This window comes from Pseudophryne corroboree, chromosome 5 (assembly GCF_028390025.1).
Source record: "Pseudophryne corroboree isolate aPseCor3 chromosome 5, aPseCor3.hap2, whole genome shotgun sequence".
NCBI lineage: Eukaryota > Metazoa > Chordata > Amphibia > Anura > Myobatrachidae > Pseudophryne > Pseudophryne corroboree.
Genome location: NC_086448.1, coordinates 68,592,667 through 68,736,845, shown reverse-complemented (window position 1 = coordinate 68,736,845; position 144,179 = coordinate 68,592,667). Strand labels below are relative to the sequence as shown.

Here is a 144,179-nt window from a genome sequence, read left to right as displayed (position 1 = left end):
TATCAGCAGTTTGCGACTAATCGCTCCGTAGCGAAAAAAACTAACAAGCGAACAACTCGGAATGACCCCCTTAATCTCTTCTGATTTGTCCTCCAAAGAGCAGTCTTTGGATGTGGTAAGGTCTCTCCGTATTTATGTGGAGAGGATTGCCTCTATCGGCAGGTCAGATACCCTTTTTGTACTTTTTAGTTTTCACAAACGTGGCTGGCCTGCAAATAAGCAAACCTTGGCCAGATGGATTAGAATGGTGATTACACAAGCCTATGCGCAGGCTGGACTCCCAGCTCCTGCTGCTATCAAAGCCCATTCTACTCGGTCTGTTGAACCTTCTTGGGCGGCCCGCCAAGGCGCGTCTGCTGAACAATTGTGCAAGGTGGCTACGTGGTCCTCAGTGAACATGTTCATTAGGTTCTATGCCTTCAATACTTCTGCCTCCCAGGATGCTTCCTTTGGACGAAGGGTTCTCATACCTGCTACAGCGCGTCCCCTCCCATGAGGAACTGCTTTAGGACATCCCCGATGTTTCCCTGTGGAAACCGATGTACCCCAAGATTTATGGTAGACTTACCATGGTTAAATCTCTTTCTGCGAGGTACCTTGGTTCCACACAGGGCACCCACCCTGACGCACATAGCTTCTATGGGTTGTATGGCATTAGCCGCTAGTCCCTTCTCCTATCGTGAGAACATGGTTCTATGTGACTAACATCTACCTTCTCTTTTACCTGCTCCTGCATTGGACTGGTTAACGAAATAGAGCTCACAGTGACTGGAGGCGGGGTTATAGGGGAGGCCCCAATGCATCCTGGGACAGTCTGAAGCTTTAGCCTGTTGGTGCCTGGATCAAGATCCATCTCTACAACCCGATGTTTCCCTGTGGAAACTAATGTACCCCGCTGCAGAAAAATAAATAAAAAAACAACACACTATAAATATACAATGGAGGGACACCCTTGCAGCAGAATTATTTATAATCAGTTGCTATTGAAAATGTCAAGGATTTTGAAGAGTAAACACCACTGTATGTGAGTGTCGAGCTGCAGTGAACACATTGGGGACACGAGTTCCTGTAGAGGGGGAGGCCGGGTTCAGAAACACGAGGGTAGATGCTAGAATCAAGTGGCCTAAAGGACCCATGACGCCAGAGGGAGGAGCAACATCACCAGGGGAGGAGCTAGGCCAGCGGGATAGTTCTTCTATTATCCACGCCACGCACCTGTTGGTGCCTGGATCAAGATCCATCTCTACACCCCGATGTTTCCCTGTGGAACCAATGTACCTCGCAGAAAGAGATTTAACCATGGTAAGTCTACCATAAATCTCCTTATTTACCAGACCTATATATATATAATTATATATATATATGTATATCATACTTACCTACTCTCCCGGATTCTGCGGGAGACACCCAGTTTTCGGGTAGTCCCCCGCACCCCCCGGAAGAGTGGGCACCCCTCCCGCATTCTGCCCACTTCCTAGTGAAGTGGGCAGAATAGGGAGAATAACACAGTAAAATCATGGACCTGGCGGGGGGCGGATCCTAATGAAACTATCAGATGCTAATCGCGTCATTTTAGCCCCGCCCCTAGCCATATTTCATCCAATTACAGTATTTTACCGGTTAGTGGGCGGGGCCTACTGATGTAATCAGCTTGGCTCCTCCCTCATCACCACCCACCTGCTTCTCCTCTCCGGTCATCTCCCGGAGAGGAGATTTAAAAATATTGTTAAGTATGATATATATATATATATATATATGACCAGCCTCACTATTATGTCAATAGCATATAGCAGTATTACACACACATATATATATATATATATATATATATATATTTCTCTAACGTCCTAAGTGGATGCTGGGGACTCCGTAAGGACCATGGGGGATAGCGGCTCCGCAGGAGACTGGGCACATCTAAAGAAAGCTTTAGGACTATCTGGTGTGCACTGGCTCCTCCCCCTATGACCCTCCTCCAAGCCTCAGTTAGATCTCTGTGCCCGAACGAGAAGGGTGCACACTAGGGGCTCTCCTGAGCTTCTTAGTGAAAGTTTTAGATTAGGTTTTTTATTTTCAGTGAGACCTGCTGGCAACAGGCTCACTGCATCGAGGGACTAAGGGGAGAAGAAGCGAACTCACCTGCGTGCAGAGTGGATTGGGCTTCTTAGGCTACTGGACATTAGCTCCAGAGGGACGATCACAGGCCCAGCCATGGATGGGTCCCAGAGCCGCGCCGCCGGCCCCCTTACAGAGCCAGAAGACAGAAGAGGTCCGGAAAATCGGCGGCAGAAGACATCCTGTCTTCACCAAGGTAGCGCACAGCACTGCAGCTGTGCGCCATTGCTCCTCAGCACACTTCACACTTCGGTCACTGAGGGTGCAGGGCGCTAGGGGGGGGCGCCCTGAGCAGCAATAAAAACACCTTGGCTGGCGAAAATACATCACATATAGCCCCCAGGGCTATATGGATGAATTTTAACCCCTGCCAGAATCCATAAAAAAGCAGGAGAAAAGTCCGCGAAAAAGGGGCGGAGCCTATCTCCTCCAGGGCCGTCTTAACAGCAGTGTAGGCCCCTGGGCACAGCAATGCACTGGGCCCCCTACCCATCCTTCAGCGGTAGGGGTTGGGGATGCTATCAGTGCAGCTGTGATGTCCCGCGGGCGGTAAGGGGTGTTCTGTCTTCCGCTCAGCATGTAGGACCCGGAACAGTCATTTCTGTTAATTACTCCTTTACTGCACAGATAGGGCTAAACTGTAGAAGGGGGCATTGGGCTGAATAAAGAAGCCCTGGTACATGACCTCTAGGGTGGTAGGGGGTGTTTAATACGTAGGGGAGGGGTGGATAGTGGAGTGGGCTTAATATTTATCATTTTCCAGTGGGAGGCAGCTTGCTTGACTGCAGATATCTCATGTTACTGAAAATATATTATTTTTTAGCTTTGAATGGGAAAAAAACTAGAGAGTTCCACCTTTCAGTCTGGTTCTGGGGACTTGGGGATCAGAGTTCAGGAGACAGAGCAATTCACCAACGAAAATCTAAAACTGCATATTAGGCGTGTGGAGCTGGAGCAGGGTCTAGCTGCTTGAAGGCTGATATCTCTGGTTCTGGGCATAGTATAGACAAGCTGCCAGTGTCCACCAAAAGAGGAGAGTCCCAGCTTTTGGTTTATACCCTCAGAAATACTTTAAGTCAGACAGAACCCGAGATATCAAGCTGGGAAGAGCAAGTAACAGGCTTGGATGGGGACCACTGCTTTCAAGTCAGATATCTCCGGTTCCCCAGGGCCGATTTTCAAAAATCTGGTACCCCTGGAAAGAGGGGACCCTCAGCTATCAGCCTAGGGCCCTTATACTCCTGGGGCCCTTGGGCAAGAGCCCATTGAGCCCATACGAAAAGACGGCCCTGATCTCCTCAGCACACTGGCGCCATTTTCCCTCACAGCTCAGTTGGAGGGAAGCTCCCCTGGCTCTCCCCTGCAGTCACTACACTACAGAAAGGGTTAAAAAAAGAGAGGGGGGCACTAATTAGGCGCAGTATTAACAATACAGCAGCTATAAGGGGAAAAACATTTATATAAGGTTATCCCTGTATATATATAGCGCTTTGGTGTGTGCTGGCAAACTCTCCCTCTGTCTCCCCAAAGGGCTAGTGGGGTCCTGTCCTCTATCAGAGCATTCCCTGTGTGTGTGCTGTATGTCGGTACGTTTGTGTCGACATGTATGAGGAGAAAAATGATGTGGAGACGGAGCAGATTGCCTGTAATAGTGATGTCACCCCCTAGGGGGTCGACACCTGAGTGGATGAACTGTTGGAAGGAATTACGTGACAGTGTCAGTTCTGTATAAAAGACAGTGGTTGACATGAGACAGCCGGCTACTCAGCTTGTGCCTGTCCAGACGTCTCATAGGCCGCCAGGGGCTCTAAAGCGCCCGTTACCTCAGATGGCAGATATAGACGCCGACACGGATACTGACTCCAGTGTCGACGGTGAAGAGACAAATGTGACTTCCAGTAGGGCCACACGTTACATGATTGAGGCAATGAAAAATGTTTTACACATTTCTGATAATACGAGTACCACCAAAAAGGGGTATTATGTTCGGTGAGGAAAAACTACCTGTAGTTTTCCTGAATCTGAGAAATTAAATGAGGTGTGTGATGATGCGTGGTTTTCCCCCGATAACAACTGATAATTTCTAAAATGTTATTGGCATTATATCCTTTCCCGCCAGAGGTTAGGATGCGTTGGGAAACACCCCCTAGGGTGGATAAAGCGCTCACACGCTTGTAAGGGCTCTACCCTCTCCTGAGATGGCCGCCCTTAAGGATCCTGCTGATAGAAAGCAGGAGGGTATCCTAAAATGTATTTACACACATACTGGTGTTATACTGCGACCAGCAATCGCCTCAGCCTGGATGTGCAGTGCTGGGTTGGCGTGGTCGGATTCCCTGACTGAAAATATTGATACCCTAGATAGGGACAGTATATTTTTGCCTATAGAGCATTTAAAAGATGCATTTCTATATATGCGTGATGCACAGCGGAATATTTGCCGACTGGCATCAAGTCTAAGTGCGTTGTCCATTTCTACCAGTAGAGGGGTATGGACACGTCAGTGGTCAGGTGATGCGTATTCCAAACGGCATTTGGAAGTATTGCCTTAATAAGGGGAGGAGTTATTTGGGGTCGGTCTTTCAGACCTGGTGGCCACGGCAACAGCTGGGAAATCCACGTTTGTACCCCAGGTCGCCTCTCAACATGAGAAGACGCCGTATTATCAGGCGCAGTCTTTTCGTGGACAAGCGGGCAAAATGTTCCTCATTTCTGCCCCGTGACAGAGGGAGAGGAAAAAGACTGCAGAAATCAGCCAGTTCCCAGGAACAGAAACCCTCTCCCGCCTCTGCCAAGCCCTCAGTATGACGCTGGGGCTTTACAAGCAGAATCAGGCACGGTGGGGGGCCCGTCTCAATGAATTTCAGCGCGCAGTGGGCTCACTCGCAAGTAGACCCCTGGATCCTTCAGGTGATATCTCAGGGGTACAAATTAGAATTCGAGACGTCTCCCCCTCGCCGTTTTCCTAAAGTCGGCTTTACCGATGTCTCCTTCTGACAGGGAGACAGTTTTGGAAGCCATTCACAAGCTGTATTCCCAGCAGGTGATAATCAAGGTACCCCTCCTGCAACAGGGAACGGGGTATTATTCCACACTGTTGTGGTACCGAAGCCGGATGGCTCGGTGAGACCGATTCTAAATCTAAAATCTTTGAACTCTTACATACAGAGGTTCAAATTCAAGATTGAGTCACTCAGAGCAGTGATTGCGAACCTGGAAGAAGGGGACTACATGATGTCTCGGGACATCAAGGATGCTTACCTTCATGTCAAAATTTACCCTTCTCACCAAGGGTACCTCAGGTTTATGGTACAGAACTGTCACTATCAGTTCAGACGCTGCCGTATGGATGGTCCACGGCACCCCGGGTCTTTACCAAGGTAATGGCCGAAATGATGATATTCCTTCGAAGGAAGGGAATTTTAGTTATCCCTTACTTGGACGATTCCCTGATAAGGGTAAGGTCCAGGGAACAGTTGGAGGTCGGTGTAGCACTATCTCAGGTAGTGTTGCGGCAGCACGATTGGATTCTCAATATTCCAAAATCGCAGCTGGTTCCGACGACTTGTCTTCGGTTCCTAGGGATGATCCTGGACACAGTCCAGAAAAAGGTGTTTCTCCCGGAGGGGAAAGACAGGGAGTTATCCGAGCTAGTCAGGAACCTCCTAAAACCGAGCCAAGTCTCAGTGCATCAATGCACAAGGGTTCTGGGTAAAATGGTGGCTTCCTACGAAGCAATCCCATTCGGCAGATTCCACGCAAGAACTTTCCAGTGGGACCTGCTGGACAAATGGTCCGGGTCGCATCTACAGATGCATCAGCGGATAACCCTGTCACCAAGGACAAGGGTGTCCCTCCTGTGGTGGTTGCAGAGTGCTCATCTTCTAGAGGGCCGCAGATTCGGCATTCAGGACTGGGTCCTGGTGACCACGGATGCCAGCCTGCGAGGCTGGGGAGCAGTCACACAGGGAAGGAATATCCAGGGCTTATGGTCAAGCCTGGAGACATCGCTTCACATAAATATCCTGAAGCTAAGGGCCATTTACAATGCTCTAAGCTTAGCAAGACCTCTGCTTCAAGGTCAGCCGGTGTTGATCCAGTCGGACAACATCACGGCAGTCACCCACGTAAACAGACAGGGTGGCACAAGAAGCAGGAGGGCAATGGCAGAAGCTGCAAGGATTCTTCGCTGGGCGGAAAATCATGTGATAGCACTGTCAGCAGTATTCATTCCGGGAGTGGACAACTGGGAAGCAGACTTCCTCAGCACGACCTCCACCCGGGAGAGTGGGGACTTCACCCAGAAGTCTTCCACATGATTATAAACCGTTGGGAAAAACTCGACAGGTATTGCGCCAGGTCAAGGGACCCTCAGGCAATAGCTGTAGACGCTCTGGTAACACCGTGGGTGTACCAGTCAGTGTATGTGTTCCCTCCTCTGCCTCTCATACCCAAGGTACTGAGATTGATAAGATGGAGAGGAGTAAGCACTATATTCGTGGCTCCGGATTGGCCAAGAAGGACTTGGTAACCGGAACTTCAAGAGATGCTCACGGCGGATCCGTGGCCTCTACCTCTAAGAAGGGACCTGCTCCAACAAGGACCCTGTCTGTTCCAAGACTTACCGCGGCTGCGTTTGACGGCATGGCGGTTGAACGCCGGATCCTGAAGGAAAAAAAGGCATTCCGGATGAAGTCATCCCTATCCTGATCAAAGCCAGGAAGGATGTAACCGCAAAACATTATCACCGCATTTGGCGAAAATATGTTGCGTGGTGCGAGGCCAGTAAGGCCCGACGGACTGGGTCGATTCCTACATTTCCTGCAAACAGGAGTGTCTATGGGCCTGAAATTGGGGTCCATTAAGGTTCAAATTTCGGCCCTGTCAATTTTCTTCCAAAAAGAACTAGCTTCAGTCCCTGAAGTTCAGACGTTTGTAAAAGGGGTACTGCATATACAGCCTCCTTTTGTGCCTCCAGTGGCACTTTGGGATCTCAATGTAGTTTTTTGGGTTCCAAAAGTCACATTGGTTTGAACCACTTAAATCTGTGGAGTTAAAATATCTCACATGGAAAGTGGTCATGCTGTTGGCCCTGGCCTGGGCCAGGCGCGTGTCAGAATTGGCGGCTTTATCCTGTAAAAGCCCTTATCTGATTTTCCATTCGGACAGGGCGGAATTGAGGACTCGTCCTCAGTTTCTCCCTAAGGTGGTTTCAGCGTTTCACCTGAACCAACCTATTGTGGTGCCTGCGGCTACTAGGGACTTGGAGGACTCCAAGTTGCTAGACGTTGTCAGGGCCCTGAAAATATATGTTTCCAGGACGGCTGGAGTCAGAAAATCTGACTCGCTGTTTATCCTGTATGCACCCAACAAGCTGGGTGCTCCTGCTTCTAAGCAGACTATTGCTCGTTGGATTTGTAGTACAATTCAGCTTGCACATTCTGTGGCAGGCCTGCCACAGCCAAAAATCTGTAAATGCCCACTCCACAAGGAAGGTGGGCTCATCTTGGGCGGCTGCCCGAGGGGTCTCGGCTTTACAACTTTGCCGAGCAGCTACTTGGTCAGGAGCAAATACGTTTGTAAAATTCTACAAAATTGATACCCTGGCTGAGGAGGACCTGGAGTTCTCTCAATTGGTGCTGCAGAGTCATCCGCACTCTCCCGCCCGTTTGGGAGCTTTGGTATAATCCCCATGGTCCTTACGGAGTCCCCAGCATCCACTTAGGACGTTAGAGAAAATAAGAATTTACTTACCGATAATTCTATTTCTCGTAGTCCGTAGTGGATGCTGGGCGCCCATCCCAAGTGCGGATTGTCTGCAATACTGGTACATAGTTATTGTTACCAAAAAATCGGGTTATTGCTGAAGTGAGCCATCTTTTCTAGAGGCTCCTCTGTTATCATGCTGTTAACTGGGTTCAGATCACAAGTTGTACTGTGTGATTGGTGTGGCTGGTATGAGTCTTACCCGGGATTCAAAATCCTTCCTTATTGTGTACGCTCGTCCGGGCACAGTATCCTAACTGAGGCTTGGAGGAGGGTCATAGGGGGAGGAGCCAGTGCACACCAGATAGTCCTAAAGCTTTCTTTAGATGTGCCCAGTCTCCTGCGGAGCCGCTATCCCCCATGGTCCTTACGGAGTCCCCAGCATCCACTACGGACTACGAGAAATAGAATTATCGGTAAGTAAATTCTTATTATATATATATATATATGTACAGTATATATCCATTAAGGATTTTACTGTCAAACACTGGATTTAATTCACCCGATGTAAGACCGTAAGTGACGCGACGCATAGGCTAGGAAGTCCTGGTTACCATGGTAACCCGTATTTGCGGAAGCTACCGCCAGACGGCTGAACAGGGATTCCAGAACGGGGAGACCCTGGTTACTATGGACACCAGTGTACACGGAAGTCACTCCTGACATCAGACGGAGAGCCAGGAGCAACAAAAAGACTGAGAGACTTGATTAGTTTAATGATGTCCGGCTGGGATGGAACAATTCTATTGGGGCACGGATATTTAAATAGAGGGTTGAAGGGAGAGGATCAGTATCTTGACTGCACCTTGAAAAAGTCCCCAGCTAGGGGAGGAAACGCGTTGGTTTTTTCCTGTGGAGGCGCTGAACAAGTGGAGTGTCGTTGCCGAGATCCAGCAGTTATCACCTGTGCGAAGTGTGGGCTGATCCGGAGCACCCATATTTGGGACACAAACGCTGTTGGGACTGTTTGTTCACAGTTCCCACTGATCTTGGTAATTACCCATCCAACACGCCTCCTAGAGGATTTTGTCAAATCTGATCCCATGTTAAATGTGTATTTGTGTATAAATGTCATGTATTAAACAGTACTTCACTATATACAACCCTTTTCATTATCTTACATGCGATCAAATCTGTGAGAATTGAAGGGGAATCTAAAGGAAAACGAGTACAGCGCTGGCTAAGTGTTCTCTCCAATTTATTTCTTTATATATATATATATATATATATATATATATATATAACAATAGGCAAGAACCCACAGCACTCATACATCCGCGGTGCCAGTGGTATTGTGACCACACTATTTAAATAAAAAATCATACAAATTCAGCACTCACCTAATATTAACACTTCAAACTGTAATTCATCTGAATTCAGGGAATGTTAGTTCCAAAATATTGCAATAGTTTGTTAAGCTGACCAGCCCCTTCACGGCCTTCCCATTTGGTCAGTCCCTACACTGACTTACACAAATCAGAGCAATGCTCACAGGCATCTTTTAGATTTTAAATGCACAGCATGCTTATATCATGTGTTTAGGCCCTATCCCACTCTTTTAAAGAGACAGGAACCACACCCAAGCATATCAGTAAAAACACCTGGGGAATTTCTTAACATTTAATTTACATATGGACAATAGGGGTGCAAGAAAGAGTGTGACCACAAAAATTTTATATAAACAATAGGCAAGAACCCACAGCACTCATACATCCGCGGTGCCAGTGGTATTGTGACTAGAGATGAGCGCCGGAAATTTTTCGGGTTTTGTGTTTTGGTTTTGGGTTCGGTTCCGCGGCCGTGTTTTGGGTTCGACCGCGTTTTGGCAAAACCTCACCGAATTTTTTTTGTCGGATTCGGGTGTGTTTTGGATTCGGGTGTTTTTTTCAAAAAACCCTAAAAAACAGCTTAAATCATAGAATTTGGGGGTCATTTTGATCCCAAAGTATTATTAACCTCAAAAAACATAATTTACACTCATTTTCAGCCTATTCTGAACACATCACACCTCACAATATTATTTTTAGTCCTAAAATTTGCACCGAGGTCGCTGTGTGAGTAAGATAAGCGACCCTAGTGGCCGACACAAACACCGGGCCCATCTAGGAGTGGCACTGCAGTGTCACGCAGGATGGCCCTTCCAAAAAACCCTCCCCAAACAGCACATGACGCAAAGAAAAAAAGAGGCGCAATGAGGTAGCTGACTGTGTGAGTAAGATTAGCGACCCTAGTGGCCGACACAAACACCGGGCACATCTAGGAGTGGCACTGCAGTGTCACGCAGGATGTCCCTTCCAAAAAACCCTCCCCAAACAGCACATGACGCAAAGAAAAAAAGAGGCGCAATGAGGTAGCTGACTGTGTGAGTAAGATTAGCGACCCTAGTGGCCGACACAAACACCGGGCCCATCTAGGAGTGGCACTGCAGTGTCACGCAGGATGTCCCTTCCAAAAAACCCTCCCCAATCAGCACATGATGCAAAGAAAAAGAAAAGAAAAAAGAGGTGCAAGATGGAATTATCCTTGGGCCCTCCCACCCACCCTTATGTTGTATAAACAAAACAGGACATGCACACTTTAACCAACCCATCATTTCAGTGACAGGGTCTGCCACACGACTGTGACTGATATGACGGGTTGGTTTGGACCCCCCCCAAAAAAGAAGCAATTAATCTCTCCTTGCACAAACTGGCTCTACAGAGGCAAGATGTCCACCTCATCTTCACCCTCCGATATATCACCGTGTACATCCCCCTCCTCACAGATTATCAATTCGTCCCCACTGGAATCCACCATCTCAGCTCCCTGTGTACTTTGTGGAGGCAATTGCTGCTGGTCAATGTCTCCGCGGAGGAATTGATTATAATTCATTTTAATGAACATCATCTTCTCCACATTTTCTGGATGTAACCTCGTACGCCGATTGCTGACAAGGTGAGCGGCGGCACTAAACACTCTTTCGGAGTACACACTTGTGGGAGGGCAACTTAGGTAGAATAAAGCCAGTTTGTGCACATTCTGTTTGTGCCGTGAACTACCGCACTGTACACTGGTTGATAAAGAGATAGTAGTATACTCGTAACAACTAGTATGACACTATGACGACGGTATAAAGAATGAAAAAAAAACCACGGTTAGGTGGTATATATTATAATAATAATACAATTATGGATGGACGGACTGCCTGCCGACTGCCGACACAGAGGTAGCCACAGCCGTGAACTACCGCACTGTACACTGGTTGATAAAGAGATAGTAGTATACTCGTAACAATTAGGATGACACTATGACGGTATAAAGAATGAAAAAAAAACCACGGTTAGGTGGTAGGTATATAATAATAAATAATACAATTCTGGTCGGACGGACTGCCTGCCGTGTGCCGACACAGAGGTAGCCACAGCCGTGAACTACCGCACTGTACACTGGTTGATAAAGAGATAGTAGTATACTCGTAACAATTAGGATGACACTAAGACGGTATAAAGAATGAAAAAAAAAACCACGGTTAGGTGGTAGGTATATAATAATAAATAATACAATTCTGGTCGGACGGACTGCCTGCCGTGTGCCGACACAGAGGTAGCCACAGCCGTGAACTACCGCACTGTACACTGGTTGATAAAGAGATAGTAGTATACTCGTAACAATTAGGATGACACTATGACGGTATAAAGAATGAAAAAAAAAACCACGGTTAGGTGGTAGGTATATAATAATAAATAATACAATTCTGGTCGGACGGACTGCCTGCCGTGTGCCGACACAGAGGTAGCCACAGCCGTGAACTACCGCACTGTACACTGGTTGATAAAGAGATAGTAGTATACTCGTAACAATTAGGATGACACTATGACGGTATAAAGAATGAAAAAAAAACCACGGTTAGGTGGTAGGTATATAATAATAAATAATACAATTCTGGTCGGACGGACTGCCTGCCGTGTGCCGACACAGAGGTAGCCACAGCCGTGAACTACCGCACTGTACACTGGTTGATAAAGAGATAGTAGTATACTCGTAACAATTAGGATGACACTATGACGGTATAAAGAATGAAAAAAAAAACCACGGTTAGGTGGTAGGTATATAATAATAAATAATACAATTCTGGTCGGACGGACTGCCTGCCGTGTGCCGACACAGAGGTAGCCACAGCCGTGAACTACCGCACTGTACACTGGTTGATAAAGAGATAGTAGTATACTCGTAACAATTAGGATGACACTATGACGGTATAAAGAATGAAAAAAAAAACCACGGTTAGGTGGTAGGTATATAATAATAAATAATACAATTCTGGTCGGACGGACTGCCTGCCGTGTGCCGACACAGAGGTAGCCACAGCCGTGAACTACCGCACTGTACACTGGTTGATAAAGAGATAGTAGTATACTCGTAACAATTAGGATGACACTATGACGGTATAAAGAATGAAAAAAAAACCACGGTTAGGTGGTAGGTATATAATAATAAATAATACAATTCTGGTCGGACGGACTGCCTGCCGTGTGCCGACACAGAGGTAGCCACAGCCGTGAACTACCGCACTGTACACTGGTTGATAAAGAGATAGTAGTATACTCGTAACAATTAGGATGACACTATGACGGTATAAAGAATGAAAAAAAAAACCACGGTTAGGTGGTAGGTATATAATAATAAATAATACAATTCTGGTCGGACGGACTGCCTGCCGTGTGCCGACACAGAGGTAGCCACAGCCGTGAACTACCGCACTGTACACTGGTTGATAAAGAGATAGTAGTATACTCGTAACAATTAGGATGACACTATGACGGTATAAAGAATGAAAAAAAAACCACGGTTAGGTGGTAGGTATATAATAATAAATAATACAATTCTGGTCGGACGGACTGCCTGCCGTGTGCCGACACAGAGGTAGCCACAGCCGTGAACTACCGCACTGTACTGTGTCTGCTGCTAATATAGACTGGTTGATATTTAAAGAGATATTAGTAGTATACAACAATACTATACTGGTGGTCAGGCACTGGTCACCACTCCTGCAGCAAAAGTGTGCACTGTTAATTAATATAATTGTACTCCTGGCTCCTGCTAACAACCTGCAGTGCTCCCCAGTCTCCCCCACAATTAATTATAAGCTTTTAATTTATACATTGATGACTGTGCAGCACACTGGGCTGAGCTGAGTGCACACAGACTGAGTCACACTGTGTGACTGACTGTGCTGTGTATCGTTTTTTTTTTCAGGCAGAGAACGGATATAGCAGAGAGAAGTGAACGGATATATTATATTAAATAAAAGTTAACTAGCAACTGCACTGGTCACTGACTGTGGTAAACTAACTCTGTCTGCGACTCTGCACAATCTCTCTCTCTCTATCTAATCTATCTCTATTCTAATGGAGAGGACGCCAGACACGTCCTCTCCCTATCAATCTCAATGCACGAGTGAAAATGGCGGCGACGCGCGGCTCCTTATATAGAATCCGAGTCTCGCGATAGAATCCGAGCCTCGCGAGAATCCGACAGCGTCATGATGACGTTCGGGCGCGCTCGGGTTAACCGAGCAAGGCGGGAAGATCCGAGTCGCTCGGACCCGTGAAAAAAAACATGAAGTTCGGGCGGGTTCGGATTCCGAGGAACCGAACCCGCTCATCTCTAATTGTGACCACACTATTTAAATAAAAAATCATACAAATTCAGCACTCACCTAATATTAACACTTCAAACTGTAATTCATCTGAATTCAGGGAATGTTAGTTCCAAAATATTGCAATAGTTTGTTAAGCTGACCAGCCCCTTCACGGCCTTCCCATTTGGTCAGTCCCTACACTGACTTACACAAATCTGAGCAATGCTCACAGGCATCTTTTAGATTTTAAATGCACAGCATGCTTATATCATGTGTTTAGGCCCTATCCCACTCTTTTAAAGAGACAGGAACCACACCCAAGCATATCAGTAAAAACACCTGGGGAATTTCTTAACATTTAATTTACATATGGACAATAGGGGTGCAAGAAAGAGTGTGACCACAAAAATTTTATATAAACAATAGGCAAGAACCCACAGCACTCATACATCCGCGGTGCCAGTGGTATTGTGACCACACTATTTAAATAAAAAATCATACAAATTCAGCACTCACCTAATATTAACACTTCAAACTGTAATTCATCTGAATTCAGGGAATGTTAGTTCCAAAATATTGCAATAGTTTGTTAAGCTGACCAGCCCCTTCACGGCCTTCCCAGGTGTGGTTCCTGTCTCTTTAAAAGAGTGGGATAGGGCCTAAACACATGATATAAGCATGCAGTGCATTTAAAATCCAAAAGATGCCTGTGAGCATTGCTCAGATTTGTGTAAGTCAGTGTAGGGACTGACCAAATGGGAAGGCCGTGAAGGGGCTGGTCAGCTTAACAAACTATTGCAATATTTTGGAACTAACATTCCCTGAATTCAGATGAATTACAGTTTGAAGTGTTAATATTAGGTGAGTGCTGAATTTGTATGATTTTTTATTTAAATAGTGTGGTCACAATACCACTGGCACCGCGGATGTATGAGTGCTGTGGGTTCTTGCCTATTGTTTATATAAAATTTTTGTGGTCACACTCTTTCTTGCACCCCTATTGTCCATATGTAAATTAAATGTTAAGAAATTCCCCAGGTGTTTTTACTGATATGCTTGGGTGTGGTTCCTGTCTCTTTAAAAGAGTGGGATAGGGCCTAAACACATGATATAAGCATGCTGTGCATTTAAAATCTAAAAGATGCCTGTGAGCATTGCTCAGATTTGTGTAAGTCAGTGTAGGGACTGACCAAATGGGAAGGCCGTGAAGGGGCTGGTCAGCTTAACAAACTATTGCAATATTTTGGAACTAACATTCCCTGAATTCAGATGAATTACAGTTTGAAGTGTTAATATTAGGTGAGTGCTGAATTTGTATGATTTTTTATATATATATATATATATATATATATATATACACACACAAACAGATAGCTAGATCTACATATATATATATATATATATATATATAGTTATTTCTATTTGTACACTGTGCCTGAAGACGATAATACATCAAAATGTTGCAATATTCCTGTGTTTGTCTGAGTTCTATTTCCTGAGTACTGCTGCATTGTGCTTTATGGATTGACTCCCGTCTGCGGGATCTACAGATGTCATCGCAGATCTAGATCTAAAATATTTGCATGTGTGGTGCCTATTTGGTCTCTCTCTCTCTCTCTCTCTCTCTCTCTCTCTCTCTCTCTCTCTCTCTCTCTCTCTCTCTCTCGAAAACATATATATTTTTAAATGTTTGGGGGGTTTTATTTGCTCCATGAAATGTTTTTGTTTTTTTTATTTGCTCCATGATTTAAGTTTTGGAAACCCCCTTTTAATTATCCTCTGTTTGCCCCTTCCCCCATTGCGTGTCCTTGCTGCTGTAAAGCAGTCCCGGAGCAGAGCACCAATCAGCATCAGCAGCACTCCTGCTCCGTTACCTGGACTCGATGGTCTGCTCCGTCTGTGACCTGCCCTAACTGATGAGCCATCACAGTGGTGGCATGCAGGAGGACAGTGCATCTCTGACTGTGCACTTATGAACTGGGTATGTGTAGTGTCAGCAGCAGCTCTGCACTTTGGGGGGTTAGTAATCTCCTGCATATCACCTTACATCAAGTGAATCTCTATCCAAGTCGGCTGCTGCAGTGCTCCATTCGGTGTGGAGAGTGAAGAGAGAAGTCTGTGTGCAGTGCTCCATTGGCGTGGAGAGTGAGGAGAAAAGTCGGTGTGTAGTGCTCCGTTGCTGTGGAGAGTGATGAGAGAAGTCGGTGTGCAGTGCTCCGTTGCTGTGGAGAGTGAAGAGAGAAGTCAGTGTGCAGTGCTCCGTTGCTGTGGAGAGTGATGAGAGAAGTCGGTGTGCAGTGCTCCGTTGCTGTGGAGAGTGATGAGAGAAGCCGGTGTGCAGTGCTCCGTTGCTGTGGAGAGTGATGAGAGAAGTCGGTGTGCAGTGCTCCGTTGCTGTGGAGAGTGATGAGAGAAGTCGGTGTGCAGTGCTCCGTTGCTGTGGAGAGTGATGAGAGAAGTCGATGTGCAGTGCTTCGTTGGTGTGGAGAGTGATGAGAGAAGTCGGTGTGCAGTGCTTCGTTGGTGTGGAGAGTGATGAGAGAAGTCGGTGTGCAGTGCTCCGTTGCTGTGGAGAGTGAGGAGAGAAGTCGGTGTGCAGTGCTCCGTTGGTGTGGAGAGTGAGGAGAGAAGTTGGTGTGCAGTGCTCCGTTGGTGTGGAGAGTGAGGAGAGAGGTTGGTGTGCAGTGCTCCGTTGCTGTGGAGAGTGAGGAGAGAAGTCGGTGTGCAGTGCTCCGTTGGTGTGGAGAGTGAGGAGAGAAGTTGGTGTGCAGTGCTCCGTTGCTGTGGAAAGTGGAGAGAGAAGTCGGTGTGCAGTGCTCCCTTGGTGTGGAGAGTGAGGAGAGAAGTCGGTGTGCAGTGCTCGGTTGGTGTGGAGAGTGAGGAGAGAAGTCGGTGTGCAGTGCTCCTTTGGTGTAGAGAGTGAGGAGAGACGTCGGTGTGCAGTGCTCCTTTGGTGTAGAGAGTGAGGAGAGATGTCGGTGTGCAGTGCTCCGTTGGTGTGGAGAGTGAGGAGAGACGTCGGTGTGCAGTGCTACGTTGGTGTGGAGAGTAAGGAGAGACGTCGGTGTGCAGTGCTCCGTTGGTGTGGAGAGTGAGGACAGAAGTCGGTGTGCAGTGCTCGGTTGGTGTGGAGAGCAGGGCCGCCATCAAGGGGGTACCCTGGGTACACTTGTCCCGGGCCCGGCCATTCTGACAGAGAGTGGAGGGCCCGGGCCGCTCATACCGCCCGGCTCCTCCGTTCTCCCAGCGAAGCTGGGCTGTGGGCTTCTGCCCACCGCATGTATAGCAGTTCCTGCAGGCATCCCCCCATCTCTGCTCCTGCTCGCCGTTACCTGTACAATAAAGTTTATTGTACGACAATAAAGTTTATTGTACAGCGCGGGGTGACGTGACGTCACGCCGTGCCAGTATAGAGGAGAGGATCCGCTGCCCGCCGGATTGAGGAGCAGCGCCGGAGAGGCGTGACGGTCGGACGGGGAAGAGAGAAGAGGAGGCTGGAGCCGAGCCGCAGGACTGAGGACAAAGCACGGACCACGTGACGGACAGAAGATGCAGCGCAGCAAGACCAGGTTTGTATGGTATATTTTGCAGTCATGCATAACACTTGTGCTGTGGCCTGTGTTATCACATATGCCTCTCGCAGGCCACCACGCATTTTTTTTTATAACCTTTAAAACAGAGTCTCTGATAAAAAAAAATTGCATGCAATAACAAAGTGATTTAATTAGGTGATTAGTTTATTGATTAATTTGTGATTAATTTAATGAGGTTGGTTAGGGACCAGTGCTGAAAGTATGGCGGTACGGGGTGGTACTGCGTACCGATAAGAAATTGCCAGCCGGTACGCAGTACCGTCGGTTCCGACTGCCATGCTTGCAGACGCTGCTGTGTGAGGGTAGGAGAGCGCAGCGCCTCTCCTGCCCCTCAATGCTCGGTGAAGTCCAGTCTCCGGCGGCGGCATGAATCTGAAATGAGGCGCCGGTTCATTAGCCAATCAGAGCTCGCAGAAAGGCAGACGCGGCTACTGATTTGCTACCGGTCCGTGAGCTTTGATTGACTAATGAACTGGCGCCTCATTTCAGATTCATGCCGCCACCAGAGACCAGACTTCACTGAGCATTGAGGGGCAGGAGAGGCACTGCGCTGTGCTCTCCTCCCCTCACACAGCAGCGGTGAGCAGCAGGGAGGGGAAAAAGGATATGCACTGTGGGGCATAGGTGCATCTGGCACTGTGGGGCATAGGTGCATCTGGCACTGTGGGGGCATATCTGGCACTGCTGGGGGCATATGTGTATCTGGCATGGTGGGGGCGTATCTGGCACTGTGAGGGCATATGTGCATCTGGCATGGTGTGGGTGTATCTGGCACTGCTGGGGTCATATGTGTATCTGGCACGGTGGGAGCGTATCTGGCACTGTGGGGGCATATGTGTATCTGGCACTGTGGGGGCATATGTGTATCTGGCACTATTGGGGTCATATGTGTATTATGCCCCCATTTTCATTGGCCACGCCCCATGTGGCATGTGGCCAGACCCATTTTTTGGCAAGCATTTATTTTCTACTTGCACCACTGTTAGGGACCTGCCTAAAGAGTCTTAACGTAGTGGCAGGTTGGGGGGGGGGCCTGCCAGTTATGTCTAGTCCCGGGCCCCACAATTTCTGATGGCAGCCCTGGTGGAGAATGAGGAGAGAAGTTGGCGTGCAGTACTCTGTTGGTGTGGAGAGCTAGAAGAGAAGTCGGTGTGCAGTGCTCCGTTGGTATAGAGAGTGAGGAGAGAAGTCGGTGTGCAGTGCTCCGTTGGTATAGAGAGTGGGGAGAGAAGTCGGTGTGCAGTGCTCGGTTGGTGTGGAGAGTGAGGAGAGAAGTCGGTATGCAGTGCTCTGTTGGTGTGGAGAGTTAGAAGAGAAGTCGGTATGCAGTGCTCCATTGGTTTGGAGAGTGAGGAGAGAAGTCAGTGTGCAGTGCTCCGTTGCTGTGGAGAGAGAGGAGAGAAGTCGGTATGCATTGCTCCGTTGGTGTGGAGAGTGAGGAGAGAAGTCGATGAGCAGTGCTCCGTTGGTGTGGAGAGTTAGAAGAGAAGTCGTGTGCAGTTCTCCATTGGTGTGGAGAGTGAGGAGAGAAGTCGGTGTGCAGTGCTCCGTTGCTGTGGAGAGTGAGGAGAGAAGTCGGTGTGCAGTGCTCCGTTGCTGTGGAGAGTGAGGAGAGAAGTCAGTATGCTGTGCTCCGTTGGTGTGGAGAGTGAGGAGAGAAGTCGGTGAGCAGTGCTCCGTTGGTGTGGAGAGTTAGAAGAGAAGTCGGTGTGCAGTGCTCCGTTGGTGTGGAGAGTGAGGAGAGAAGTCGGTGTGCAGTGCTCCGTTGGTGTGGAGAGTGAGGAGAGAAGTTGGTGTGCAGTGCTCCGTTGGTGTGGAGAGTGAGGAGCAGAGGCGTATCTAAGGGGGATCGAGCAGGGCACGTGCCCTGGGCGCCGTGGCACGTCCAGCAGAGGGGGGCGACGCCGGCCAGGGCATCATGCCCACCCGCCCCCGCTACATATGTCCCGACACTCCCGCCTCCCGTTTCCCAGGCCAGTCTGCCCCGGAAAGTGCCTCCGATCCCCCAGACCCATGTTAAATCCAGGTCCCTGTCAGTCCCCCCCCCCCCCCCCCCTCCTCGGCGGCAGCAGCAGCGGTGGTCCCCCCCCCCCCCCCCTTTCCGGCGGCAGTAGCAGCAATGGTTCCCTCCCCCCCTTAGCGGCAACAGCAGCAGCGGTTCTCCCCCCCTCCCTCTGCGGCAACAGCAGCAGCGGTTCCTTCCCCCCCTCTCCCCGCCCCTGCACATTTGAAGCAGCGGGCATTGAGATATCTGAGAAGGGGAGTGATAGAAGAACAGGCCAGGCAAGGAGAGCTCTGGCAGGAAGATTGAGCTTGGAGGTGGATGGAGAAGGAGTGTCTGGTCCCAAGGTGAGTGTGTGGTTCTACCCACAGCGTGTGTATGTGTGTGCATAGTATGGAATTGGCCCCTGTGTAACTGTAGGCTGGCAATTACCCATGTGTGTGTGTGTAGGGTGTCCATGACCTGTGTGTGTGTGTGTGTGTGTGTGTGTGTGTGTGTGTGTGTGTGTGTGTGTGTGTGTGTAGGGTGGCGATGGTGTGCTGAGTGACGACACGGGATAGGTGATGGTATGCTGAGTGACGACACAGGGGGTAGGTAATGGTGTGCTGAGTGACGACACAGGGGGTAGGCGATGGTGTGCTGAGTGACGACACAGGATAGGTGATAGTGTGCCGAGTGACGACACAGGGGGAGATGATGGTGTGTTGAGTGACGACACATGGGGTAGGTGATGGTGTGCTGAGTGACGACACAGGGAGTAGGTGATGGTGTGCTGAGTGATGACACAGGATAGGTGAGAGTGTGCTGAGAGACGACAGTGGGGTAAGGGGATGGTGTGCTGAGTGACGAGACAGGGGGTAGTTGATGGTGTGCTGAGTGATGACGCAGGGGGAGGTGATGTTGTGCTGAGTGACAAGACAGGGGATAGGTGATGGTGTGCTGAGTGATGACACGGGATAGGTGATGGTGTGCTGAGTGACGACACGGGATAGGTGATGGTGTGCTGAGAGACGACAGTGGGTTAAGGGGACGGTGTGCTAAGTGACGAGACAGGGGGTAGGTGATGGTATGCTCAGTGTTGACGCAGGGGGAGGTGATGGTGTGCTGAGTGACGACACAGGGGGTAGGTGATGGTGTGCTGAGTGACAACACGGGATAGGTGATGGTGTGCTGAGTGACGACACGGGATAGGTGATGGTGTGCTGAGTGACGACACAGGTGGTAGGTAATGGTGTGCTGAGTGACGACACAGGGGGTAGGCGATGGTGTGCTGAGTGACGACACAGGATAGGTGATAGTGTGCTGAGTGACGACACAGGGGGAGGTGATGGTGTGCTGAGTGACGACACAGGGGGTAGGTGATGGTGTGCTGAGTGACGACACAGGGAGTAGGTGATGGTGTGCTGAGTGATGACACAGGATATGTGATAGTGTGCTGAGAGACGACAGTGGGGTAAGGTGATGGTGTGCTGAGTGACGACACGGGATAGGTGATGGTGTGCTGAGTGACGACACAGGTGGTAGGTAATGGTGTGCTGAGTGACGACACAGGGGGTAGGCGATGGTGTACTGAGTGACGACACAGGATAGGTGATAGTGTGCTGAGTGACGACACAGGGGGAGGTGATGGTGTGCTGAGTGACGACACAGGGGGTAGGTGATGGTGTGCTGAGTGACGACATAGGGGGTAGGTGATGGTGTGCTGAGTGATGACACAGGATATGTGATAGTGTGCTGAGAGACGACAGTGGGGTAAGGGGATGGTGTGCTGAGTGACGAGACAGGGGGTAGTTGATGGTGTGTTGAGTGACGACGCAGGGCGAGGTGATGTTGTGCTGAGTGACAAGACAGGGGATAGGTGATGGAGTGCTGAGTGACGACACGGGATAGGTGATGGTGTGCTGAGTGACGACACGGGATAGGTGATGGTGTGCTGAGAGACGACAGTGGGTTAAGGGGATGGTGTGCTGAGTGATGAGACAGGGGGTAGTTGATGGTATGCTCAGTGTCGACGCAGGGGGAGGTGATGGTGTGCTGAGTGACGACACAGGGGGTAGGTGATGGTGTGCTGAGTGACAACAAGGGATAGGTGATGGTGTGCTGTGTGACGACACGGGATAGGTGATGGTGTGTTGAGAGACGACAGTGGGGTAAGGGGATGGTGTGCTGAGTGACGAGAAAAGGGGAGGTGATGGTGTGCTGAGTGACGACACAGGGGGTAGGTGATGGTGTGCTGAGTGATGACACAGGGGGTAGGTGATGATATGCTGAGTGACGACACAGGGGATTGGTGATGGTGTGGCTGAGAGACGCAGGGGGCAAGATGTGAGTCTTGTTGAACCGCTGTTGTATGATGCTGACCTTGTTAATATTTCTACACAAACAGGCATCTTCTGGACGATGGGCTCTCCTACATAAATAGTGAGTACCGACTGAAGACGCCATGTGCCTCAGAGGATACATTTCTTCAGAGGTTCCACATTGTGAGAAACCATCATACAGGTAAGGTGTGTGTGCAATTGAAAAGAATGTTTACATTTGTGACGCGAAACAGGTGGCGTGTCATGTCAGCACGCCCCATCTGGTGCGTGACCACACCCGTTTTTTTTGCCGCGCGCCACTGGCGCGCGCACATTGTTTCGTTGATCAATCTTTTTCTTTTTTTTCTTTTTTTTTTTTTGGGGGGGGGGGGGGTGCCATTCATAATCTGCCCTGGGCTCCAAATACCCTTGTTACGCCTCTGGTGAGGAGAGAAGTTGGTGTGCAGTGCTCCGTTGGTGTGGAGAGTGAGGAGAGAGGTTGGTGTGCAGTGCTCCGTTGCTGTGGAGAGTGGGGAGAGAAGTCGGTGTGCAGTGCTCTGTTGGTATGGAGAGTGAGGAGAGAGGTTGGTGTGCAGTGCTCCGTTGTTGTGGAGAGTGAGGAGAGAAGTCGGTGTGCAGTGCTCTGTTGGTGTAGAGAGTGGGGAGAGAAGTCGGTGTGCAGTGCTCCGTTGCTGTGGAGAGTGAGGAGAGAAGTCGGTGTGCAGTGCTCCGTTGGTGTGGAGAGTGAGGAGAGAAGTTGGTGTGCAGTGCTCCGTTGCTGTGGAGAGTGGGGAGAGAAGTCGGTGTGCAGTGCTCCGTTGGTGTGGAGAGTGAGGAGAGAAGTCGGTGTGCAGTGCTCCGTTGTTATGGAGAGTGAGGAGAGAAGTCGGTGTGCAGTGCTCTGTTGGTGTAGAGAGTGGGGAGAGAAGTCGGTGTGCAGTGCTCCGTTGGTGTGGAGAGTGAGGAGAGAAGTTGGGGTGCAGTGCTCCATTGGTGTGGAGAGTGAGGAGAGAAGTTGGTGTGCAGTGCTCCGTTGCTGTGGAGAGTGGGGAGAGAAGTCGGTGTGCAGTGCTCCGTTGGTGTGGAGAGTGAGGAGAGAAGTCGGTGTGCAGTGCTCCGTTGTTGTGGAGAGTGAGGAGAGAAGTCGGTGTGCAGTGCTCTGTTGGTGTAGAGAGTGGGGAGAGAAGTCGGTGTGCAGTGCTCCGTTGGTGTGGAGAGTGAGGAGAGAAGTTGGGGTGCAGTGCTCCATTGGTGTGGAGAGTGAGGAAGAGAAGTTGGTGTGCAGTGCTCTGTTGCTGTGGAGAGTGGGGAGAGAAGTCGGTGTGCAGTGCTCCGTTGGTGTGGAGAGTGAGGAGAGAAGTCGGTGTGCAGTGCTCCGTTGGTGTGGAGAGTGAGGAGAGAAGTTGGGGTGCAGTGCTCCATTGGTGTGGAGAGTGAGGAAGAGAAGTTGGTGTGCAGTGCTCCGTTGCTGTGGAGAGTGGGGAGAGAAGTCGATGTGCAGTGCTCCGTTGGTGTGGAGAGTGAGGAGAGAAGTCGGTGTGCAGTGCTCCGTTGCTGTGGAGAGTGAGGAGAGAAGTCAGTGTGCAGTGCTCCGTTGGTGTGGAGAGTGAGGAGAGAAGTTGGGGTGCAGTGCTCCGTTGCTGTGGAGAGTGAGGAGAGAAGTCGGTGTGCAGTGCTCCGTTGCTGTGGAGAGTGAGGAGAGAAGTCGGTGTGCAGTGTCCGTTGCTGTGGAGAGTGAGGAGAGAAGTCGGTGTGCAGTGCTCCGTTGGTGTGGAGAGTGATGAGAGAAGTCGGTGTGCAGTGTCCGTTGCTGTGGAGAGTGAGGAGAGAAGTCGGTGTGCAGTGTCCGTTGCTGTGGAGAGTGAGGAGAGAAGTCGGTGTGCAGTGTCCGTTGGTGTGGAGAGTGAGGAGAGAAGTCGGTGTGCAGTGCTCCGTTGGTGTGGAGAGTGAGGAGAGAAGTCGGTGTGCAGTGCTCCGTTGGTGAGGAGAGAAGTCGGTGTGCAGTGTCCGTTGGTGTGGAGAGTGAGGAGAGAAGTCGGTGTGCAGTGCTCCGTTGGTGTGGAGAGTGAGGAGAGAAGTCGGTGTGCAGTGTCCGTTGCTGTGGAGAGTGAGGAGAGAAGTCGGTGTGCAGTGTCCTTTGGTGTGGAGAGTGAGGAGAGAAGTCGGTGTGCAGTGCTCCGTTGGTGTGGAGAGTGAGGAGAGAGGTTGGTGTGCAGTGCTCCGTTGGTGTGGAGAGTGAGGAGAGAAGTCGGTGTGCAGTGTCCGTTGCTGTGGAGAGTGAGGAGAAAAGTCGGTGTGCAGTGCTCCGTTGGTGTGGAGAGTGAGGAGAGAAGTCGGTGTGCAGTGTCCGTTGCTGTGGAGAGTGAGGAGAGAAGTCGGTGTGCAGTGCTCCGTTGCTGTGGAGAGTGAGGAGAGAAGTCGGTGTGCAGTGCTCCGTTGCTGTGGAGAGTGAGGAGAGAAGTCAGTGTGCAGTGCTCCGTTGCTGTGGAGAGTGAGGAGAGAAGTCAGTGTGCAGTGCTCCGTTGGTGTGGAGAGTGAGGAGAGAAGTCGGTGTGCAGTGTCCGTTGTTGTGGAGAGTGAGGAGAGAAGTCGGTGTGCAGTGCTCTGTTGGTGTAGAGAGTGGGGAGAGAAGTCGGTGTGCAGTGCTCCGTTGCTGTGGAGAGTGAGGAGAGAAGTCGGTGTGCAGTGCTCCGTTGGTGTGGAGAGTGAGGAGAGAAGTTGGTGTGCAGTGCTCCGTTGCTGTGGAGAGTGGGGAGAGAAGTCGGTGTGCAGTGCTCCGTTGGTGTGGAGAGTGAGGAGAGAAGTCGGTGTGCAGTGCTCCGTTGTTATGGAGAGTGAGGAGAGAAGTCGGTGTGCAGTGCTCTGTTGGTGTAGAGAGTGGGGAGAGAAGTCGGTGTGCAGTGCTCCGTTGGTGTGGAGAGTGAGGAGAGAAGTTGGGGTGCAGTGCTCCATTGGTGTGGAGAGTGAGGAGAGAAGTTGGTGTGCAGTGCTCCGTTGCTGTGGAGAGTGGGGAGAGAAGTCGGTGTGCAGTGCTCCGTTGGTGTGGAGAGTGAGGAGAGAAGTCGGTGTGCAGTGCTCCGTTGTTGTGGAGAGTGAGGAGAGAAGTCGGTGTGCAGTGCTCTGTTGGTGTAGAGAGTGGGGAGAGAAGTCGGTGTGCAGTGCTCCGTTGGTGTGGAGAGTGAGGAGAGAAGTTGGGGTGCAGTGCTCCATTGGTGTGGAGAGTGAGGAAGAGAAGTTGGTGTGCAGTGCTCTGTTGCTGTGGAGAGTGGGGAGAGAAGTCGGTGTGCAGTGCTCCGTTGGTGTGGAGAGTGAGGAGAGAAGTCGGTGTGCAGTGCTCCGTTGGTGTGGAGAGTGAGGAGAGAAGTTGGGGTGCAGTGCTCCATTGGTGTGGAGAGTGAGGAAGAGAAGTTGGTGTGCAGTGCTCCGTTGCTGTGGAGAGTGGGGAGAGAAGTCGGTGTGCAGTGCTCCGTTGGTGTGGAGAGTGAGGAGAGAAGTCGGTGTGCAGTGCTCCGTTGCTGTGGAGAGTGAGGAGAGAAGTCAGTGTGCAGTGCTCCGTTGGTGTGGAGAGTGAGGAGAGAAGTTGGGGTGCAGTGCTCCGTTGCTGTGGAGAGTGAGGAGAGAAGTCGGTGTGCAGTGCTCCGTTGCTGTGGAGAGTGAGGAGAGAAGTCGGTGTGCAGTGTCCGTTGCTGTGGAGAGTGAGGAGAGAAGTCGGTGTGCAGTGCTCCGTTGGTGTGGAGAGTGATGAGAGAAGTCGGTGTGCAGTGTCCGTTGCTGTGGAGAGTGAGGAGAGAAGTCGGTGTGCAGTGTCCGTTGCTGTGGAGAGTGAGGAGAGAAGTCGGTGTGCAGTGTCCGTTGGTGTGGAGAGTGAGGAGAGAAGTCGGTGTGCAGTGCTCCGTTGGTGTGGAGAGTGAGGAGAGAAGTCGGTGTGCAGTGCTCCGTTGGTGAGGAGAGAAGTCGGTGTGCAGTGTCCGTTGGTGTGGAGAGTGAGGAGAGAAGTCGGTGTGCAGTGCTCCGTTGGTGTGGAGAGTGAGGAGAGAAGTCGGTGTGCAGTGTCCGTTGCTGTGGAGAGTGAGGAGAGAAGTTGGTGTGCAGTGTCCTTTGGTGTGGAGAGTGAGGAGAGAAGTCGGTGTGCAGTGCTCCGTTGGTGTGGAGAGTGAGGAGAGAGGTTGGTGTGCAGTGCTCCGTTGGTGTGGAGAGTGAGGAGAGAAGTCGGTGTGCAGTGTCCGTTGCTGTGGAGAGTGAGGAGAAAAGTCGGTGTGCAGTGCTCCGTTGGTGTGGAGAGTGAGGAGAGAAGTCGGTGTGCAGTGTCCGTTGCTGTGGAGAGTGAGGAGAGAAGTCGGTGTGCAGTGCTCCGTTGCTGTGGAGAGTGAGGAGAGAAGTCGGTGTGCAGTGCTCCGTTGGTGTGGAGAGTGAGGAGAGAAGTCAGTGTGCAGTGCTCCGTTGGTGTGGAGAGTGAGGAGAGAAGTCGGTGTGCAGTGTCCGTTGGTGTGGAGAGTGAGGAGAGAAGTCAGTGTGCAGTGCTCCGTTGCTGTGGAGAGTGAGGAGAGAAGTCAGTGTGCAGTGCTCCGTTGCTGTGGAGAGTGAGGAGAGAAGTCGGTGTGCAGTGCTCCGTTGCTGTGGAGAGTGAGGAGAGAAGTCGGTGTGCAGTGTCCGTTGCTGTGGAGAGTGAGGAGAGAAGTCGGTGTGCAGTGCTCCGTTGGTGTGGAGAGTGATGAGAGAAGTCGGTGTGCAGTGTCCGTTGCTGTGGAGAGTGAGGAGAGAAGTCGGTGTGCAGTGTCCGTTGCTGTGGAGAGTGAGGAGAGAAGTCGGTGTGCAGTGTCCGTTGGTGTGGAGAGTGAGGAGAGAAGTCGGTGTGCAGTGCTCCGTTGGTGTGGAGAGTGAGGAGAGAAGTCGGTGTGCAGTGCTCCGTTGGTGAGGAGAGAAGTCGGTGTGCAGTGTCCGTTGGTGTGGAGAGTGAGGAGAGAAGTCGGTGTGCAGTGCTCCGTTGGTGTGGAGAGTGAGGAGAGAAGTCGGTGTGCAGTGTCCGTTGCTGTGGAGAGTGAGGAGAGAAGTCGGTGTGCAGTGTCCTTTGGTGTGGAGAGTGAGGAGAGAAGTCGGTGTGCAGTGCTCCGTTGGTGTGGAGAGTGAGGAGAGAGGTTGGTGTGCAGTGCTCCGTTGGTGTGGAGAGTGAGGAGAGAAGTCGGTGTGCAGTGTCCGTTGCTGTGGAGAGTGAGGAGAAAAGTCGGTGTGCAGTGCTCCGTTGGTGTGGAGAGTGAGGAGAGAAGTCGGTGTGCAGTGTCCGTTGCTGTGGAGAGTGAGGAGAGAAGTCGGTGTGCAGTGCTCCGTTGCTGTGGAGAGTGAGGAGAGAAGTCGGTGTGCAGTGCTCCGTTGGTGTGGAGAGTGAGGAGAGAAGTCAGTGTGCAGTGCTCCGTTGGTGTGGAGAGTGAGGAGAGAAGTCAGTGTGCAGTGCTCCGTTGGTGTGGAGAGTGAGGAGAGAAGTCAGTGTGCAGTGCTCCGTTGGTGTGGAGAGTGAGGAGAGAAGTCAGTGTGCAGTGCTCCGTTGGTGTGGAGAGTGAGGAGAGAAGTCGGTGTGCAGTGTCCGTTGGTGTGGAGAGTGAGGAGAGAAGTCGGTGTGCAGTGTCCGTTGGTGTGGAGAGTGAGGAGAGAAGTCAGTGTGCAGTGCTCCGTTGCTGTGGAGAGTGAGGAGAGAAGTCAGTGTGCAGTGTCCGTTGGTGTGGAGAGTGAGGAGAGAAGTCGGTGTGCAGTGTCCGTTGGTGTGGAGAGTGAGGAGAGAAGTCGGTGTGCAGTGCTCCGTTGCTGTGGAGAGTGAGGAGAGAAGTCAGTGTGCAGTGTCCGTTGGTGTGGAGAGTGAGGAGAGAAGTCGGCGTGCAGTGTCCGTTGGTGTGGAGAGTGAGGAGAGAAGTCAGTGTGCAGTGTCCGTTGGTGTGGAGAGTGAGGAGAGAAGTCAGTGTGCAGTGTCCGTTGGTGTGGAGAGTGAGGAGAGAAGTCGGCGTGCAGTGCTCCGTTGGTGTGGAGAGTGAGGAGAGAAGTCAGTGTGCAGTGCTCCGTTGGTGTGGAGAGTGAGGAGAGAAGTCAGTGTGCAGTGTCCGTTGGTGTGGAGAGTGAGGAGAGAAGTCAGTGTGCAGTGCTCCGTTGGTGTGGAGAGTGAGGAGAGAAGTCAGTGTGCAGTGCTCCGTTGGTGTGGAGAGTGAGGAGAGAAGTCAGTGTGCAGTGCTCCGTTGGTGTGGAGAGTGAGGAGAGAAGTCAGTGTGCAGTGCTCCGTTGCTGTGGAGAGTGATGAGAGAAGTCGGCGTGCAGTGCTCCGTTGGTGTGGAGAGTGAGGAGAGAAGTCGGTGTGCAGTGTCCGTTGGTGTGGAGAGTGAGGAGAGAAGTCGGTGTGCAGTGTCCGTTGGTGTGGAGAGTGAGGAGAGAAGTCAGTGTGCAGTGCTCCGTTGGTGTGGAGAGTGAGGAGAGAAGTCAGCGTGCAGTGTCCGTTGCTGTGGAGAGTGAGGAGAGAAGTCAGTGTGCAGTGTCCGTTGCTGTGGAGAGTGAGGAGAGAAGTCGGTGTGCAGTGCTCCGTTGCTGTGGAGAGTGAGGAGAGAAGTCAGTGTGCAGTGCTCCGTTGGTGTGGAGAGTGAGGAGAGAAGTCAGTGTGCAGTGTCCGTTGCTGTGGAGAGTGAGGAGAGAAGTCAGTGTGCAGTGTCCGTTGCTGTGGAGAGTGAGGAGAGAAGTCGGTGTGCAGTGTCCGTTGGTGTGGAGAGTGAGGAGAGAAGTCAGTGTGCAGTGTCCGTTGCTGTGGAGAGTGAGGAGAGAAGTCAGTGTGCAGTGCTCCGTTGCTGTGGAGAGTGAGGAGAGAAGTCGGCTTGCAGTTCTCCATTCATGGGGAAAGGAGCTGACTGGATCAGTATGATATCCCGGCGGTCAGCTAGAATACCAGCGGTGAGCGCCGCATGTCCCCGGCAAATTGACACATACCGAGCCGATGCTGTCACTGTGTTCTGCAAGGGGAGAAGGGTGCCGCTGCTGTCACTGTGTTGGGGGCGCACTGTCATTGTGTTCTGCAATGGGAGGGATAACGCTGCTGTCACTGTTCTGCTGTTGTGAACGCCGTACTTTGCCGTTACTTTGTCAGCTTCTGTGGAGGGCACCAAGGAAGTTGTTTTTTTAAGTGGATGGGTGGGACATTTATATCTACATAACACAAAATATGTGTGTATTTCTATATGTATTGTATCGTGGTGGAGGGGGCACCAACACTTATCTTGCCTCCGGGCGACTGGGGCAAATTTACGCCACTGACCGTATGGTTCTATCATACTACAGGGAGGACTGCTTCTATTGTTTGGACATATATATAAACTGCTTGTATGCTCTGCTAACCTGTTGGATTCTAAAAACATTCAAGTGCTTCTAACTACTAAAACCCTGCTTGCTACCCTGCGGACATGAGAGACATTGAGGGAACATTCTCCAGTTATAATGTAGTGCTATTGTAAATGCAAATGGTGCCCATACACTTGTGCAATTGAGCACAATGCGATATCGCGCATCGATTTCCCTTGAAGCTCCCCGTACGATAAATCGCATCGAAAGTGCTTTCTTTGTGCATTCGATGCGCATATAATCATGCGATTTATCGCATGCCCCTTTGCGACCAGAAATTGGGTGACCAGAAACGGGTGGAGGGGAGTGTTCAGGAAGTGAGCTAAATACCTCACAGATCGCACATCGCAGTGCGATAACTCAAATGTGGTAAACACAGCATGCGAACGCACGTGTGATCTGATAAATATTAAGTACAGCACATAATATCTTGAGACGCGAGATTCCTGCGCATCGCATCGGGGGACACATTCGATGTGCATACAATCCTGTGATTTATCGCATCGATGTGGTTGAAATCGAAGGGTTGTACCAGATATCTCACAAGTGTATGGGCACCATTAGAGTTAATGTACTACATGCTTAGATAGTACTACTGCTAAGTTGTTTACAAATAGTCCTGAATGATTTGTGTGTACTACTATTAACAACTAATGCATGATATTCAGCTGCCTTCTTGTTAAACCTAACCAATTACTTTTAGCACTATTGACCTCTCGTTCCTAATAATAAATAAATGGTCACTCTCCTAATGAGTGGTGACTTGTTTTGGGGTTTGCTTTGGGGTCCTCATTCTTCTGCCTAGGTGGTCCAGAGTCTTCAGGAAAGCCGTGGACGACAACATCTGTAAGGACTCAGGTACAACACCTCCCACAGACACCCAACTACTAGTGGCTTATTACACTGTACACAGGGAGCATTACTATGGTACATAAAATACAATTGTTTTGGTTTTTAATTTGGCTAACGTCATTGAAAGTGTTTTTTGGATATAATAATAATATGGGGCAATGGCTATGATGGAAAGAGATAATGCTGATATGATGCTGATATGAAGATGCTAAAGAGACTTGAGGGTGCGCTAAATGCACTAAAATGGCAGGAGATAGTAAGCACACCCCTTGCGCAGCATTAAGCATGAAGCACTGCAGAGATGTGTGTCTCTCTAGGATCACTGGAGGTCTCTTCAAAATGTTGTTATGGGACACACAAAGTTCTAGTTATGATTGGTCACTTAAAAAAAACACTTTTTAAATTACCTTCCCATTTGTCTCCCCACCATGTACAGAGCAGCCACCATTGGCGGAAGTAGCACTCCAGCAGGGTGTGCTGCCCCAAGTTGACAATGGCGAGCATACTGGGCCACATTCTCTAGGACCTCATTGTGTGGGGACTGTCTCTGAGTTTCAAATATAATGCCAGACACTTCACCAAATTTTGCTATAGGACCATGTTCCATCCCTGGGCTGCCACCTTTTGCTTAACCTGCTCACCATTTGGGCAGATGTACTAAGCCGTGGAGAGTGATAAAGTGGAGAGAGATAAATGGGCATATGTATCAAAGCTTGGAGAGAGATAAAGTGGATGGAGATAAAGTACTGGCCAATCAGCTCCTAACTGTCATGTTATAAGCTGTGTTTGAAAAAATGACAGGAGCTGGTTAGTTGGTACTTTATCTCTTCCCACTTGATCTCTCTCCAAGGCTTAGTAAATAGACCCCAAAGTATCAACCAATCAACTACTTTGTGTCATTTTTCAAACATCAGGGGAGAAAAAAGGAAAAATATTCCCCCCAGCACACTGAAAAGGATCAGCCAAGAGATATGGATACTACATGATAATAGAAATATAGAGATCTTAGTTTGCATATATTTGAAAAGATATGTTTAAGCCACCAGGACGTGTCAAGGTGTCTCATTTGTGGTCCTTTATGTTACGTAATAGTACCACTTTGGGTCATATAATTGCACATTGTTATGCTATGGTACATTATAATAATAGCACATACTGTACCAGCACACCCTCCAAATACTGGCCGCATCCATGCCTCTCAGGACAGTAATATAAAATGGTGGTTGCTCAAATATTTTTCCTGTTTTTCCTGTCTAGACTAACCCCTCCCTCTCATGTACCTGTGACGCACCATTAAATTGATTTGAGCAGCCACCATTTTATATTACTGTTCTGAGAGGCATGTATGGTACCAGCATTTGTAGGGTGTGCTTCTCCTTGTAGTGCCATTTGGAGGATCTTGGGGTGCCTCCAGGTGAGTTCACTCTCCATTTAGATATATTAATGTATGTGCTATTATCCTGTAGCATAACAATATGCAATTATATGTCCCAAAGTGGGTGCTATTATTACATAGCATTAGGAACTGCTGGAACAGAGATGCATTAATGCAGCCTGGTGGTTTAAACATATCTGTGCAAATATATGCAAACTGTATCCCTGTATTTCTATTATCATGTAGTAGTCAAATCTCATTGCTGGTCCTTTGCAGTGTGCTGAGGTAATATTGTTCCTGCTTTTCTTGTCTAGATTAACCCCTCCCTTTCACGCACTTGTGAAGGACTATTGATTTGAGAAACCACCATTTTATATAATTTTTTCAAAAATAGCCTGTCCACTGACAGTTAGGAGCTTTATCTCTCTCCAAGCTTTGATACATATGCCCCAAATTACTATTCAATCAGCTCGTATCATTTTTTAGGCACAACTTAAAATATGGCAGTTAGGAGCTGATTGGCTTATAGTTTATCTGTCTCCACTTTATCACTCTCCAAGACATTCACAGTGTCTACATTCAGAATGTCAGCATGCCAACATTTGCAATGTCATCATACTGTAGCCAGAATGTCGACAATTAGTTTTCGCATAGAGTTGTAAACTAACCCTAAACTTAAAACCCTAACCACAGCCTACCGCTAACTGTCATTCCTAACTGTAACCCTAAAATGGTCTGTTGACAATCTGTCTGTCAACATTCAGACCATGTTAACATTCTTGTGTTGATATTTTGCATGTCGACAACCTAAGTGCATACGCATTGAATCAAGACATATAACTCTATAGAGGACTGGTGCACTTTAATATAGCTGGTGGAAATACATGTCATATAACCAGGTTAGGACTGGCCGTCTGGTACTTTTGGCAAATGCCAGAAGGGGCGAAAAAAGCCTTAACCTTCATAGTGTGCCCAACATGACTGCCTCATCTGGTTCGCTTGTGGTTGGGATGAAAAATACACGGTCCTGGTGGTTTTGTTGGGACCCTACTCTGAACGTTAGGATGCTACAAAAAAACAATTTTGTGGCATCTCTTCTAGGGGTAGACTATTCCACCCAAGGTAATCCTACGCAGTGCGCCCAAGGTGGCTGCCTCACCTGGTACCTTGTGAGGGTGGACTACACAAGGGATGCGGTTACATTGCCGGCAGTGACTCGAGATCCCAGATGTCAGGATACCAATGCCGGAATCCCGACCACTGACAATGCTGCCAGCCGGAATCCCGGCTAACAGGGGCTATTCCCACTCGTGGGTGTCACTGAGTTCAACTGCACCCCAGCCTTGCACTGGCAGATTCCTTACTGACTGTTCCCTTCTCTCAGCATCTATGGGGGTCATTACGAGTTGTTCGCTCGCTAGCAGTTTTTAGCAGCCGTGCAAACGCTATGCCGCCTCCCACTGGGAGTGTATTATAGCTTAGCAGAAGTGCGAACGAAAGGATCGCAGAGCGGCTACAAAATAATATTGTGCAGTTTCTGAGTAGCTTCAGACCTACTCACCGCTTGCGATCACTTCAGACCATTCAGTTCCTGTTTTGACATCATGAACACGCCCTGCGTTCGCCCAGCCACGACTGTGTTTTCCCTGGCACGCCTGCATTTTTCCGCACACTCCCTGAAAACGGTCAGTTGACACCCAGAAACACCCTCTTCCTGTCAATCACTCTGCGGCTGCCAGTGCGACTGAAAAGCTTCGCTAGACCCTGTGTGAAACTACATTGTTCATTGTAATAGAACGTCGCGCGTGCACATTGCGCCGCATACACATGCGCAGAAGTGACTTTTTTTGCCTCATGCAGCTAGCGATCAACTCAGAATGACCCCCTATATGTATAAATGTAAGCTTACTGGTTGTTTTAAAATGAACAAACTGATAACAAGGTTTTAAGAGCTCCATTGGTTTATTCTTAATTAACCCTTTAAACCCTTCTAATAACTTAAACCAAAACGAACCATAACTTATCTAAATGAAATAAGGACACAGACACAGAAACAGCTTGGCTAAAAGGTCACAGCTTTTTATTCAATTATAAATTAACCTGAGAGGAAAGGTGGCCAGGAGGCGCTGCAATCTCAGTTTTAGCCTTACCAGATGTAAAAACCATAGGGGACGACTACAACGTCCCCCCTACTGATGTACTTATAGCGTAGAGACTCGCAGGCACAGTCCGAGCACTCCCGCACTAGAAGCTCCCGGGTCCCCCGTACCAAGCAGCACAAACTCTCCAAACAAAATAGAGGGTATGTGCCCCGCAACGGTCTCTTGCGCCACAGAAAGCCACTGAAATGCAGCGCTCTCCTGCCATGCTGCGCCTCTACTAAAATTGGAAAAAAAAAGTAAGGAAACAAAAACAAAGCAGAGACAAACAAGGTCATGGACGGGACTTCAAATCACCAAAGAAGTTGTCCGCAACAACAGCCCCCATTTAAATACCCTGGATAAACAAATCACACCCCTTGAGACCCTAATTGGCTCAAATTAATGATTGACACCGCAAACCAGAACAACTAATCTGCCCGGTAACAAAGGCTGTCACACTCAGCCAATCAGGAAAAAAAAACAGGATTCTTATTTAGCCTCAGCTTTAGTCTACTATTTTTATTTAAAGTGCCGCTATCAGAAAAAAATCGTAACTATGAAATGGAGACTTTGGATTCACATTCATAAAATAAAATAAACATGCTGCAATGATACTGGTTCATTCCTGATAACAAAGGTACAAGATAGTCTGTATTTATTTTGAAACATTGAAATATTAACTCATTGAACTGTATTTCTGACACTGACGAGAACGGTGGGTCTCCTAGTGAACGGGGTAGAGGTCCTGTGACTACAACTTTCTGCAGACTCACAGAGCGGACAGTTACCCCTAAAAATAGGGGGAGAGATCATTTTCAACTGATGCCCTCTCTATCATTGCGCCTCCTGCATTATTTTGAAGAGAGTCATAATCGGGGAACCACAGCACACTTATATTACAAGTATCATTGCCACACTATTAAAAATAATAACTTTTTGGAAAAATACAAGCTAAAACAATCAATTTTAAAACAAATAAGTATTCATTGTACGCTGGATATTTATATATTATACTTCATCTTCTGTTTCAGTGAATGAAGTTTGACCAAGGTAACAGTTGGGGGTTCTCATTTGCGTCTTCTTTCGTAATTATTTATCGTGTTCCTTTCTGAAGATCCTAATAAGAAAATAGAATAGATTTGTAGTTAAACATAAATACTATAGACTCATAACACCAGCATTTCAATATTTTGATTAACCAAAGGTGAAATGGCCTACAGGCGTAGAGCATCAGGCTTTCCAGGGCAAAAGCCTGCCCCTTGTTTCATCATCGTTTACAGTACCACATTTTGGGTGAGGTATATCAAATCTCGGTGAGAGATAAAGTGGAGAGAGATTAAGAGGGAGATGCAGTAAGCCTTGGAGAGTGCTAAAGTAGAGAGAGATAAAATACCAATCAGCACCTGTTATTTTTCAAACATAGCCTGTAGCATGGCAGTTAGGAGCTGATTGGCTGGTACTGTGGGGGAGATGTACTAAGATTTTGAGAATGATCAAGTGGAGAAATAAAATACCAACCAGTCAGCTCCTGTCATTTTACAGGCTGTGTTTGAAAAATGATAGGAGCTGATTGGTTGCTACAAAGGGGCCAATTTGCTAATCCTTGTGGGCATATTTATTACAACCCTCATCTCAGCTGCAAATGGGATGTGATAAATTTGCCTCAATATGCAATGTGATAACTAAATACATCGAAGGGATGTCTCAGTTACTCAGTTATTGCATGCAGGAACAGAGCTTCCGAGAAAGCTCTGTCCCTGCGCATATCCCCTATACACTTTGGAAAAAAAACAGTGAGAGTGTCTCAGCACATGCACTGCCACTGGGTACTTACCGCAGAGGCGTCACTTACTTTTATAACACCCGGGGGGGGGGGGGGGGTTTGAAGAGGGTGTGTGGCTTCATGGAAGTGGGAGTTGCTTCACAGAAGGGGGTGTGGCTTCACAGAAGGGGGCGTGGCTTCCTCAGAGGGTAACACCCGGGTGCGGGCCGCACCCCCCGCACCCACGTTGTGACGCCACTGACTTACCGTACACTTACCAACCCAGTGATCGTGATTCTCCCCCTGGTCAGCTGGTTGCCGGGCTCCTGTTCTGTGACCCCCATCAGCTGTGCTGTAAACTGGCATGTTATATTCTGTAACGTGAGATGCTGGTTTACAGCAGAGCTGACGGGGTCAAAGAGCATGAGCCTAGCGACCATCTGACCGGAGGGAAGACTCACCGATCACCAGACCCTTGGGTGCAGGTGAGTATTTGTTTTTTTTACACTCATCAGCTTGTGGTCTATATAGAACACAAAGCTAATAACATGGGCCAGCTCCAAGCTCTTCTCTGCCTGTCAGACCAGAGAAGCAGCAGGTGAGGGACACCCTGCTTAACGCCATCTCCAGATATCGTTATTAGTGCAGGGCTCCCTACTCAGCATTTTTTCACAATTCCCCTTAGTAACTTCTGCCAGATCACATTTCCCATTACAACTCAAGAATGAAAAAAAGTGATCTGCTTACTTAATTAAAGGTCTTGGAGTCGTTTTTCCCCGAAAACTGCTCTAAAAGCCCTTTAATACATTCAGATGATACTAAAATAATGGTAAACGGGTGTGAAAACACCCCTTTTCACATTATATCAGTGCAAATAATTGTGATAACTATGCCCTTTGGAGAGTAATTAAGTTGATAGAGATAATCTACCATCCAATCAAGCAGCTCCTAGCCAGGGCCATCTTTTCATATGGGCTCAATGGGCAGGATGATAGCTGAGGGTCCCAGATTTTTTTAAATCGGCCCTGGGGAACCGGAGATATCCGACTTCAAAGCAGTGGTCCCCATCCAAGCCTGTTAATTGCTTTTTCCAGACAGATATCTCAGGTTCTGTCTGACTTAGAGCTTTTCTGAGGGTATACTCCAAAAGCTGGGACTCTTTCCTTTTGGTGGACACTTGCAGCTTGTCTCTACTATGCCCAGAACCAGAGCTATCAGCCTTCCAGCAGCTGGTCCCTGCTCCAGCTCCACACGCCTGGTACGCAGTTTTATATTTTTGTCAGTGGCTTGCTCTGGTTCCTGAACTCTGACCCCCAAGTCTCCAATACCTCCTGAAAGGTGGGCTCTCTACTTTTTTTTATTCTATTGAAAGCTAAGAAATCTATTTTCAGGAACTGCAAGCTGTCCTCCCACTGGAAAATCATGAATATTAAGCCCACTCCACTATCCAGTATCCACCCCTCCCCTGCGTATTAAACACCCCCCTACCACCCTGGAAGTCATGTACCAGGGCTTCTACATTCAGCCCAATGCCCCCTTCTACAGTTTAGTGCTCTCCCTCCCACCCTACCTCCCACCATCTGTGCAGTAAAGGAGTAATTAGCAGAAAATTCTGCTCTAGGGCCTACATGCTGACTGGAAGATAGTATGCTACCTACCAACGAAGGACATCAAAGCTGTCACTGATAGCACCCCCCCACCCCAATTGCTGGAGGATGGGTAGGGGCCCCAGTGTATTGCTATGCCCAGGGGCCTACACTGCTGTTAAGACGTCCCTGCCCCTAGCTGTAACTTTCAAACACAGGGGGGACATTTACTAAGCAGTGATAAGAGCAGAGAAGTGAGCCAGTGGAGAAGTTGCCCCATCAACCAATCAACAACTCTTTCTCATTTTATAGTATGCAAATTATAGATGTTACCGTGCTGATTGGTTGCCATGGGGACTTCTCCACTGGCTCACTTCTCCACTCTCATCACTGCTTAGTAAATGTCCCCCACAGTCTGTAGCATCGTAGTTAGGAGTTTAGGCTTAGTATATCTCCCCCTTAATTCCTTTCCACTTTATCTTTTGCCAAGATTTACATCTTGCTTTTCTCAGATATAACTTACAAAAGCAATGCCAGGAAAAGGGGCACAGGAAAAAATAGAATAATATAATAATGACTCTCCCAAAAAGGCTGGCGCTAATGTGCATTTCTTCAGTATTATTTACATGTCATATAGATAGCATATTACATTTTGGATAATCTTACTGTACATCCCTCTCAGTGTTCAGAAACTAATAAATGCATTTAGAATTGCAACAGAGAGGCCAGAAAGACATTTGTACGGAGAAAAACACTTGAAAAAGAGACAGAAAAACCAGAATATGAGAATGTGATTATCTGCAACAGGAAAGAAACATAACTTACTAAAAAAATAATACTAAGTTCTTCGTTTATCAATCTATGTGCAGCTGGCAGCCTGGAATTTCCCAATTTTCTTTTTGTTGTACTACATGATATAGTTTACTTTATTTTTTACCTCCCCAACACTTGAAACACAACATAAGGACAAAATAAACTCCAACTTCAGGTACTAAAACTACGTCTCCATGTTGCTGTTGCCACACCTCTTAGGCCATAACCAAATCTGGACTGTTCTGCCCAAACTAGGACTATAACAAGATAAGTATTTGAGTTCAGATTTTCCTTTGTAATCCTTTCCTGCAACCAGAGACGGATTAATGGCCACATGATCAAGTGGAAGGGAAGCAGAGGGGGTGTGACCAGTGTCATGTGGGTGTGGCTAGTTTGTGTGGGTGTGGCCAGTGCCATGTTGGTGTCTACACCCCATGCACTCTCAGCCCCACTGTCTCCCTAAATATGTAAAAGTATAAAAATGATTTGAGGAAAATAGAAACAATACTTACAGTAGAACAATAACTATGGGTACAATTAATCAAACTCGAGCCAAGGAGCTGCTACAATGCAAACACTGTAGCACAGTATCTACAACAGGGTATGTTACTCAACAAAGGTTAGCGGTTAACGGGTACCCTAAGTACCAGGGACCCTAATAAACTACATGCGCCTTTAAACTTTAAGGAAAAAATGCAAATAATTGTATTAGTATCATTGGCAGAAACAACAGTTCTTCATTATAAAATAGCAAAGAAAATATCCTCCACTGTAAATATATGGAGGTAAAAGTAATATTAATTCTGGGCATTTGTTTACATTTTTATATCATAAGCCACACCCCTGTTTAGCTTTGCATTTTGTTCCTACCAAGTGGTCATGTGACCTAGTAAGATTCTAAATGGCTCCACCCTAGTAGCAAAAACCCCTATACTATGCATAACCAGTGTACTACACCTAAGCTAAGTAATAAAAGTGTGCGGCATGCACCGCCATGGAGCAGTTTCCGTCAGGGGTCAGCATTATCATATAGATACGAAGCAAAAATTCTCAGAAGTAGAGAGATCACTACACACAAATCACAGAGAAATAGTACAAAGTGGTGATATCCGTACGTACGGTAAAATAATCCTAGAAAGAAGGTGCATTTATTTCATATACACAATTGCAGTCTACTTATAAAGCCCTCATACGTCCGCTCTTTGTGGAATTTTTGCTACGTCGTCTGAGCAGCACCACCGACTTTCAAGTCTAGCTTGGGAATTTTAAAACCGGCATTTTAATTGCACGGATACAGCCAGGTATAGATCCTTGTAGCTTGTAATGATGTGGTTGATGTTCCACAGTGTGAGCCCAATTCCACAGAATCTATTGCCCCAGTTAGTCATCTACAGACATGGGCCGTTTAGGTGTGAAACAAGTTTTACACAATGACAAACAATTTGTCTGTTTTCCTTATACAAGGTGGAGTCACATCATTACGACCAGCAGCTTATAGCCAGAGTAACCGCCGTGTGCAGCACGGACAGCAGCTAGACGGGCTGAACTGTAGTTTTAGACAAACATCTGGTAGGCCTCAGGTTAATTTTGATGGTGAGCTGCTCTACTGTAGCATGTCGGTCGGCCCTCACGCACCTTTGTAGCCGGCGTTCACCTCTCAAATCAATGGCATGTGGTGCTCCGCAGTTTCCACGTCAGTTATTTGCAATTATGCCATTTGTCCAGTCACGATACACCTCCACCACAGCAGCACGCGAACAGGTCACAAACTGCGCTGTTCCAGAAACATAATCATCCCTTTTTGCAACTCGGCCCTTTTACCCATGACAGCAACGAGTGATGTATGTGCAGACGGCCTATCGCACACCTTATATACCCACCAAGCCAGCGCACGACATGTGACGTACTTCATAGGCTACGCGCTGCCAAACGTCAAATGTAGGAGGTGGCCGTAATAATGTGACTCGACTGTGTATAATAGTGCCCTTTTATATTGTTTCATATCTCATTAATTTTGTCAACATGTATGTTAATTAGGAGGAAACAATGTATGTGCAGATTGGAGACAGTTAATGCATTCTTCTTTCTATAAGAATAGGTATATAATTGTGACTGAAGCAAAAATAATGCAATTTATTATCAATCTGGAAAGACGGCAAACATACTGACCTAGGAGATTAGTGAACATGCTTTACGCTGAATTATGTCAGTAACCGGCTACAATTATACTCCCTGACTGGACACGTTTGTGCGGAGATTTTTTCTACAACATGACGCGCTGAAACTGCCCCTTAGCAATAAGTTGTAGAAGTGAACATCAAACACCCAAACTTTAATGTATTTACTGGCTCGTCAGCAATAATTTCCCCTGCAGCCGTTTAGCAATTTGTCATCATTTGGATTGAAGCTTTAAAAAGGAGTTCTCATGGGGTAATTCATTAATCAGTATTAGCTATGGGGGTAATTCCAAGTTGATCGCAGCAGGAAATTTTTTAGCAGTTGGGCAAAACCATGTGCACTGCAGGGGAGGCAGATATAACATGTGCAGTGAGAGTTAGATTTGGGTGGGGTGTGTTCAATCTGCAATCTAAATTGCAGTGTAAAAATAAATCAGCCAGTATTTACCCTGCACAGAAACAAAATAACCCACCCAAATCTAACTCTCTCTGCACATGTTATATCTGCCTCCCCTGCAGTGCACATGGTTTTGCCCAACTGCTAAAAAATTTCCTGCTGCGATCAACTTGGAATTACCCCCAATATCCTGTAATGTGCAAGCAGTACGCACTTCAAATAACAAAGTCGAAATAACTCAGCCAGCATTATTAACTAGTAGAAGCTGCTCAGTCTGCTCCACGGGACCGCCTGCAACAATTATTTCAAATGTATTTTTCCCCTATATATATATTAGAAGCAAGCATTTTGTAGCTAGAACCAATTTGCAGCCTACAGTATCTAATCAATGACATCTTTGAGGCATAAGGCACACTATGGAGGTATTTATCAAAGCGTGGGGAGACATAAAGTGGACAGAGATAAAGCACCAACTGGCATTTTTCAAACGCAACTGTAAAATAGCACTATGGGGTCTATTCATGAACCAGTGAAAACTGTGGAGAAGTGAGCAAGTGGAAAAGTTGCCCAATGGCGACCAATAAGCATTGAAGTAACATTTATAATTTGCACACTATACAATTGTACGGAGCAGCTGATTGGTTGCCATGGGCAACTGCTCCACAGGCTCACTTCTCCACACTTATCACTGTTTCATTAATAGACCCATTTATCTCTCCCCAGTTAATTTCTCTCCAAGCTTTGATAAATAACCCACTACGTACTTAAAGCCAACTAAATCCAGACTACAGATGCGAGCAGATGGCCTAATTCATTTTTGCAAGGAATTGCACTGCCGCGAGAAAGAGAGTACACCATGGGGGATCCGGTCTGAAGATCGATATTGTCTAAGTCGACAATGTTTAGGTCGACCACTATAGGTCGACAGATACTAGGTCGACAGGGTTTGAAGGTCAACAGGGTTTCTAGGTCGACATGTGCTAGGTCGATAGGTCAAAAGGTCGACATGAGGTTTAAAAGAATTTTTTTTTAACTTTTTCATATTTAACGATCCACGTGGACTATGATTGGAACGGTAATCTGTGCCGAGCGAAGCGGTAGTGGAGCGAGGCACCTTGCCCGAAGCTCGCAAGCCATGCGAGGGGACACGGTGCACTCATTTGGCTTCCCGGTCACTGTACTCAGAAAACGACACCCAAAAAAAACAACTCATGTCGACCTTTTGACCTGTCGACCTAGAAACCCTGTCGACCTTCAAACCCTGTCTACCTAGTGACTGTTGACCTATAGTGGTCGACCTAAACATTGTCGACCTAGACACTGTCGATTTGATGATCCACATCCCACCATGGTCCTGTGCAGTATAAGTAACAAATGTATAATGTTTTAATTCAAGTGCATAGTCTGGAACATTGAGGTCTATTCATGATGCAGTGAAATGTGTGGAGAAGTGAGCCAGTGCAGAAGTTGCCCATGGCAACCAATCAGCTGCTCTGTATAATTTTATAGGATGCACTTTAGAAATGTTACTTCCACACTGCTTGGTTGCCATGGTCAACTTCTCCACTGGCTCACTTCTCTACTCTTTTTACTGCTTCATGAATAGACCCCATAATCTCTAGAGGAGGGAGTAGGTCCTCAGGCAGTGGGGCCCACCAGTGGGATTCCCTTCTACCCCTGTTGGCCAGTCCGACCATGGGGTAAATTTACTAAGATGGGAGTTCTATTTAAGATGGGATGTTGCCCATAGCAACCAATCAGATTCCAGGTATTATCTTCTAGAAGGTGCTAGATAAATGAGAAGTAGAAGCTGATTGGTTGCTATGGGCAACATCCCATCTTAAATAGAACTCCCATCTTAGTAAATTTACCCCCATGGGTTTACGTACAAATCTGAATTAGGCCCACAATGCAATTTAATGCTGCAGAGAAATTATCAAGATGTCTACGATTCTCAGTCACATGTATATTCCCAAAGGCCTGCATGCAACCCGCGACATATACGCAATTTTCTACAAATTGCTAGATGCGACTGCAGTCAGTCTTTTGTGCAAATCAGATTCAGGGGCCCACTTATCAACGAGATTTAGCTATTTGAAACTAGTTGCATATGATAAAGATGCTCCAGCCAATCAGCTCCCAACTGTAATTTTTCAAACACATGACAGGAGCTGATTGGCTGGAGCACCATTTATCATATGCAACTAGTTTCAAATAGCTAAAACTCGTTGATAAAAGGGCCCCTCAGTCTCTTAATCTTTCATTCATAAAATGTATGTCCCAACAATGATGTATTTGAGGGATACGTACCAGGAAATAAAGATCTTTTGCCCATAAGTCCATAAAAGGAATCTGATTTATACCCTGAAAAAATATACATTTGAAGGACGGTGTTTTTCTACATTTCAACAAAGATTTTCTTTTTCTTCAAGTTAAAAATACAAATATGATGAATTTAAATTGATAGAAAACAAATTTAATCTAAACTCCTGACATATGTCGGGGATAGTATTAAGGGAGTAATTCAGAGTTGATTGCAGCAGCAAATTTGTTAGCAGTTGGTCAAAACCATGTGGGTCATTTCGACCCGATCGCTCGCTGGACTTGTTCGCAGCGCAGTGATCGGGTCGGAACTGCGCATTCTCTGGCGCCACAGTGTGCCGGCGCATGCCGGATGGCCGAAGGCCGTCGTTCCCTACTGATCGCCGCTGTCTGATTGATAGGCAGAGGCGGTCGCTGGGTGGGAGGGGGCTGCACGGCGGTGTTTGGCTGCCGTGTTGGGAGCGCGGTCCGTCCAACGCAGGCGTGGCCGCACAGTGCAGGGGGTGGGCCGCAGAGGCTGCGTGATGTCACACGCAGCCGCAGCGACGAGGAAACTCCCGGCCAGCCACAGTAGCTGCGCTGGCTGGGAGTTACTCAACAAGTACAAAAGCATTGCCGCTGTGCGATGCCTTTGTACTTGTGCGGGGAGGGGGGGCGGACAGACATGCGGGGCGGGCTAGCCCTGTGCTGGGCATCCCCCAGCATGTCTGGGAACATGATCGTAGCTGTGCTAAATTTAGCACAGCTACGATCAACTCGGAATGATCCCCCATGTGCAGTGCTGGTGGGGCAGATATAACATGTGCAGAGAGAGTTACATTTGGGTGGGTTATATTGTTTCTGTGCAGGGTAAATACTGGCTGCTTTATTTTTACACTGCAATTTAAGGGCCCTACAGATTCGGCGACCCGCTGCCGAGCTGGCCGACGGCTGATACGGCAGAAGGGCAACCCGGCGGCGGGGGGAGGTGATGTGGGGAGTGAAGTTTCTTCACTCCACCCGTCAACCAGCTCTATAGCAGTGCAAGCTAATATGGACGAGATTGTCCATATTGGCTTGCATGCATAAGCGATGGGGCACCAACGATGAACGAGCATGGGGCCGCGCATCGTTCATCATTGGTGCATACACACTGAACGATTTGAACGATTTGCACATGTTATATCTGGCCCCGCTGCAGTGCAGTAGTGGATCTTGCCAAGGGCAAGCAGGATTTTTGCCCAGGAGGTCGCTGTCCCGAGGCCGCCGCCACCGCCGTGGCAAGATCCGCTACTGGTGCCGTGCGGTATGACGTCATGCGCACTGCACAGTATTGCGGGAGCGGCTATAGATGCTAGCGGTCATAATTGACCTCTAGTGTCTGTGCGGTGCTATGGGAGAGACGTCATGACGTCTCTCCTATAGATCCGAGGAGCGGCGCCGGCGGACGGAGATGGAGGGCAGCAGCAGTCGGGAAGCAGGAGCGGGGCTGGTGAGTCATTTTTTATTTATTAATTTTATTTTTTTGGAAAGTGGCGCTACTAGGAGCATTAATACTGAGGGCACAGCTACAGTGGGCACAGCTGCAGGGGGCACAGCTACTGGGGGCAAAATTACTGGGGGCACAGCTACAGGGGGCACAACTGTAGAGGGGGCAAAACTACAGGGGTCACAGCTACAGGGGGCATATCTGTGACCACACCCCTTCCCCATCAAGCCACATCCCTATTTTTTGCCACGCGCCACAGGCGCACACTAACCCTCTTTTCCCTGTTGGGGGAGGGCGGGCGCAAAGGAAACTTCCGCCCTGGGCGCCACGAGGTCTAGAACCGGCCCTGCTGTAGTGCACATGGTTTTGCCCAACTGCTAATAAATTTGCTGCTGCGATCAACTCTGAATTAGGCCCTAAATTACTATGTACGTTAATAATGAAATTATAATTTATGTTATACAAATATTTTATTCACAACCAATGCACATTTGCCTTAAAATATTAAGCTAAATATAGAAAATGAAGGTGCTGTTTCTTAGTGAATAGACTAGATAACACAAGTATCTATACCTGTACATAATCAGCCTGGTAAATTAAGCACATAGTAATAAAAAAAATCACATAGATATAGCCGCAAATATACTTTGATAAATGGGCCCCTTATAGTGTACTAGAACCTAAAATATTGCTAATAAAACTTATAGGGGATGGATTTTAATAATATCATACTTGCTAATGGTACCCAGGGCTGGATTACAAGTGCCACATGGGCCTAAGGATGAAAATTATCAAGGGCTGAGAGGGGGAGGAGCTGTGACCACTGTGCTGTATGGGTGTAGCCAGTACTATGTGGGTGTGGCCAGAGTTTATTGTAGCTCCATTGTAGCTATTTGCCCCATTATTTATATAGCCCTGATCTGTAACCACAGTGATTAATACTGCACTAGAACCTTTTAACGCCTCAAACAGCATCAGATGAAAAAATGGCCAATAGCTACGAGTTAATTCATTTTACATACACCGTCAAACATCCGGGGTCCTGTCATGGTATGGTAGATGTGACATATGCATTTATGTCAATCAAATACATATTATGTTACAGATTTTCTTATATTGTATATTCAATCCGCTTGTATTTTAGGGTAAATTATTAAAAATGGGATTTGAGATTAAGGGTGTATCTGTTTCTACGTCATGAGATCATAGCGGGAAATCACTAAAAACAAACAGATTATACCAGATTGCACATTGTGGTTAATAACAAAAAAGCAAAAAAGCTAGCCATGAAAATCATAAACAGGTGTAAAACAAAGACGGACTAGTGATTTATGATAGGGAAACATGCCACTAAAGGTGTGTACACACGGTGAGATTTCTTCTCTTGATTTTGACTACTGTAAAAATCGGACGGAAGGTTAGTGGAAATCGCAAGGTATTATGCCGCTTGTGATATCGATTCAATTCCGAGGCGCACTCCCACGGGGTCGGTATCACAAGGCTAGATAGACTATGCAGGCAAGTCAATCTTGACTATCTTGTGAACTATCTAGTACAAAGTTCAAGGGATATCACATAATCAAAATCGGGCATAGCAATCATCTCACCGTGTGTATGCACTTTTGCTCACATAAATAACGGCAGCCATGTGACGTATCACTTGTCAACAGAGGCAAAATAGTATTTTTATTTTACTAAATTACACAGGCCTAATTACTGTGAATAATTATTTTAAAGAATAATTACATCCAAGGTTTAAACTTCAGTTTTGAGAAGAGTATTCCACATAAAACTTACAGTAATTTAAAGAGTTTTTTTGCCTTTGGGCTGGTGTTCAAGTGATACAGTGACAAACCCAACGCGTTTCACACTTCCAATGCTGCTCAGCACGCAATGCCTGTCTCAGAAAAGTCTGAATCTGCTGGAACAAGATAGGTTCTGCAAGGTCTGCACACTGACCTCACTACTGCTAGCCCAGTCACTGACACAGGTCACTAACTACACCATCCAACCTGGGTGCAATACAGCATGCCTGCATTCGGGATGCCTGCAGTGACATGACCGACCCTGGCATCCCAAATGTTAGAATGCCGACAGGTTTGAGGGTTAAGTGTCTTAATCCCCCTCCCAATGCTAACCCTCCCTTGGTGGCGGCTAGGGCTAAATCTAGAAGGGTGGTGGCTAGGGCTAAATTCCGGAGGGTTGTGGCTACAGCTAACCACCCCCCTAATGCTAACCCTCTTCTAATGCCTAAACCTAATACTCCCCACCACTTCCCTGGACCATAAACCTACCCCCCCCCCCCATGCTTACCTTCGGGAACGTTGGTGTCCCAGGACCTGTCTCCTGAGCAGTGTCGAGATTCTAGCGTCGGTCACATGACCACCGCCATCCCATGTGCCGGGCTGCTAAACACATCCCATCTAACCTATAACATGGATAACTCTATAGTCCCCTCTTTATATGAAAATTCACTGCCAGACAGTAGAGGCTGGGACTGTAAAGTACAGTGCATCCAGAAAGTATTCACAGCACTTCACTTTTTCCACATTTTGTTATGTTACAGCCTTATTCTATACTGGAATAAATTAATTTGTCCCTGAAAATTCTACACACTATACCCCATAATGACAACTTGAAAAAGTTTTTTTTTTTTTTTTTTTGCTAATTTATTAAAAATTTTAAAAAACTAAGAAATCACATGTACATAAGTATTCACAGCCTTTGCTCGATACTTTGTTGATGCACCTTTGGCAGCAATTACAGCCTCAAGTCTTTTTGAATATGATGCCACAAGCTTGGCACACTTATCTTTGGGCAGTTTCGCCCATTCCTCTTTGCAGCACCTCTCAAGATCCATCAGGTTGGATGGGTAGCGTCGGTGCACAGCCATTTCAGATCTCTCCAGAGATGTTCAACCGGATTCAAGTCTGGGCTTTGGCTTGGCTGGGCCACTCAAGGACAAGTCTAGGCTCTGGCTGGGCCACTCAAGGACATTCACAGGGTTGTCCTGAAGCCACTCCTTTGATATCTTGGCTGTGTGCTTAGGGTCGTTGTCCTGCTGAAAGATGAACCATCACCTCAGTCTGAGGTCAAGAGCGCTCTGGAGCAGGTTTTCATCCAGGATGTCTCTGTACATTGCTGAATTAATCTTTCCCTCTATCCTGACTAGTCTCCCAGTTCCTGCCGCTGAAAAACATACCCACACCAAGATGCTGCCACCACCATGCTTCACTGTAGGGATGGTATTGGCCTGGTGATGAGCGGTGCCTAGTTTCCTCCAAACATGACGCCTGGCATTCACGCCAAAGAGTTCAATCTTTGTCTCATCAGATCAGAGAATTTTGTTTCTCATAGTCTGAGTGTCCTTCAGGAGCATTTTGGCAAACTCCAGGCGGGCTGCCATGTGCTTTTTACTAAGGAATGGCTTCCGTGTGGCCACTCTACCATACAGGCCTGATTGGTGGATCGCTGCAGAGATGGTTGTCCTTCTGGAAGGTTCCCCTCTCTCCACAGAGGAATGCTGTAGCTCTGACAGAGTGACCATCAGGTTCTTGTCCACCTCCCTGACTATTGCCCTTCTCCCCGATCGCTCAGTTTAGATGGCCGGCCAGCTCTAGGAAGACTCTTGGTGGTTCCGAACTTCTTCCATTTACAGATGATGGAGACCACTGTGCTCATTGGGACCTTCAAAGCAGCAGATATTTTTTTGTACCCTTCCCCAGATTTGTGCCTCAAGACAATCCTGTCTTGGAGGTCTACAGACAATTCCTTTGACTTCATGCTTGGTTTGTGCTCAGACATGTACTGTCAAGTGTGGGACCTTATATAGACAGGTGTGTGCCTTTCCAAATCATGTCCAATCAACTGATTTACCACAGGTGGACTCCAATTAAGCTGTAGGAACATCTCAATGATGATCAGTGGAAACAGGATGCACCTGAGCTCAATTTTGAGCTTCATGGCAAAGGCTGTGAATACTTATGTACATGTGATTTCTTAATTTATTATTTTTAATAAATTTGCAAAAATCTAAAAAAAAAAACCTTTTTTCTTGTTGCCATTATGGGGTATTGTGTGTAGAATTTTGAGGGGAAAAAATGAATTTATTCAATTTTGGAATACGGCTGTAACATAACAAAATGTGGAAAAAGTGAAGTGCTGTGAATACTTTCCGGATGCACTGTAAATATACTGCATTAATCATTTATCACTAAGATAAAAGATAATAGAGCTTAAAGGCAAATGTATAGGGCTCCTAAGTGTCCTCACATTTACTCTTGGAAAAAAGGGACAATGGCCATTGTGTATTTTGTTTGTTTTTTAGATCACTTATACTATACTGTATATAAGATCACACAACTGTCTTGATATTTTTTGATCTCAGTCTTACGTTCAAATTTTTGTTTTTGATATGTATAGTACCCTTAAAAACAAATAATTTCAGTACAGTATTATTTAGACATTAACATATACAGACACAACGCACATAAAACATATACAAACAGTAAATCAGTTTTTAAAGGGCACTTATCACCGCAGTGTAATTACGTATTGTACAGCAGAGCATTCAAATGTAATCAAATACATGACATGCTGATTGGTTTTCAGTAGCATAAATCGTCAAGTGGATCCTATCAACAAAGTTATCATTATTGCACAGTTTTGACCTTAATAGATAATGACAGATAAGGTGTGCCCTTAAATAAGTGCACAAGATTTAGGGGCAGATGTTCTAAGCCTTGGAGAGTGACAGAGTGAGAGAGATAAACTACCAACCAATCAGCTCCCAACTGTCATTTTTGAAAATACAGCCTGTGACATGGAAGTTAGGAGCTGATTGGTTGGTACTTTATCACTGTGCTATTTAGAACTCTCCAAGGCTTGATAAATAGGGGCCTATATTTGGAAGCTGTCTTTAAATGATGTAGCTGCTGGTGTTGTTTCTTTCAGGGAGAGTGCTGCCTATAGCAACCAATCAAATTCTAGTTATTATTTTAGAGAACGTACTAGGTAAGTGAAAGCTAGAATCTGGTTGACTGATATATGCAACAACTCCACTTTTCATTTTGGAAACATTTTATAAGACTTCCTCATAATAAGTTATTACTTCTCTATAAAATCCGTAATGTAGATATAGTGGAACTGCACTAGTGATCTGATCATTTCTGATCATTGGACCTGGTCTCCAAATGGCCAGATTTGTGCAGATGGGCCAACCACTCCTTCAAGTCAGATTAAATGTCTCCATCTGGCCTGAGTTTTATGAGCAGATTGATGATGTCACTAAATCGCCAAAGCTTTACTCACACTCTCAGTTCTTGACCCAATTGTGAATATTTGATTCCCACCAAATATCAATAATATTAATCCTACAGCTAATCCCTCAAGATGCAATATTCAAAAAATAATATAATAAAGGGCTAACTCTGTCCTTACCTCTAAGGGGGGAAATTCAAGTGTTTTGTGCACCGGCGGCTACTAGATGACGCCGAACAGAGCAATTCAAGTGTTGCTCGGTTCGTGCGTGCACAGCCGCCGTCATTGACATTACTGTTATGTTGTTTCATCATAACTAGTATAATATAAATGATACAGTTCTGTAATGATCAATGAATGTACAAAATTATTCTACGGGGTATAGTCAATTGGTGTCGAAAAGACGACAGTTTTCGACTTTTTAAGGTCGAAACGTGATTTGACCTATTCAATGCTTTCTGACAAGTCGAGGCATTCGACTTGTCGAAAAGCACGTGGATCTGCGGAATAGCTGCCGATCCGTGTGCTTGTGTCGAAAACGGGGCCATAACCGACAGGTTTTGGCCCCCTTTTCAACCATCTCAGTCCAACATAAATAAATGTCAGACTGAGATGTGGGACCCGAGAGGGGGAGAGGAGGGGAGCCGCAGGGAGATGGGGGACAGCCGCGGGCAGCCAGAGGAGATCAGCGCTACTGTAGCGCTGCAGCAGTATGTCACACAGCCGCGCCGCTCACGGCAGCTTCCACCCGGCTCCAGCAAGTGAGGGCACGCTTGCTGGAGCCGGTGGACACTGTCGTGAGGTCGGGCGGCTATGTGACATATTCCTGCAGCAATACTGTAGCGCTGATCTCCGGCGGCTGTCCCCGCTGATCTCCCCGCGGCTCACCCCCCCCCTCTCCCCCTCTGGGTCCTTTATCTCAATTCGACTTGAAAAAGTCGAATTGAGATGATATTTGAATGGCGGTTGTCGGATCCATTCCGACAAATGCATGTTAGAATGGATCCGACTTTAATTGAATATACCCCTATATATTTCTCTAAAATATTATATATACATATATATATATATATATATATATATATATATATATATACATACACACAGTATATATATTTATACATCTATATACATACACTGATACGTGGGATGACATGCTAAAGGAAATTTGCATATCTGATACCTTACAAGTAGGAAGCTCCAATCCCGGGGATTGCGGGATTTACCTGCCCCATTGTGTTTTTAATGCCAGGCAGTGTTGAGTGTCCTCAGGAGGCTCAGACGCTGGCTGGCTCCCCCTGCCTCTATCAGAGGTCACGCTGCGCAGTCTGACGCCAGCCACCCTCGTCGCCCGCACCTCGCCACTGTGAGCCCTCGAATCCACCATGGTGAATCTGACGCTAGCTACCCATGCCACCCGGACCGCACCTTGCTGCCTGCAGCTCGCGAGCCTGGCTCCCACCCACGATAGTGAGTATTTGTGTGGGCTGGGGTGGACGGGTCTTCAACCCATTGCCAGTTATCCCGGGAATTTTTAATCCCAGCACCCGGATTGAAAAAAAGGCCTCTCCACTTACAAGCAGAAAAACGCCCAATAATGGTGATTTTGTTACAATTTTTTTTTATTTATTTTTTGCTGTCAATTTCCTTTCCATGGCCTCATTAAGACGTACTGAACATTTGTAGACATATATAGCCTATCGGGTATTGATGATAAATCCACATACGATAATACAGAAAACAATTACCACAATTTGACAGTGAATGATTACTTATCATCTTCGCGTTGGAAAGCTAAATTACACAGGTAATCACACCTTATGGATTCACAGACAATAAATCACTGATTGCGCTGATTTTGATTTGTATACTAAAGTGAACATATTCTGACTTACGTTTGCGAGAAATCTGCCCAAATCCTACATGTGGAAATAAAAACAAAATCTTAGCGCCCCCTTGCAGGACAGTCTCTATTAACCACTTAACTGACAAAAAAATGCTTCCAAAAAAATGCTTGGAAATTTTTGAGGGTCTTTTTTATGAGTGAATTAGGTGTATATAAACTTATCCAAAATGAATTTATTTAAAACAAGGAAAAAAAAAAGATATATTATATTGAGATTTATAAAAAAATTGTTTTTCAAACATTGGAACATTTAATCATCACCAACGGAACATCACAACCATTGTGACTTTCATTTTCCCAGCAGCAGACACCAGGCACACACTGGGGAAGGGTGGTGGGGGGGAATAAATATACATTTCCGCAGCGGCTGCTAATGTCTGCAGCCGCTGGGTGGGAGGTCCTGCCATGCTGACTGATCAGGATCGGCGGCATGGCAGACACTGGGGGATGGTGCAGGGAAGCAGAGGGACCAGAAGGTCCCTCTGAGAGCGGCAGCTGCTGGAAGTTTCTCCTCCTGCAGCTGCCCACACTGTGTATCTGACTGGATGCATTGTTTGCGACCAGATCAGATAAGGCACTTGCTGCCAGGCAAGTGGTTAATGTACACTGTTTCCTGGGGCAAATATATTAACCTGGAGAATTAAGTAAAGTTGATGTAACTTGTACCAACCTATCAGAGTCTGTCGATTTTCTAGAACAGTTTAAAAAAGGAATCTGATTTGTTGCTATAGGTGGTCATTCCGAGTTGATCGCAGCCAGCAACTTTTTGCTGCTGCTGCGATCAACTAGCCCATGCTTATGGGGGAGAGTATTTTAGCTTAGCAGGGCTGCGATCGCTTGTGCAGCTCTGCTAAGCTAAAAAAATGTCACACAAAACAAGACTAGGCCTATACCTACTTACCCTGTGCGATGGATCCAGCGATGATGGGCTCGGCTTTGACGTCACTCCTCCGCCCTCCGTTCTCCTGGGCACGCCTGCGTTTTCAAATCCACTCCCTGAAAATGGCTGGAAACGCTGTAGTGACACCCAGGTCCGCCTTCTTCCTGTCAATCTTCCTTGCGGTCGGCTCTGCAACCACTTCCTTCGGTAGACGCGACGTAACCCGGCGACCCCTGTCGCCTGTCAACATTGCGCACACGCACTGCGGCCGCCGTGCATGCGCATTCCGGACCCGTTCGCACCACAGCGATAAACCGATGCGTGCGAACGGGTCGGAATGACCCCCCATAGACCGCAGCATCGATTGCTTGTGCACTAGATCTTATAAATGATGTTCCTTGTATAAAAGTGCTATTCTTCTTAGGCAGTAATTAGAGTAATTCAAGTAAATCATAAATAATGATACAATGCAAAGGTTGCTGGATTAATTGAAAGCACCTCTAATTGTACATCTGTTGTGTCTCTTATTTATTTTCTTCCCGACTTGCCGTTCAGATAAAATGAATTTGATTAAACGTAGTCAGATTTCACCTCAAATATAATGTGGGGATTGGAATGGGTTGGAAACCAGCAGATATATAAGAAATACATTAAAGCAGAAAGACACAATAGGGGGTGGTGGGAGATAGCGCACAATAACAATGTATACAAGCAGCAACAGAAGAACAAGGTTTCTGAAGAACTACAAAAAAGGGAAAATGTAAGAGTATCTTTGTAAGAGAATTTCATAGCACAAACTTACTTTTGCGGGAAAGCTGACCATATCCTAGAATGAAAAAAATAAGACAAGTTAATATACAATACTTTAAGCCATAGTTTTAGCTGATGGCATCTATTTGCAGCCTATCAGTTCACTAGGAATTGGTGACATCACTGACAATGCAGCCTATTCATTCACTAGAACCGGTGACATCACTGGGAATGCAGCCTATTCATTCACTAGGAGTCAGTGACATCACTGACAATGCAGCCTATTCATTCACTAGGATCCAGTGACATCACTGAGAATATAACTTATCAATTCACTAATAACCAGTGACATCACTGACAATACAGCCTATTCATTCACTAGGAGCCAGTGACATCACTGAGAATGCAGCCTATTCGATCACTAAAACCACTGACATCACTGAGAATATAACTTATCCATTCACTAAGAACCAGTGACATCACTGACAATTCAGCTTATCCATTCACTAGGAACCAGTGACATCACTGAGAATGCAGCCTATTCATTCACTAGGAGCCAGTGACATCACTGAGAATGCAGCCTATTCATTCACTAGGAGCCAGTGACATCACTGAGAATGCAGCCTATTTATTCACTAGGAGCCTATGACATCACTAAGATTGCAGCCTATCCATTCGCTAGAAACAATTGACATCACTGAGACTGCTACCTATCCATTCACCGGGAATCAGTGATATCATTAAACCATGAAGTCATTTGATAGGCTACGTTCACACGATTAATGAATGGTGGCCTATAAATTGCACAGTACGTACAGAGTCAATCTGCCACCTATTTCCAAAACAATAATTACGTATTTAACATGTTATATAAGAATTTACTTCATTAAATGTGTGATCAACTTTTTTAATTAGACAATTTTTTTCCAAAAGCACTGGAGTAAATTATATCTATTTTGTAACTGAAGACAATCACTTTGGCATACAGTCACTGCCGCATGGTACAGGAGAGATAATAGATGGAACCTAGCTAGACATGTATATTTCTTCTATGCCTACTGAATAGAATATAAATCATGATCACTCTAATTAAAAAACGGGACAATTAATCCCACATGTAAATATAAATCATATAACGTCTCACCACTGCCAAGACTTACCATTGTTACGCTTTCCCATTAGACCGTAAAATTGATCAGGCCGGGGTTTTCTTGCAATTCTCTGAAGAAAATTTTCAAATACTGGTAGTTCCTCCTAAAATTAAGCAGACACATATGACCATTAAATCAGGCACCTACACTCTTATATTTTGCTTGCCTAGAATATCTTGTACTGAACGCTGGTGAAACTGGCAAAGATATTGGGGGTCATTCCGAGTTGATCGCACACTGCAGATTTTCGCAGCGCTCAGGTTACTACTGCGCATGCATATGCACCGCAATGCACACGCGTGTCATATGGGTACAAACAGCATCGTTGCTGTGCAAGGCTTCTAGCGACTAATCCATTCGCACAGCCGATCGCAAGGAGATTGACAGAAAGAAGGCATTTATGGGTGTCAACTGACCGTTTTCTGGGAGTGGTAGGGAAAACGCAGGCGTGTCTAAGCGTTTGCAGGGCGGGTGTCTGACATCAATTCCGGGACCGGACGGGCTGAAGTGATGGCAAGGGCTGAGTAAGTTCAGACCTACTCAGATGCTGCTAAAAACGTTTTCGTCCCGCTCAGCTGCACAAGCGTTCGCACACTTGCAAAGCGAAATACACTCCCCTAGAGGTGGCGACTATCTGATCGCTGCTCTGCAAAAAATAGCTAGCGAGCGATCTACTCGGAATGAGGGCCATTGTATTTGAAGCTAGTGACGTAACTGAAGAACATATATAGTTGGAAGGCACCAATTAAAGTATCACTAATAGCAGCAGCCGCCACGTAATTGGTTAATATACTGATTGATGAATGTTTTCTCAGCTTGCCCTGACTACAATAAATGGCCTTCATAATGTTTCCTACTAAGAGCTATGATATGTATAGTCAATATATAGGTTACAGCGTAACACGGTAACAAATTACAGATAATTGCCATGAAATTTCATTTACAGTAACTGTTTCCCACATGACTTACAATAAATGCATTACATGGAGATCTACAGATTTACTAGTACATATACAGTATGTGATAATAAGTATAAAGTGTTCCGTAGCAGGGTATAAATTACAAACAGTAACAAGACTAGTTGACTATAACATGGTTCCAGCCCCACCATTACTGTATGAATGCAGGGACATGAGAGATTGGGGAACAAGTAAAGCACGGGAGCGTGATCTAGTCACAGAGATGTGCCATGCCCCCTTTTAAAAAAAAAAACATGAAAAACTCACTGATAATGCGGAGCAGTGCTGACCCGCACAGGGGGGCGCTGTGCACCCCTCAGCCAGGCACAGTTACAAAGGGGGGGGGGGCAAACACAGGATTTCTAGAGGGGGGTTTCCAAACACAAACCACAATTTTCCACTCTGCGGAACAATGGAGTAAGTGCAGGAGTCTAGGTGAGCGTTAGATGAACAAAGTAACAACCCTAAACATTGGTCTTTTTATATACTGGAAACTGTACAGTATAGGCTGTATCAAACATATTTAAATAACATAAATAAGTGGCCAGGAAAAAGTTAAACATCCCATAATAAATAAATACACAAACATAATAGAACCAGAACTGCACTTTCCAAACACACATTCTCCCACCTCATGGTAAGGCTCCTGTCTCTTATTCCTGGTAGCTTCTCTCTGGTACAGAGCACAGATCTGGACCACACACACACAGCAAACTTGGTAGAAGAAGCTGCTACCACTGGGCATGTGCAGCAGTTCTCCTCTGCCACTTAAACTGCACGATGTGGCTGCAGCACTAGTAACTGTATTATAAATCATTGCTTTTGTAGTCATAATTTGAGCCACTTGCCAAGAGGAGGGGGGTTTCCAGGCAACCGGAACTCCCCCTGCATTTGCCTATGGGGGGGGGGGGGGACAGCGAACAACGTGATCATTGACCTCCCCTTGTAGGCAAAGGAGGCTGCTGCACTCAGCAGCAACAGCAACCCTTGACTCACCGTAGCCCAGCACACAGTAGCTTGTGTTCTGCTAGGGAGAAAAGGTTGCGGCTGGCTGATACTGGGCCCCATCAGGAAGCCCAGGCCCGTATAATCAGTACCCCCCCCCCCCCCTCTAGGCGCCACTGTATGAATGACTTACATTGCTTGCCAATCTGGCAATAGTGCTCCCAACAGGTCATGTTTTGAGGATTTCTGTCCATGGAAGCGGGTGGGATAGTTATGACCAAGCAAAATAGAGCAACTCAGCTGTGCATGATTAAAGCAATCCACAAAACATGACCTGTTGTTGGTGCTACTTGAGGACTGGCGTTGAGAACCCCTGGACTAAACCACAGTGAGTGGTTTCTAACATTATCAGGGTCAGCAAAACATTTTGGAGTTTATATTAGTGACAAATAACTGTTGGCTGTTTCTGTGGGCATGATCCATGTTTGTAAGTAAAGCAAAAATCCTGACACCCGTCAGAAAAACGACACTGGAATCCCGATCGTGATTGGCTGGTTCTATATAGCGCTGCAACTGATTTTGATGTCTTTATAACCAGTGAGGAGACTGGTAATGTTATAAGATAACACTGTAAGCACTGGCTGTGGTTAAAGGGTAGATAGTTTAAAAAAATGGGGCAAATGTGTTAACCTGGAGAAGGCATAAGGAAGTGATAAGCCAGTGATAAGTGCAGGATGATAAATGCCCCATCCAATCAGCTCCAATATGTAAAGTAACAGTTAGGAGCTGATTGGTTGGTGTGTTTCTCACCTTGTACTTATCACTGGTTTATCACTTCCTTATGCTGTCTCCAGGATTACTACATCTGCCCCTATATCTCTAAAGCATCCAATGCCAGAGGTACTCACTCCCACTGGCACTGAGAGAGGTAAGTAAACTCAGGGTATTGAAAGGTCATCAGCCCAGCTGATTGGTTGTGCATCCATCTATCTATCAGGGAAAAGTGCCAGTTACAGGATCAGTAGATTCGTGTATGGCCCAAATTGTGGGCACTTATTAAATAAAAATATATATATTTTAGGTTAAAATTCAGAATAATATAAAACTGAAACCTAGCCTAGACCTGTATACAAATAATGAAGTATAAGGACTGTATTATGTTAATACAGGACTATCAATACACATTGGGGGTCATTCTGACCCGTTCGCATGCAGCGGCTCTTTGTTGCGGTGCGAACGGGTTGGGACTGCGCCTGCGCGGCGCTTGCAATGCACACGCATGTCATTGCCGCAGCGACGCGGCCAGCGCAGAAAGTGATTGCAGCGGCGATCGCGTGAAGACTGACAGGCGGGAGGCGTTGCGGGGTGGATACACACCGTTTTCAAGGCGTGGTGAGGCGAACGCAGGTGGATCCAGGCGTTTGGAGGGTGGATGTCTGACGTCAATTCCGAGACCTTCGTTGCTGGATCCGTCGCACCGGGTAAGTAACTCTTACCCTGGTCTTGTTTTGCAGGAAACTTTTTTAGTATAGCAGGGCTGCACAAGCGATCTCAGCCCTGCTATGCTAAAATACACTCCCCCATAGGCGGCGTCTAGTTGATCGCACGAGCAGCAAAACGTTGCTACGTGCAATCAACTCGGAATGAGGGCCTATATTTAAAAGGAAACATTAATCATTTGTCCCCAGGCAAACCCAGAGCACTGAAGATATCACTCTAGTAACTGTATCATTTTTTTTAAACACATCCTGTAAAATTACTGCTACAGTAGGAGCTGGCTAGTACTTTATCTCTCTCCACTTTCTCTCTCTCTATGCAACAGAGTCACTGGCCAATCAGAGGCAGCAATTGACAGCCAAGTCAGCAAAACACAAGTGTCCAAATTCAATGTGCTATGGTAAAGTAAAAGCTGAACTTATTAGAGATGGCAGGACATTTTTGTCAGGAAAAATTTTAGAGTATCGCCAGAATGGGCCATTTTCAATTTACCTTCGGAGGAATGGAGGATCTCGAAGAATAATAAAAAACTATTAGTGGCAATTGCAGCCGCGGCCAGAAAAACAGTCCTGCAGATGTGGGTACAACCCACAAGCCCCCCAATGACACTGTCCTTGGAAAAATTGTATTACCTATTTAGGATGGAATGGGTGGAGGCGTCTGCACAAAAAGAAAGGAAGGACGAGAGGTTTTTAGAAATCTGGGAGAAATACATTGTGACCTTAGCTAACCCCATACAAGAGTGAATTCAAAAATGCTTCCACTCATTATGGTGGATGGATAGTAAGGGAGTATAGGAGGAAGAGGGAATTGAAAATAAGAGATCAGAAAGTGGAAGATAATGGGGTATAAAGGTGATAGATGCACTGACGTATTTATAATGGGTGCAGTGTGTGCAGTGCACATGGGGAGCCCACACTGCACACTCTGCACCCACTAATAGAAATACCTACCCTCGGGAGTCTCGCGGCGCAGCAGCAGCACTGCCAAAATCACTGGGAAAATGGCGCGGCGCCATTTTCCTGGTGTTTTGCGCATGCGCAGTAGGTAAAATCACTAGGAAAATGGCCACTGCGCCATTTTCCCGGAGATCTGTGCATGCGCTGTAGACTCTGGGACAGCGCTAGGGTCCCCTAGAGGCCCTAGTGCCCAGAGTCTACACAGCCATGCCAGATAGAGAGGTGGGGGCTCAGCCGGAGCCTGCACACGGGCCTCCTCCTCTTCTCTAGAAACGCCCCTGGATAGATCACCATATAGTGATCTCTGAAATGAAAGTCGTCTGAATACGAAAATTTGTGACTCAAGGGGCATGGGATACTAGGGGCAGCGGGGTATACTCCAGTATAGGGCCTGGAAGTAGAGGAGAAGGCTGATTCAACGTAGATTCCAGAGCCCAGATATGTAAGAGGAAGATGTTATAACATCGGAATGGGATAAATCTAGAGAATTGTATTAAGTCCTGGACAATATTGAAAATGGAGCTCCGTAAATGCCCTTGGCTCTTTGCTCTCTTGCTTCGGGGTCTCTGTCCTTTTTATTGAATGAAGCTATGTTGTTGTTTTTACTGTTTTTCTTATGTGTAATACTGAATTGAAACAAGTAAATGTGCAATAAAGATATTGAGGAGAAAAAAAATAGGTAGGAAGGACTCCACACCCCTATACAGAGCCAGTAATACAGAGATCAGAGAGGAACATGATCAAATATGCAGTCATGTTACATGTATGTCATGTTACAACAGCTCTCTGCCATTCTCCACTAACCCCTTCCCCCACAATGTTCATTTCCATTATCTCTCAGTGTTATCACCACCCCACGATTCCCATTCCCCACCATGACTATTTAAATGTGTCTCAAAAGTACTTAATAGCTCTTCTGATAAAATAGAAAAGTCACTTACAGCACCCGTGGGGAAGTTGTGGCATCTCATAGCACTTATCACGCAAAGTCTACCTGTAATCAATCAGTGTAATGGAGGGGCTGTGATAATCTAGTGTAATACATAGCTTTCAATCACAGAACTTAATATATTGCCTCCTGTCATCTAGTTACATGCCCAGCTGCTATAATCTACTGTAAAATACTGTGTCCTATTTTCTAGTGTAATACACTGCCTCCAATCACCTAGTATAACACACTGCCTTGAATCACGTAGTATAACACACTGCCTCCAATCACCTAGTATAACACACTGCCTTGAATCACCTAGTATAACACACTGCCTCCAATCACGTAGTATAACACACTGCCTCCAATCACCTAGTATAACACACTGCCTCCAATCACGTAGTATAACACACTGCCTCCAATCACGTAGTATAACACACTGTCTCCAATCACCTAGTATAACACACTGCCTCCAATCACATAGTATAACATACTGCCTCCAATCACCTAGTATAATACACTGCCTCCAATCACCTAGTATAATACACTACCACCAATCACCTAGTATAATACACTACCACCAATCACCTAGTGTAACACACTGCCTCCAATCACCTAGTGGTATACACTACCACCAATCACCTAGTATAACACACTGCCTCCAATCACCTAGTATAACACACTGCCTCCAATCACCTAGTATAACACACTGCCTCCAATCACCTAGTGTAATACACTGCCACCAATCACCTAGTGTAACACACTGCCTCCAATCACCTAGTGGTATACACTACCACCAATCACCTAGTATAACACACTGCCTCCAATCACCTAGTATAACACACTGCCTCCAATCACCTAGTATAACACACTGCCTCCAATCACCTAGTGTAATACACTGCCACCAATCACCTAGTATAACACACTGCCTCCAATCACCTAGTGTAACACACTGCCTCCAATCACGTAGTATAACACACTGCCTCCAATCACCTAGTATAACACACTGCCTCCAATCACCTAGTATAACACACTGCCACCAATCACCTAGTATAACACACTGCCTCCAATCACCTAGTATAACACACTGCCTCCAATCACATAGTATAACACACTGCCTCCAATCACCTAGTGTAATACACTGCCTCCACTCACCTAGTGTAATACACTGCCTCCAATCACCTAGTGTAATACACTGCCTCCACTCACCTAGTATAACACACTGCCTCCAATCACGTAGTGTAACACACTGCCTCCAATCACCTAGTATAACACACTGCCTCCAATCACCTAGTGTAATACACTGCCACCAAGCACCTAGTATAACACACTGCCTCCAATCACCTAGTGTAACACACTGCCTCCAATCACCTAGTATAACACACTGCCTCCAATCACCTAGTATAACACACTGTCTCCAATCACCTAGTATAACACACTGCCTCCAATCACCTAGTGTAACACACTGCCTCCAATCACCTAGTATAACACACTGCCTCCAATCACCTAGTGTAACACACTGCCTCCAATCACCTAGTATAACACACTGCCTCCAATCACCTAGTGTAATACACGGCCACCAAGCACCTAGTATAACACACTGCCTCCAATCACCTAGTGTAATACACTACCACCAATCACCTAGTATAACACACTGCCACCAATCACCTAGTGTAATACACTGCCACCAATCACCTAGTGTAATACACTGTCACCAATCACCTAGTATAACACACTGCCTCCAATCACCTAGTGTAATACACTGCCTCCAATCACCTAGTATAACACACTGCCTCTAATCACCTAGTACAGAGGTTCACAAACTGTGTGCCGTGGCTCCCTGGGGTGCCTCGGGACACTTGCAAGGGTGCCCTGTGTTGGTGGTCCAGGACCAATTCAAATTATTCATGGTCAATATAATAGGCAAAACCAGTGCTGGTGGCTGCCAGTCATAAAATATGTGGCCAAACAGAAGCAAATCTTGTCCCTCACCACACAACTGACCCTAAGGATGACATATAAACGCGATCTACTTAATGTAATATTTCTTGCTAAATTTCTCAATCATAAATTTTTGGCCTAGGGGTGCCGTGAAAAAAATTCTGATATTCTAGAGCACCGTGATTCAAAAAAGTTTGGAAACCACTGACCTAGTATAACACACTGCCACCAATTACCTAGTGTAATACACTGTCACCAATCACCTAGTGTAATACATTGCCACCAATCACCTAGTGTAATACACTTCCACCAATCACCTAGTGTAATACACTGCCCCCAATCACCTAGTGCAATACACTGCCTCCAATCACCTAGTGTAATACACTGCCACCAATCACCTAGTGTAATAAACTGCTTCCAATCACCTAGTGTAATACACTGCCACCACTCACCTAGTGTAACACACTGCCTCCAATCACCTAGTGTAATACACTGCCTCCAATCACCTAGTGTAATACACTACCACCAATCACCTAGTGTAATACACTGCCACCAATCACCTAGTGTAATACACTGCCTCCAATCACCTAGGGTAATACACTGCCACCAATCACCTAGTGTAATACACTGCCTCCAATCACCTAGTGCAGTATAACACACTGCCACCAATCACCTAGAGCAGTATAACACACTGCCACCAATCACCTATTTTCTCTATCGTCCTAGTGGATGCTGGGGTTCCTGAAAGGACCATGGGGAATAGCGGCTCCGCAGGAGACAGGGCACAAAAGTAAAGCTTTCCGATCAGGTGGTGTGCACTGGCTCCTCCCCCTATGACCCTCCTCCAAGCCAGTTAGATTTTTGTGCCCGGCCGAGAAGGGTGCAATTCTAGGTGGCTCTCCTAAAGAGCTGCTTAGAGAAAGTTTAGCTTAGGTTTTTTACTTTACAGTGAGTCCTGCTGGCAACAGGATCACTGCAACGAGGGACAGAGGGGAGAAGAAGTGAACTCACCTGCGTGCAGGATGGATTGGCTTCTTGGCTACTGGACATCAGCTCCAGAGGGACGATCACAGGTACAGCCTGGATGGTCACCGGAGCCTTGCCGCCGGCCCCCTTGCAGATGCTGAAGTAAGAAGAGGTCCAGAATCGGCGGCAGAAGACTCCTCAGTCTTCTAAAGGTAGCGCACAGCACTGCAGCTGTGCGCCATTTTCCTCTCAGCACACTTCACACGGCAGTCACTGAGGGTGCAGGGCGCTGGGAGGGGGGCGCCCTGGGAGGCAAATGAATACCTATTTTGGCTAAAAATACCTCACATATAGCCTCCGGAGGCTATATGGAGATATTTAACCCCTGCCAGAATCCGTTAAGAGCGGGAGACGAGGCCGCCGAAAAAGGGGCGGGGCCTATCTCCTCAGCACACAGCGCCATTTTCCCTCACAGAAAGGCTGGAGGGAAGGCTCCCAGGCTCTCCCCTGCACGGCACTACAGAAACAGGGTTAAAACAGAGAGGGGGGGCACTAATTTGGCGATATGCTTATATATTAAGATGCTATAAGGGAAAACACTTATATAAGGTTGTCCCTATATAATTATAGCGTTTTTGGTGTGTGCTGGCAAACTCTCCCTCTGTCTCTCCAAAGGGCTAGTGGGTCCTGTCCTCTATCAGAGCATTCCCTGTGTGTGTGCTGTGTGTCGGTACGTGTGTGTCGACATGTAGGAGGACGATGTTGGTGAGGAGGCGGAGCAATTGCCTGTAATGGTGATGTCACTCTCTAGGGAGTCGACACCGGAATGGATGGCTTATTTAGGAAATTACGTGATAATGTCAACACGCTGCAAGGTCGGTTGACGACATGAGACGGCCGACAAACAATTAGTACCGGTCCAGACGTCTCAAAAACACCGTCAGGGGTTTTAAAACGCCCGTTTACTTTAGTCGGTCGACACAGACACAGACAGGGACACTGAATCCAGTGTCGACGGTGAATAAACAAACGTATTCCTTATTAGGGCCACACGTTAAAGGCAATGAAGGAGGTGTTACATATTTCTGATACTACAAGTACCACAAAAGAGGGTATTATGTGGGATGTGAAAAAACTACCATAGTTTTTCCTGAATCAGATAAATTAAATAAAGTGTGTGATGATGCGTGGGTTCCCCCCGATAGAAAATTATGGGCGGTATACCCTTTCCCGCCAGAAGTTAGGGCGCGTTGGGAAACACCCCTTAAGGTGGATAAGGCGCTCACACGCTTATCAAAACAAGTGGCGGTACCGTCTATAGATAGGGCCGTCCTCAAGGACCAGCTGACAGGAGGCTGGAAAAATATCATAAAAAGTATATACACACATACTGGTGTTATACTGCGACCAGCGATCGCCTCAGCCTGGATGTGCAGAGCTGGGGTGGCTTGGTCGGATTCCCTGACTAAAAATATTGATACCCTTGACAGGGACAGTATTTTATTGACTATAGAGCATTTAAAGGATGCATTTCTATATATGCGAGATGCACAGAGGGATATTTGCACTCTGGCATCATGAGTAAATGCGATGTCCATAACTGCCAAAAGATGTTATGGACACGACAGTGGTCAGGTGATGCAGATTCCAAACGGCACAAAGGTGTATTGCCGTATAAAGGAAGAGGAGTTATTTGGGGTCGGTCCATCGGACCTGGTGGCCACGGCAACTGCTGGAAAATCCACCGTTTTTTACCCTAAGTCACATCTCTGCAGAAAAAGACACCGTCTTTTCAGCCTCAGTCCTCTCGTCCCTATAAGATCATATCTGCCCAGGGATAGAGGAAAGGGAAGAAGACTGCAGCAGGCAGCCCATTCCCAGGAACAGAAGCGTTCCACCGCTTCTGACAAGTTCTCAGCATGGCGCTGAGACCGTACAGGACCCCTGGATCCTACAAGTAGTATCCCAGGGGTACAGATTGGAAGGTCGAGACGTTTCCCCTTCGCAGGCTCCTGAAGTCTGCTTTACCAAGGTCTCCCTCCGACAAGGAGGCAGTATGGAAAAAAATTCACAAGCTGTATTCCCAGCAGGTGATAACTAAATTACCCCTCCTACTACAAGAAAAGGGGTATTATTCCACACTATATTGTGGTACTGAAGCCAGAAGGCTAGGTGAGACTTATTCTAAAAAAATTTTTGAACACTTACAAAGGTTCAAATCAAGATGGAGTCACTCAGAGCAGTGATAACGAACCAGGAAGAAGAGGACTATATAGTGTCCCGGGACATCAGGGATGCTTACCTCTATGTCCCAAATTTGCCCTTCTCACTAAGGGTACCTCAGGTTCGTGGTGCAGAACTGTCACTATCAGTTTCAGACGCTGCCGTTTGGATTGTCCACGGCACCCCGGGTCTTTACCAAGGTAATGGCCGAAATGATGATTCTTCTTCGAAGAAAAGGCGTCTTAATTATCCCTTACTTGGACGATTTCCTGATAAGGGCATAGTCCAGGGAACAGTTGGAGGTCGGAGTAGCACTATCTCGGATACTGCTACAACAGCACGGGTGGATTCTAAATATTCCAAAATCGCAGCTGATCCGACGACACGTCTGCTGTGCCTAGGGATGATTCTGGACACAGTCCAGAAAAAGGTGTTTCTCCCGGAAGAGAAAGCCAGGGAGTTATCCGAGTTAGTCAGGAACCTCCTAAAAACAGTGCATCATTGCACAAGGGTCCTGGTAAAAATGGTGGCTTCCTACGAAGCAATTCCATTCGGCAGATTTCACGCAAGAACTTTTCAGTGGGATCTGCTGGACAAATGGCCCGGATCGCATCTTCAGATGCATCAGCGGATAACCCTATATCCAAGGACAAGGGTGTCTCTCCTGTGGTGGTTATAGAGTGCTCATCTTCTAGAGGGCCGCAGATTCGGCATTCAGGATTGGATGCTGGTGACCACGGAGCCCAGCCCGAGAGGCTGGGGAGCAGTCACACAGGGAAAAAATTTCCAGGGAGTGTGATCAAGTCTGGAGACTTTTCTCCACATAAATATACTGGAGCTAAGGGTAAATTTATAATGCTCTAAGCTTAGCAAGACCTCTGCTTCAGGGTCAGCCGGTATTTATCCAGTGGGAAAAACATCACGGCAGTCGCCCACGTAAACAGACAGGGCGACACAAGAAGCAATGGCAAAAACTGCAAGGACTTTTCGCTGGGCGGAAAATCATGTGATAGCACTGTCAGCAGTGTTTCATCCCGGGAATGGAAACTGGGAAGCAGACTTCCTCAGCAGGCACGACCTCCACCCGGGAGAGTGGAAACTTCATCGGGAAGTTTTTTCCACATGATTGTAAACCGTTGGGAAATACCAAAGGTGGACATGATGGCGTCCCGTCTGAACAAAAAACGGGACAGGTATTGCGCCAGGTCAAGAGACCCTCAGGCAATAGCTGTGGACGTTCTGGTAACACCGTGGGTGTACCAGTCGGTGTATGTGTTCCCTCCTCTGCTTCTCATACCTAAGGTGCTGAGAATTATAAGACGTAGAGGAGTAAGAACTATACTCATGGCTCCGGATTGGCCAAGAAGGACTTGGTACCCGGAACTTCAAGAGATGCTTACAGAGGTCTTATGGCCTCTGCCGCTAAGAAGGGACTTGCTTCAGCAAGTACCATGTCTGTTCCAAGACTTACCGCAGCTGCGTTTGTCGGCATGGCGGTGGAAAGCCGGATCCTAAGGGAAAAAGGCATTCCGGAAGAGGTCATTCCTACCCTGGTCAAAGCCAGAAAGGAGGTGACCGCACAACATTATCACCACATGTGGCGAAAATATGTTGCGTGGTGTGAGGCCAGGAAGGCCCCACAAAGAAATTTCAACTCGGTCGTTTCCTGCATTTCCTGCAAACAGGAGTGTCTATGGGCCTCAAATTGGGGTCCATTAAGGTTCAAATTTCGGCCCTGTCGATTTTCTTCCAGAAAGAATTGGCTTCAGTTCCTGAAGTCCAGAAGTTGTCAAGGGAGTATTGCATATACAACCCCCTTTTGTGCCTCCAGTGGCACTGTGGGATCTCAACGTAGTTCTGGGATTCCTCAAATCACATTGGTTTAAAACCAGTCAAATCTGTGGATTTGAAGCATCTCACAGGAAAAGTGACCATGCTCTTGGCCCTGGCCTGGACCAGGCGAGTGTCAAATTGGTGGTTTTTTCTCAAAAAAGCCCATATCTGTTTGTCCATTCGGACAGGGCAGAGCTGCGGACTCGTCCCCAGTTCTCTCCCTAAGGTGGTGTCAGTGTTTTACCTGAACCAGCTTATTGTGGTGCCTTGCACCTACTAGGGACTTGGAGGACTCCAAGTTGCTAGATGTTGTCAGGGCCCTGAAAATATGTTCCAGGACGGCTGGAGTCAGGAAAACTGACTTGCTGTTATCCTGTATGCACCCAACAAACTGGGTGCTCTTGCTTCTAAGCAGACTATTGCTAGTTGGATGTGTAATACAATTCAGCTTGCACATTCTGTGGCAGGCCTGCCACAGCCAAAATATGTAAATGCCCATTCCACAAGGAAGGTGGGCTCATCTTGGGCGGCTGCCCGAGGGGTCTCGGCTTTACAACTTTGCCGAGCAGCTACTTGGTCAGGGGCAAACACGTTTGCTAAATTCTACAAATTTGATACCCTGGCTAAGGAGGACCTGGAGTTCTCTCATTCGGTGCTGCAGAGTCATCCGCACTCTCCCGCCCGTTTGGGAGCTTTGGTATAATCCCCATGGTCCTTTCAGGAACCCCAGCATCCACTAGGACGATAGAGAAAATAAGAATTTACTTACCGATAATTCTATTTCTCGGAGTCCGTAGTGGATGCTGGGCGCCCATCCCAAGTGCGGATTATCTGCAATACTTGTACATAGTTACAAAAATCGGGTTATTATTGTTGTGAGCCATCTTTTCAGAGGCTCCGCTGTTATCATACTGTTAACTGGGTTTAGATCACAAGTTGTACGGTGTGATTGGTGTGGCTGGTATGAGTCTTACCCGGGATTCAAAATTCCTCCCTTATTGTGTACGCTCGTCCGGGCACAGTACCTAACTGGCTTGGAGGAGGGTCATAGGGGGAGGAGCCAGTGCACACCACCTGATCGGAAAGCTTTACTTTTGTGCCCTGTCTCCTGCGGAGCCGCTATTCCCCATGGTCCTTTCAGGAACCCCAGCATCCACTACGGACTCCGAGAAATAGAATTATCGGTAAGTAAATTCTTATTATAACACACTATCTCCAATAACCTGGTGTAATACACTGCTTCCAATCACCTAGTGTCATACACTGCCTCCAATCACCTAGTGTAATACACTGCCTCCAATCACCTAGTGCAGTATAACACACTGCCACCAATCACCTAGAGCAGTATAACACACTGCCACCAATCACCTATTATAACACACTATCTCCAATAACCTGGTGTAATACACTGCCTCCAATCACCCAGTATAGCACACTGCCTCCAATCACCTATTATAACACACTGCCACCAATCACCTAGTGTAATACACTGCCTCCAATCACCTATTATAACACACTGCCTCCAATCACCTAGTGTAATACACTGCCTCCAATCACCTAGTGTAACACACTGCCACCAATCACCTATTATAACACACTATCTCCAATAACCTGGTGTAATACACTGCCTCCAATCACCTAGTGTAACACACTGCCTCCAATCACCTAGTGTAATACACTGCCACCAATCACCTATTATAACACACTGCCACCAATCACCTAGTGTAATACACTGCCTCCAATCACCTAGTGTAATACACCGCCACCAATCACCTAGTGTAATACACTGCCACCAATCACCTAGTGTCATACACTGCCACCAATCACCGAGTGTAACACACTGCCACCAATCACCCAGTACAGTATTACACACTGCCACCAATCACCTATTATAACACACTATCACCAGTAACCTAGTGTAATACACTGCCACCAATTGGGATGCAGTTAAAATGCCGGCTGTCGGGATCCCGGCGTCCAGAATACCGCCACCGAAATCCTGACAGCTGACAATGCCGGCAGCCGGAATACCGGCTCACCAGGGCTATTCCCACTCGTGTTTGTCCACGACACCCATATAGTGCGAATTGATCCTTTGGCAACTGCAGTGAGCCACCAAGCCCGCAAGGGGACTCCTAGCGCTCACCCCACTGCCGACTTCTGGCGGGCGAGATGCTGCTGTCGGGATATTGTCAGCCGGCATCCCGCGCACCGGGATAACGTATGTAACCCCTACCAATCACCTAGTTTAATATACTGCCTCTGATCACTAAATTTTGTGTAATACACTGACCCAATCATCTAGTATAATATACTGCTAAGTATGGTGAGAAAGTGGGAGAGAGATCCATCATTTCAGGCGAGGTGCAATTGTTTTCATAAACCATATTTACTGCATTTTGAAAAAAGAGGGACATGGGGCCTAATTCAGACCTGGTCGCACGCAGGGTTTTTTTGCACTGCTGCGGCCTACAGAGGAGGGGGTAAGTGCATCGCAGGGGTGCGATCGGATGTGCAGTGAGCTGCACAAACAAAAGTTTGTGCAGTTTTTGCACAGCCTAGGACTTAACTCAGCCACTGCGACGATCCGGGGAGCTGGTGACATCAGGAATCCTCCTCCAGAACGAGTGGACACACCTGCGTTTTTCCAGACACTCCCAGAAAACGGTGAGTTGCCACCCGGGGACGCCTTCTGCCTGTCAATCTTCTTGTGATCGCCGGTGCGATCGCTTTCTTCGTAAGATCCGTCGCTGCCTGGCGATCCCTGTCACCGGCTGCCGACGCGCCAGTGCATTGTGGTGCATACGCTTGCGCTGTTCAGACCCGATCGCACGGCTGCGAAAAAAGGCAGCGTGCGAACGGGTCTGAATGACTCCCATTGACATTGGCTATTATCTCAATTTGCTTACATTTTTGTATATATACTGTATTATATTCTTCTAATCCACATCCCAACTTTAGAACTGTTTCTTTCTGTTAATTCACAATAAAATTAAAACATTCATATTTTGTTCCTCCTTTATCCCTTCAAATTTGAGAACTTTGCTCATTCAGATGTATCCTGCTAATGATTTAATGCGGTCCCTAACTGCAAGCATAAGAGCAATTCTTTCATACAAATCACCCTTCACTGACTAATCAGTGCAGGATTCATTAAGTCAAATTAAATTCAGAACTGAAATGAGTCCTGAAGGTAATTTTTTATTTAAAAAGAACCCCATGTACGCAATTTAAAACAGGTCAAACATACTGCTAGGATTCAGTAATATTATTACATGCAGATTACATAAAAGGCAAAACAAGCAATTGATTCGTTTTCAGATTTGTCTCTGCCACATAACAAACATACAAACTTATTTAGATACAAAATAAAAAAAATAAAAAAGCATTTTCACAATACAAAAGAAAAAAGCAACAAAACCACATACACGGCATGAATTATACAGAACATTAAGTATAAAATTAAAAAAAAATATGAAAAAAATAAGAATTTACTCACCGGTAATTCTATTTCTCGTAGTCCGTAGTGGATGCTGGGGACTCCGTAAGGACCATGGGGAATAGCGGGCTCCGCAGGAGACTGGGCACTCTAAAGAAAGATTTAGTACTATCTGGTGTGCACTGGCTCCTCCCTCTATGCCCCTCCTCCAGACCTCAGTTAAGGAAACTGTGCCCGGAAGAGCTGACATTACAAGGAAAGGATTTTGGAATCCAGGGTAAGACTCATACCAGCCACACCAATCACACTGTACAACTTGTGATAAACTTACCCAGTTAACAGTATGAACAACAACTGAGCATCACTCAACCGATGCTACATAACCATAACCCTTTGTTAAGCAATAACTATATACACGTATTGCAGACAATCCGCACTTGGGATGGGCGCCCAGCATCCACTACGGACTACGAGAAATAGAATTACCGGTGAGTAACTTCTTATTTTCTCTGACGTCCTAGTGGATGCTGGGGACTCCGTAAGGACCATGGGGATTATACCAAAGCTCCCAAACGGGCGGGAGAGTGCGGATGACTCTGCAGCACCGAATGGGCAAACACCAGGTCCTCCTCAGCCAGTGTATAAACTTGTAGAATTTTGCAAATGTGTTTGAACCCGACCAAGTAGCAGCTCGGCAAAGCTGTAATGCTGAGACCCCTCGAGCAGCCGCCCAAGAAGAGCCCACCTTCCTTGCGGAATGGGCTTTCACTGATTTTGGATGCGGCAATCCAGCCGTAGAATGAGCCTGCTGAATCGTGTTACAGATCCAGCGAGCAATGGTTTGCTTTGAAGCAGGAGCACCCAGCTTGTTGGATGCATACAGGATAAACAGCGAGTCAGTTTTCCTGACTCCAGCCGTCCTGGCAACATAGATCTTCAAAGCCCTGACTACATCAAGCAACGTGGAATCCTCCAAGTCACGAGTAGCCGCAGGCACCACAATGGGTTGGTTCAAATGAAAAGATAACACCACCTTTGGCAGAAACTGCGGACGAGTCCGCAATTCTGCCCTATCCATATGGAAAACCAGATAGGGGCTTTTACATGACAAAGCCGCCAATTCTGACACACGCCTAGCTGAGGCTAAGGCCAACAGCATGACCACTTTCCACGTGAGATACGTTAGCTCCACTGTCTTAAGTGGCTCAAACCAGTGGGATTTCAGGAAACCCAAGACCACTTTAAGATCCCGAGGTGCCACTGGTGGCACAAAAGGAGGCTAAATATGCAGCACTCCCTTAACAAACGTCTGAACCTCAGGCAGTGAAGCCAGTTCTTTTTGAAAGAAAATAGATAGGGACGAAATCTGGACCTTTATGGACCTACTTTTAGGCCCATAGTTACACCTGACTGTAGGAAGTGCAGGAATCGGCCCAGCTGGAATTCCTCTGTAGGGGCCTTCCTGGCCTCACACCAAGCAACATAATTTCGCCATATACGGTGATAATGTTTTGCTGTCACGTCCTTCCTAGCCTTTATCAGCATAGGAATAACTGCATCCGGAATGCCCTTTTCTGCTAGGATCCGGCGTTCAACCGCCATGCCGTCAAACGCAGCCGCGGTAAGTCTTGGAACAGACAGGGCCCTGTTGCAACAGGTCCTGTCTGAGAGGCAGAGGCCATGGGTCCTCTGTGAGCATTTCTTGCAGTTCCGAGTACCAAGTCCTTCTTGGCCAATCCGGAACAATGAGTATTGTTCTCAATCCTCTTTTTATTACAATTCTCAGTACCCTGGGTATGAGAGGAAGAGGAGGAAACACATAGACCGACTGGAATACCCACGGTGTCACCAGTGCGTCCACAGCTATCACCTGAGGGTCCCTTGACCTGGCGCAATACCTCTTTAAGTTTTTGTTGAGGCGGGACGCCATCATGTCCACCTGTGGCAGTTCCCATCGATTTACAATCTGCGTGAAGACTTCTTGATGAAGTTCCCACTCTCTCGGATGGAGGTCGTGTCTGCTGAGGAAGTCTGCTTCCCAGTTGTCCACTCCCGGAATGAACACTGCTGACAGTGCTTGCACGTGATTCTCCGCCCAACTAAGAATCCTGGTGGCTTCCGCCATTGGCACCCTGCTTCTTGTGCCGCCTTGGCGGTTTACATGAGCGACTGCCGTGATGTTGTCTGACTGAATCAGCACTGGTTGGTCTCGAAGCAGAGGCTCCGCTTGACTCAGGGCATTGTATATGGCCCGTAGCTCCAGGATATTTATGTGCAGACAAGACTCCTGACTTGACCACCGCCCTTGGAAGTTTCTTCCTTGAGTGACTGCCCCCCACCCTCGGAGGCTTGCATCCGTGGTCACCAGGACCCAGTCCTGTATGCCGAATCTGCGGCCCTCGAGGAGGTGAGCACCTTGTAGCCACCACAGAAGAGACACCCTGGCCCTGGGGGACAGGGTGATCATCCGATGCATCTGAAGATGCGATCCGGACCACTTGTCCAGCAGATCCCACTGAAAGATCCTCGCATGGAACCTGCCAAAGGGAATGGCTTCGTATGACGCCACCCTCTTTCCCAGGACTCGTGTGCAGCAATGCACCGACACCTGTTTTGGCTTTAGGAGGTCTCTGACCAGAGTCACGAGCCCCTGAGCCTTCTCCTCCGGGAGAAACACCTTCTTCTGGTCTGTGTCCAGAATCATGCCCAGGAAGGGCAGACGCGTCGCAGGAATCAGCTGCGACTTTGGAATGTTCAGAATCCAGCCGTGCTGACGCAACACTTCCTGAGAGTGTGCTACGCTGATCAGCAACTGCTCCCTGGACCTCGCCTTTATGAGGAGATCGTCCAAGTATGGGATAATTGTAACCCCTTGCTTCCGAAGGAGCACCATCATTTCCGCCATCACCTTGGTAAAAACTCTCGGTGCCGTGGACAGGCCAAACGGCAACGTCTGGAATTGGTAATGACAGTCCCGTACCACAAACCTGAGGTACTCCTAATGAGGCGGATAAATGGGGACATGCAAGTAAGCATCCTTGATGTCCAGAGACACCATAAAATCCCCCTCTTCCAGGCTTGCAATGACCGCTCTGAGCGATTCCATTTTGAACTTGAATTTCTTCAGATAAATGTTCAGGGATTTTAAATTTAAAATGGGTCTGACCGAACCGTCCGGTTTCGGTACCACAAACATAGTGGAATAGTAGCCCCTTCCCCGTTGAAGGGGGGGAACCTCTACCACCACCTGCTGGAGAAAAAGTTTGTGAATTGCCGCCGACACTATCTCCCTTTCCATGGGGGAAGTTGGTAAGGCTGATTTTAGGTAACGGTGAGGGGGCGTCACCTCGAATTCTAGCTTGTATCCCTGAGACACAATTTGTATAGCCCAAGGATCCACCTGTGAGTGAACCCACTGGTGGCTGAAATGTCGGAGACGCGCCCCCACGGCTCCTGGCTCCGCCTGTGGAGCCCCAGCGTCATGCGGTGGATTTAGTGGAAGCCGGGGAAGACTTTTGTTCCTGGGAACTAGCTGCATGGTGCAGCTTTTTTCCTCTACCCCTGCCTCTGGCAAGAAAGGACGCACCTCTGACCTTCTTGCTCTTCTGAGAACGAAAGGACTGCATTTGGTAATACGGCGCTTTCTTAGGCTGTGGAGGGACATAAGGCAAGAAATTTGACTTCCCAGCCGTAGCTGTGGAAACTAGGTCCGAGAGACCGTCTATCCGTCCCTGCAGCTACCGCACTACACATCCAGGCCGAAGCAATTGCCGGCCTCAGCAGTGTGCCAGAATGTGTATAAACAGACTTCAAGATAGCTTCCTGCTTTCTATCCGCAGGATCCTGTAGGGCGGCCGTATCCTGAGACGGCAGGGCCACCTTCTTAGACAAGCGTGTCAAAGCCTTGTCTACCCTAGGGGAGGATTCCCAGCGCAACCTGTCCGTTGGCGGGAAAGGATACGCCATAAGTAATCTCTTGGAAATGATCACCTTCCTGTCAGGGGAATCCCAAGCTTTTTCACATAATTCATTTAATTCATGTGAAGGGGAAAAGTCACTTCATGCTTTTTCTCCCCATACATATAAATCCTCTTGTCAGGGACAGGATTTTCCTCAGAAATGTGTAATACATCCTTCATTGCTACAATCATGTAGCGGATGGCTTTAGTCATTTTAGGCTGCAACTTTGCCTCATCGTCATCGACACTGGAGTCAGCTTCCGTGTCGACAACTGTGTCAACTATCTGGGATAGTGTGCGCTTTTGAGACCCTGACGGCCTCTGCGCTGTAGGATCAGGCATGGGTTGAGACCCTGACTGTCCCAAGGTTACAGTTTTATCTAATCTGTTATGCAAGGAGTTTACATTATCATATAACACCTTCCACATATCCATCCAATCAGGTGTCGGCACCGTCGGCGGCGACACCACACTCAGCTGCACTTGTTCTGCCTCCACGTATCCTTCCTCATCAAACATGTCGACACAGGCGTACCGACACACAGCACACACACAGGGAATGCTCTGACTGAGGACAGGACCCCACAAAGGCTTTTGGGGAGACAGAGAGAGAGTATGCCAGCACACACCCCAGCGCTATATAACCCAGGGATTACACTGTACCTTAGTGTTTACCCCGTAGCTGCTGTTAAATATATCTCTGCGCCTAAATTTATGTGCCCCCCCCCTCTCTTTTTTACCCTCTATTGCACCTGTATACTGCAGGGGAGAGCCTGGGAAGCGTCCTTCCAGCGGAGCTGTGAAGAGAAAATGGCGCTGGTGTGCTGAGGAAGAAGGCCCCGCCCCCTCATCGGCGGGCTTCTGTCCCGCTTTAATGTGTAAAAAATGGCGGGGGCTCGGGCATATATACAGTCCCAGACTGTATATATGTCTATTTTTGCCAAAAAGGTAATTAATTGCTGCCCAGGGCGCCCCCCCCTGCGCCCTGCACCCTACAGTGACCGGAGTGTGCGGTGTGCTGTGGGAGCAATGGCGCACAGCTGCAGTGCTGTGCGCTACCTTAAGTGAAGACAGGAGTCTTCAGCCGCCGATTTCGATGTCTTCATGCTTCTGCTGCTTCTGTTCTTCTGGCTCTGCGAGGGGGACGGCGGCGCGGCTCCGGGAACGGACGATCAAGGTTAGGTACCTGTGTTCGATCCCTCTGGAGCTAATGGTGTCCAGTAGCCTAAGAAGCGCTACCTAGCTGCCGTGAGTAGGTTTGCTTCTCTCCCCTCAGTCCCTCGTAGCAGTGAGTCTGTTGCCAGCAGAAGCTCTCTGAAAATAAAAAACCTGACAAAATATTTTCTTTTCTAGCAAGCTCAGGAGAGCCCACTAGGAGCACCCAGCTCTGGCCGGGCACAGATTCTAACTGAGGTCTGGAGGAGGGGCATAGAGGGAGGAGCCAGTGCACACCAGATAGTACTAAATCTTTCTTTAGAGTGCCCAGTCTCCTGCGGAGCCCGCTATTCCCCATGGTCCTTACGGAGTCCCCAGCATCCACTAGGACGTTAGAGAGATAAATAAAATCCTGATACATTTAACCAATTGTTTCTTCAAAACCAATGTCTTATATTGATTAGCTGTTTTACGGCCAGTATCAATATTTGTGTCAAAATAATTGATCTAGTCTCATTGGTGTATTTGAGCAATGATTTAAAGGTCCCTGTTGACATTAGAAACTGTTTTAAGATAATTGCAGAGATCTATCCAAGGTGACTTTCCGACTTCAGTAAAACATTAGGTTCCAGAAGATGCTATATATCACTGGGAAAAAGCACAGACCGTTTAGGAAGGAGGGATATAATTGAGTTACATTGATTACTTAAAGTAATTAGAAAAAAAAGGAAACTTTGGCAGCCGTGTCTGTAGTAGTTAGCATTTAAAAGTAACTGAGATATCATTGCAACATCAGTGCTTAGAATTGTCATTTAAATCCCAAGGGAAGATTGCCAAACTGCGCCTTACACTCGATATATTTCATTAATCACAAAAGACTTACAACCTACAACAGAAATGATGACTGATGTATTTTTACATTCAGAAGGTACAGTACATGGTATTTTTCTTATCAATGGATGCTTTGAAGAAAAATAATGAAATATATTGCCACTATAATTGTATATAATTAGACATAATGTGGCTTTTAGTTAGTTATTAGTTTCAGTATCAGATACAGTATATTTAAGCACGTGGGGGGGGAAATTATACACTTACAGAATGAAAACGGTCATTATTTAATATTGGCTGTTATGTTTGTGCATAATTGTTCCAGCGGTGAAACAGAGGACGCAGAGTGGGAAGGGTGTGTGAGGATAATGAGGATAGTTGGCTGCCTCAGAACACGTGTAGACTGGCACCGTAGCTCTTTCCACAGTAACAGGTAATGTGGTTTGTGATGGTTTAAGCAAAGCTATGCTGCAAATCACTATTCACAGGGGGTCACCTTTAAGCAGTGGTGTAATGCCATCATTTTTTGCTTTATTATTTAAATAATACATAGGCAGAGGTGTAGCGTGTAGCCACGGCGCCCGGAGCATGTGCTTGCGCCCTCAAGTGTGCACGTAGGGTTAAATTAAAGGGGTATCTCCCCATGACTGCCTCCCCCCTGTGTCTCCCCATGGCTGCCCCCCCCCCCCCCCCTGTGTCTCAGCATGGATGCCTCCCCCTGTGTCTCTGCATGGCTGCCCCCCCCCCCCCCTTGTGTCTCTGCATGGCTGCCCTCCCCCCCTGTGTCTCAGCATGGCTCCCCCCCCCCCCCCTGTGTCTCAGCATGGGTGCCCTCCTGTGTCTCAATCCGCCCCCCGTGTGTCTCCAGTTACCTGTCCTGCCTTCATCTTGGATCACTGCTGAGATCCTCGTCGCTGCAGCGGTAACTCCTCCTGATCTTCACTCACAGCGCACGGACGTCATGACGTTGTGCGCTGTGCTGAAAAAACAACAACTTTATTGTGCTGGGGTCACCGGGGGGTGCATCCATCCCTCCCCTCCTGCAGAGAAGCCGCCGAGCTGCTACTGGCATGACTGCGGACGCGGCGCCCTTGCCAGAGACACACATGGTTTTGCCCATTAGCTAACAAAATTGCTGCTGCGATCAGGCATGAATTAGTTCCATAGCCAAACCTGCCATCCCCAATGATTTCCAATTAAGCAGGTCAGTCTCACTGGGAATATCCCACTTTAGTTGCAGGAGAAATGTTTTCCCTTAAATGCAACCTGCTCCAGCTGGTTCTCTGACTACAGAACAAGCCTCAGGCATACTTCCCAACAATGCTGTTGAGCCATTCGGGACAGGGGCATGCCCATATGATGGGGGGCATGTTTGTGTCAATACAAGGGCATGGCTAGCTCTTACAAAAGGCCCTTATGCTTTAGTCTTATCCTGCTCCTCAGTGGTGCCACTGCTGGTGGTGATACCTGGTGCGGGGGATATATAGTGTGCACGGCAAAGCTGTGCACCGGGGAAATGGAGACTTGGCTACGCAGGTAAGGGGCTTGGCCTCGCTGGCCAAACCCCCGGTTTCATCACTCTGGGGGTCCCGGAGATGCGGGCTACACCACTGTGAGTGCAGTGCCAGCTCATGCACAGTGACAGGAGCCGGGTGCTGCATGTAAACGTCACTGAGGAGGATTCGGCACTTTGGTGTCACCCCTCGGTGGGTGACACCTGGGTGAGGGCAATGCCCCCCCCACCCCACCCCCCACACACACCCATGTTGTGACGCCACTGCTCCTCCTAACACCTTTTCTGTGATGCATGCACAACTGGCATGTGCATGTGGCACCACTTCTCTGCTCAGTGAATAGCAGGTATGGCCTGGACCACAGGGGAACAGGGGAAAACCTGGTGGGCCCCACTGTGCGGGCCCCACCTTCTTCTCTAGGGATCAGGTTCCAGACTGTGCACTTGAATTATACATTAGACATAAGTTGCATTATACTGCACAGGACTATGGTGTAATCTCTACAGTGTATTGCTGGTACTAATCTGGTACATTATCATGATGCACTAGTATACTGTATATTTATCAAGGGGCCCAAACCATGCACTCTCTAATGCAGTGTGTCCCAAATGCGGCCTCAAGGCACCCCAACATCCCAGGTATTGACTCATTACATGCCGCCTCTGCTGTGTGTGCCGCGCTGGGGAGGAGAGAGCAGCGCCGGAGGCAGCGGAGAAGGAGGAGGAGGGAGGGGGACTGGAGCCGCAGCAGCGCTATGTAATTGGTAGTAGCGCCGCTGAAGCTGTCCCCTCTCCTTCCGTATTGGCTGCCCGGCGCTGCTGTGAATGCTGGGATGTGGTTCCTTCATCCCAGCATTCACAGCGGCGGCCAGCCAATGCAGAAGGAGAGGGGACTGCTGCAGCGGCGCCTCTACCAATTACATAGCGCTGCTGCGGCTCCAGTCCCCCTCCCTCCTCCTCCTTCTCCACTGCCTGCACCGAGGGAGCTGCCAGCACAAGGAGCCTGACTGCCAGCGGGGAGAGATGGTAAGTATCTCTCTCTCTCTCTCTTTCTCTCTCTCTATTTCTCTATCTATTCTGTCAGCCGCAATGTGTAAAAAGTGGGACTGGCTGCCGTAATGTGTAAAAAGGGGGACGCTATCTGCCATAATGTGTAAAAAGGGGGACTCTGTCTACCGTAATGTGTAAAAAAGGGGACGCTGTCTGCCGTAATGTGTAAAAAGGGGGACGCTGTCTGCCGTAATGTGTAAAAAGGGGATGCTGTCTGCCGTAATGTGTAAAAAGGGGACTCTGTCAGCCGTAATGTGTAAAAAAGGGGGGGCGCTGTCTGACGTAATGTGTAAAAAGGGGACGCTGTCTGCCGTAATGTGTAAAAAGGGGACTCTGCCGTAATGTGTAAAAGGGGCTCTACCTGGTGTAGTGGCGCTACTGTGCAGCGTAATTTGAATAATGGAGACTACTGTGCACCGTAGTATGAATTGGTATTATTTTCTGGCCACGCCCCTCACCCATGAAGCCACGACCCTATATATTTTTTGCGCGCCTACAGTGCGCACTGCCCCTATCTTGCAGGGGGGGGCTCCAATACCGTTTCTTGCACACAGCGCTAAAATGCCTAGTTACGGCACTGGTAAATGGACCTACCCCCCCTACTGGCCAGCGATTGGGACTATTCAGTCTCAGTTTTCACAGCTGGACAGAGCCCTCAAATAGGGACTGTCCTGTAGAAATCAGTCTGTTGTACTTCAGAAGGGGAAAATGAATCAACCTATTTAACCACTTAACTGACGATTTTTTGCCGGCAAAACCGGTCAGAATTTATTTTTATTTTTTTAACGTAATGTAGTTTAAAAAGCATTTTTAAAGCTATATTTATTTATTTATTTATTTTTATATGCACCATTAGCCCCTATAATAAAATTACTTGCCATTCACTTTTTTTTTTTTTTTTTTGCACCTCCCTCCTCCTCCTGTGGCCAGTGTATTTTTTTTATTTTTTATTTTAACCCCCTCCCCCCAGCGTCATATTACTATCCCCCCCCTACACACACACCCCCATAGACATTAATCCCCCTCCCTCCCCCCAATATGCAGAGCGCAGCGGAGCGTGTTCCCAGCGGCTGCTGCTCTCTGCAGCCGCTGGGTACATTCAGCCGAGCAGCGCTGACATCCTGGCGGCTGCTGCTCTCAGTAGCTGCCAGGTGGGAAGGGGTGATGCCGGCTTTCCGATCACTGTTGCCACAGTGCTCGGGACACACATAGCTCCATAGGGGCCGGGAGGTCCCTCTTACATTGGCGGCTGTGGGAAGAATCTCTTCCCACAGTAGCCCACTGGGCGTTTCTGACTGGTCGCATCAGATGCGACCATATCAGGGAAACCCCAGCCTGGTGTGGTCGCATCTGATGTGACCATGCCAGTTAAGTGGCTAAAGAGGACACGTGGAGGTGTTGCCCTTAGCAACCAATCAGATTAATTTGATAGAATATACTAGATAAATGATCACTAGATTCTGATTGGTTGTTATGGGCAACACCTCCACTTGCACTTTTGTGAGGATGTGCTAAACCTCCCGTAGAAAAAGGAAACGTAGCAAAATGTGGGATGTGTACTATACAGATGGAGACACGCTAATTGTGGCTCCGTCTGCGACTAGGTGCACCCGGTGAGGCGCATCACCGGGAATGAATGGGAAGGCGCACTCGCCCCATTCAAAGTGAATGGGAGCATCTCTGCATGCTCAGCGGTGACAGGCAGTGCCGTAACTAGGCATTTTAGCGCTGTGTGCAAGAAACGACAGTGGCGCCGCCCCCCCATGTAAGACAGGGGCAGTGCGCGCCGCAGGCGCGCAAAAAAATTCTAGGGGCGTGGCTTCACGGGGAAGGGACGTGGCCACAAAATAATAGCAATTCATACTACGGTGCACAGTAGTCTACATTATTCAAATTACGCAGCACAGTAGCGCCACTACACCAGGTAGAGCCCCTTTTATACATTACAGCAGACAGTGTCCCCCTTTTTACACATTGCGGCAGCCAGTCCCCCTTTTTACACATTGCGGCAGCCAGTCTCCCTTTTTACACATTGCGGCAGCCAGGGCCCTTTCTTACACATTGCGGCAGCCAGGCCCCCTTTTTACACATTGTGGCAGATAGACCCTTTTTTTACACATTGCGGCAGCCAGTCCCCCTTTTTATACATTGCGGCAGATAGACCCTTTTTACACATTGCGGCAGCCAGTCCCCCTTTTTACACATTACAGCAGCCAGTCTCCCTTTTAACACATTGCGGCAGCCGGTCCTTCTTTTTACACATTGCGGCAGACAGCGTCCCTTTTTTACAATTACAGCAGACAGCGTCCCCGTTTTTACACTTTACGGCAGACGGTGTCCCCCTTTATACACATTGCGGCAGCCAGTCCCCCTTTTTACACATTACGGCAGCCAGTCCCCCTTTTTACACATTGCGGCAGATAGACCCTTTTTACACATTGCGGCAGCCAGCCCCATTTTACACATTGCGGCAGCCAGGACCCCATTTTACACATTGCGGCAGCCAGTCCCCATTTTTTACACATTGCGGCAGCCAGTCCCATTTTACACATTGCGGCAGCCAGTCCCATTTTACACATTGCGGCAGCCATCCCCCTTTTTTACACATTGCGGCAGCCAGTCCCATTTTTTACACATTGCGGCAGCCAGTCCCATTTTACACATTGCGGCAGCCAGTCCCATTTTACACATTGCGGCAGCCATCCCCCTTTTTTACACATTGCGGCAGCCAGTCCCATTTTTTACACATTGCGGCAGCCAGTCCCATTTTACACATTGCGGCAGCCAGTCCCATTTTTTACACATTGCGGCAGCCAGACCCATTTTTTACACATTGCGGCAGGCGGTGTCCGAGAGAGAGACAGAGAGAGAGAGAGAGAGAGACAGAGAGAGGGGGGGGGGAATATACTTACCTTCTCCCCGCTGACAGGCTCCTCGCGCTGCTCCCTCGGTGCAGGCAGTGAGATGAGAAGGAGGAGGAGGGAGGGGGAGCAGGGAGCCGCAGCAGCGCTATGTTATTGGTAGTAAGCGCCGCTGCAGCATCCCCCTCTCCTTCTGTATTGGCTGCCGGGCAGCCAATACGGAAGGAGAGGGGGATGCTGCAGCGGCGCTTACTACCAATAACATAGCGCTGCTGCGGCTCCCTGCTCCCCCTCCCTCCTCCTTCTCCGCTGCCTCCGGCGCTGATGTCTTCTAGCTTCACAGCGCGGCGCACGGCGCAGAGACTTAGAGGCGGCATGTAATGAGTCAATTTGACTCATTACATGCCGCTGGCCGTGCGCCCCCAGGGCAACTGCGCTGTGTGCCAAGCCCCCTTGGCACACACGTAGTTACGGCTCTGGTGACAGGTGCGCCTAGGCACACGGCGCGCCCCCGCCTGCGATGCAGCCACACTCAATAAGCGTGGCACCATCTATGCAAAAAAAACTAAATGTGCTAACATTGCCCATCCAAAATATTAGACACATTCAGGGGGAGATTTAGCAAAGCTTGTGATCGCAATTTCTGCGTCATCAAAGGGGGGGAAAGCGGTGGGTCGCACGCTGGGCGGCCTTGCCCTGCGATGGCCCTGCTAATTAGCAGAATTTGCAATCCTTACTGAATCGGGTCCTAAGTCCTCGGTGAACAATGTCAGTAGTAGAAAAATAAATATAGGGACAAGGTTCTGGGGGATTTCCTATTGAGGGAGCCACCAGCAAACCTCAGAGACATGCATCTCAACGAAGAAAGGTTGCTAAAGATTAGGATGATCCAACGCTGGGACTGCAAGTTTTATGAAGGAATAAGCAGCTTCCAAAGACTAATTTTTAGGATTTTTAGTTAAAGTATATTGGGTTCAATCAAAAAATAGAAATTAGTAGTGAATCACCCAGAGTAGTTGGTGATGGATTTTAACTTCTATGGATGAATTCAGTCAAACAGAACTTGAAACGTTCCTGGATCCATGTGTACAGTAATTCCGAGCTGGTGGTTAAATTTTCAAGAAATGGAATACAGTAGTTTCTAATATACGAGGGTGGTTCAATATGTAAGGTACCAATACCTCTCACATGTGTAAATGTTCTCTATTTTATCTTAATTTCTAACCAGGCCTTAGAGGGAAAACCACTGCTTCCCCTCTTGCCTCCTATCAGTCATACTGTCCCAACATCAGGTATAAGATGGCGGGGCTGGTGGACACATCGTCAGACATTGAGGTAAGTAGTGTAATCAGATTTGTGCATCAAAAGTTCTCCTCAGCAGCTAAAATTCATTGCCAACTTGCGGAGGTGTACGGGGATAATGTCATGTCACGAAAACAGATTTGGGTTTGGTGCACCGCCTTTGATAATGGCAGGACTGACGTTCAATGTGAGCAGGTATCCCGCTGGCCAAGCACGTCCACCACATTCAGTGCACCAAACCCAAACCTGTTCCCGTGACATGACATTATCACCGAACACCTTGACAAGTTGGTGCTGAATGTCAGATTCTGATGTGCCCTTTAGATGCAGAAATCTGATCACACTACGCACCTCAGTGTGTGACCATGTATCCGCCGGTCCTGTCAACGCAACTGATGTTGGAATAGTATGACTGATATATTTTCCCTGAGCTTGGTCAACAGATGTTGTATCAATGTTCTTCCAAGAATGAAGAGAATATCAACACTTCATCAATAAAAATGACTAAAAACCACCCTACAAATTGTTTTTAAAAAAGGTTCCTAATTAAAGCTATATTACATTACCTAATATTTAGAATTCCTACCTCTGGCCTGACAAGGTATTTTCCATTCACCCCTTTGGATGACCCATAGCAAATTACATACTCCACTGAAATCTAATTTAGTGAAATTTAAATAGATCAAAATGGTAAGGGAAATATATTCTTACATTTATTTTATTTATACCTTATACATTTTTTTTCCAACAAAAGAAAACTGCTCCAGCGGGAGAAGCGGATGGTGAATATGCCATGTTTACTATTGTCCTCTATATACTACTCTTTTACCCTGTTCTCACCTCTCCTATCAAGGGCATGGTATCAGGTAATACATAAATTAGACAGTAATAAGGTCTGTGGGCTGTTAATATTTCAGCACGTTTCTTACAAAAAATATCAGTGTATGCCTAATAACATGATGGCATTTTATATTGAATGGTGTCAGCAAAACAATATCTAAATTTAAACAGTTTTCAATACAATATCAATTATATTTGTAAATTTTTGCCAAGTGTCCATCAATCAAAGATTTTCATTGACAAAATCAAGGAACACCCACGTCTAACAGAGAAGAATGAGAATAAATTAAGAGAAAGAAATGTGTTTCAATGTGTAGACTCCCTACCATCACAGAAGACTCAGTATGCACACCATGCACCATGCTTCAAAGGTATACTATCCGAGGTTGAAACCCAAAATTTATTTCCAATGCATGAAACGCGTAAAGCAGGGGTATTCAATATGCGGCCATACAACTTTAGAAATCCCCATGCAACATCTGATCATGAAGGTCAAGATCATTCCACTGAAGATTCAGTAACCCAACGAAGAAACTATTTACGGTGCTCCTCAGCAGACTTCTACCCTTTCTCAAAGAGGGTCAGACAGCTTCTCTAGTGGGGGTGGATCTGTCCTTGTTATCTTACAATAGTCCATAACTTACTTAATGAATCAATGGAACATGGGTCTAGACTTCATCCAAACTAAAATCTTAGGACATTTGATGGGTCTTCACATTTTCCATACAACACTACAGTATATGCTCAACTTTGGATACTTCAAGGTCTCAAGCTCCAATCAGTAGTTATTTTATCTTGGTATTCCAGAGTAGACATGATGGACAGAACAACAAAAGAGGCCGACAGAGAGTAAAGTAGCTTGCAGGGTACCAATGAAGATGCACTTGCCATGCTGAGGCAGGAAGGTTACAGCAGCTGTCAGTGATTGAAATAGAAGTCCGGAAGCAGACTCTGGTCTGGGACCATCAGTTGGTAAGAGGAATGTCCAAAAACAGGCTAAGGGCAGGAAGCAGACAAGAGCAAAGTCCTGTAAAAAGGCTGAAGTCAGGTCTGACAGTAGGGAAAAGTAAAGTCCAGTTAACAAGCTGAGGGTCAGGGCAGGTTGCGACCAAGAGCAAACTCCAGAAAACTGATCAGATTCAGGGTAGGAGACGAAGACAGAAGAATCCAAAAATCAGCCTGGTTCCCATTAGGAAAGCACTCACAGAAATGCACACTGGATTGTTGTTATTATTATTATCCTTAATTTATATGGCGCCACAAGGTATCCGCAGCGCCCAATTACAGAGTACATAAACAAAATAATCAAAACAGGAAAATAGCGACTTACGGTGCATACACACTTGCCGAGAAAATGAGCGACATCACAATCAGCAGGACAGGTGCGATAGACATGGACTATTAAACAGCACGAGCAGCCAAACATCTGAGATTTGGAGAACACATACTGTATATCAAATGGACCCAAATCACTGTACACTGAAACTTTCTCCAAAACTCTATAGAAATACTAAAGTCTAAAACCAGAGTGAATATGTAATGTCAGTAGCCACTGTGTAATCTGGCTCTTCAACGCAGGAAATAAGGTGGAAGTGTAAAGGAGTCTGCTGTAAATGGGAGTGTCAGGATTGAGAAACTGGACAGGCCCTTTAAATACCTCTCTGCATAACAGGAACTGATTTACAGTGTACGAAAATCTAACTGTACAGCTACATGAAAAGTTCATTTTAGTTAAAGAAATTAGGGAGGGGATGTTATAATTTCAAACTCACTTGACGATTCTAAGCTAAAATATCCAGTTCACAAGTAGATAGGTCTGGAAAAAAACCTGTAATCTATTTTTATCCTATTTAATTTCAAGTTTTAATGGGACGTACTATAGCTATTTAAAATCTACAACATATGAAATGCACAGCTGCATGGGTACCTGGGACATTGTAATTTGTTCAGATGCAATGCCTGCATGGTACAAGTTAAAGTTATAGTATGCAAAGTGCATATACTAGCAATGAAGCTTAGCAGTGTGGCCTTTCATGTTTCTAATGGTGAACGAGTCGTGCAATCATGCAGGAAGCCCGTCACGACTCCTGCTGGATGCTGCTGCCCTGAAGTCCGTAATTGACTTCCCTTGCCCATCCATAGTACTCTGCTCACTGGGCGGAGTTTAGTAGTATGATGCGGTTGTGCTGTGACATCATGACTTCACGGCATCACTTATTGGGAGCACACAATTAAAAGGGGGACAACACAGAGGAGCCACAGGCACCATTTTGGAGAGCAGTGAGTACACAGGGAGCCGCACAGCCAGAACTCAGAGGAGGACCCAGAGGAGGAGAGACCCCATAGAGAAGGCAGGCGGCCACTACAGACAAAGGGGGATATTTACTAAGTATTGATAAGAGCAGAGAAGTGAGCCAGTGGAGAAGTTTCCCCATCAACCAATCAGCAGTTCTGTATCATTTTATAGTATGCAAATTATAGATGTTACTTCAGTGCTGATTGGTTGCCATGGGCAACTTCTCCACAGGCTCACTTCTCCGCTCTTATCACTGCTTAGTAAATGTTCTCCAAAGAGTGAATCAGCATTCAGTTCACTTAGAGACTGGGTGTAATCTGGTGTCCTGGGCTGGAAATTACTGTGTGGGACATAATCTGGGTAAGAGGCACTACTGTGTAGGGCATTATAAGGTGTAAGGGGCAACTTAATGTTATATGGGACATTGCAAAGTGTGGCATAATGTTTAAGTTAGTTTTTTCCTACCAGGCCACACCCATATGCAGTAAGGCCACACCCACTGCAGTGAGGCCATACCCACTGCAGTGAGACCACACCGTTTTTTTCCTGTGCATGCAAATATTTCCTAATAACAGTGTCTAGTAAGGGGGGAAGGGGTTGAGGCCATTTTTGAAAGTTTATGGGGGGGGGGCATTTTTCACAGTTTACACTGGTGGCCAAATTGTCTAGCAATGTCCCTGTTCAAGGGCAAATGGAGTGGACTGCTGTAAACAAAGGACGGAATATAAAGCTCAGCCAGGTCTGCTACATCTTCAGTAAATAATGAAGACGTCTTAGTTGATTAGGGAGGGGGAAGTCAGACGTACAGAAGGAACACATCTGTTGGCGGTGGCAGCTCTTCAAGAACAATTTATCTTGATCTTTCACCCGCAGTACCCAATATGTATCCCACTGTAATACATCAGCAAAACTGTATTCATCCAAATGACTAGACGCATCAGAGCATACACAGTGGAAATGCAATGTCCCCAAGCAGCGATACTGCAGATCAGGAACTGAGCATTTTACGGACAAGTAGCTTATTATAATGAGCTGGATAGCGTTTGTATAGCAGTTGTTGCAAGTAATGAAACGACTACGCCATGCAATAATAGATACGCACATTCCGTTCTATCAACCTTTTCAGTCTTTCATTAAAACATATTGTATAACAGGCTGTTGTTGATGCCAATCTTGTATGTTTCTGCTGAATTAAACAGACGCTCTCATCATAGATGTGTTCTTGAAACATATTTCGAAACATTAACATTTAGAAACGTATATTTGATGGTTATTTTGTATGAATAAAGTTTTGCAGAAAAGTCTCAACTTTTATTGTTTTGTTTTGTTAGAACTGCAGATTATTTATTTTACTTTTGTTTTAGTTTTTTTTTGCTTTTCACTATGTTGCAACAAATAGTAATTAAGCATATCACTAATTAACCATTTAACTGACTAATATTTTTTCCCAAAACTGCTCAGAAATTATCAGGATTTTCATGATTGAATCAGGTTAAAAACATTTATGTAAAGTATATTCAATACCGTTCTATAATATATATATATATATATATATATATATATAATAAACATCGGTACAGATATCCATGGTTGGAACATTGCGACCATCGAGGGTCAGAACACTGCGATCATCATGACGTGACCAGTTTTTCCGGACCCTGATCCTTACTGCAGCCTCGGGAGACTCCACATGGAAGGTGAGGGCTGCTTTTTTTACATGTCCCAGCGGCTGCTAATGTTTGCAGCCGCTGGGCACGGAGTGCGGCCGGGCTGACGGATCAGCTGCGATCGGAAGCATGGCAGGCACTGGGGGGGGGGGGGATGCAGAGGGACCGGAACAGGGAGCTTTCTAACAGGCCGCATCAGATGCGACCATGTCAAGAAAAGCCCAGCCTGGTGTGGTCGCATCTGATGCAACCCTGCCAGGCAAGTGTTTTGCTGGCACTGCTAGTACTGTTTTTTATCGAACTTGGGTACCTGAGCTCAGCTAAATGAGCCAGGTGAAATAATTAAATAGATTGTATGAACACAATCAATGTACGTGCACAAACAGCAATTCCAATCAATATAACACACGCATGCGCACACACACACACACACACACACCACACACACACACACACACCACACACACACACACACACACACACACACACACACACAGCGATTCCAATCACATAGAAATGTCACTGTTACATTTTACTGACTGGTATTACAAACTAAGGGCCCATTTATCAACATGTGATAAAACTCGTTGTGAATGATAAAACTCGTTGAGTATGACAAATGGTGCTCCAGCCAATCAGCTCCTAACTGTCATGTGTTTGAAAAATGCCAGCTGGGAGCTGATTGGCTGGAGCACCATTTATCATATGCAGTGAGTTTTATCACTCATTGATAAACGGGCCCCTATGGGCCGGGTGCTATACGCATTGCATTGTGTATGTGATACATCACGCCACTTATCAGGTACATACCAGTGTTAAGAATGCCAGTATATTCCTAGAAATGTGATTAACATTGCAAAGATCAGCTGTCCCGATAAGAGCTGTATTTTGCAATAGGAGGACTTCCGGGTATATAAATTGGGAATCCTCCTGTGTATGCGCAGAATGACACATGCGTCACAGGGGACACTGGGAGGGATCTGAATGGATCCCTCTCAGAGCAGAAGGCAAAGCCCATAGGCTTCTATTAGGGGTCCAAGCTCCAGAATGTATCATATTTCAGCGCTTGGTACATATGGGAATGCAACCAAAACCACAAAAACTTCATTTTCTGAGTTTGGCAACGTTTTCAGCTTTACAGTGTGCCATACAGTCATATTCGGTGGGTACCCGCAAATTTTAAGTATCCCCAAGTTGTAGAGATCACAGCAGATAAATCCAATATCTGCATCAGCCCCTTCATTTTCATCTGCAAATGCAGCTCCCCCTCCATCAGACCCCGGGAGCGCATTTGCGGTTGCTGTGCCTGCGCAATGGTTTCCGGGGACCTCAACCGGGAAGCAGAGTGACAGCATTACACCTTCACACGGTTTCCAGCTCTTTGCTAGGATGGGTTCTTATAGGAGCCTGTCTCCTGGCAAAAGCATTTTAATAAATTTGCCCCAAAATATAAATTTTCACATTGTGACTTTGGGCAAAAAATATTTATCACATTAAACATGCAGATTGTGATAAATATTCCCCACATGTATTAAATATTGATAAATGGCTGTCCCTCTGAAGAGGATGCGGTAAAGATGTCGTCTGTCGGGATTCCGACACCCGTCAGAATGCCAATGCCAAAATCCTGACCACAGATAACCTGACTGTAAGTACAGTGGGTGGGTTAAGGTTAGGGCTAGGGGGGCGGGGAGCTTGGATTTAGGTGCCACCCGGGGGTGTAGGATTAGGCTGGGGGGGGGGGGGGGGTTAGGGTTAGGCACCACCGGGTGGGAGGTTAGGTTTAGACACTAAGGGGGGAGAGTTAGGCAGTGGGGAAAGGGGGGTTAGGTTTAGGCACCACTGGGGGGAGGTCATGGTTAGGAACTAAGGGGGGAGGGTTAGGCAGCGGGGAAGGGGGGGTTAGGTTTAGGCACCACTGGGGGGGAGGTTAGGGTTAGGCACTACTAAAGGGGGAGGTTAGGTTTAGGATGAGGGAAGGGAGGGTTAGGGGCAGGGCCGTCTTAACAGCAGTGTCGTCCCCTCCAGCGGCAGGGGTGGGAGGTGCTATCAGCGGCAGCTTTGATGTCCCGCGGGCGGTAGGGGGTGTTCTATCTTCCGCTCAGCATGTAGGACCTGGAGCAGTAATTTCTGCTAATTACTCCTTTACTGCACAGATGGGGCTAAACTGTAGAAGGGGGCATTGGGCTGAATGAAGGAGCCCGGGTACATGACTTCCAGGGTGGTAGGGGGTGTTTAATGCATAGGGGAGGGGTGGATAGTGGAGTGGGCTTAATATTTATTATTTTCCGGTGGGAGGGCAGCTTGCTTGACTGCAGATATCTCAAGTTCCTGAAAATATATTTCTTAGCTTTGAATGGGATAAAAAAAAACTACAAAGTCCCATCTTTCAGGAGGTTCTGCTGACTTGGGGATCAGACTTCAGGAGCCTAAGCAATTCACCAACGAAAATCTAAAACTGTACATTAGGCGTGTGGAGCTGGAGCAGGGACTGGCTGCTGGAAGGCTGATATCTCTAGTTCTGGGCATAGTAGAGACAAGCTGTCAGTGTCCACCAAAAGGGGAGAGTCGCAGCTTTTGGATTATACCCGCAGAAAAACTCTTAAGTCAGTCAAAACCCGAGATATCTGGCTGGGAAGAATAATTAACAGGCTTGGTTGGGGACCACTGCTTTCAAGTCAGATATCTCTGGTTTCCCAGGGCCGTTTTTCAAAAATCTGGTACCCCTGGAAAGAGGGGACACATAGCTATCAGCCTAGGGCCCTTATACTCCTGGGGCCCTTGGGCAAGAGCCCATTGAGCCCATACGAAAAGACGGCCCTGGTTAGGGGAGAGTGGGGAACATACCTCACACCTGTCAGATCAGGATGGCGGCGGCGGTATTGTGACCGCCGGCATCCCGTTCGCCGGGCAATGATACTGAATCCCTTTGAAGTATTTCCGGGCACATTTGGAGGAGTCTTTGCTGTTTTTTTTTTAAAGACTCCCCCACAGTGACTGACACAGTGTCAGTTTGTGAAACTTCCCGGTGCCCGATCTCTTTCCTACGAAAATACCTCCATAGGCATAAAGCAGCTACAGTATCTACACTATAGCCTTGGGGACCAAGCTCCGGAAAGCTATGCTTAGTACGTAGGAATCAGACAGACTGCACTCCCCATTGACAATAATGGGGATTGGGATCTGCAGTGGTGTTTAGCCCTTTACAAGAGATTTCTGTAAAAAATTAGCATTAGGCTATTGTTAAATAGCCAGGATACATACAGTATAATTATGAAGAAACTGTAGTTTATACATACATTTATGAAAAATCATCTTCATAAATATGCACTTTAGTAAGAAAGTAAGGCAATAGGCCAAATGTATTAGAGAGAGTTTCAGAAAGTGAGAGATTTGGTAAGGTTTTCCAGCTTTTTTTTTTAAAGTGGCAATCATTTACACTGCAAAACCAGGTTGATCTTGCTGTGTAAATGATTGCCACTTAAAAAAAAACTGCAAAACCTTACCAAATCTCTCACTTTTTGAAACTCTTACTCTATTACATTTGGCCCAATATGTTAACAAGGTTATTTATTTGTTAAAAAGTCTTCTACATCCTAGTCCTCTAAATCGTCCTCTACACCCTAGTGCGCTTAATACAGTAGGTCTCTACACCCTAATCCTCTAAATAGTCCTCTTTACCCTAGTCCTCTAAATAGTCCTCTACACCCTAGTCCTCTAAATGGTCTTCTACACCGTAGTCCTCTAAATGGTCCTCTTCACCCTAGTCCTCTAAATAGTCCTCTACGCCTTAGTCCTCTAAATAGTCCTCTACGCCTTAGTCCTCTAAATAGTCATCTTCACCATAGTCCTCTAAATGATCCTCTTCACCCTAGTCCTCTAAATAGTCCCCTTCATTCTAGTCCTTTAAATAATCCTCTTCAACCTAGTCCTCTAAATAGTAATTTTCACCCTAGTCCTCTAAATAGTCTTCTTCACCTTAGTCCTCTAAATAGTCCTCTTCACCCTAGTCCTCTAAATAGTCTTCACCCATGTCCTCTAAATAGTCTTCACCCTAGTCCTCTAAATAGTCATATTCACCCTAGTCCTCTAAATAATCCTCTACACCCTAGTCCTCTAAACAGTCCTCTTCACCCTAGTCTTCTAAATATTCCTCTAGACCCTTGTGGGCTTAATACAGTAGGTCTCTACACCTCAGTCCTCTAAATAGTCATCTACACTCTACACATAGTAAATAAAAAACCCAGCATTCTCTGAATAGGGATCTTACTCATAAAATGTATTTAAATCTATAAAACTGCACAAGGAGGTCTCACATTCCATAAGAACACATTACATACTCCGCTATGTATTGCAAATAATGGATGCAAGAACAGAGCAATATTTTTTCTCTCTGGGGATCCTGGCTGTGGCTAATCTGTGAAATGAATGAAGCTATAATGGCATAGGAAGAATAATTTAGCACCGTCACAAATGGACAGCAAATTCCACTCTACTGAGAAATTGGCTAAAGAAAAACAGGATGAAGTGTTCTTGCTGTTAATCGTATTGGGTTTCTGCAACTACAGTAATCTACAATGTAGAAAATCCAGATGCAATATTACCTACAGCAATACCAGAGTTTAGCAGACTGACAAATGGGATCATTCGGGATACATTGTAATGTTATATCGCTACAGCCTATGATTTATTAACTTTAAAAAAAAAATTAAATGATCAAGTCATCTAGATGTCCAAGTTAGTATTTTCAAATCATTACAAAATTCTCAGAGGAAGAATATTTGCAACTTGTATAAATCCCAATTTTATAGACCGAAAACAGCTTCGTATTTGTTTAATTAGAGTAATTAACTATAAAAAAAAACTCCACTATTGAACAACTTAAATGAACTAGTACCTGGGATATTTATTTATTTATATACTTGCTGGAATTTAGGGAAATTGCATACTTAATCATGGAAAATGTGGTCAACAAGTGTAATATAATATAAACCAAATTTTAATCATGGAGTGAAATAATTGATAACTCTAAACTTGAGGAATATCACATGTATTGTGACTCTGTTGATCTGTTGTTAATGAGCAGAACACACAGTGATTATTGTAACGAATTAAGTAAATGAGTATCTTATGTTGATTTACTCACTGCAGTCTTTTAATATACGATTCTGTAAATTTAGTTATTTGTTTGCTGGGTGAAGGACTTGATTAATTTATTTATACGAAATGAAACCTCGTCTGGATTAACCTATAACTTCAAACTGAATTATCATTAAATTCAGATTAGCAATTCATTTGGGGATTTCGCAAACCGGCCAGGTCATGAATATTTACAGGTCACAGGTGCATCCAGCACTTAAATCCGAATGGTGCAATAGTTTCAGCAACATCCATCAAATCTTCTCTTGACCACCACTTAAGATTCAAATATTCCTATTGCCGTTCTGGAAAGTGATTGGTTTCAGCAATAAACCCTATAGGATAAAGTGCTTTATCCCAAATGAGTGAAAATGGATTAACAATACAGTGTCCAACATCTAAGGAGAGATTTAGTAATGAAACTCAATGATGGGATATAATAATGGATTTTTCTTACAAAGGTAACTAGGGCTCTGTTCATTGAGCATTAAGAGGTCATGAGCCCTAATGGACCGAAGAAATATTTATGTTTTTAAACAATACAAACTTTTTTTTTGTGCAATTTTTCATCATCAACACATTTGCCCAATTTCGGAAGGAATTACAATATTAATGCAAAAAAAGAACTCAATTCCTTTCAATGTCTTTGGCTGTAAGGTAACTCTCTTATGCTCATTTACCAATCCGTGATAAAAAAGATTTTTAGATGGATATCTTGAATAAATTGCCCTTTATTTAATATAATCCACTTGAACATCAGTCCAGCAGGATTACCATATTAAGTGATATTACATCATATGAAGTCAGATACAAGAAACATTGATATATTTAGGCAGGTTTACCATACCCTTTAAACCGCGACTCTCACAGATTACACAGGTTCTGTGGTTGTTTAAAACCAGCTGAAATGCAGGCTTGAAGTCAGCCAGCCACAGAACCTGTGTAATTCATTAGTATCCCGGTTTAAAGGGATAGTACTGTAAGCATATATTTAAGGATTTCTCTGTATGTACAGTAAAACACTGCATGTGTATGTCATGTTAAACAGACCATACATGCAATATCCTAATATGTCTATTTAAAATATATATGCAATCCATTTTAACATGTACATGACTGGTTATTCCTCTCATCCCCCACGTACTGTATGTTACAATTGCAGGAACCACAGCTAAAGTGAGTACAGTAATTGTAAAAAAAAAAATCAGATTTCTGAAACACAAGTGGAAAAGCAGAGGCAGACTATTGTGTAACGGGGAAAAAGGGGTCATGTTGGGAGGTACTGGTGAGATCTTGGTGTTTTCTTTTCAACGACAGAGTAAAAGCCTCTCAAAATACACTTGTTGATGAATGCAGGGTAATCACCTAGAAGTGTACTCTACTGAATGACACAGGAAACAGCGCTGTTTACTGGCAATCAAATAAGGTGCCCTAATCAATCATTTAAAGCCGAACACATATGCTGTACAATTACACATTGCGGGGTAGCATTGCAGGTCTCAGAATTCAAGAACAAAACCTTCTGTATTTTAAGTCCTTTGCATTAAGAAATAAACTGGACAAACTCAGTGTTTCTGAAACCTGGTCCTCACAGAACCCTAATACAGTAGTGTTAATTGACTAACACAATAGATCTACAGGTGGTATTCATTTTTCCTGAGGATATCTTGAAACCACGCACTGTTAGGGTTCCATGAAGACTGAGTCTGAGAAACACTAATTTAGAGTGTTAGCTCTTCTGCAGTTGGAATCACAAACTTAAAATTGTTTTCTCTACTGCATTTTGTATTATTTCTTAGACACTTTTTTGCAATGAACTGCATGTAATATGTAGTAAACTATATAAAATATACATAAAATTAAGAATATAAGAGGCTGAAATTACAACCTTTATTCCTATTTGTTGGTTGCTGCAGATATAATTAGGATATTCAGTAATGTATTCTTTGTTAAGATCATCCAACCACTTTCTATTACTCATAACTTATCATAAGCTTATTATATTATGTATACTTCTATAATAAGAATACCCCTCTTGCTGCATTAAGTGTAAACGGAATATACAGAGAATTGTATTGTACACAGTCTGAGACTTTTACTGCTGTGACTTGCCCTATCTCGCAGCATGGAACATAATGACTATTTACAGTAAGTAAGGAAAATCGCAGTGTCACCTATTACTGCTTGGGATGTGACAAGCTCCGCAGGGTACCAGAAGAACACATGCCGGTCTTGTGTATAAATTATTTGTACTGATTTTTATGGTTAAAGAAAAGCAATCGTCCAACTGACGAAGGGAATAAAAGTGTTAGCACATCACACAGTTGCAAACTTTTCAAAGCAAGATAAATAAAAAACAAATTCAGAGACTAAAGATCTTACCTGGATTTGGTCACTATAAGGCCAGTCAATGTCATCGTTAAGTCCCACTTCTGCCGCAAAGACCTGCGCGGACACCAGCATTATGACAGCGAAAGCTACAATGACTTTCATGCTTCCCTCTGTCTTCTGAAAAGAACCTCACAGCTGCAGTACTAGATGGGTTTGCACTGTCTCTGAGACAAGGTGGAAGGGGGATACCTTTAGTGCTGGAACTGACAAGCACTGACAACGCCTTTACCACAGCCCCCCGTTATCAGGGATGTATCTGCAACAGAAGACAAGAAGTGTCAGTCAGCAGGAACAAAAACACACAAAAAGAGCATCCACAAATCTAAAAACACAAACAGAACATGCAATCCTAGCAGTAATATATCCAGTACAGTATGACAGTGTAGCATATCTGCAGATATTGCATGTGATAGAATTTGACACATATTTGTGGAAGTTTTCCTATGAAACTACAGTAAGAAATTGAATAAGGCTGCAGAGCAGGATGATTACTTACTGTACTTCAGTGTACAAGACGGCTCTGCAGGCACTGTCTCTCCAAGCGTGTGTGTGTGGTATAGTACAGAGCACTCCCAGGAGTTCTGCACTATATATAAGAGGAGATGGGCAGGACCAGAGAATGTTCGTGTTTGCTAAATCTAATTACCCAACTCTCACCAACTCTATTTACCATATGGGGACTGTGTGACGTCTCTACAGCAGTGTTCCTTATCAATATTAAATTATACTTGGAGGCTTCCCCATGTCTAATTATATATATTTTTTCAAGCCTCCCTCTTCTCTTCTTTATACATCAGAGATGAAATGACAGTGCCCCAACAACTATGCAATGTGACTACTAGCAATTTACCCATGGGGACGTCATTCTCACAAACTGTGCCCAAGTATGCCAATTTATTGATTGCATCCCACGGCGGGCTTTGGTGAGATGAAATGTGTCATCGTGGCTAAATTACTGCAGAATTGATGCACCTCTTTATGCTAATGGAAGGCTATTTGAATATAATAGCATGACAGAGATACTGCACTTTGAGGGTGATTCAGCAAGGTCTATTAGTGATATGCAGATTGTCCAAGACTTAAGTGGGAAGCTCAATTCTGACACAAGTGTTACCCTGAAGGAGTCTGATTAATCATTGCAAAACTAGACATCAATGGAATTCATGAATAGGGAAAAAAAGACATACACTACCACCTGTCACAGACAGATATTCTGTTTTTCCAACCTACATATCGAATTAATTAAAACCCCTAAATCCATAGTTGGCTACTCTCACCGAATTTCCAAGAGACTCCAGAATTATGAGAGAGACCCTCACAGGATTGAGCAGGCAATACTCTCGAAAACCGTAAAGTCAGTGGGGACATTATGCAAATTATGTGAACAAGCCACGCTCTCTTCAGTAAGTACCAACAGGCGTAGGCGTGATTGACATGAATTCCGTCTTCACGCCCCTGCCACTCTATCAAACCTTACAGGTATAGTTCATGGAAGACCAGATTGCAATATCAGATTGCAATAAATTATCAAGATCGCTGCGTAATACACTATAATGATCACTAGATGTCACTATGATTATAATACAAATTATGGCTACCTCCGCTCTGAGCAGGTGACAAGTCCACTTTAAAGGGGAAAATTAGCCTAATAAGTAAATTAGTTCGAATTACTTTTGAAAATGAATATCTTCATTTTCCACATTTGTTTTAAATCACATTGTTACAATAATCAATTGTGAAGGCTGTTGAGAAGTTCCCTGAGCAGAAGACTCTAATCTAGGTCATTACTTGTCATGGGGAATTATTATTCTAACTTGTGCAACTGGTTAGAAATAAGTAATGTAAAAATATATCTCACGTTTATACAAATATATGGTATTATTCACTTCAAATATGTATGTGTATATATATATATATATATATATATATAGGGTTTTTTCCTCTCTCTCTCTCTCTCTCTCTCTCTCTCACCACAACTCTCCATCATTCTCACCCATCTTCCACCCTTTCTCCCATCTCTCTTTCCCCCTTCCTTCCCTCCACCTCTCTCCCTTTTTTCCTCCTATCTCCTCCACATCCTTCCATCTTTTCCTCTCCCCCTTTTCTTCCCATCTCTCTCCTAATCACACTGTTATACTGTATTTCCCTCTCTTTGTTTCCCCCTTTATCCCATCTCTCTATCCTCCTCTTCTTTTCATCTCTCTCACTCTTCTTCCTATCTCTCCCTCCCCCTCTTCCTCCTTTCTCTTTTTCTCTCTCCCTCTTCCTCTCATCTATTTCCCTCCTACTTCCATCCCTCTTCTCCCATCTACTCTATCTCTCTCAGGGGTCTATTCATGAAGCAGTGAAAAGTGTGGAGAAGTGAGCCTGTGGAGAAGTTGACCATGGCAACCAATCAGCTACTTTGCACAATTGTATCGTATGCAAATTATAAATGTTACTTCAATGCTGATTGGTTGCCCTGGGCAACTTCTCCACTAGCTCACTTCTCCACACTTTTCACTGCTTTATGAATAGACCCCTTACTTCCTCTTCCTTTCTGTTTCCCTCCTACTTCCATTCTTCTCCATCCCATCTCTGCCTCTTCTTCCCATCTCTTTGCCCCCCTTCTTCCTCGCAACTCTCTCTCCCTCTTCCTCTCATCTGTTATAGAGCAAAATCACTCCTGATTAAGGAATCCATGTTAGGGCAGTGGTTCCCAAACTGTGTGCCTAGGCACCCTGGGGTGCCATGAGGTTCTTTCAGGGGTGCCTTGGGTTGATGGTCCAGAACCAAATCAAATTATTTATGGTCAAAGTGATAGGCAAAACCAGTGCTAGTGGCTGCCAATTATAAAACATGTGTACAATCAGAAGCACAACTGTATACCACTACATAATTGACACTAAGGATGGCAGGTAGGCACAATTTACTTAATTTAAGAATTGTCCAAATTTATCAATAGGGCGCCATGACTCAAGAAAGTTTGGGGGCCACTGAATCAGGGACTATAAAACCTAGAGGTCTGACAAAATTAATTGGAACAGCATTATATAATTGGCTCTGTGTCTTACTCTCTGGTCACTTTATTGCTAATATTGCAAATATTTGCTTTGTAGTCACCTAATTAGGAAAGTTCTATTTTTGAATATGAATCATTTCTCTGCAGTATATTATATATTTCACATGTTTTAGATACTTTTGTTGTATTGTTTTGCTGGTGGTTACACACATTCTTATAACGTTTTGTATTGTTTAAAGAGTGTTGTCACTTCTGCTGTCTCCTTAGGTCCGTCACCCCCGATGTAGCCATATGTGTTAACACATGTGGACCGCAGGAAGCTGGCCGGTGGAACACATTCTGGCAGTTCCTTTTGTAACGGCAGCCGCGCTACCCGGAGGTGTGTCACTGGGAACGGTTCAGGTGGGAGGTGACCAGGAGTGAGCAGTGAGCGTGAATATGCGCAAATGGAGGGATTCATTTGGGGTTAAGTGCCTGTACTATTTTTATTGTTCTTTGTGTGGTCCTGATGACCGGGCAGATACTCCAAAATGTTTGTCCAATGCACATTTTATTGCATCATGTTGACTCCGAGTGCCATTATTGAGATGGATCTATGTTGAATATTTCTACTGTGCACCAGACCAAGCTGAATTATTGATGAGTGCCTGCATATTGTGGACAGTTGCATTTGTGCTATCGTAGCACCCGTTGCAAGGCACCAAGCACTTTATTTGGTCTATGCCCATATCCCCTTGTTTATTGCACATTGAACTTTGTTTGCTATCTCTAATATGGAGTCAGCACTGGCATCATCTCAGTTACAGGGCCTAAAAGGCTGCCATGGCATGCTCTCATTATCTGACTATCTCAGGTAGTATAGGATCCCATGTGGCTTCAGGGTACGAAACTTATCGACAATTGGATGCTATAATCCTGAGTTTGACAGAAAATGATTGACAATCCTTAACAAATGTGCTTTAAACTTAATGATTCTAATAGGGCAGGAGACCAATAGAGAACTTCAAATCACCAGAAATAAGATTTCACTGTTTTAAAAAAGATCACAAGAGGACTTTGTAAGAAGATTCCAGCCAGAATTGGATACAGAAATTGAAATCACAATGTGATCAATATTAGAAAGATTGAATAAAATTTAAAAGGAACAAGAAATATTCCATAGAAGCAGACGGTGAAGAAAACAGTGCACACATGGTTGTCCGGTGGGTATATGACAAACACTAACCAAGTGCCAGCGAGAAGATGCAGACCGTGGCATAAGAGCGTGCCAGGCACACAGAGTGACAAGTATAGATCCATCCAGTAGTGAAAGTCATGTTGTTGCTTCTGAATCTGAGGATTCCAACAGATCACCTAGTGTTCCTTTAGGACAGGGTCCAGAAGAGGTATCAAACTTATGATATAATCTCCCACTGGCAGGGGTGGAGAAACCCTAATCTTTAATTTATCCAAGAGCATTCTTATGCCGTTAGAGTCACAGGCATAGGCGGATTCAGGGGGGGGGGGGGGCACCAAGGCCCCCCTGTTGTATAGGATTTTTTTTTTTATAGCACACTCACGGAGCCCTTTAATGTCGAGCACTGCACTCGGAGGAACCAGCGGAGAAACAGAATAGGCTGCAGACCTGCTTCTCAATCTATCCCACTGGCTGAATGGTGGTGACAGGGGGCGGAGAAAACCATGCCTGATGAGAGAGGCTGTGGTGCTCTCCCTAGTGGTTGGACCACTGGGGAGAGCACCACTAGATTTATCTCTGACCCCAATGAGCTCTGTCCCTGGTCTGTCTTCTGGGTGAGAGAGATCGCTGTTGCCACAAGGCATGTGCTGCAGCTGATACGGTGGATCCTGCAACGGAGCCTTGTTTTATGAACTGCCTGCTGCTGTGATCTGCTAGGGAGGGTGGATGGACAGCCAACGCTGTCTGTATGTCCTACAAGGGGAGAGGGGAGCCAGCACTGCCATTGTTCTGCAAGGGGAGAGGGGAGCCAGTGCTGCCATTGTTCTGCAAGGGGAGGGGGGAGCCAGCACTGCCACTGTTCTGCAAGGGTAGAAGGGGAGCCAGCGTCACCACTGTTCTGCAAGGGTAGGGGTGGAGCCAGTGTTGTTACTGTCCTGCAAGGGGACGGGGGAGTCAACATTGTTACTGTTCTGTAAAGGGAGGGGGGAGCCAACACTGTCACAGTGCCCTGCAACAGGGGAGGGGTGAGCCGACGCTGTCACTGTGTTCTGCAAGAGGATGGGGAGCCGATGCTGTCCCTGTGTTCTGCAAGGGGAGGGGGAGCCAATGCTGTCATTGTGCACTGCAAGGGGAAGGGAGTGAAGGGAGTAGTGGTAGGTTGATGGGGTAGCACCAGTTGTGAGCATCACGTGATTGTTCTCCAGTCACTCTCTGCTCCCACTGTCTTCCACTGCCTCTCCCAGTCTCCCACTGCCTCTCCTAAGTAATCCACTGCTTCTCCCAGTCATCCACTGCTTCTCCTTACCCTTTGCTACCCATTGCCTTCCATAGTCACCTACTGCCTCTCTGTCACCCACTGCCAGTCATAGCCTCTCCCTGCCACCTACTATTTCCCCTGTCACACACTGTCTCCATCTGGCATCACTATCTCCCCATCACCCTCTTCTGTCATCCTCTACTTCTCTCCATCACCTTCTCCCTGTCATCAACTGCCTCTCCCTGCATCACTATCTCTCCATCAACCTCTCTCTTCTGTCACCCTATGCCTCTCCAAGGCATCACCATCTCCCCATCACCCTCTGCTTCTCTATATCACCCACTGCCTCTCCCTGTCACCCTCTTCCTGTCACTTACTGCCTCTGCCCAGCACCTTTTCCGTCACCCACTGTCTTTCCCAGACACCCTTTCCTGTCACCCACTGCTGCCTGTCTCCACTATCTCTCCTGTCACCCTCTCAATGTCACCCACTGCCTCTCCCCATCATCAACCTACATCATCCACTGCCTCCCCCTGTTACCCATCCCTTGGCATCACTCACTGCTTCCCCCTGTCACCCATTCTCTTGCATCACCCACTCTCTTTCACAGTCAGCCTCTCCTGTCACCCAGTGCCTCTCCGTCTCCTACTATCTCTCCCTGTCACCCACTGCCTCTCCAAGGCATCACCCTCTCCCAGTCATACGGATATTGAATTACCTTTGAGGCCATGCCCCTGTTGAGAGGCCACACCCACTTTTACAGGAGTCTGCGCACCATCAGCGCACACAAATTGCACGCCATCGCCTTCCCCTGTCACAGTCCCACCCTGTCATTTAGTTCTGGATCTGCCCCTAGTTCCAGGGGTTAAATAAAGGTCTTAGCTTTGTGCCAACTAATCAACACAATGATTTTAACTGTAAAAAGGGAATTACATAAATTCTCCAGAAAGTTGAGACTTAAAGAACCCTTTCTAAATTAAGTTCGTACCGCTGAACCTACAATCTTTGATGCCTTTTTGAGTTCTACATCAATATCTAATTATGATCCTATATCTTCTAATGCATCTTTAAAGACCTTTGGCAGACTTGGATGATTCTGTGAAAAGATTTTGTATCTACTCCATGCAAAATACAGTATGCCCCAAATTAACTAAAGCTGAGGTGGGGGCTTTGAAAGACCTGGGATTATATGAAGACATCATAATTTGGGCTGGCAACAAAAGCGGCCCATTGTTATACAGTGTATTGATGATTATAGGGCTGAAATTTTGTCCCAACTGGCTGATCGGGAAGTAAAGTATATTTGAAACTGCAACATGATATAACACCTCTATCAAAATGAACTAGTTGATATATATTTAATATTGCTAAAGAACATAAGATCTCACAGAAAATCTAAAATGTATTATGTACACAACACCCTAAGGTCCCTATCCTATACACACTACCAAAACTACAGAAGAATAGCACCAAGACACTAGGCGGATCTATTACATCTGCCCGGGACCCTTTCTTTCAACCAGAGTCTCAGCTTTTGGAATGTGTCCTACAGCCTCTTTTGTGTGAACATGATTCCTTTCTGAAGAAACTTAAAGCTATTCAAGAGATACTGTTGGGCACATTGTTGTGTTGCTTTAACATCTGTAGTCTTTATACTTCTATACCGCACCAAAGGGTCATGCAAGCAATGAAGAATTTTCTCGAATGTAACCTCTCCAATCTCCATCTTTGATCACAAATTGTTCCTGACACTTTTGGAACTGACTTTTTTATAGGAAATATTTCCTTTTTGATGGTGGCTTTTACTGTATCTACAGCAACGATGGTGTGCTATAAGTTCGTCTGTAGCCCCCTCATATGCAAATGTTTTTATGTTTGACCTGTTAACCCGTATGTTTTTCAGTGACCAGGCAATTCGGAAACACATTTTGATGTCCACCAGATACATTGATGATGTGTTCCTCCTTTGGTTTGGAGACATTAAGACATTTACTGTAGGTATTTAATAACAGAGATGAATAGATTGAAGTCACCCTTTTAATTCACATATACCTTTAGTACTTGTGAAAATTTTTGGATGTTAAGATTACGGTTGTGGAAAGCATAATTAAGAAAGGGGTATATAGCAATGCAACGGATAGGAATACTTTTTTGATGGCTTCTAGCTATCATTCCATTGCTCTTAAAAAAGGTTTGCCCCTGTCTCAAATAGAGATGAGCAGTTCGGATTTTAAGAAATCTGAACCACTCCGAACTTCCGGGATCTGGAACTTAAATGGGACTACATGGCAGCCCACATCACGCAAATGACACCGCCGCCCAAACTGCCAATACCGACACCCGCACTGTCAACACCCCCACGACGCCGGCACCTGCACACTTAGGATACCGCCGGCACTCCAGCGCTGATGATCACCCCTGATCTGAGGACACCACTGGCACTCCAGCAATGCTGACACAACCACCAACCTGCACTGCTGACTCAGATGACACCCCCACACTGCCAGCACAACTGACACACCAATGCACTGAGGACACCACCAACACTCCTGCATTGCCGACACCGCCTGCATCCCAGCAGTACTGACACCACCAGCAACCTCGCACCGAGGACACTGCCAGCACCCCTGCAGTGAGGACACCCCTGGCACCCCTGCACTGCTGACACCGCCTGCATCCCAGCAGTACTGACACCACCAGCAACCTCACACCGAGGACACTGCCAGCACTGCTGACACTGCCAGCACCCCTGCAGTGAGGACACCCCTGGCACCCCTGCACTGCTGACATAGCCTGCAGTACCGACTCCACCAGCAATTCTGCACTGAAGACACCAACATCACTGCCAACACCACCAGCACCCCAGCAGTACTGAAACCACCGGCAACCCCACACTGAGGACTCTGCCAGCATCCCTGCACTACTGACACTCCCTCACGAGGACACCACTGGCATCCCCTGTCACAGTAAGTGCACTATTGGTGTATCCACTTGGCACTGTATCCTGCATTGTATTCAAACCACAGGGTATCCTGCACTATATCCATCCCACACTGTATCCAACCCACACTGTATCCTGCACTTTATCCAACTGGCAATTTATCCCACACCGTACCCAACCCGCACTGTATCCCACACTGTATCCAATAGCAATCTATCCAGCACTGTCCGACCCGAACTGTATCCAACCCACACTATATCCGACCCACAGTGTATTCCGCACTGTATTCGACCTGCACTGTTTCTGACCCGCACTGTATCCAACCCACAATGTATGCAACCCACACTGTATACGACAGTTTTACCAGCCTTTGGCCAATATTGGTGAAGACAATATTGTGAGGTAGTCAAAATTGAGTGGAATTCACTGGAAATGAATGTTATTGAGGTTAGGAAAAAGAAGGCCCAAATTAAGTGATTTTAGCTTTTTTTGACAATTTTTCAAATAAACTCCAAATCCAAAGACAGTCACGGCAGTTTGGTCAATCCAAAGCCGGCCGACGGATCAGAACTAAATCCAAATCCAGCAAAAATGGGCCGGCGCGCTTCCATAGTCTCAAATAATGTGAATTGCACTCATTAAGTGACCAGTCTAAAATATCTGCTCCGTTAGATTCAAAATCATGGTCCATTAAACAGATTTTATACCTATTCCACTGAGGGTAGAGCTGGCAAGAGGCAAAATGAAGTGGCAATCCTTATAGCATTTTTGTAAAGAAGTAAAACAATTGATGGAGGTATCAATCATTTTCAGAGAACATCAAGTACAGGTTACGTTATGTATGTGCTATGGGATTTGCAGGAGTTATTCTGGCTTTTTGTTGAGATTTGCACAACAGAATTACAATGTACAGTATACAGGAAAGGCTCTGAGAGCAGCACCCGGTAACACGAGAGAAACAAGAGCAGTTTGCATTATTTAAAGTAAGTTTATTCATAAATTTATCCAAAGAGGATATAACTCTATGAGCATGTGGGAGCAGAAACTTAAGGTATTGAACATGTCTAGATCTGACCTATTGAGCTCTACCAAGAGAGATTGAGATTATCCTTGGACAAATGACTTCACCGTTACTATCTTTGTCATTAGACTGGCAACAACAGCCCTGTGACCTATTGTGTGTATGGATAGAGCTCTCCCGGTGTTTAAAAATGAACGGCCTGTGGCTGCCTTTAATAGAGGGAGTAACCTTAGGGATAGGCTTGTGCATGCAGATATCTCTGGTTTGGGGATTTCACAGCACCCTAGAGGCTACAGAAAACCCTGGGTTGCTGCAGGTGCAGTAATTGTGGGTCGGATGTATTAACCCTGGAGAAGTGATAAAGCAGTGATAAGTGGAAGGTGATAACACAACAGCCAATCAGCTCGTAACAGTCAATTTCACATATTGGAGTTGATTGGCTGGTGCGTTATCACCTTCCACTTATCACTATTTTAGCACTTCTCCAGGCTTAATACATCTGCCCCAATGTGCCCAGAAACCCCCCTTCTCTTGGCAAGTGGCTCAAATTATGACAACGATAGCAATGGTACTGTATATAATAAGATTACTAGAGCTGCCGCCACAACATGCAGTGTAAGGGAAGGGGCAGGGCTGCTGCACAGGCCCAGTGATAGCAGCTTTTTCTACCAAACTTGCTGTATGTGTAGATCTGAGTCCTCAGTCAGTGCACTGGACCAGAGAGTAGCTACCAGGAAAAAGAGACAGGAGCCGAACCATGAGGTGGGAGAATGTGTGCTTAGAAAGTGCAGCACTGGTTCTATTATATATGTGTATTTATTTATTATGGGATGTTTAACCTTTTCCTGACCTCTTAATTATATTATTTAAATGTTTGATACAGCCTATACTATAGACCATCTATAGTTAAATATTAATACTGTATTCCATACACTATCCAGTATATAAAAAAATAAAAAGACCAATGTTTACATTAATGTCCAGGGTCGTTATTAGGCTCTTCTACCGCTCCCCCCGACTCCCACACTTGTTCCAAAGTTCCGCAGAGTGGGAGATTATGGACTGCATTTGGAAACCCCCCTCTAGAATCCTGTGTATGCCACTGGGTACAATAATGAGAGTCCTCAGGCAGGATTAATGGTCACCTCAATGCTGAGAAATACAGTCAAGTGCTTATCCCTCATGCAATACCAGGGAGGCATCTGATTGGCTCCAAATTTATTCTGCAGCAGGACAATGACCCCAAACATACAGCCAATGTCATTAAGAACTATCTTCAGCATAAAGAAGAACAAGGAGTTCTAGAATGATATGGCCCTAACAGAGCCCTGATCTCCACATCATTGAATCTGTCTGGGATTACATGAAGAGACAGAAGGATTTGAACAAGCCTACTTCCACAAAATATCTCTGGTTAGTTCTCCAAGATGTTTGGAACAACCTCCCCGCCAAGTTCCTTCAAAAACTGTATGCAAGTGTACCTAGAAGAATTGATGCTGTTGTGAAGGGTGGTCACACCAAATACTGATTTGATTTAGATTTCTCTTCTGTTCATTCACTTTGCCTTTTGTTAATTGATATAAACTATTAGCCCTTTTACTTTTTAAAGCATTCTTAGATTTCAGCATTTATTCCACACCTGCCTAAAACTTTTGCACATTACTGTATATATAACTAATAAGAGCAGCTGATAAGGGAGGATCAATTGAAATCAGTGGCACCAACTGCCTAATGTGCGTGCGTGTGTGTGTGGGTGTGTGGGGGGGGGGGTGCGCTAGCACGTATACACATACATGTGAAGATGTATGTAACATATGAGCTGGCAGTGTACGTGGGCTTGGCAGCGGCGCTGTGTATCTCATCCACCATGGTGAACCCGAGACTTGGTATTAGGCTTCAATCTCCTAAACCCACCCCAGACTCTCACTGGATTCACAGGAGTCTGGGGGCGGGCTTAGGAGAGTGAAGCCTAATGCCGAGTCCCGGGTTCTGTGTTCGGGTCCCAGACGCAGAGGGGAGGAGGGGCTGCTTTTACCACTCTCCTCTCAGCTCCTCTCGCAAGACTACCATAATGCTGCCTGTGTGGGACAGCCTGGCCAGAGGGGGAGGAGGGGCTGCTCTCTGAACTCCTCCCCCCAGACTCAATGCTGCCTGTATGGGACTGTCCGGCAGGCGAGGGAGGAAGGGCTGCTGTCTCATCTCCCTGTCATACTTATATTCCCCCACAACCCCTCCCCCATCCCCTGACATCTCCGGCACCAAAAGTCCATTGGAGGGAAGCAGAGGCACTGGCTAGCTCCTTGAGGAGCAGCAGCCCCTGATAGTCCACACCACATAGGCCAGGTAGAAATAACCAATACTAGCGTAATACAAGAGGCAAGTGCTGCTCAGTCTCTCCTTTCTCTCGCTCTCTCTCTCCCCTTCGGCCCCCACTTACTCTCTCTCTCTCTCTACCCTCTCTCTCTTGCATACTCTTTCTCCCTTAGCCCCCACTATTTTTCTCTCCCTCCCTCTTCCTCTCCTCCTTCATCTCTGTCTGTCTCCCTTCTCTCTGTCTCTCTCTTCCTTCCTACATCTCTACCTCTCTCTCTTACCTCTTTCTTCCCCTCCTCCTCTCTTGCTCCATACCTCCCCCTCACTTGCTCCTTCTGCCCCCCTTCACCCCTCACCCCCTCTCTCACTCACTCCATCCCCCCTCTCTCTCAATCGCCCCCTCTCTCTCAATCGCCCCCTATCTCAATACATCTCCCCCTCTCTCTGCCTCTCTCTGTCCCCCGTTTCTCTCTCTCCGTCTCTCCCTCTCTCTCCATCTCCCCTCTCTCCCTCTCTCTCCATCTCCCCTCTCTCTCTCCATCTCTCCACTCTCTATTTCTCCATTTCCCCTCTCTCTCTCTCTCTCTCGCCATCACCCCAATCTCTATTTTTCCATCTCCCCATCTCTCTCTCTCTCTTGGTACCCCCCCCCCATCTGTCCGTATCCTCCCCTCTTTATCTCTGTCTCCCCCCTATCTCTTTCTCATTCTCCCCCTCTCTCTCTCTCTCTCTCTCTCTCTCTCTCTCAGTCTTTCCTCTCTCTGTCTCTCTCCATCTCCGCCTACTTTCCCTCTCCCTCTTTGCCTCTCTTTCTCTGTCCACCCTCTCTCTCTCTCTCTCTCTCTCTCTCTCTCCCCCCCTCCGTCTTCCATCAGACTTTTCCTTCTTCCCTAACATCATTTCTCTTGTCTCCGCTCTCTCTCTCTCCAACTACCGCCTCTCTCTCTCTCTCTCTCCCTCTCTCTGTTCCCCTGCACCTCTCTTCCTTCCTCTTCACTCCTCTCTCTCCCTCACTCTCTCTCCTCTTCCCTAACATAATTCCTCTTCTATCCCTTTAGTAAATTCTTCCACTACAGTTGCATTGTCTTTTCTCAGCTCTTATGTTAAAACCGCTTTTTTTTGCCTGTCTCCACCAATGATACTTTCCCTTAATGTCCAAGTGAACCCTTTCAACCTAATTTACCCGCTTTACTCCCCCTCCTACAGAGACCTCTCATACCCTCTGGCTCGCTTCTTCTTCTTCTTCTTCCAGTCACCCTACCCCTGTCACCCTCTTCATCCGCCAATGCCTCTTCCTGGCACCCACTGCTTCTTCCTCTCACCCTCTCCCCGTCACCCTTTTTCTGTCACCCATTGTCTCTCCCTTTTACCAACTAATCCCCATTATCCTCTGCCTCATCTCTCTTACCCTGTATCTCTCCCTGACACCCACTGCCATGTGGCATATTGTGATCTTTGGGTGGGGTGGAGGAGGGGGTGGGGGACAAAGCATAGTTTTGCACCTGGGCCCATCACTCACAATTTCTGCCTCTGAACTACAGGTTGAGTATCCCATATCCAAATATTCCGAAATACGGAATATTCCGAAATACGGACTTTTTGGAGTGAGAGTGAGATAGTGAAACCTTTGTTTTTTGATGGCTCAGTGTACACAAACTATGTTTAATACACAAAGTTATTAAAAATATTGTATTAAATGACCTTCAGGCTGTGTGTATAAGGTGTATATGAAACATAAATGAATTGTGTGAATGTACACACACTTTGTTTAATGCACAAAGTTATAAAAAATATTGGCTAAAATGACCTTCAGGCTGTGTGTATAAGGTAAATATGAAACATAAATGCATTCTGTGCTTAGATTTAGGTCCCATCACCATGATATCTCATTATGGTATGCAATTATTCCAAAATACGTAAAAATCCCATATCCAAAATATCTCTGGTCCCAAGCATTTTGGATAAGGGAGACTCAACCTGTATTAGACTTGGTCCTTAACAGGAATTATTTTTATGATATAGCAATGAAACTAATAAATTAGAGCAATTAGACAAGATGGTGGATACGTTTGCTAGGTTTAAAACATTACAAGCAAATAAATAAATAAATAAATAAATACATTTATTAGTCCCACCCAGTATAAAGTCACCAAGTAAGAAAAACAATCAGATCCCACTGGGGATTAAATATGATAAAGAGTTATATATGGTACAGAACAAGAATATCATACCATGTCACTCAAGGGGTAAGAATCTTCGGGTCAATTTAGTTCCATATGGATATTTCCAGGTTTGTTAAAAGATCAAATACAAGTTTCCTTACCAGCAACAGAAAAGGTTGTTATAAGTATGCAGGTTGTGTAACGTTGCTCATGGCCAATATGATTAAACATCCCCTATTAGATTGTGCATACCTCCCAACATGTCCCATTCCAGGAGGGACAAAATGCTCTGTACCTGGACTTCCCACTTTATATATGATTGCCATCACCTGTCTTGAATTATTTAATTGATTGCAGTTATAAATTAAGAAGGAATTCCAAGTAGAAAGCATTTTATCCCTCCTGGAATGGGTCATGTTGGGATGTATGGATTGTGTATATTAAATGTAAACCAATGGTGTATATTAGTTTTAAACTAATAGTTTAATAAGGGCTGGGTACTTTTTATATCTCCACCTAATTGAAAGACAACTATTATATAAACTTTTCTTGTGGTGTAACAAAGACAACTTAACCTTAAAAATACACATAGAAAAAAATACATTTTTTTATCTTGTTACATGCAAGAATAGCAGCAGCCTCTGTACTATTTACACACTGGGACAGGACTCAGGAGGACTCTGTGTGTGTCTATCTTTAGACCCAAATAGTTTAGTTGCCTAACAGTTTACACAAGACTCAGTCACCCAAGTAGGGAAGAGGAGAAGCTGGGATCCCAGTGTCACTTACAGCTCTCTCCACCCTCCTATCTCTCCTCTGGTCGGAAAGCTCTGTCGGTAGCTCATGAAACATGATATTCCTGTGTCTCTGCATGCACTGCACACTGTCCTGCTCACATTGTGGCTGCTGGTTCTGCTGCTGCTTAAGAGGGAAAGCTAGTGATGTCAGTGTGCTCTGGCCGGGGGGGGGCTGACAAAAGGGGCCCGGGGTACAGTATGCCCTGCATCCCCCCCTTAATCTGGCTGTGATTATAGACCATGTTCCCCTTTTCCCTTTTGATCAGAGGAGTTGATGGAGGTAGGGTGTTGTTAGAAAGTGAGGCAAAATGGATGTTCTTATTGGATTCACTGACCCCCAAAAGTTTAAATGAAACCATGGGTCTGCAGTGTTTTGTATAACCATTGTTTTCCCCCCTTTTACATTCAGCAAGTTGTTATATAAAATAATTAAGGGCCTGATTCAGCATGGATCGCAAAAGTGTAAGAGGGGGGTGGCGGTGCGGTGTGGTGGTGCCTGCTGCCGTCCAGGTGTAGTTTCTCTACTCACCAGGTACCGCACTCTCTCACCTTCAGGTACCGGAACCTTCAACGGACCTGGAAATCTTCAGTCAATCCGGACACGGCGATTCCCTCTCAGAGCTGACGGACGAACAAGCTGAGGAGAAAATAGACTACCTTCAGGGGGGTATCAACCCTTCTTCCACCGGAAAAGGGGATACCCCAGGGGCGACGGCGACCTTCACCGGTTGGGTGAAAGGTCATCACTGGCACAAAACCTCAGCCACTCAGAATTCACACACTCGCACTCTCGCGCGTAGTGTGATGAAGGGGTTCTCACGTCCGTGTGCAAACCCCTATTCCGGCGCTCGGGGACACACAAAGGGGCAAATGTACACAGATGCTACTCACCGTCAGTTCCGCACTGCGAACGTCTTCTCCTCTTACAGGTCCCTGTAAGGAGGCAAACAAACCAACAAACAGCCGTGCAGGGCCTAACTCTAGCCTAGTGTAACACCCCTATACTAACTACAACGGCAGAGCCCTCAACTAGCTCTGTGGGTGTGGTGCAACAAAACTAAACACACTTAACAAGCTTACACTTTGCCCTGCACGGTAACAACACACATCACAATACGCCGTGCAAGCAACTACCACGGTGCTGTCCCTTTAATTACCTGAATCAGAACACCAGGTGGTGGGGGCCGCACAGCTCACCCACCTCCCGTACTCTGTCTTTCCAGGGGCCCAGGCCGAGCGGGCCTGCCTACCTAAACACCTTGGGGTGGACTGAGCCTAGTGCCCAGTGCCCCCTTTATCCACCTTTGGGGAGGGTGCCCCCTATTTGCCCACAGGCCTGAATTTATCCCTCGGGCCTAGCGCCCGCCTAACTTGTCGCCCATTGGGTGACCTGGGCCTAATGCCCTGGGTCACCTTATATCCCTCACCACCAAGATACACTAGGGCCTAATGCCCTCTAAAGTTCCCACAGGCCTATTGCCTGAATTGCCCATGGGCCTAATGCCCGCCTAACATGCTGTTGAGGTGGCTTGGGCCTAACGCCCAAACCACCAAATCAAATGGTGACCCCCAAACTCCTAACTGCGTCACAGGCCTAGTGCCTGAACTGTGCCCACGGACCTAATGCCCGTCCCTGATGGTCTAGGGAGGAAAAGGGGAGGGAGTGCGAGTAGCCTCACTGAGGCCTCACCTGATCCGGGGGTCTCCGGCGGCCTCTTCGGCCGCTGACCCGTCCTGGCCAGCGGCGTCGCCTCCGCTCCTCCGCGTCCAGCCGCCGCTGGACATCTTCTTCCAGGGGCTCGGCGTCTTCCGGCCTCTTCAGCGGCCACCGGAGCTCTTCTTCCCGCGTCCGACGTCTTCTCCCTCCGTCCGGCTCTTCGCTGCTTTTCCACGCGGCCTCCTTCCTCTCCGCGGTCCGGGCGGCGTCTCCAGCGCTCCTGCGCGTGGTCCTCTTCTTCGGCTCCTGCCCGGCGTCAGACACCGGGGGCGGGCCTATGACGCAGCGAGCGCTGATTGGCTCGCCGCGCCCGCCTGATTGGCTGGCGCCCCGCGAGCCGTGATTGGCTCGTGGACGGCGCCGGATTTCAAATCCCGCCGCTGCTGTAAATCCGGTGCAGGGAAAAGTCTAATCCCTGCACCGGACACCCGCCGCTGTTGCTTACTGACAGGCGCTAGGGACAGACACACTGTCCCAGCGCTGTCAGAGACACCCTCCCGCAGGGGACACAGATCCCCTGCGTGCTGTAACTGGGATGTGTCCTGGGGAACAGGACACATCTTCACAAAAGCAATGGGCAAAACCATGTGTACTGCAGGTAGGGCAGATATAACATGTGCAGAGAGAGTTAAGGGGGGTACACACGGAGAGACATTCACTTAATTTGTAAACAATCTGACTAGATTGTTTAGAAATTAGTAACACATCGCTACATGTGTAGGGGTGCCGGCGACAGTGATGTGCGGTCCCGCAAGTCGCTATCACCGGTGCTAGATTAGCCTGCATGCTCATTTCACCGCTGGGTGAAATGAGCGGCCCCCCGTCTCTCCCCTCTCGCTCAGCACACATCTCCCTCCACATCTACTTATCTGTACGACCCTTTAGATTTGGGTGGGGTGTGTTCAAACTTCAAACTGAAATCTAAATTGCTGTGTAAAAATAAAGCAGCCAGTATTTACCCTGCTCAGAAACTATATAACCCACCCAAATCTAACTCTCTCTGCACATGTTATATCTGCCCCCCCCCTGCAGTGCACATGGGGGGTCATTCTGACCTGATCGCACGCTGCAGTTTATCGCAGCGGTGCGATCGGGTCAGAACTGCACCGGCGCAGCAGTGTGCCAGCGCATGCCAGACGGCCTTCGGCTGTCGGCCCGCTACGATTGCCTCTGCCTGATTGACAGGCAGAGGCGGTCGCTGGATGGGGGGGGGGAGAGGCAGAACAGCGGCATTTGGCCGCCACTTCATGGGCGAATGGGGGGCGGGACCCAGCGTCAGCGTGACATCACACGCAGCGTCTGCGGGCCGGGGAGTGATGAGTAGCTCCCGGCCAGCACGCTAAAGCTTCGCTGGCCGGGAGCTACTCTTGAAGTGCAAAGGCATCGCCGCTGTGCGATGCCTTTGCACTTCTGCGGGAAGGGGGGCGGACTGACACACGGGGCGGGATAGCCCCGTGCTGGGCGTCCTCCCGCATGTCAGTGTGAATGATCGTAGCTGTGCTAAATTTAGCACAGCTAAGATCATCTCGGAAGGGTAGTCTTCTGTATACCGGCGGTCGGGCTCCCGGCGCTCAGTATACCGGCGCCAGGAGACCGACAGCCGGCATACCGACACTTATTTTCCCTCGTGGGGGTTCACGACCCCCATAGAGGGAGAATAAAATAGTGTGGCGCGCGTAGCGCGCCACCGTGCCCGTAGCGTGGCGGGCGCAGCGAGCCCGCAAGGGGCTCATTTGCCCTCGCCACACTGTCGGTAAGCCGGCGGTCGGGCTCCCGGCGCCGGTATGCTGGTCGCCGGGAGCCCGACCGCCGGCCAGCCGTAGTGAAATCTCTCGGAATGACCCCTATGATTTTGCCCATTAGAAAAAGATTGGGCTTTAGCAAATCATGCTGAATCAGTCCCTATCTATTTGGCTGGTTAATTATAGGAATTAAGGCGCCCATAACTTTATTGTGATTACATAAACCTTTTCTTAAGCTAGCTTATCACTAAAATAAAACGACACACACTGAAATAAAGACACGGACACGGTAGCTGGAGTTAAAGGTCAGACGATATTTATTGACCGCTGACCAACTCTTTAAACTATAATTGTAATTGAATTGGAATTAATTTAGATTGCAAAGTTAAATTTAGATTGGAGGATGGCAAAGGAAAAGTCACTACCAGACACCAGCTCCAGTCACTTGGATGAAATCCACCAACCAAGGAGGGGAGTACCCAAACCCCGCCTCCTTCCTGCATAACCCGCATTGTGCTGGCCTCACCACTCTTTTCTCTGGCAAACATTCGGTTCCCGCAGGGGAATGTCTAAATGTCCAACCGCAAGAGAAGGACACACCTGCCGTCCTTCTAAAGAGGGTGCCCCACAATGACCACTTATGCCCGTTTGACCGCTGGTTGGTAGCGACTTCCCGCCAATCTGGCTGTCAATAGCCAACTAAAGAGAACAAAACAAATCAAATATAATCAGGGAGGGCATACAATAAATGGCAAGAGGAAGTCTGAGGCACATGACCCTGCCCTATATACTATCCTGAGACCAACCCCTTAAAGCTTGACGGACAACCCTCTGATCCTATAGGAAAAACCCACCGGAAACATGATCTGCCCAGCAACTGCTTAGTCATAAAACAACCAATCACCAAAAGTTGGGCTCAGGCCTTCAGCTAATCTAATGCATTCTCAGATTGCACCACACGAGGTCAACCTTGCATATATAAAGTTTATTAGTAACAACTTTTATCTTTAAAAATATTTATTTATCTAGTAAGTACCCTTTTTATATCCTACTTTACTTGTGACTTTGATTGAAATATCAATTATCTTTATTATATGGTATACAGTCATTTGACCAGTAACAGGATTTTACATACTTGCATGTTTTGTAAGTTTGTTTCATGCTTTTGCTATCAGATTTAGGGGCTTATTTATTAACATAATTTTTACTAAAATAATGTGAAAAAGGGTGTTTTCTGTTTTCACACCCTTTTCACATTATTTTAGTATCACCTGAATGTATTAAAGGGCATTTGGAGCAGTTTTCATGAAAAACTGCTCCAAACCCTTTAATCATACTTACCTACATTTTAATTCTCCTTTCTGGGAGAAGCCCGGAGAGGAGACGCAGCAGGTGTCTTCGGGGGGCGGGGGCCGGACTGTGACATCACTAAGCCCCGCCCCCGCATCGGCAAATGCCGCGATTCGTGGGTCCGCGGGAAGGGGGCGGGGCTAAAATGACGCGATTTGCGTCATTTTAACCCCTTCTCCACCTGACGGAGAGGTTATCTCTCATCCTGCTCGCATCACTAGGGTGCGAGCAGGATGCGGGAGACCTGCCCTCTCTTCCGGGGGTGCGGGGGGCTACCCCAAAAAACGGGAGCCTCCCGCAGCTTCCGGGAGAGTAGGTAAGTATGCCTTTAATTCACTTTTTTTTAGTAAGCCACATCGCATTCCCCATACTTATAATGGGAAATGCGACGTGGCCAAATTTACTAAATAAAAAATGTGAAAAAATACCGCAGTGTGCCCTGTGATAATCTCGCCAGCTCAGGGCAGCACTGCGATAGGGAGGAATTTGCCCAGCTTTCTCTGGCCCTGGCAGAGAAAGCTGTGCGGGATCCGGCTCCAGTGATCAGCTATGTGTCTCCAATGGACACACAAGCTAATCACAGTGTAAAAAAAAAAAAAGGAAAAAAAAAAAGGAACCCATACTCACCTGTCCAGGGAGCCGCTGCTGTATCCCCCATGTGTTGCAATGTGACCCCGGTGCAGTAAAGTGATGCTGCAAAGTGGCAGCGCACTTTACAGCACCAGGGGTCACCGCAGCGAACAGGATCCTGCGCCGGGCAGCCCAGCAGGAGCATCGCGGACCGGCTCCCTGGACAGGTGAGTACATTGATGTGGGTGTAGTCACGAAGGGGGGGTCGACTGGGTGGCGGTGGTAGTGGCGATGTCGGCGGGGGCGACGCATGCGCAGCAGGACATCAGGGTATTTTTTCGCAGGGACAGAGCTTGACCGCAAGCTTTGTCACTGCATGCGATGATTGATACATCCCTGCGATGTAATCAATTATCGCAGTGCGAGTTTGGGTGATTTTTTTCACCTGTCATCCGCATCCTGGATGCGGATGGTGATAAATAGGTCCCTTAGTGGATGCCTCCCAACTGTCCTGATTTTGGCAATACAGTCCCATTTTTATGGGACTGTCCCACCCGCCGATCGCAGTGTCCCGCGGTGGGGGGAACACCCCCTACCCACAAAGCCACACCCCCTAATTTTAGGTGCTCGCCTTTGGTGCATATCTATGTCCATCCTTCCTCCTTTCTAAAGTTGGAAGGTATGCTTAGGGGTCTATTTACTAAGCTTTGGAAAGATATATAATTGACCAAGATAAAGTACCAGCCAATCAGCTCCTAACTGCCATGTTACAGGCTGGTTATGAAAAATGTCAGTTAGGAGCTGGTTGGTTGGAACTTTATCTCCGTCCACTTTATCTCCATCCAGGGCTTAGTAATTAGACCTTAGGGGTCTATTTGTGAAACAGTGAAAAGAGTGGAGAAAAGGACCAGTGGAGAAGCTTTGAAGGAAGATTTGATCAAGTACATTCTATAAAATGTAAGGGAGATGCTGACTGGTTGCCATGGGCAACTTCTCCATTGGTCTGTTTCTCCACTCTTTTCACTGCTTCATGAATAGACCCCATGTTATGGGGATGGGTGCACTGGGTGTGACATCATACGGCCGTGCCAAACTGCGGGAGGTGGTGGAGGGGGTGGGAAGGTTCTGGTGAAGGGGAACGCTTTATGGTTTTTTTGCATCCGTGCTATCATGTATTCGCCGCCTACAGGGGGAGAGTAATTCACTGTGCAGGGGTCAGATCGCATGTGCAGGACAGCTGCACAAACAGAAGTTTGCACCGCCCAGGACTTACTTAGCCGCTGTGATGATTGGGGCCGGAGCTGACATCACGAATCCTCAAACAAAACGCCGGGTCCCTCCTGCGTTTTTCCGGAAACGCCCTGAAAACGGTCAGTTGCCACCCACAAACGCCCTCTTCCTGTCAATCTTCTTGCGATTGCCGGTGCGATCGGATTTTTCGCACAATCCCGTCGCTTCCCGGCTGCGGACCATCGCACCTGCACATTGCGGTGCATACGCATGCGCAGTTGAGACCTGATCGCCCACTGTGCGAAAACGCACAGCAGCAATCAGTTCTCAATTAGCCCCTGTATCTTTATTGCATCCCTGAGTGCCTCCGATCATACAGGATAAATATATATATATATTAATATTTTTATATTGTACAGCAAAAGGCAAGGAAGCAATGATGCAATACTCAAATTCCCTCACCAAATTTGCATTGGGACCCCTCATCCTTCTGGCACAGCTTGTATGTCCACCATCATATGAATGGCTGAAGATGATGGGTTTAATATATTTTGGGTTTATATTATAATTGCCTGGATTCTGTAGATTTGCACCAACGTGGGAAACTTCCCTGCTTCAGTTGCATGAATAATTACGATTTGATAATGGAAAAAGCAGCAAAGCGTGGCATGCTGGGACTCGTAGTCCAAAAGCAACTAGCATAAAACTAATGCAAGCTATAAATATCGTTAAAGCACATCTAAATATGAACAGCTCATATAATACACTGTTGGCTTTAACGCTACTGAAAACTCTTGTAGACTTGCAGTGGTTCCTTTCTGGAAACACTTACCCTTTTTACACTCGCAGGAAAGTTCATTCCCGTGAATGTGTCCCGGTATATTTGCCGGGACACATTCCCGGGAATGACCCTTTCACATTAGCGGGCTGACCCGGCATATTGCCGGGTCAGTGACGTCACCGCTGAGTCTCCCAGAGGCGGTGCTTGGAGATAATCTTCTCCAAGCACCGCCTCCTCCTATGAAGAGAACGGGTGCCGGGTCGCCTTGACCCGGTATACCCGTTTACACTGCCAGCTTCCCGAGACGGTCCCGAGTTCAACCTTGGTCGAGACCTGGGATGAAATCCCGGGATGCTCGTCCCGGGAAATTGTCCCTGTACCCATTCACACTGAGAAAAATCAAGGGATGATGCGCGTTCACGTGCAATATCCCGGGATTTTTCTGCGAGTATAAAAGGGGTATTATTCCCAATCCACAGCCTGTCTGATCTGACACAGCTCACGTAATGTAAGCTGCACTGTCTTCAGTCTCATCCTCTGCTTTTAATAAATTCCTTGGGGGTGATTACATTTGGCAAATGACTACTAAAATGTTCCTTTTGAAAGCTTTTACCACAATATTCTCTATTCTGTCTCCTTTTTCCTTTCCCTCATTCCCCACAAACACATTATTATCAGCAGAGCCTGTGATAAGGGACATGAGTGCATTAGACAGATCTCTCTGCTACTCCGAGTTGTGTTCCCGCTCTCACACTGCCTGTATACATAAAGCGCCTAAGTAAGATTACATTCAGCCCTCATAGACATGTCTGCATCTCCTGTTCATCTATGTATCTCAAAATGCTCAGCTTCCACCTTCACGTAACTTTCATTTCTTTTTTAATTACCCTACTGCAACATTGACTATATCACTGCATTGTGGCCTTATTTAGTAAGGATAGCAAATTCTGCTAATCAGGAGAGTTCGCTATATCCTTTGGATCGCATTCTGGGGGCCGCCCATCGCTCGGCAAGCTGACCGGCGCCTCCCCCCCTTCTACAAGCAGAAATTGCGATCGCATCGCAATTTCTGCTTGTTAGTAGAAATAGAGGAAGCCTCCTGTCGCCATCTTCCCAATCGCATCGGCTGCGTGTGACGTCATGCAGCCGCCGCGATCACACACCCCGAAACACCCCGTTCGCGCCGCACCGCCCTCCCCGTTCATCTGGCTCCGCCCCCAACCCTCCGTCTGCTGCCGGGAAACGGAGAGTTGCCCCCCCACACACACACACACACAGACAGAAAATGCGGGCGCAGGACGGGCGCTGCACATGCGCCTGCATCTTTTTCTCAAAAATTCTGGTTAGATCGCACACTGCGATCCAACCTGAATTATGCCCTAAAGTACAGTCTCTTTTTATCATTGTTGTTATATATATATACTAGGTGATTCATTGCGCCCTACGGGCGCTCTTCACACTGTTGTAAGGGGCTACGCCCTCTTAACCCTTGCACACCCTTGTGGCGTGCAATATTTTTATTATATGGAGTATTACATCCAATCATAATTGTGTGAGTGGTTGAATATTGCACGGACAAAGGGCGTGCAATGGTTAAGGGGTGGAAGCCCCTTGCAATGGCATGAACAACGCACGCAGAGACTGATGAATCACCTAGTAGGTGCTTTTGTTGGGGGAGTGGCAGGTGCGGGGAAGAAGCGGATGGGATCCTGGGGTGCCGCGGGAGGGGCGGTTGCGGTGGTGCCGCAGGTGGGGGAGGGGCTGGTGCGGTGGTGCCGCAGGTGGGGGAGGGTGCGTGGGTGCCGCGGCTGGTGGTCCGGAGCCACTGTGGGTGGGGGAAGAGCAGATGCGGTCGTGCGACGGGAGGGACAGGTGCGGGGTCGCTGCAGGTGGGGGAGGGGGTCCGGAACTACCGCGGGTGCTGGAGGGGGTATGTGGGGGTGCCGTGGATAGGGCCCGGAGGTACTGTGAGTGGGGGAGGGGCGTGTAATGCTTCTCCTGCTTCTCCTCCTGTCAGCAGCTAAGCTGCTGTCCTCTCTTTGGCAGTGGCGCTCCTGGAGACTCGCACAGCAGCCAGTCACTATTGTTAGCGCCGGTGTCCCAACGCGCCGCATTACAGGGAAGAAGATGCACTCAATAAACTACAGCTCCCAGCAGCCCTAAGGGCCAGAATGCTTTGGTGCTAAGGGCTGCTGGGAGCTGTAGTTTATTTAGTACATCTACTTCCCTGTAATGCGGCGCATTAGGACACTGGTGCTAACAATAGTGACTGGCTGGCAGAACTGACTGACTGGCTGAATCAGTGTAAAAGGTGAGAGTGCTGTGCAGTGTCAGTGACACTGCACACAGGCCCGGCGCTAGCCGCTCAGCAAAGGGATGCAGTGCAGGGAGGCACCAGGAAGGAGAGGCGTTCTCCCTGCTCTGCATCCCTGTGCTGAGCTGCTGCTGCTATCCCTGCTGCTGCTGCCGGCTGCTGTCACACATGCAGTGGCTCCAGAAGCACAAAACCTCCTCTCCCCCTTGGCGCCGGCAGCACAAAGCCTCCTCTCCCCCTCCCCTCCCTTGTGTGACATTCAGTGGCCGGGCGGGAGTCAAAGGGGTTGGAGCTAGACGGGACCATGCTGCAGCAGGAGGATGAGCACAACAGCTTCGGCCAGCCAGACTTCATTATATAAGAGGAAAGAGAGTGAGTGTGTGTGTGTGTGTGTGTGTGTGTGTGTGTGTGTGTGTGTGTGTGTGTATGTGTGTGTGTGTGTGTGTATATACAGTGTCTGTGTATACTGTATATATGTGTTACTGTGTATGTGTGTAATGTATGTACAGTATGTGTGTGTGTGTGTGTGTGTGTGTGTGTGTGTGTGTGTGTGTGTGTGTGTGTGTGTGTTGTATATATATGTGTCAGTTGTGTGTGTATGTGTGTGTATGTGTGACTGCTGCATATTGTGTGTAAGCGTGACTGGTACAGGGGGCGTTACGTGTCTAAGCGTCACTACTACAGGGGGCATTACGTGTGTAAGCTGCACTGGTACAGGGGGCGTTACGTCTCTAAGCATTACTGGTACAGAGTGCGTTACGTGTGTAAGCGTCACTGGTACAGGGGGCGTTACGTGTCCATGTCACAGCTATAGGGGGCATTACGTGTGTAAGCGTCACTGGTACAGGGGGCGTTACGTGTGTAAGCGGCACTGACTGCTATAGGTGGTATTACGTGTGTAAGCGGCACTGCTACAGGGGGTATTACGTGTGTAAGCGGCACTGCTACAGGGGGTATTACGTGTGTAAGCGGCACTGGTACAGGGGGTATTACGTGTGTAAGCGGCACTGCTACAGGGGGTATTACGTGTGTAAGCGGCACTGCTACAGGGGGTATTACGTGTGTAAGCGGCACTGCTACAGGGGGTATTACGTGTGTAAGCGGCACTGCTACAGGGGGTATTACGTGTGTAAGCGGCACTGCTACAGGGGGTATTACGTATGTAAGCGGCACTGCTACAGGGGGTATTACGTGTGTAAGCGGCACTGCTACAGGGGGTATTACGTATGTAAGCGGCACTGCTACAGGGGGTATTACGTGTGTAAGCGGCACTGCTACAGGGGGTATTACGTGTGTAAGCGGCACTGCTACAGGGGGTATTACGTGTGTAAGCGGCACTGCTACAGGGGGTATTACGTGTGTAAGCGGCACTGCTACAGGGGGTATTACGTATGTAAGCGGCACTGCTACAGGGGGTATTACGTGTGTAAGCGGCACTGCTACAGGGGGTATTACGTATGTAAGCGGCACTGCTACAGGGGGTATTACGTGTGTAAGCGGCACTGCTACAGGGGGTATTACGTGTGTAAGCGGCACTGCTACAGGGGGTATTACGTGTGTAAGCAGCACTGGTACAGGGAGGCATTACGTGTCTAAGCAGCACTGGTACAGAGGGCATTACGTTTGTAAGCGGCACTGGTACAGGGGGCGTAACGTGTGTAAGCATCACTGCTACAGGGGGCGTTACGTGTGTAAGCGGCACTGGTACAGGGGGCGTTACGTGTGTAAGCATCACTGCTACAGTGGGCGTTACTTGTAAGCGTCACTGGTACAGGGGGGCATTACGTGTGTAAGCGTCACTGGTACAGGGGGCGTTACATGTCTAAGCATCATTGGTACAGAGGGCGTTACGTGTGTAAGCGTCACTGCTACAGGGGGCATTACGTGTGTAAGCGTCACAGGTACAGGGGGGGCGTAACGTGTGTATGCGTTACTGCTACAGGGGGCGTTACGTGTGTAAGCAGCACTGGTACAGGGGGCGTTACATGTGTAAGTATCACTGCTACAGGGGGCATGACATGTGTAAGCGTCACTGGTACAGGGGGTCGTTACGCGTGTAAGCGCCAATGGTACAGGGGGGCATTACGTGTGTAAGCGTCACTGGTACAGGGGGCGTTACGTGTGTAAGCGTCACTGGTACAGGGGGCGTTACGTGTGTAAGCGGCACTGCTACAGGGGGTATTACGTGTGTAAGCGGCACTGCTACAGGGGGTATTACGTGTGTAAGCGGCACTGCTACAGGGGGTATTACGTATGTAAGCGGCACTGCTACAGGGGGTATTACGTGTGTAAGCGGCACTGCTACAGGGGGTATTACGTGTGTAAGCGGCACTGCTACAGGGGGTATTACGTGTGTAAGCAGCACTGGTACAGGGAGGCATTACATGTCTAAGCAGCACTGGTACAGAGGGCATTACGTTTGTAAGCGGCACTGGTACAGGGGGCGTTACGTGTGTAAGCATCACTGCTACAGGGGGCGTTACGTGTGTAAGCGGCACTGGTACAGGGGGGCATTACGTGTGTAAGCGGCACTGGTACAGGGGGCGTTACATGTCTAAGCATCATTGGTACAGAGGGCGTTACGTGTGTAAGCGTCACTGCTACAGGGGGCATTACGTGTGTAAGCGTCACAGGTACAGGGGGGGCGTAACGTGTGTATGCGTTACTGCTACAGGGGGCGTTACGTGTGTAAGCAGCACTGGTACAGGGGGCGTTACATGTGTAAGTATCACTGCTACAGGGGGCATGACATGTGTAAGCGTCACTGGTACAGGGGGTCGTTACGCGTGTAAGCGCCAATGGTATAGGGGGGCATTACGTGTGTAAGCGTCACTGGTACAGGGGGCGTTACGTGTGTAAGCGTCACTGGTACAGGGGGCGTTACGTGTGTAAGCGTCACTGGTACAGGGGGCGTTACGTGTGTAAGCATCACCGGTACAGGGAGCGTTACGTGTGTAAGCGTCACTGGTACAGGGGGCGTTACGTGTGTAAGAGTCACTGGTACAGGGAGCGTTACGTGTGTAAGAGTCACTAGTACAGAGGGCGTTACGTGTGCAAGCGTCACTGCTACAGGGGGCATTACATGTGTAAGCGTCACAGGTACAGGGGGGCGTTACGTGTGTAAGCGTCACTGCTACAGGGGGCATTACGTGTGTAAGCGTCACAGGTACAGGGGGACGTTACATGTGTAATTGTTACTGCTACAGGGGGCATTACGTGTGTAAGCGGCACTGGTACAGGGGGCGTTACGTGTGTAAGCATCACTGCTACAGGGGGCGTTACGTGTGTAAGCGTCACTGGTACAGGGGGTCGTTACGTGTGTAAGCGTCAATGGTACAGGGGGCATTACGTGTGTAAGCGTCACTGGTACAGGGGGCGTTACGTGTGTAAAAGTCACTGGTACAGGGAGCGTTACGTGTGTAAGCGTCACCGGTACAGGAGGCGTTACATGTGTAAGCGTCACTGCTACAGGGGGTGTTACTTGTGTAAGCGTCACTGGTACAGGGGGCATGACATGTGTAGGCGTCACTGGTTCAGGGGGCGTTACATGTGTATGGTCACTGGTACAGGGGGGCGTTACATGTGTAAGCGTCACTGATACATGGGGCGTTACATATGTAAGTGTCTCTACTACAGGGGGTATTATGTGCGCTGTGCGTTTGTAAAGTATGCAAGGGTGCAAATTTATAGTTTGTAGGGGGGCTCCGAACACCCTAGCACCGGCCCTGACTGCACACCCACTGCACTGCACAGCACTGTCACCTTTTACATTGATTTAGCGTCCAGACATTACCCTCCGCGATATCACCCACTCTATCCGTTACATTAGCCATCTTGGGGCTTCCAGGCCGGTAGTCCAGGTGCTGTGTTGCGGAGTCAGGGCCTCTGGGGATCTGGGTGCGGCTGGGGCAGGGAGGCACTTCTGTGACATCACGCACAGAGGAGGCTCCGGGGCTTAGAGAGTATGCGGTGCAGGGAGGGCTATGAAAGCCTTCTGCTGCGCCGCTTTCATACACATCTATGCTGGTGGCCGCAGCAGCTTGTGTTCCACCTGCGCTGCGGCTAGGGAGTGGGGATTGTTGATGTCAGAGGGGGCAGGCGGACTGGCAGCAGGACATAGGACGCTGCAGTAAAAGTGTTTTGTTTTCCCTATCTACAGCGTAGATACTTGTGGCATACCCTCCAGCTGCACCTTTTTGGCAGGTACAGTCCCTTTTTTTAATGGCCTGTACCATTTTTTCACTCTCCAAGCTTCCATTGAAAGTATTTGAAAAGGGGCGTAGCCACGCCAGCTGTACCCGTGGCCACACCCTCTTTTCGAATTTGTAGCGCTTTTTATGTGTAAAGTGTTGGAGGGTATGTTGCTGCAGATGCAGTGGGACTATTTTGGGGTGTGGGGCTGGAGCTGTAGCTCCATCAGTCCCATTGCTAATCCTGCTCTGTGAAAACACAGCAGGCAAAGGGCAGAGCCTCCCATTGGATGTAACTTGTGTGGGAGGGCGTTTCTCGCCCAATCAGCTGTGGACTGGGTGTGATAGACCTGCCACCAACCCAATGAGAGCTCCTAGCCATGCCCAGCGTTAGAGGTCCAGGCACAGAGTCACAGGGCTAATATATATATATATATATATATATATATATAGAAATATGCACATTGATTTCTTTGTACCTTGTCATATATTCAATAACAAATAGGGAGTACCTGCAGACATCTCCTCTTTATGGACAGATAAGCCTAAAATAATTTAAAATCCTGTACGCATGCATTTCAGTCATTTACATGGACAGATAAACCTGATATAATTTTTATTCTGTACGCATGCTATACAGCTATTTTTATGTGTGTTTTTATGTGATTATGTTATTAAATTTTTTGTATTTTTAATATATATACTGCTCAGGCTGCAAATTTATATTCTGTGGGAATAAGCTAGTTCCCTAATTAGGCCTGTGAAACTAAGCAGTAACATAATACGTAACATAAACGGTACACACTATGTTAGTTTTCTTCTGTTTTATCCGCATGTTCTTAATCCACAAAAAGAGTACTGCTTGAGTCAAGTCTCTACCTACCAGATAAGTGTTTTTAAACCGATCCTTATCATCCGTTTCTCTATACCTTCATTTTCCCTGATTTTAAAAATCACACTCTTGGGCGCTTGTTTTCACCAATTCTTGCAATATATATATATATATATATATATATATATATATATAGAAATATGCACATTGATTTCTTTGTACCTTGTCATATATTCAATAACAATAAAGGTTACACTTTGCACTTTATAGTTTACATAACATTACTATAACATTGCAAGTTGACTTTTGAAGGGGAGAGAAAGAGCAGTTTCAGTTTCCTCCTCAGACAGTACAGTGGAACCTAACCCTGCATCTAAGTACAGTTCTTTAGTTTCATTTCCCTTGAATACATCATGTAACTGCACTGCATCAACAGGTGTAATCGATGCACAGAACAGAGTTGAGCTGAGCTGCACCGTATACAAGGGAACTGAAAGTAATGCTTTGTCAACAATTATAACAACATGAAATGTGTTGCAGTTTTCAATAAGAATTTAATTTTTATTTTATGCCTAATTGTTAACATGTGATACTGTGTTTTTAAATTCTTTTTCAATTATTTATATTTTTAATTATTCTTTTCATCATTATTGTCTACAATAGTGAAAATTATTTTGTTATTTTTACATTTTCTGTATCCATGACAATTGTTACGATGACATTAATCTGTTTAATAAAGTCATTTGATTATCAATTATTGTTGGGTCATCCCGGATCATCCCTTATTTGTCAATTGCCGCCCACATTTCATGTTTGGGTAAGCAAGTGTTTGATCACTTATATCTTAAGTACTGATATTACCTTTAACAGTTCTATTTTGAGCTGTAAAGTTCTCTTCTCTTTTGGGCTAAGTTGGGAAACCCACTAGTTCTCCTTAGGTTGCAGAGATTGAGTACCCATTGGCCAGCCACTGGCATTGAGAGGGATGAAGTGAGTACTAATTACACGGGCTGGATATTGTTGGAGAGCTCCCCCCCTCCCTGAGTATGCTTACCTTGTGACAGCAAGCAGGTCCCTCCTCCTTTGCGGCACCATCTTCGCAGTGACACCTTTGGGAAGCTGACGCCGCACGATAATGCCAAGACTGGCTCTGTGCCAGAATCTTTGCTCTCTAGGGAAAAGAGGCTGAACTACAGGTGGTGCAGCGTGTGAAGTGCACTGGGGCCCGCCGCAATTAAGGAGCGCCGCTTCCAGCAGAATCACCAGCTGTACTAATAATGAGTCAGACTGACTCATTATAGTATGCTGCTACTGGCAGCCAGACTTGGGATTATAAAGGAGGAGGAGGTGATCTGGCCAAAGGAGAGGAGAAGGCTCCTCTCTTCACCCCTCCCTTTCTGTCAGGACAATGTGGAGACAAGTGTTGACACCCCAGCCTATAATCCTCTGCTGCTCCTGTAACACCCAGGGGTTGGTGGGTATGTCTGATGCCCCCTACACATTTGCAGATTTACCGCCGAGGTGCCCGACGGTCGATACGGCCGACGGACAACCCCACAGTGGTAGTGACGGGGGGAGTGAAGTTTCTTCACTCCATGTCGTCACCCGGCCCCATAGTCCTACATGCTAATATTGATGATATTGTCCATATTGGCTTGTAGGCATAAACGAGCCGGCATCAAGTATGAACGACCGCAGGGTCACACATCGTTCACTATTGGTGCCTACACACTGAAAGATATGAACAATTTCTCATTCATTACTGAATGAGATTGTTCATATCGGCCGCACACGTCGGCAAGTGTGTATGGCCCTTAAGTGGTAGAGAGAGGTATCACAGGTGTTGGGTGGCTATGTGATGGACCTTTCCTCTGATATGTTTCTCCTTGTACCTTGTCCTGCAGTACTGTGTTCAGCAAGGTAGGATAGATTGATAAGAAACAGGAGTGAGTCAGCAATTCCAACAGGATGTCTTTTATTGACTGCTGCAATGAAATCTGGATTGAAGATGATGATTAAATGGCATTCCATTTTTAAATCACAAAAAAAGAATTTGGGGTCCAAAAGAAGAACAAAGCAAAGACATATGGCTACAGTTCACACCACAAAGGAGCATTCAATACGCAAAAGACACTTACTTTCAATCACATAAGAATGGTAGAATATCATTGAAATCACAGAAGAACATATTTATTAGAATCACAAATACTGGCATGAAATAAATGGAATCATATAATGTGGTGATGAGGAGAGTGATGAAAAATGCAATTAGCAATAATCAACACTAACTGTCTAGCTTTACCTAGCCAAGGTATGTCATTCTTCACCGGCAATTAATGTTGGAGCTCAGGTAGAATCTGCCATCCCACAGTATGTTACTGGGGAATTGGCACACATATGAAACGGGTAATCCTGGATGATATCAGAGTCAATTGTTCACAGTTCTATGCAAAGAGGCTGTAACTAACGAAGGGATGGTAGTGTCTCCCAACAGATACAATTTACTTAGCAACGAGGGTCTTTCCAATGCAGCAAACTCTGTCTCTTGTCCTGCTTACAGGGCTGTACACAAACTTGTCACAACTCAGCCTCTTAAAATAAATGCTGGTTGATATCACAACTCAGTTTTACTGAATCACAGAGGCTTTAATGTGGTAGAGGGATGGGTTGCCTTAATAAACTCCTTGCAGTGCTTAGCTGGCGGAAATATGGTGTAGCAGTGTCTAACTTAAACAATGTGGCGTTATGCTGTCCGTGCCCTTGACTTTCACAGTTTTGGATAGGGGTCCATTAACCTGGTTATCAAGCGTGCCCGGGGCTTTTGTAGTTGGTATACTGTTGTACTCACTCAGACCCTCTTAAGAAGAGGTGTTCACTTGCCCAGCCAGTTGTCAAAGTCAAAAATATTACACACACACATATAAACTCCAAACAGAGTGGCATCTTTTCGTGTGCGTTACCGCCGTGCGTGCGCATACACGCAGCGTGCACAGGATATACGGTAGCATACGCATTCGCACAGAGAAGCCACAAAGACATATTCAACACATAGATTACACATAGACAGAACATGTTTAGCACCAGACATGTATTATATGGTATTTATATAATAGAGTGTAAAACCAGATATATATGTATTATTGGGACGGAACGAGTTAATTATATCATGCTTAGTGTCAAAATGGTCAGGAGAATGTGTGGATTAATTTGATAGCTATGGGTAAATTGTAGCACATTGCAACGATTAGTTATGACCAAACGTATGAATTTAAAGCCACATTCTAAGAGAAACAAAGGACTTCCTGAGATCCCAGTGGTTAACCCCTAGAACTGCATCTTGAAACTGGACATTGCTTGCATATGAACTGACCAATAAACACAATGAATGAGAGACCTCCCTCCCCTGGACCAATGGAAGGAGACCAAAACCAACAACCTGTTAACTACCACTGTTTGATATATGCATTTTTCTAAGGCATAGTTAGTTGCTGTAGCTGTTGCTGAGATGGAGGAAAGTTCTATGGGACAGGGTGACGTATGTTGGCTGTATCTGCTTCTTATGTAACTATAACTCTGTACCACTTACCTAGGCTTATACATGTTATACTGAATCATATGTTGTACATATGTTATTTTGTATGCATAACTTTTAATATCAAATACATATATATCTCTGACCATTGGACCTCAGTAATACCATGTGTGCATCTACTTGCTTTCTCTTAAGGGACATAGTGCTGCGACGTTCAGTGCACTATTATCGTAAATGGTAATAAGATGCACCTTGCGTCCGCAGTATATGTTAATGCTGGCATTGTAAATGTTTATTTACAGAAATGGAAATTCACACAGTCCTTTCAGGCTCCTTTCAGTCCCAAATTGGCTGCAGTGTCCCCGCCTCTCCCCAGGCCTGGCGGTGTCCAGTCTGCGGCTGCGGCATCTCAACACCCGTTCATCTGGCACTTGTCTCTCTAGCGGCACCCCTGCTGCTCACACTCTGCAGCTCTGCTTTCACTGCCCGGTATCCCGTGCCTGTCACTTGGTCTCTCAGCTCCAGGTGTGGCCAGCATTCCCAAACCTTCTCTCACTGTGCACTGCAAGGCTCTCTTCGCCCAGGCTGCCCCTGTTCAATCAGTGGTATGCATCTCGACCATGTGATAGGACCAGGATCTAGGCTTTTAACTCCTGCTGTGCCGCACTCTTGACAATGCTAAATTCCTTTGTCGTATAAACAACCCTTTATGAAGTCTAAGAACACTGTACGCTGTTTGCTTAAGAAGTACCGTAATGGTACGCTAGTTGCGTAACGATCGCTCAGCCGTAGGCGAGACGCTCAAGCGTCACGTTCGCTCACGGCCCAGTGATCACAGGACACGTTATTGGCTATGACTAGAGTAATGATTCGCTATGGCGTAGCTTACGCTCGAGACCACGAGGAGGTCACCAGCGGTGCAGACGCTCACAATGCTATACCTTTATGTCTAGACCTTATACTAATGAAATACACAGAATACCTTAATGTGAATACAGGGTGTAAGTGCAACCTTGTGTAACCTGACTAACTACAAAGCTGCTTGAGCGTCACCGACGCTCAAGTGAACACTTAACACTATAGAAAATACACAGATACTGGTTTAGGGTCCGAAGCCTATTAACTGTATTATATCTAATATACTTGTAAAAAGGGGATAACAGTACAAATGATACACTCCAATATAACAAAGACTTCCTAACCACAGAACTAAACAATAAATACAAAAAGACAATACTACACTGACCTAAATGCAATACAATACAATGCTATAATACTATGAGAGATATAAGAGAAAAGAGGAGAGAGAGAGAGAGACGGAGAGAGATGAGAGAAATTGGCTCACAGTAAGACAATGATTACGGAGAGAAAACTTACGCACAAAGGGTATGATCGCATGCGCCTCGATATCCAGCTCCCGGCTATCAGCAGATAACCGTTGATGAGAGAGAGTGAGAGTTGGATATGGTCGGCCTGCCTATTTATGCCCCACACACAATGCAATCTCATGGTCCTACAATCCCATTGTCCATTGGCCGAAGGAATTCGGCCCTGCATCATAACAAAAGGTCATAGGGTGATTCATACAGGTGGGCTGTGACGATTTCCAACAGCTCAGGTGGGTGGGAAACTGGGTTTCCCGCCGCATACCTGAGTATGTGTAAATAATAGAAATGGACATAAACTTCTTATGTCCATAACTATTCGCACGAGCGATTAATACGCTCCAAACCAACACCGGAATATTACTAATTAAATACTCTTCCGATGGGTACCAAACACTGCTGTATGATTCCTGTCAGACCCTTCGTACAATATAAAGAGGGATTCCTTTAAACAGGGACCTTCTATTTTAACCAAACTTTCAGAATCTATCAAGGTGACCATGATCTACAAACTACATTAATTGTGAACATTTGTAACGAATGAGTCGCACGCTACGACTACATAAACTCTACCGTAAATACGCATACCGCGCCTGCGAGTGCACGCTATCGCGGGTATGCGCCTTCACGGGAGAGCGTACGCATGCGCAGCGCGGACCAGTGTGCGGTGCAAATATGGCAACGTGCATAGAGACATTTTTCTGACTTTGACAGTCCACCCTTTGGCAGTCAATAATAACTGCCACCTTCTAAAATATTTAAGGAGAAAAATGTAAATCAGGGGTTAATTGATTTCCATGGTGGGGTAAGGAAGAAGAGAGGAGTAGGTGTGAAAAGGGTATGACCTAGTGAGAAAGTAGAAGCATGTGTGTATGAGTCCATGTTTGGAGGGTCATGTATCATCGTGCCGTACGTGTGGTAAATCAAGCTTCGAGGTATTGCGAAGTATACATTTGAATTCCTTCTTATCCTGTGGTACAGGTCTGTGGATGGGCTGTCAAACTCTACCGAGCTCATTTCGGCTGTGGTTGTAACAAAATGGGGATGCACATTTTAGTTGATGATACATGAATGGGGGAGGTATGTGGTTGCTGCTATCTGTGCCTGTATTCCCTATCGTCTATGTGTGTCGTTACCTGGGGGTTGTAGAGATGAAGATAAAGAACACTTACGAAAAATGCAATGATATTCTATGTCAGGGAAATGTACATCTGTTGTTGAAGTTGTGTTCGGTATCTGTTGAGAGTCGTCTTCTTTGCGCTGTATTGCTCCTTGGGCATGAGCAAATAGCTTTGTCTGAGCCATCAGATTTACAAAAAATGTTGGGCTAGCGTGAGTTTAAAAATACTAGGGAAACTGGGGATCCATGGCAAAGTTCATCAAGTGTCCATATCATAGGTTGTCAAAACTTCTTCTTTGGTCAATCCGTTGTCTGTATACATCTCGTCTCGTCAGCTTCCTCGTCCAAGGGGGTCTTTGTATCTGGGAGAAAAGCGGAAAAACAGGTGAAAGAAACGGACCGTATAATCGCATTTTCATCACATTCTGGTTTCTATCATTGGGTCATAAATCAAGTCCAGGTTAATTACAGTTTCCTCGCTCCTCAAGCTCATCACTTTTGTACTTTGTTTGCACCTCATTAAAGCCTGCCCGCATCTAAATATCAATCCAATCGATATAATGACACCCAAGATACATAGTAGAAACTTTCCAACATCCATTATGACTCCTTGAGCCCAGTCTCCTAAACCGGAGAACCAATTTCGCGGGTTCAACCATGACACCCAACCAGTCAGCTCATTACCTACAGCAGCAAGGGTGAGATTGTGTTTTCGACGAAATTCCCACTTCAATTGGAGAATATCGTCCATCTTTTGGTCTATGACCTCTACCGGATCCTCGGTGCTATTTGTGATATACGTGCAACACTTTATGCCATACTGTGTTGCCAATGTAACACAATATCCGCCTGTTACTGCTGTAAGATAATTAAGAACCATCCTATGCTGAACTAGTTCTGTTTTGTAAGCTTGAAGTTCTCTTCCAGTGTATCTAAACGTGTCATCATACATTTCAGTGATATTATCTAACAAATTGGCGAGTGCGGAAATGTATCTATAATTCATCACTCCTCGAGCGGTACGAGTGAAATCTAACGCTACCAGAACCTGAATCCCGGTGGATTCATGGATAAGATCAGAGGCCGGATGCTCTAACCTTTCTGACAGTTGTCTTTTAACTCGGTGCTCGTAATGAGTGTGAGTATAAGGAGCTTGGGCACCACGGTGTATGTCCTTCATTTTGTCATGTGTAACAGTCATCACTTCAGGCAATACTTTTCCAATATAACACAATCCTTCAGAGTTTGGGGCAAGCCACTTGTACGCCTTTCTCCCGCATATGAAATATGCATCATCGGGGAGAACATAAGGGACGGAGAAGGACATGACCATGTTACAAACCTTCCAGGTGAAATCTCCTGACCCTAATTCTTCCATCTGCTTAATGCACGTATCAGTTTGTACGATATGTGCACAGTATCCTGGTGATACCTCTCCAACTTTAGTAATCCTATTTCCTAAGGTATATCGATACCGGAAAGATTTTCCTCTACTGGCTATATGGCGTACGAGCTCTGTATCTGTAGGCATTCTATCTGCTCTGTGTGAAAAGGTCATGGTAAGGTTGCTCCATGACACTTCCCAATTTCCCGGTTTTCTGGGATTGGAGATGTTAAAACATATGAGGGACCTATCCACATGGTATTGGTGGAGCTTCAAACTAGGAGGGCTGGAGATGTTAAACCTCCGGTCCACCGGTCTCCCACCACTTAGCTCAAGTACCTCCCCTAACGTTAAAGGAAATGGTACTAGCCCTGATTTGCTGTGACCCTGAGGTACTTGAGAGCATACCCAACAATCTGTTTGGTTTAACACGTTACCCACTAAGGAGTGATAGTCACTCAATGGATGCCGGTCCATATGGATATTAAAACTGGATTGGCATTTCTTTATGCACCCATCTTCAACCAGATTATCACAGAGCCTACAGATACAATTTTCTTCAGCTAACAATCCATCACAATTTCTTCTATCGGATCGTTTTCTGATACTCGCCTTTGCTTGTTGGTTTGGTTGATCTTGGAAAACTACGCCTCCATCATCATAATCGGAACCCATTCCAGAACCTCTTTCGACCTCTATGGTACTCTCGCCGGAACAGACTGCTCTGGTCAATATCATGGTTAACATCAAAATCCGGATCACAGTCTCTTGGGGCAAGTCCATCTTTGAGGAGGAAATAGAGAAGAATGAGAAGGGGGAAAAAGAAATTTTAAGGGAGAGGGGCTGGGAAGTGGAGAAAAACAATAAAAGGGAGAAGGGAGTCGACAACTGCTTTCAGTCTTCAAGGCTCAGGTGCCGCCTCAGTCCTCCTGGAACAGACACTCCAGTGATACAACCTCTACCGTCTGTTCCTTATCACGTGACTTCTCTGGATCAGCAACCTTTTTGCAGTGGGATGAATGGACCCAAGTCTCTCTCTCAGCAACCTTCAATGCTGTGGTGCTAGTCAATAAGACCTGGTATGGTCCTTCCCATCTATCAATAAGACAACCTGAGCGTAGAAAATTTCGTATCATTACATAATCCCCAGGTTCAATGTCATGACAATTACTACCTGGTAAATCAGGAATCACCAACTTCAGATTATCATTTTGACTCCTCAACTGCTTACTCATGTTAATTAAGTATTTTACAGTTACTTCATTGTTACATTTCAAATCATCCTGAGGGTTAATCATGACATGCGGTTGTCGACCAAACAAGATTTCAAAAGGAGACAGATTAAGAGGGGACCTGGGAGTGGTTCTGATGCTATACAAAACAATGGGTAAAGCTTCTGGCCACGTCAATCCTGTCTCTGTCATTACTTTACTCAATTTATTTTTAATAGTGCTGTTCACTCTTTCGACCTTCGCACTCGCCTGTGGACGGTACGGAGTGTGCAGCTTACTATCAATTCCCATCAACTTACACATTCCTTGAAAGACATCACCTGTAAAATGGGTACCCCTATCACTTTCAATGATTCTAGGGATACCATATCTACATACAAATTCCTGCACAATTTTCTTAGCTGTAAACATGGCAGTATTTGTAGCTGCTGGAAATGCTTCGACCCAATTCGAGAAAACATCTATACAGACAAGTACATATTTCAAATTTCGACATGGGGGTAATTGAATGAAGTCAATTTGTATTACCTGGAAAGGGCCGCCGGCAGGTGGGATATGGGATGGTTCTGTAGGTATTGCTTTTCCAATATTCTTTCTCAGACAGGTAAGGCATGACATTGCTCTTTTACTCGCATGAGAGGAGAATCCTGGGGCGCACCAGTATGCTCTTACCAATTTGCACATCCCCTCCTTGCCTAGATGAGTCAGCCCGTGAGCTGCTTCAGCCAGACATGGAAGGTATGCCCTGGGGGCCACTGGTTTACCATGTCCATCCGTCCAGAGCCCTGAGGACTCCTGGCCATATCCCTTTGCCTTCCAGACTGCTCTTTCCTGTGTGGAACACAAATTCTGCATCTCACACAACTTCTGTGTGTTGATGGTATTAAATACCATCAGTTGTGTGGTGTCTGTCTGTATGGGGGTAGCAGCTGCAAGCTTTGCGGCTTCGTCTGCTCGGCTGTTACCAAGGGATACTGGGTCTTGGCTATATGTATGTGCTTTACATTTGATAACAGCCACTCTGTCGGGTTCCTGTATCGCTGTTAGAAGCCTTTTTATATAAGCTGCATGCGCTATCGGTGTACCAGCCGCCGTCATGAAATTTCTGAGCCGCCATAAGGCTCCGAAATCATGTACTACCCCGAAGGCGTATCTAGAATCGGTGTAGATATTGGCTGACTTACCCTTAGCCAATTCACATGCTCTGGTTAGGGCGACCAGTTCAGCAACCTGGGCTGAGTGAGGTGGGCCTAGCGGTTCCGCTTCTATGGTGCCTTGGTCATCTACGACTGCGTATCCAGTACACAAGTCTCCCGAGTCTGACTGTCTGTGACAACTACTGTCCGTGTAGAACGTGAGTTCTGCATCTTCCAGTGGATTGTCACTGATGTCAGGCCTTGCGGTAAAATTTTGGGTCAAATATTCCATACAATCATGTGTATCTTCCTTTGCATTAAATCCTCCTTCCCCATCACTCTCACCTTCCACCCTTTGTGCCTGACCAGGCACACCTGGGAGAAATGTTGCAGGATTTAATGCACTGCATCTCCTTATGGTGATGTTTACTGGGGCCATTAATGCCAATTCCCATCTTGTAAACCTTGCTGATGAGACGTGTCTGGTTTGGGCAGAATTCAATAAGGCAGATACCGCATGCGGTGTATGGATTGTGAGGTTGTGGCCTAGCACGACATCTTCGCTTTTCGTCACTAGCAATGCTATCGCCGCAACGCTACGCAAGCATGTGGGGAGGGATCGCGCTACCGTGTCTAGCTGGGCGCTGTAGTATGCAATTGGCCTGCTGGCGTCACAGTGTTTTTGTGTTAGTACACCTGCTGCGCACCCAGCACTTTCTGTTCCGTATAGTTCAAAGGGTTTCCCATAGTCTGGCATACCTAGTGCTGGTGCCTGCGTTAGACACTGTTTGAGTCTCTCAAATGCTGTTTCGGATTCGTCTGTATGCGAAATCCGATCAGGTTTGTTTGAGGAGACCATTTCCTGCAAAGGTAGCGCCAATATGGAAAACCCTGGGATCCAATTACGGCAATACCCACACATTCCTAGAAACGTCCTGATCTGTTGTTGGGTTTGTGGCAGTGTCATGTCTCTAATGGCTTGGATTCTATCAGCGGTCAGGTGTCTCAGTCCTTGTGTTAGACAGTGTCCCAAATATTTTACCTTAGTTTGGCATAATTGCAACTTGTCTTTGGAAACCTTGTGACCTGTGTCTGAAAGATGAAACAGGAGCTGTTTCGTATCTTTCAGAGAAGCTTCCAATGAATCAGAACACAGTAGTAGATCATCCACGTACTGTATCAACACTGATCCACTCTCCGGTTGGAAAGACTGTAGACAATCATGCAAAGCCTGGGAAAATATACTTGGACTATCTATGAAACCTTGGGGTAACCGAGTCCACGTGTATTGGACTCCTCTGTATGTGAATGCAAACAAATATTGGCTGTCAGGGTGCAGAGGTACCGAAAAGAATGCGGAGCAGAGGTCAATAACAGTGAAAAATTTGGCAGTGGGAGGAATTTGCATTAGGATGACAGCTGGATTAGGCACTACGGGGAACTGACTCTCAACTATTTTGTTAATCCCCCTTAGATCTTGCACTAGCCTGTAACCCCTCCCCCCACTCTTTTTAACAGGGAAGATGGGACTATTTGCTGTGCTGGACGTTCTTACTAGAATGCCCTGTTGTAGCAAGCGCTCTATTACTGGGAAAACTCCTAACTCCACCTCTGGCTTCAGAGGATACTGTGGGATTTTTGGAGCTATCCTACCATCTTTTACTTGTACAACTACTGGAGCTACGTTTGCCATTAATCCAGTGTCCTGTCCATCTTTTGTCCAAAGTGACTCTGGTATCTGAGATGTCATCTCTTCTACTTGGGATGGGTTCCTATTTGTCATAATGGAATGTGACATTAATTTTGATGGGGAGTCTAACATGTCTCGTACTTCCTGAGCGTGATTCTCAGGGATGTCCAAGAATACACCTTCAGGAGTACAATAAATGACGCAACCCATTTTACATAGTAAGTCTCTTCCCAGGAGATTAGTTGGTGCCGATGCAGCCAGCAAAAAGGAATGCTTGGTATGCAAAGGCCCTATTGTAATCTCGGCTGGTTTGCTAACAGGGTAGTGCTGGACTACTCCTGTTACTCCCATGGCTGGAATTGTCCTACCAGTGGTTCTCATGCCCACTGTCGAATTTATCACTGACTTGGCCGCCCCTGTGTCTACAAGAAAGTTTAAAGTTTTACCAGCTACATTGATTGCAATCTCTGGTTCGCTTCCAAGACTAGCAATCAACTTAACTGGGTGCAGATTACAGGTATGGCCACACCCCTATTGGGTATGCTGACCTCCCTGAATCCTGCTGGCAGCGACTACTTGTGCGGGGGTTAGCTGGGAACTACCAGAGGCATGCCAATCTCTGTTCGGGGGATATCTTTTTGTTTCCCCTGTATGTGGCTCAAAACTCCGCCTCTGTGGACCCTGCTCCCAATGTCGTGTGTCGTGTCGTTGTCTAGGGGGTTGAAAAGATCTTTGTACACTCTTTGTTCTACATTCTCGTGCATAGTGTCCCGGTCTGTTACACGAAAAACATGTTATTACACTTGCCTTACCCACAGGATTCGGTGGTACATACGCAGGCTGCCTTGTGGTCAGCGCCTGTATACTTACGGACATCAACTTATCACTTTGCGATTCCCTGTGCCTAGTGATGTTTCTGTCGTGATCAATAGCAGCCTCTCTCAATGTGGACACTGACAGACCTCGCCAACATGGCTGCGTGGTCTGTACCCTAGCTTTTAATGTTTCTTTCAAACCATCCATCAGTACAGATACTGCTACTTCTCGATGGTTTGGGTTGGTCTTAATGTCTTCTATACCAGTGTACTTTGCCATTTCTAATAGTGCCCGGTGAAAATATTCTGTTGCCGTTTCGGACTCCTTTTGCTTAATGGAAAATATCTTGTTCCATTTAACAACGGCTGGGAAATACTCCTTTAGCTGTAAATTTATCCTTTTTACATTATCCTTGTTGTACACGTCTGTAAGCGGTACATCTTTATCCAATGCACAGTCAGCTAAAAATTGAGTTGCGTCAACATTGGAAGGTAAACAAGCTCTTAGCAGTATCTGCCAATCCTTGTTGTTGGGTTCTACAGTGTTACCTAGATCCCTGATGTATTTTTGGCTAGCAACTAAGTCCTTTCTGGGGTCAGGAAATTCGGACACTATTGTTCTTAATTCCATTCTGGAAAATGGAGTGTACATGGCAATGTTCCTTATGGGAGTGGCTCCAGACACATCTGTTTTTCCATTGGGAACTGCTATTACCCTTACAGGAGCAATTCTAACAGCCTCTTCCTGTGTAGATTCTACTGCTTGTTGTGGTACAATTGTTTCAGTGTAGTGCATGGTGCCGTACTTACCCGTTGACACGACCTCACCTATCCCTCCGCTAGGGGCTTTCACTAATCTCGTGGGTGTCGCGGTGCCTACTGTGGTCTCTGCTATGGTGGCTGCAAGAGAGAGAGCTGAAATTGTTGCTGAATCGTCTTCTTGATCACACTCCTGAGGAAGGTTCAAAACAGGGTACATCTTGCACGGGTTAATACTTGCATGAGTTATTTGGTTAACATCATTAACATTTACAGGGTTACTAAGAGTTTGTGTTTTACAACCCAGTGCGTTTCTCTCCGCAATCAACTTCTCTCCTGCAATGTATGGTGGAGGAGGAGCTGTGGCTATCAGCTTCCTGACTGCCCCAGATCCTGCCGCCAGAGCCAAACCTCTCTGTATCTCACCTTCCTGGTGCCATAACTGTAAATAATCATGATGTTGAATTCGTCTCTTTGTTGATTTTACGAGACATATCCTCCTCCTTAAATTTTGTAACACTTCTGGACTAAAGCTACCTATTCTTGGGAATTTGTCCCTGTCTTGTACAGTCATTCTCTCCCATTCATCACATAAAGATTCGGTGTGACTTCCATATTTTTCACACATTACATATCGTGCCGACCCAACTGGTCGGTTCACAGAATCAACCTGAACCAAGGTTGATCGCCCCCTACCTGAGCAACTGGCCCCCATAGTCTGCAGGTGTTGCTTAGTCCTCCTTGGATCTCTGTATCAAGGTTTTCAGCAAGCCTTTTCAGACAACCAAATTACTCCACAGTAGGCCGGCGGTGGCGGTTTACCGAGTACCCCACTCACTCGCCCACCTCGACCAATACGACCTGATCACACCGACGTGGTGCTGGCGTACTCGATACAGGGCCCTACCAAAAACCTTCTGTTTACTGGAACATATGAGGGTTACCCGCAGGACACTTACTCTTTCCAGTAAAGGTGGGGTTGTTAGATAGTTCCTGAGTGACCAGCGAACTTCCCTTTAAAAATAAAAAATTACACAAATCACGTCAGAATGTACAAATAGCGTTTGTGACCACTTTACTCTAATGGTATTAGGTCAGATTACTAACTACTGCACACAATTACGTGCGGTCCAATCGTTCAGTACATAAGCACTACCTGTTATGTACTGAGAGATTTAATGGAATCGATGTTTCCGGCCGCGATTCCTTCAGCATGAGCTTATGGCCTATATGGGTTCTGCACCAACACCCCAGGCGTTGTGCCTCTTGTACCTTTATAGCGGACCTTTTAGTACCTTGTGACCTCCTGGTCTTGTTACCTTATGACCTCCTGGTCTTGTTACCTTATGGTCCGCTATACTCTAATGCTCAAATATTATTTAACCAGGGATGCCTCCCTAGCCACCGTATATGTCACTTACACGTATGTCCCTTGACGAGTACCCGACTTTCCTTTTGGTTCCACCTTAAAGTTGTATAAACTTATGTATAAAAAAAAAAACACACTCACTCAACACATGTACACTTTTGTTTCTATATCTATTTCTGCGCAGAAATTGTCTTCAGTCCAACAGTGTTACCAATTAGGAGCAGGATCTGTTAAACTAAATTTCAGATTTTTCCAAAAATAGATTTGCGTTATTTACCGCTTCGCGTTATCTATCGCCTTTGCGCTAATTCTCGCTTTGCGCTAATTCAACTTTTCGTGACTTGAGTTACGTGGGCGTAACCGGACGCTACGTTGCGTAATGTACGCTGCGTGCGTCTGCCTTTTGGATTGCGTACGCTAGTCTTTGTTAGCGACACGTGTACGCAATGCAAAGATCCACCGTAACACAATATATACTTTTATCAATGTAAATGATCCCTGATCATCTACCGCAATCCACACTGACTGCCTTGTCTCCTAGACAAATCGTGTGTTGTTCTATACTTTAACTATTACCTTTACTATGAAATAACAGCAAATCTCTTTTTAGCACTTTCTATCAACTATAAAAATTGGCAAACAGGAATAGTGATATACGAAATTGAAAAAGAAATGCAGATAAATGTATGCGTGCGTGTATACGCAAGACAGAAGAGAAATAAAACAGTTTTAAAAGACACAAGCGTTTTGTTCTTACTTCCGGTTCCCGGATTCCTTCAGCACTCTTTATCTAAGCGAAGCAGACGCTTATCCCGTCAGCACTGGGAGACAACCTCCCACCCTTTGCTGGGGGGATAATGTCTGCTGATCTACCTAGTGCAGATATGAGAAGGATAGGACGAGTCCCCAATTGACAATGCTAAATTCCTTTGTCGTATAAACAACCCTTTATGAAGTCTAAGAACACTGTACGCTGTTTGCTTAAGAAGTACCGTAATGGTACGCTAGTTGCGTAACGATCGCTCAGCCGTAGGCGAGACGCTCAAGCGTCACGTTCGCTCACGGCCCAGTGATCACAGGACACGTTATTGGCTATGACTAGAGTAATGATTCGCTATGGCGTAGCTTACGCTCGAGACCACGAGGAGGTCACCAGCGGTGCAGACGCTCACAATGCTATACCTTTATGTCTAGACCTTATACTAATGAAATACACAGAATACCTTAATGTGAATACAGGGTGTAAGTGCAACCTTGTGTAACCTGACTAACTACAAAGCTGCTTGAGCGTCACCGACGCTCAAGTGAACACTTAACACTATAGAAAATACACAGATACTGGTTTAGGGTCCGAAGCCTATTAACTGTATTATATCTAATATACTTGTAAAAAGGGGATAACAGTACAAATGATACACTCCAATATAACAAAGACTTCCTAACCACAGAACTAAACAATAAATACAAAAAGACAATACTACACTGACCTAAATGCAATACAATACAATGCTATAATACTATGAGAGATATAAGAGAAAAGAGGAGAGAGAGAGAGAGACGGAGAGAGATGAGAGAAATTGGCTCACAGTAAGACAATGATTACGGAGAGAAAACTTACGCACAAAGGGTATGATCGCATGCGCCTCGATATCCAGCTCCCGGCTATCAGCAGATAACCGTTGATGAGAGAGAGTGAGAGTTGGATATGGTCGGCCTGCCTATTTATGCCCCACACACAATGCAATCTCATGGTCCTACAATCCCATTGTCCATTGGCCGAAGGAATTCGGCCCTGCATCATAACAAAAGGTCATAGGGTGATTCATACAGGTGGGCTGTGACGATTTCCAACAGCTCAGGTGGGTGGGAAACTGGGTTTCCCGCCGCATACCTGAGTATGTGTAAATAATAGAAATGGACATAAACTTCTTATGTCCATAACTATTCGCACGAGCGATTAATACGCTCCAAACCAACACCGGAATATTACTAATTAAATACTCTTCCGATGGGTACCAAACACTGCTGTATGATTCCTGTCAGACCCTTCGTACAATACAAAGAGGGATTCCTTTAAACAGGGACCTTCTATTTTAACCAAACTTTCAGAATCTATCAAGGTGACCATGATCTACAAACTACATTAATTGTGAACATTTGTAACGAATGAGTCGCACGCTACGACTACATAAACTCTACCGTAAATACGCATACCGCGCCTGCGAGTGCACGCTATCGCGGGTATGCGCCTTCACGGGAGAGCGTACGCATGCGCAGCGCGGACCAGTGTGCGGTGCAAATATGGCAACGTGCATAGAGACATTTTTCTGACTTTGACACTCTCCACCTGTGCTGCTGTGGACCTGTGAGTCAGGTCTTAAAGGTGCCTGCACACCCTTTGTGAGGATACCACACTCTGGAACCCTCTGCGCATCCCCAGCTCCCCTGATTACCCTCTGTCCTGCCCCCGGCTCCCCTTATTTACGACAACTTTGTGTTCTGTTCCGCCCAGGTAAATTAAATAGCGGGGATGGAGAGGGGTAGTGGTTTGGAGATAAGCACAATGATGGAAGTGTTGGGAGCACATTAAAATGGCCATACAGTACAGTATGTGCGGGGAGCACAATACTTAGAAGGGGGAGGGGGCACATTACTGGAAATATTTTTTTATGTACACTTTTAGAATTTTTACTTTTCATGCTTTGCTTTACTTTTTTTTCAACTTATTATTAGTAGTTTAGAGTAGGGCATGAATAGATCAAGGGGTAGATGTACGTTCCTCTTTTAAAGGGTTTAGTGGTAACTGCTCATGTTATGTGCTGCAGATAGCACTTCTACCCACTTCTGCGGGCTCCTATCAGTAAGATTGGGCGCCTATGTGCCAGCAAATGTACGAACAGTCCAACAACTGCAGCTATCGTGTCAGCTACAACTGTCGTTACCAGATGCCCAGCACTGTCCCTTGCTGTCAGCCAGAGATTGCGCAAACTAAAAATAATATTTTTTTTCCCCAAAAATACCAGGGGGGATTCCTAATGCTGGGCATACATAGGCAGATAAAATGACTGACAGACATTTTATCTGCCACTGCCGAAATTTCGCATCAGAGGGACATGCTGGATGACTCAGCATGGCCGACCGATCAATATTTTCAGATTGTTCAGCCACATCCGCACTGCAATTATCTGGCCAATCCGCTGATATTGGGTGGATCGGCCAGATAATTGTAGCGTGTATGCCCAGTATAACAATCTGTGCACGTGCTGGTCCCCAACAGCAGGTACAGCTGCAAGAGGGAGAGTGCACTTCGCCAAAGAGGTGAATTAACAACTCTCCCTCTTGGCAACATAGATTGCTTTGCCACGCTAAATGGGCAAAACAGCTCCAGACAAATAATGGGTGTAACGGGTCTGATCACACATCTCCCCCCTGATTTATTATTCCCACCATTATGTTGGAACAGACCTTTACTATAGGATTTTTGGAATTTTACCTTCGTTGTTGGATAATCCATAGAGATCACACCCATCATTATAGTGTGGTTATTATTTTCCCATGCTTGCGTAGTTTTAACCTGGGTACACCTGGCTAAAGTGTCGGCCATTTGACCAATCCGCCAACCTGAGATTGGTAAGTGCATACACACTTACCAGTCGTCCTCCCTGTGTGTCGTGCCTGATGTCAAAAGTGGGTGGGCCCGCTAAGTTATGCTGTCAGTCACCAGAGGTTCCTGCAGTATGTGTACAGGCGGACTGCAGACCGTACACACAGCCAGATGTGATCATGTGCCGATATATCTGCAGATATTTTGGTAGTTGACAGGGCTAAGCAGTTCCTCATGGGAGCCTAATAATATCTTTGACACATACAGTAGGATGCATTATTTTTTATTTAGTGTTTATACAATGCAAAATAAAATACATTTGTTAGTATATTTTCATTTAAAGTAGACAGGCGACATCCAAGTGCGGTGCCGATGCTATGGAGGTCAGAGGCTTAGGGGGCCTGTCTCCGAGGCCCTGCTCCCCTACACTCAGAGCCGGCCTTAGCTATAGGCAGGCTAGGCATTTGCCTAGGGCATCCAAGCATGTCTAGGGGCATCCAAGCATGTCCCTGCAGTATCTCATGCTGGGAGGGACAGTCCGCAAACTAACTGTTACTTTCCAAATGTATTCAATCAGTACTTGTATACACTCAGGGGCGGATCTAGGAAAAAATGACAGGGGGGGCACCTTATGCACGCCTTCGGCGTGCGGTCCCATGAAGGTGCGCATAGCCTCACAACAAGGGCATGACCTAGCAACAAGGGTCATGGCCTCAAAGGGAATGTCATATTCATAAGACGGGAAGAGGGTGACACTTTGGAGAGGCAGAGGGTAACAGGAGAGAGAGGGTAATGGGTTTATAGTGACGCAGGGGAGAGGAAGAGGGTGAGGCAGTGGGTGAAGGAGACATAGTGGGAGACGGAGAGGCAGTGGGTGACAGAGAGAGGGTGACAATGAGAGGCAGTGTGGGTAACACCGAGGAAAGGGTGACGAGGAAAAAGTGGGTGATGCCAGGGGGAAGTGCCAGTGGGTAACAAGGAGAGGGGGACAGGGAGAGGCAGTGGGTACCTAAGGTCTCTGTAGGAGTAGGAGGGAGTAGTGAGACATATTGTAGTGAAGTTTACAGAGACATGAAGGGAAAGTATCGCTGGGGAAACAGACAGAAGAAAACATGGAAGCTTAACACAATAACTGAGAGGAGAGGGAACGAGAAAGCGAGAGAGGGGGGGAGAGGGGGAGAGAGAAAGAGAGTGGGGGGGGGCAGGGGCTACTGAACCCAGCAAACAGCCTAATATATCCTATCTAAAAATCAATAAAGCACAAGTGCATATATATATATATATATATATATATACACACACACACACACAAACAAACAGTATGTGTGTATATACAGTATATATATATATATATACACACACACACAAACAAACAGTGTGTGTGTGTGTGTGTGTGTGTGTGTGTGTGTGTGTGTGTGTGTGTGTGTGTGTGTGTGTGTGTGTGTGTATACATATACACATACATATATACATATATGAATCTATTTATGTGGCTGCACCAGAGAAGATAGTCAGTGCTGGCACTGCTGCCCACTTCCCTGTCCTGAAGCCCTCTCACTGACCTTGTGCCCATGAGGGCTGCTGCTGCCCCACCAAGTCCGGGTGCTGCCGAGTCGCCTGCCTGATTCATGTGTGGCCCGCCAAGCACCAGCGGCTGCCGGTCAGTCGCATGTCGCTTGTGGCTGGACCGTGGAGGAGGGGAGGAGAGAGAAGGGGAAAGCCTCCCCTCTCCTCAGAGACTTCTGGCTTTACTACAGCCGGCTGCCTGCATCGTACTGTAATGAGTCACTCTGACTCATTACTGCTGCCGCTGCCACTGGGACCTTCATCGCGGCGGGCGCCAGTGAACTGCGCCGCCGCTTCTTTCTTCAAGGGACTGGTGTTTTTTTTTTAAGTGCCAGACATGACAGGGGGGGCACGGGCCTGCGTGCCCCCCCCCTGGATCCGCCACTGTATACACTGCCTTTTACATTTGTAAAAAAAAATGCACACTGTGCCTTAAACTTCCTCTGACATGCTTGAATGCCCCTGACTTGTGAGACCTCAGACAGACAGCAGAAGCCAAGTAAATGCAATTCCTGGACCTGTGACATTTTCACTGACTATATAAGGTTATTACTGGATGGCTTCTATAACACATGTGTATTTTGGAAGACTGCTTCACAGAAATCTGACATCACCTATACTGCTTGTGCACATAGGGGAGGGGGACCCTGTTATCCTGTGTCCCTTATCCCTGTGCAATTCCCAGGTGTCTGCAGGGACATAACATGGGCAATGTTCTCCCCACACTTTATTTCCTAGTCAGTCCATGCCGTAAAATTCCCCTGCCATCTAGCACTGTAACGTGGTCAGTAAGTTGCGTTGTGCTTTTCTATATGAAACATCAGTGCAGCATGACTTTCGGACACATCAGACTGGAGGGCAGAGCATTTAGCTCCCACAGTATAAAGTAAAGTGCATGCAGTT

At 46.7% G+C, this 144,179-nt stretch overlaps 1 protein-coding gene across 4 annotated transcripts; it reads right to left on the bottom strand.

Moving 5' to 3' along the window:
• Positions 1–33,040: 33,040 nt before the first annotated feature.
• TAC1 (tachykinin precursor 1) lies at positions 33,041–95,060 on the bottom strand. Of its 4 annotated transcripts, XM_063921343.1 has the most exons (7): positions 94,785–95,060; positions 94,280–94,544; positions 53,604–53,697; positions 52,496–52,519; positions 50,803–50,826; positions 42,169–42,222; positions 33,041–34,240 (listed from the first exon to the last, which is right to left on the bottom strand). In XM_063921343.1, exons 2-7 carry the CDS (start codon positions 94,388–94,390, stop codon positions 34,191–34,193), a joined length of 357 nt encoding a protein of 118 aa, XP_063777413.1. In that variant the 5' UTR covers positions 94,391–94,544; positions 94,785–95,060; the 3' UTR covers positions 33,041–34,190. The 4 variants fall into 4 exon arrangements, with proteins under 4 accessions (XP_063777413.1, XP_063777416.1, XP_063777414.1 ...); XM_063921346.1 differs by lacking the exon at positions 42,169–42,222 and having other exon boundaries at positions 94,785–95,057; XM_063921344.1 differs by lacking the exon at positions 50,803–50,826 and having other exon boundaries at positions 94,785–95,053.
• Positions 95,061–144,179: the final 49,119 nt, after the last annotated feature.

What these genes read in the sequence shown, in the direction of transcription:
- TAC1 (XM_063921343.1), bottom strand. Translation starts at nt 94,390, where the DNA reads ATGAAAGTCATTGTAGCTTTCGCTGTCATAATGCTGGTGTCCGCGCAG. An exon ending in AATGGGAAAGCGTAACAATG is followed by an intron (nt 52,520 to 53,603) that starts GTAAGTCTTGGC and finishes TTTTCATTCTAG; the next exon opens with GATATGGTCAGCTTTCCCGC. An exon ending in TGGGCAGATTTCTCGCAAAC is followed by an intron (nt 42,223 to 50,802) that starts GTAAGTCAGAAT and finishes ATATTTTTTCAG; the next exon opens with GGTATAAATCAGATTCCTTT.